Here is a 144,179-nt window from a genome sequence, read left to right on the forward strand (position 1 = left end):
CCCTGCAGCTGAAGATAGAATTCATTTACTACAGAGGTAAGACATCTACAAAAGGAAGACATTGGGGCTGAGTTAATTCCAGCTGGAGCTGTGCAACTGCTTCACAGGTATGCCCATGAGTAATAATGTAATACTGACGCTGGAGAAAACCTATAAAACAATCGGGGTGAGTGAAATGCCATTCATCCATGATGGAGAACACTTGCTCGTGCATTTATGTCCACAGGGAGATGTTGGTGCCAACTCAGACACATTCATACAGGAGTGGAGCTGGAGTTATTTATGGAAAACAGGGCCATAAGTTATTCTGTTTGCATTGAATAAACCATCCAATCATTCATTTGCTGGGATTTATTGTCTCTCATGGGGCACTTGTGACTCCACTTCATTATTCCAGGTTGTGTAATTTATTTCTACGTTTGTTTCTGCCCAGGCTTCCTTCCATCTCTGCAGCTAGATGCACTGCGCACCCCAAACACCACACCATCTACATCCCTCCCAACAGGGCTACTTAACCTGGCCAACTCCAGATTCCTAGAGTTGGATATTTTCGAGGTCATCTAGTTCAACCCTCTGCTCAGTGCAGGAAATCCAGAACCAGAGCATCCCCATGAGATGACTGGTCATGCTCTTCATGAAGACTCCCAGCAAGGGAGAACTCAGTCACCCTTGAGGTTCTGCTTCCATTGTTTAGTTGCTCTTACTATTAGGAAGCAGTTCCATTAACATAGTTTTGCTCAGAAGTAACTGACTGGTTCCTTCCTTATAATCCTTCCTATCCTCTTTGGTCGGGGGGGGGGGGGTTTGAACTGTGCTGCCAATGAACAAGGTGAGGGGGATGGCAGCAAGAAACAGGGCCTTTTTGGTGGTGGCATCTTACTTGTGGCATAGTCTCCCCTTGGAGCTATGAATGGCTCCCTCTTTGAAGACCTTTCGGCAGGACCTCAATACCTTTTTATTCAAGAAGGCATTTGACGGTTGACATGACGGGCTGGCACTTTGAATGAATGTAATTTTAATAATTTTTTACGTGATCCCTTGGGGTCTGACCTGCTGTATTGCTTTATGTTTTAATATTGTTTTAATCTTTCACTCCGTATTGTGTTTTTATGTTGCCAGCTGCCTTGGGTGCCCCTAATGTGTGGGAGAAAGTCGGAGTATAAATTCATTAAATGAATGAATGAATGAATCCCACTGGGTTCAAATGGACAGCCCTCAGGTAGTGTGTCTAGGATTGCTGCAGCTGTAACGCTTGACCAAACTCTCTCTGCTCTTCTTTGAACGAGCTCCACCTGGGCTGCCTCCTTCTTAAATGGTAGCACCCAAAACGGGACACATGACTCCACTTGGTCGTAGGCTCACAGCTCATAGGTTCACATAAAACTGAACTTGCTCTTGGTCAATATAATCTGCACCTCCACGATTTAAAAAAAAAAAACTGCACAGGATAAGTTAAGCATTCATGGACAGTAAAAAAATGTATCTGTTCCCTTGGTTGGTTGGCCCATTGCCAGTAGTTTATTAACTTGCAAGACATTTCATATGAGAGATCAGGTTCTCAGACCAATGAGACTCACAGGCACCACTGTGGAAGCTTGCTAGAAGAAGGAGCTACTGACAAGGTCTCTGCTGTACTTCAGCACCGCCACTGCAGGTGGCCAGAGTGGGTATTGCAGGTGCTCGTTCGGCAGGGATCCAGTAACCTGAGGGCCAGTAGGGTTGCACTTGTCGTGTACAACTCATGGTCTGACTCCTCAGTTTCAGTGACAGTCAAGCTGTGTGCCCCCCCCCCTTGACTGATTCCTTGGCTGGGGTCCACAGCCCCCAATATTGAGCAAGCAATACTTATCAGAGTTTGCCATCTTCTTGCACATCGCATCGTTCTCTTTCTGCAAGAAAATCAACAAGATGAAAGAATCCAAATTAAATCACTGTCTTGCTCACCTGATTTAAGTGGACTTAATCATGGCCATCTGACTCATGGATGTACATTGATTCTCTGCTCCACTCACATGACCAAGGTCAGTTCCAGGTTATGCAGTGCTCCCAGGAATTTTTTTTTTTTTCTGTACCTGGTGCATGCTCTGGACCCCATATGACTTCCATCAGGCTTTCTACTCCTTCCTCCCACCATGTCTTGAGCGGTTCTTTCTCCTCCATCTCTGTGGTCAATCGGTTTGGTCATCAGGGTCCCTGAAGAGCAACCTGATTGATAGGGGGAGAAGGAACTGCCCACATGAATGTCATGGAGACAATTCTGCCATAGCGAATACACTGGTCTTTCACCTTGGCCCCACAGGTCCTTTGCATCAGGGCCAGCCCATCCATGAGGCCAAATGAATTTGCTTCAGAACATAGATTGGTGGGGGGACGGACGGACCCATCTCTTGCCTCTGCTGCTCCTCTTCCTCCTTCAAGTCCCTAGACTGGCAAAGAAAGAGGAAATATGGAATATTGGAGAGTGGAAGGTGGCCATGCTACCTCACGTGTCAAGAGGCCTTGCGATGGCCCTGCTCTGCACACAGAGGATCTTTGGAAGACAGCCTGAAAATTTGGAGTCATGCGGTGATTCTAGATTCTCCTAACTTCCTGTGCAACTTGCTTATCAAGTGAAAAAGCCTACGTTTGAATATACTTCTTTGCCTAATTACTGGTGACAGCCAGAGGGGTCCCTGGTTGGGGGGTGAAGCATGGACCTCCAGCACATGCCTAGCTAGGCCCAGCCACCAGTGCTTCCCCATGCAACAATCTATCAAAGAAATATTAACCAATCTATCTCTTCCATGCCATCTGAATGTACTGGGGGAGTAAAACTATAATTTAGCAATTTCCAGCCATTGATTGGAAATGTATTAGAATTAAAACAATTCCAGATGAAGTCACATGCAAATAATGGATCTGATCATTCCTCCTTGCAAATGTAGATTTAAATGCCATATTGAGAGCCAACTTCTCTCTGATAGCTTTTTTTCCAAGGGTATTTTATTGACCAGATAGATGTGGCTTTGATCTCTCCGGAAAGTGGAAGTGCGCATTTAAAGCACTTACGAAAACTCGGATTATCTCCTCGAATGGGCCTTAACGGTCCTTCTCCAGCTGGTAAAGTGCTGTAAATAAAAAATGAAGGGTTTCCATAATGGGGATTATTGACGAAAGTGAGTCAATGTCCCAGTAAACTTCCATTTTGGAGGTTACTCGCTTAATAAATAACAATTCCGATCGCAAGCCTAGTAGCGGGTTTTCAGCTTTTATGTTCGGCATGCTTGAAATACAGGAAGGTTTCTAAGGCAAGCGGAAAAGCCATTCATTTTTGTTGCTTTTTTCATCATCGCGCTCTTTCCCCAGCACGACCTTGGTGCAAAGTGTGGCACTTGGCCAAGCCGGTTGATGCCACTTTGACTGGGGATGCCAGCAGCATGCACTTGTCTTGTGGGTGCAAAATCCACAGGGAAGAAGGAAGCGACTCTCAAGGGAGGCAAAGCTACAAGGAGATCTTCAGCTAGTAAGAGGGGTCATCAGGGTCATGTAAGGGAGACACCTCCATGGAGGAAATGGACCTCCAATGGAGGCTAGAGATGTACCCACCCTCTGTGGCCTCCTTCACCTTGGCACAGGCCAACTCTGCATCTAACAATCCCTCTAAAAAAGGGGATTGGATTTTTGCCCAAGCCAATAGGAGCGCAGGTTAGTGCTTCCCAAACCTTTTAGCATTGGAACCCACCTAAAAAAAAGTTTCACTCTACTAGCCATGCAATAGCTGTGGCTATAACGGTGACTGCTCCTCCCGACTAGCAGGTTGTTTAACCCTTGATGCACACAGCCTAATCTACTTTGTCAGTTTCACAACCCACCCAAAACTGGGTCGTGATCCACTGCTGGGCCAAGAACCCACAGATTGGAAACTACTGGCCCAGGCAAATATGCAACTCTGGTTTTAAGAGGTAGCCTGAATGTCTGGTGCAAGGTGGTAGCAACTGGATGCAGGTATCTTGCTTTTTCTGCTCCCAGAGAGATCTGTGGGCTACTGTGAGATGCAGGAAGATGACCTGGAGGGGCCCTCGGCCTGATCTAGCAGGGGTCTGCTTGTGTTCTTAAATATTCTGCTTTCCCTGCCACCAGTCTTTCCAACCACCCCCTCCCATAATAAACCCTTTTAATATTCCCAAGGGCAGCAAGGCTCCTTCCTCTCCTTCCTGACATATTGGACACTAGGAATAAAAAATCAATGGATGACAAATTTTCTCCCATTTTTCCATTGCTCTGCAAACTAGGAAGAAAGGCATGCAGTCTGGGTGTTGTAGTCTCCAAGGGCAGGCCCTTTTCAGTGACTCTAGGAAGTAAAACAGGATTCAAGAATCTTGTTGTCTTGAATGCTCCATGAGGCACCTGGTGAGATGCAGGACTCTGGACTAGGTGGGCCTTTGGCCCGATCCAGCAGGGCTTCTCTTCTGTTCTCAATTGTCCCAATGTAATGCTCACCATTGCTTGTGACCTTGAAGCACATTACAAGGAGCTGTGGGGCTCCCAGTCATGCTTTAAGGGTTTCACATAATCAGAAATAGGTTCAGTTGCACCACAAGCAGCGCATTTTATTGCGGAGCCATTATCAAAACGAGCCTTTCCCCTTTTCAGCACACTGTGAGCAGCTAATCCTTCTGCACAGAGCTCCGGTAATGCTCTTTGCAAGGGTTAGTTGGGAACGAGGCCACTCGAGCTGAAAGGCCTCCTGAAAGAGCCAGAGCACATTTCCACAGTTCGGCTGGCGGTTAAATACATTTTTCACCACTCCTGCAGATGGCCATCAATAATCTGGCTATGGTTCCCCAAGCAAACAGCCACATGATCCCCGGCTTTGGGTTAAACAGCCTTCCAGTAAAGACGGAAACCTCCTGACACAAACTCGGAGCTAAAGACCAGGGTTCTGAGCCTTAAAAGTTGATCAACAGGAGAGAGAATTTCTGGGAGCTGAACCACTGAAGAGTGAGGCGGTTCTTGTACATAGCATCCCCTCCCTTCTGCTTGTCTTCTGTAGTATGACAGTGCTGTGCAAAAGATGTGCAATGCATTCAGCTTGGAGCAAATGGAAAACACAACCCAAAGTCCTTGACGCACAATTTTATTTGCCCTGAGCTGGAAAAAGAATCAGAAAGCTTGTATGGGTTCCTTGAACGCAGTCAGAGCTGCATTCTGATTCATAGGTGGTGCCAGAGGGGGGACAAGGGGCTGAACAGACTAGTGATACCTCTGCTGCCCCCCCCCCATTTCAAGACACCTGTAGCAACTTGAAGGAAAGACCTTTTCCCCCACAAAGTGTTCTCTCTACGCGCATATATGCATGCATGTATGTCTTGCCCCATGGGCTCAGTTAATCCTCCGTGCAAATGAGGTGCGGTCAGGTTGAGTGGCTTTATTAATCACACATTATTGCATAATGGTGGGTGTTGCTTCCACAAACAGCCAGGTACATCATAAAAACACTCCAAGCATTGGCTTGCTGACTGTAGAAATTCTGCAAAGAATTTACAATCGCTCCATTGCTTGGAAGAAACAAAAGAGAGAATCATGATGCCCGCGTGGGTGCTTATTCCCAGGCAAATGTAAAATTGTGGTGCTATAAACAGTGCAGAGATGGTGGAAAGGAACAGGAACAACCAAAGTTGACGTTGAGAGCTGGTGTAGCCTCCTGGTGAAAACCTGAGCTATGAATCTGGATTTTCCCATTCTGACCCTTCCCTCTGCCATAGACTCAAACAGCCACTTTGGACAAGACTCAGTCTTACTGAGCTGCAAAATGGGCATAATAAAACTCTCTAGGGTAAAGTACCATTGTCAGCAGTAGTAAATTTTAAAGGGCAAGAGGTTGTCATGTTAAAGAGTTGATTAAGGCTGCAAGCCTATGCACACTTCCCTGGGAATAACCCCACTGAGTACAATGGGACTAAATTTTGAGTAAACATGCATAGGATTTCACTAAAAGCTATACAGTACATATATTTCAAAAAACCAACTTTAAGTTTCTTCGCATGCTTTCTTCTTCTGCCACTTGATCTAGCTCAGTTCATCCCAATAGTTTTAAAACAATTATATAAGATGGGACTTTGAATGCCCATTAGGGAGATAAAGCGGGGCATAAGTTTGTAACTAAATAAATTTAATATATCCCAAATAATTATGCAAGGGATATTGCAATGCTAGCGTATGCCCATTTACTCTGAAGTAAGTCCCACTGTGTTCAGTAGGATGTACTCCCAGATAAATTTGCATAGGATTGTAGCCTTAATACAAAATGAGCTGCTTTATGGTTTTTCAGTATGGAGAAATTGGACAAGAAAATGGCCTAATCATTAACTTATGCCCTTAGGCAGAATTCTCAGTTGGTCTTCTGGTGAGCCTGATTCTACAAAGGACCTTTATAAAGCATCTCAAAGGCAGCACCTGTTGGCATTACTCCTGCTGTGGGAGAGGTCCCGGAGCTCTACACCCACCCATCCATGACTACTCCTCAGTCACAAACCTTGGTTGTAAGTTTTGGTTGCAAGTTGAGCATCAAGATAAAACATGCACATTCAGAAATCACTATACAAATACAGAAAATTCTTATCCTGCCATGTTTTTATTATGTGTTGTTGTTTTTAGTTTGGATACATTTTTGGAGGCTGTCCTATTGATGGCTGTCAGCCATGGTAGTTAAATGAAACTTCCATGTTTGAAAGCAGTCTGTCTCCAAGTTCCACATATTCACACACACACACACACACACACACACACAGAGAGAGAGAGAGAGAGAGAGAGAGAGAGAGAGAGATTGCCTTCACATTCTGTTTTAGAGGAGTCTGGTGGCCCAGTGTTAAAAGAAGAATGTAGGACTAAATTGATTTTTGGTTTGATTCAGCAAGGCCTTCTCATGTTCTTAGAAAATATCAAATAAATGCATCCAGCCATTGCAAGTAAGATCTAGCTCCTATTAACCAATTGGAACACAATCTTCCAAGACTGTGAAATTCCAAACAGCAGCTGATGAAGACAAGCAGCCACACAGTCATCGATCAGGACTCTGAGCCTCTGTGAATGCAACCCAGTATTGTATTGGTTTTGTTTGCAGCTGCATCACGAGACAGGACCTCTTCAGCATGTGGTCCAAAAAAGGCTCAAATCCTGAGAGTAAACCTCACTGAACTCAGTGGGGCTTATTTCTAAGTAAACCTGTGTACAATTGCACTGTTAGGCATCTAATATTGTTTTCACATGTGGATACATTTCCTACGGCTTTATGTCCTGCTTTGTGGGCTCCTCATTACATTGGACGCAGAATACTGGGTCAGATTATCTAATCTAGCAAGGCCCTGCTTATGTGTTTTTTTTAGAAATGTCCAGCAGCATCAATAAACCTCGACAGGACTTAAGATCCACAGCAAGACACTTCCATAGTTAATGGAGGGAAGCAAATGACGCATCCTTTTTAATGCCGTAATGAATTTCATAGCCAATTTATCTTCAATAATATCAACAGGAATATTAAGGTCCCGAGGCAAGCATAAATCTGTCATACGTCAATAAAAAATATGCCCGGAAATAATCTCATTAAGGGAGCCTAAATGAGCACTTAGGGGCTCCATATATAAAGCCAGAGAAAGTATTTGTGGTGTTATCAACCAAATTAAAAGACTCTCTAATTAACTACCCCGAGCGTCTTCTGTCAAGGCACCACCAACCCCTGTAACCCTTCCGGCGTTGCCAAGACTTGGCACCATGTTTGATGTGTGTGCCTGTTGCCACTCAAAGGAACATGTCAACAGGCCAAATCGCACATTGCAGTAAATGTGCAATGTGATTTTATTTTATTTTTTAAGTAATGGGGGGAGGAGGGAGGCTGGGGAACAGAGCAGAAACACGGTGGGCGGTGGGGGGGGGAATTTCACTCCCACTGATGTTCTGTGCCAAATCATGCCCCCTCCACGCGCTATGTTAACTAGAAAGAGAACTCCCATTGAAAAGCAATGGAAGGTTTCTATATAACATAGCACTGCATGTGTGCTTGTAACCAGGAGTGGAATCACAGAGGCTGCACAGCCCCTCTCCCTACGTTCCCCCACTGTGGAGATTGTGTGTGTAAGAACATAAGAAGAGCCCCGCTGCATCAGGCCAAAGGCCCATCTAGTCCAGCTTCCTGCATCTCACAGCAGCCCACCAAATGCCCAGGGAGCACACAAGACAACAGACACAACCTGCGTCCTGGTGCCCTCCTCTGCATCTGGCAATCAGAGGCAGCCTGCCTCTAAAACCAAGAGCTTGCACAAACGTACTATGACTTATAACCCGTAATGAACTTTTCCTCCAAAAATTTGTCCAATTTGTGTATGTGTGTGTTTTAACAAAGAAACCAACCCACCATGCTACTTGACAGACAATCCGAAGCATATCTACTCAGAAGTAAGCCCCATTGCATTCATTAGGACTTATTCCCAGGAAATTGTGCATCAGGTTGCAGCTTTAGTAATACGTTGGCCCTAAAAATCATTGTGGAGTTTTGCTTGACGGTACTTCGATTAAGTGTTACCCCTGAGCTAAAGCAAAACAACCTATTAAAAACAAACTAACCAACTAAATGTTATTCATCCCTCATTGGAATATGAATGCATCCCAAGGGATCCAAGGAGACTTCCCATAAAGATTAAAAACATACAATTTATATATAGCACCATTGCTAGCAACAGAGGCAGATATTGGAAAAGCACAAGCATTAAACTAGCATTCAAGATCAAAAGCAACAAAGGAAAAGAAGAAGAAGAAGATTAGAAACAACATGCAGAAAAATGATTTGCCTGAAGTGTGCACAGGGTTGAACTAGATGACCTCCAAGACACCTTCCAATTCTAACATCCTACAAGCAAAAAAATAACATCACCAGCAAAAGAAGTCAGAGAAGACCTCCTGGGATAGAAATGTCTTTGACCTCCTCTGAAAAGTTGCCAAGGAGAGAGCCAGCTGCACCTTTTGTGGGCAGGAATTTCATTCCATGTGGAGAGGGCCACCAATAAGAACATCCTGTCATATGTCCCTGTGAGCTACACCTCACAGAGCACTGGGAAACTGCAGCACAGCCCCTCAGAAGAACTTAAGGATCTTAAGGAATACATAGACATACAGGCAGGAAGGTAGTCCTTCAGACAGGTGTTCAAGGCTTTGAAGACAGGCTCAGAACTTTTCAATTCCCCTTTTAAAGGCCTCAGAGTGACTGGTCATCACTGCATCTAGAGGTGGTGAGTTCCATAGATTTCAGACAGGTCTTTCCCAGACTCACCAGGAGAACCTGCCTGGAATTGAATCAAGGGCTTTCTGCATACAAAGCAAATGTTCTCCACAGGGCTATGGTGCCAATAAGAGTTTCCCATGTAAGGAGAAGTTTGAGGTCACCTTGGCAGTCATGAGAAGGAACCCCTTTAACCCTGTTAAATTAAGGTATCTGCTAGGCCACTGTGAGATACAGGAAACTGGACTAGGTGGGCCCTTGGCCGGAACCAGCAGGGCTTATCTGATGTCCTTATGTTTTCATGAGGTGAATCCAGCAAGATTAGAGAAGTCAAACCCTGTCGGGGTTTATTGATGCTCGTGGACATTTCTAAAAAACTCATAAGCAAGGCCTTGCTAAATGCTATCAAGCCCCGGGGAAACTGAGGCTCCCTCGCGGCACTGTTTGGGGATCTACTGATTGATTTGATTTGATGTTTACCTTTCCTTTTCCCCCAAAGGGCACCCAAAGCAGCTCACAGCCAATTAACATAAACAATAAAATACATTAACTATAAAATACACATAACTATAAACTATAAAATACATATTAAAAAACAGCCAGTGGCAAACAGCAGCATAAATAACCACCACTCATAAAACTGTAAATAAAGTACTGAGAAGCACAAGCCAGTCTGAAGCCATCATACCCTAAGATCCTATAGGGTACCAAAGGCTTTTTGGATTAAAAACATCTTCAGGCCTTGTGGGACAGCTAATAAGGAAGGAGCTGTTCTCAGCCCAAAAGGAAGGCAATTCCATAGTATAGGTGCCATCGCTAAGAAGGCCCTATTTCTGTCTCTATTCCCCTGACCTCTCTTATTAGCAGCACAACCAAAAGGGCCCTCTCAGATGACCGAAGGGAACCGTCTGGACTATATAGGAGAAGGTGGTCTCTCAGATACACTATAGTGATCTCTTAACTTACACACCAATGCTGTTCATCAACCATTCCCCTGGCCACCACCTTCAGCTAGGATAAGCCGATACCAGCACTGTTTGGTGGTGCAATTAGAGCCCAGGTATGCGTGATTTTGCAATTCCTTGGCAGGAAGAGGAGGAAGCAACATTGATGCCTGCTTGGCAGTGGAGTCTTTGCAATGGACCTGTCAGAAGCAAGTTGGACACCACTTCCCAAATGGGAGGCCATTAGTTTCGGCGCAACAGGTCTGTGCACTTCACATGGATGAATCTTGTCAGGCCACATTGATTGGTGTCTTTTGACATCTTCTCCACACTTCCCTTCCTCTCCATTCCCCTCTTCCTTTTCCAATCCAAAGAGTGGAAGGAGGAGTAGAAGAAAGAAGACCAAAAGGGAGTGATGCTCCTTGTCGTTCTCCTTGTCGTTCTGCTGCCTGAGGCAACGTTTTCAGTTGGCCTCATGGATGGGCCGCCCCTGCTTAAAAGCTTATAAAGGGTGCATTTGATAAATTAATGGAGGAGGGAGAGAATTCCATCAACGGCTACTAATCAAGATGGCTATGCATGGCCTTCAGCAGTAGGTTGCCTCTGAGTGCCAGTTTCAGAGGGATGCCTTTATCTCCTGCTTGTGGCCTTCCTAGAAGTGGGGGGCTGTGGTTAGGGGTTAGATATGATGACCCTTTGGCCTGATCCAACAGGGCTTTACTTACATTCTCATAGGTCTTTTGCTCCGATCAAACAAGGTCATTTTATGATCTTGGGTTGGTGCATTAGAAATAAAGAAATAGTCTTTCACCCTCCCCACCTTCACCAATTAGAGCTTTCTGCATGTTTCAGGACCTCAGCAAAGGGTGGGAAATTTATTTGCATAACTGAAGGGACTCTGGGATTATGCTGAGGTCGAAGCTGCAAACAAACCAAGAGATATTTAATGCATAAATATTTTATAACCAGGTAATGGAGCACAGAAACCGATCTCTCATAACCAGAGGGTACCTCCAGGGCAAAAAAGAGCCGTTAACATCTCAACATACATTTGCAAATTGGAGAAGGTCTTCAAAGGCAGCCCCACTTGTTGAATCTCAAGCCACCCTTTGATACCTGAACTCCCCTCACCCTGAAGCTGGCTTATCCAGGTCAGGGCAGAGAAAGGCAGAGAGAGGAATATATCAGGCTAAGAGGGGAGCCTGAACTGGAGCAGAAAGATTCTAAGGATGTGTGTTTGCATGTGTTTGTGGTTACAAAGCTTGCCCATCCATTGGGCAAAATGAACCTGTGTCCTGGGTACCAATTCTAAGCATTGTTTCTTCATTGACAATGTAAGGAGCCCACCCACCACCTTGACACCTGAGATATGTCTCCTTAAAATCCTGAAGTCCTTTCGATATCATTCAAAATGTTCAGATGTTCCAGTGTTGCAAATTTGGACTCATGGACTATTTTGAGACCCAGGATTTCTAAGGTCCTAAGAGTACAACAAGAACCTCCTGGATCCAACCAGAGGCTGATCAAATTCAGCATCCTGTTCCCCACTGCAACCAACCAGATGTCTTTGGGAAGGCTGAGGACCAGTATGAAGGCAAAACAAATCCTTCTTCTGATTCTGTTGCTGCTGCATACAGCCTCTGAACCTGGGGGTAGCACCATAACTGCCTTGAAGAGCCAGGATGGTGTAGTGCTTCGGGAGCTGGACTGACAACCTCAGGTTCAAAGCCCTGCTCAGCCATGAAGTTTCCTAGGTGAACCTGAGTTAGTCACTCTCAGCCTCACCTACCCCATAGGGTTGTCGTGAGGACAAAAGGAGGGGAGGAACCATATACACTGCTCAAAACAATAAAGGGAACACTTAAACAACACATCCGAGATCTGAATGAACGAAATATTCCGATTAAATACTTTGTTCCTGACATAGTTGAATGTGCTGACAACAATATCACACAACAATCATCAATGGAAATCACATTTATTAACCCATGGAGGTCTGGGTTTGGTGTCTTACTCAAAATTGAAGTGGAAAAACACACTACAGGCTGATCCAACTTCAATGTAATGTCCATACAGCAAGTCAAAATGAGGCTCAGTAGTCTGTGTGGCCTCCACGTGCCTGTATGACCTCCCTACAACGCCTGGGCATGCTCCTGATGAGGTGGCGGATAGTCTCCTGAGGGATCGCCTCCCAGACCTGGACTAAAGCATCCACCAACTCCTGGACACTCTGTGGTGCAATGTGGAGCTGGTGGATGGAGCGAGACATGATGTCCCAGATGTGCTCAATTGGATTCAGGTCTGGGGAATGGGTGGGCCAGTCCATAGCATCAATGCCTTCATCTTGCAGGAACTGCTGACACACTCCAGCCACATGAGGTCTAGCATTGTCCTGCATTAGAAGGAACCCAGGGCCAACCGCACCAGCATATGGTCTCACAAGGGGTCTGAGGATCTCATCACGGTACCTAATGGCAATCAGGCTACCTCTGGCGAGCACATGGAGGGCTGTGCGGCCCCCCAAAGAAATGCCACCCCACACCATTACTGACCCACTGCCAAACCGGTCATGCTGGAGGATGTTGCAGGCAGCAGAACGTTCTCCCTGCCGTCTCCAGACTGTCACGTCTGTCACATGTGCTCAGTGTGAACCTGCTTTCATCTGTGAAGAGCACAGGGTGCCAGTGGCGAGGTTGCCAATCTTGGTGTTCTCTGGCAAATGCCAAACATCCTGCATGGTGTCAGGCTGTCAGCACAACCCCCACCTGTGGACGTCGGGCCCTCATACCACCCTCATGGAGTCTGTTTCTGACTGTTTGAGCAGACACATGCACATTTGTGGCTTGCTGGAGGTCATTTTGCAGGGCTCTGGCAGTGCTCCTCCTGTTCCTCCTGGCACGAAGGCGGAGGTAGCGGTCCTGATGCTGGGTTGTTGCCCTCCTACGGCCTCCTCCACGTCTCCTGGTGTACTGGCCTGTCTCCTGGTAGCGCCTCCAGGCTCTGGACACTACACTGACAGACACAGCAAACCTTCTAGCCACAGCTCACATTGATGTGCCATCCTGGATAAGCTGCACTACCTGAGCCACTTGTCTGGGTTGCAGACTCCGCCTGCCACTAGAGTGACAGCACTGCCAGCATTCAAAGGTCACCCAAACATCAGCCAGAAAGCATAGGGACTGCGAAGTGGTCTATGGTCACCACCTGCAGAACCACTCCTGTATTGGGGGTGTCTTGCTACTTGCGTATGATTTCCACCTGTTGTCTACTCCATTTGTGCAACAGCATGTGAACTTGATTGTCAATCGATGTGGTTTCCTAGGTGGACAGTTTGATTTCACAGAAGTGTGATTGACTTGGAGTGACATTGTGTTGTTTAAGTGTTCCCTTTATTGTTTTGAGCAGTGTACATTGCCATGAGCTGCTTGAAGATAGGTAAGTAGGTCAATAAATAACAGCCCTTGTTAGACTTGTCACTCCCCACATCAAGGAGGAGGGGGTGGCCCAGAACGGTACTGAATCGTGGCCGGAGTGCCTGCAACCTGCAGCCACTCCAGGTGTGATTCTGGGCACCATAAATGGGTGGCAGGGGGTGAGGCTGGTGGTGCCACCCCTGCAGGCACAGCACCCGGGGCCTTTGCCCCCATTCTCCCCTAGGTATGCCACTGCCTCAAGCCCAGATCTGAATGAGTGATCATCACCACATCTTACCACAAAGTAGTTAAGCAGAATAAAGTCATCTCTTGGCAGACTTCTTTTCTTCCCTCTAGTCCTGTGGTTGCCTGTAGCCAGTGTTTCCTGTAATTTTTACAAGGAGTGTGTGCATCATCTCATTGTCATTGCTGAGCTCCATAGTGCTGCTATAGAAGCTGCACAGGGCTCCTACTCCAGTCATGCAACCTAGAGCTACACTACAGAAATCCAACATTAATATGTAACTCTCTCTCTCTCTCTTGATCTGAGATCACAAACCTTTGGCCTGTGGCAAGGTTTGCATCCACAAATATCACCAGGGGGGCTAAGTAATGTGTGTGTGTGTGGGGGGGGGGCTAAGTAATGAATTCAATGACCTCTGACTTATTGAACTTTTATTTTCATGACAAATGCAATTTGCTAAACACATTATGTTCTAAAGTTGGCATCCCATCTTCCCCCCCAAGGACACTGCAGTTAGGAATTGCAAGTCTTGTTTTGAAAGTGGAAACCATACACTAGGAATTCTCCACTGTTCCATTTTTAAAGAAAATTATTAGAGTTTCTCCATTCTCCCTGTTATCAATCCCCGTGTGTGTAGTGATTAAACACTACACAAAAGCAACCCTGGTCTGATCACATGCATGGTCATGCCATGCAGCTTTGGGGCAGAGTGTTAAAAATGTTCTCATGCATGAATGGGCATTAATGTGAATGCCCGCTTGGGATAAAGCGGGATATAAATTCGTAAATAAACACTCCCAAAAATCCGCAAACTCGGAGCGATGGAACATGCGGATGTATCAAGATGCTTTTGGTGTGACAGTTGGGAGCCCTTGGGGATCTTAAGGAATGGTGGGCTAGAGAAGCTGGTATATAGCACAGTGGCCAAGAGTGGAAATTAGGAGGATTTTCCCAAGATTGAAACATGCTCCTGTTGTGAACTCACGAGGTGCCCTTAAACAAGCCACTCCCTCTCACTCTTCCCCATTTACAATATGGGGATAATAATACTCTCTAACCTTACGGGGCCTTTTGCAAAGGTCACATCATCATAACACATATAAAGGATTTTGCACACTCAACAAGCACTACCAGGTATAACCTAATTATCCATGCATTTTTCACCCAAAGTTTTATCTCATGAGATGAGAAGGGCCCTTTCAATTAATGGGAAAAAGTCATTTAACAATAGCCTTGTTAATGGAAGAGAGGGAAGCCGGCTGACAATCCATCAATCGTTCTCTCTCTAGGCCAGGGGTGCCCAAACCCCGGCCCTGGGGCCGCATGCGGCTCTCGAGGTCTCTCAATGCAGCCCTCAGGGAGCCCCCAGTCTCCAATGAGCCTCTGGCCCTCCAGAGATTTGTTGGAGCCCGCACTGACCTGACACAACTGCTCTCAGCGTGAGGGTGACTGTTTGACCTCTTGCGTGAGCTGTGGGATGAGGGCTTCTTCCACTGCTTGCTGTTTCACATCTGTGATGCAGTAGCGGCAGCAAAGGAAAGGCCAGCCTTGCTTTGTGCAAGGCCTTTTATAGGCCTTGAGCTATTGCAAGACCTTCATTCATTCATATAAATTCCACCTCTAGTATATTAGTTTATGTAAATTTTTTTCAAATTTTAAATGTAAATTCATTCTTTTTTCCACCGGCCCCCAACACAGTGTCAGGGAGATGATGTGGCCCACCTGCCAAAAACTTTGGACACCTCTGCTCTAGGCACTTAGAACACCTTCATTCCAAGGCAAGCGACCCCCTCCCTTCCCCCTGAGCACATGAAAGAACGATAATCACTTTGAATTCTTTCCTAGTGCTGTGAAGCCTTTCTATGCTCCTGGACTGATTGATGGATTGGCTGCCTAATGACTCTGTCTTACATCACAAAGGTCAGCAAGTCTGTTTTAAAGTGCCTAGCACAGGGACATTGTTTTTAAATTTGCTTTAATTGCAATTTTTGACATCCACATGAGTTCTGGGAACAGAGCCCTCATGAATAATGAGACTCAGTCTGAAAGTAATTGAAAAGTATCATAAGTAGACAGTTAAAAGTTGATTCCCTTTGCAGATCCCTGGAGCCTCCTGGCAAATCCTGGATGCTGAAACCTAACAAAAGATCCTGGCATTTGGGTTGGAACTACCAGGTGCCAGTAGTAAACACGCATCATATATCTCTTAAGTGCCATGAGGGGGACTTGCTAGCTGCTGGTAGAACAAGGGTCGTTTCTCTGCTCCATTGGACATAAGCAGGCGGTTATAGCATCACCCCTTCTGCTTTGACATGTCAATGGGTCCCCGAGGAAGGATTAATCTTGGCATTATTGGCAAGGTTAAGGACAGTTAATCATATCAACAGGAGTTTGTGGCGTCGGGAAGCCATCGCTCACCGGATCCTGCCGCACAGCTGCGAGCAAAAGTGCTGGAGGACGATGATTAAGGAAGCCACAAAGCTGCAGCTGGTTGGATGCTGCGTCGAAATCAACAAGCAAGATGGCAAAAGGCCAGAGAAACATAAGACCGCCTAGATGCTCGGAATAAGGATGCAAGACATCAGGGGCGTTTCATGCTCCTCACCTCTCCAGATGGCAGGCATGCTTTTTTTTTTCATAGCATAAGAAGAGCCTGACTGTATCTGGCCAAGGGCCCATAGAATCTTAGAATCGTAGAGTTGGAAGGTGCCCACAAGGTCATCTAGTCCAGCCCTGAAGCAGGAAACCTTCCTACAGCAGGTGACTGTTGAGTCTTTGCATGAATATCTCCAGTGAGGGAGAATCCACCTTCTAGCCCAGCTTCCTGTATCTCAGAGTGGCTCACAAGACCACAAGATCCCTGCATCCCTTTGCCACTCCCTTGCATCCAGCACTCAGACACAAGCTACCTCTAAACCAGTATGACAGTATTTGTGTCCCAGTCAAATGTGTCCCAGTCATTGGCGCCCTTGAACATTTGCATCCCCTGTGTGTGTGTGTGTGTGTGTGTGTGTGTGTGTGTGTGTGTGTGTGTGTGTGTGTCCCAGTTATTTGCATCCCGCTATAACTGGGCAAAGACAAACTATAACTGGGCAACAAACCCCATGTTATTTATGCTAAGCCTCTGATCTCAGCCCAAACCCTAACTCTAATTTTGTTTTTTTAAAAATGAAAAAGTATATCTAATATAAAAATACATGCAAAAAACAGGGGCGCAAATGTCCCAGGAAGCCAATCCCCAGGACACATTTTGCTGGGGCACAGTTGTCTGGGACACAAAGGTCCTGTCACTCTCTAAATCCTGGAGATTGCATCTAGTCATTATGACTTGTAACCCATGGTGGACTTTTCCTCCATAACTCTGTTCAATCCCCCTTGAAAGCCCCCCAGGCCCAGGTGTGAGTGGTCTGCAACCCTTGGACCATGTTCCAAGCTTCTGGGCACACCATTGCCTTGGCAGTCCAGGTTAATTAGTCCTCCCCCCCCTCCCCGTGCTCTCAAACAGGAGAGCATTACCATGTGCTCCTGGAAATGTGTTAAACATTTCCCCCATTATGCTATTATCTCCGCCTAATTTGCCATCCCAGCCCCGAACATTTCAATTTCCCCCTTCACTGATCATCCACTTTAATTGTGCTTACAAACTTCTTCTCCGAGATTGTGGAGAAGTTGTCAGATTTGCAGTGGGATCCAATGTGCGCCTTCCTGCCTGGCCTTTCATTCACCCTGATGTTGCATAAGAGCCCTACTGGATCAGGCCCAAGACCCACCTAGTCCAGCCTCCTATTTTCCATTTGGCCAACCAAATGCCTTCAGGAAGTTCACAGGCAGGAGATGAAGGCATACGCCTTCCTCCAGTCCTTGCTCCCCTACAACTGGCATTCTAAAACCAGGGCAGGATCAAAGCCTCCTGATACCCCATCTTTGCTCTTCCTTTTCAGCTGGGCTTCTTCCACTTTTCCATCTCCTGGTTGATTCTTGGAGATCCTAAGCACAATCTGGTTCCACTCCTCACCTCCAATCCCACTATGCACCTGCGCATAAGAAATGTGGAATTGGACATGCTGAATTTTCCCGGGCGACTCCCACTCCCCACCACACTTCTGTTTCGTTCCCCTCTTCCTTTTCCAATCCTGAAAATGGGGGAGAGGGATCAGTGGAGGCAAACAGATGGACAGAGAAGGCACCCCCACCACCAATCTGCTATCTGTGGCGACTTCCTCAATTGGCCTCATGGATGGGCCGGCCCTGGTGCGGGTGGTCTGTGACTCCCCCGGAACTTGTTCCAGGTTGCTCCCTCTTTACTAATTCCCACACTTCAAGACTGAGTGCTAGGGTACGGTGGCGTAGCTGGAGGGGGGTGGAGAACTCAGCCTGGCAGGGAGGTGGGTGGAAACGGAGCCATACATATATATATATATATATATATATATATATATATATATATATATATATATATATATATATATATATATATATATATATATATATATATATATATATATATATATATATATGGGTACACTCTATTGGCATTGCTGCATCAAGTAACCTGATGAAGGAAGTGATTAGGGCCTTTAACTGGTTGGCCATTGTTCAGTCAGCATCATAACTGTGACCTTGCTAGCCCCTCTGCTTCTTAACAATGGAGCAAAACACCATCACAGCTCCAATCCCCTTGTGCTGTCACCATCCTCCCTGGTGGCTTACCTGTGGAGACAAAAGTAATCTGACAAGATGGAAACATCTGCCTGAACCCCAGCTTTGAAGGACGCGACATCACCCGTGGATACCTTGGTGACACTCTGTCGCTGTTGCACATCCGGTGTTGTCAACAATGCAGCCTGGAGAGAAAGGCAACAATCACAGAGCTCTTTGTTCTCTCCTGTGCAAGATGTCACAATCTCAGTTTGGTTTAGTTGCTGGTAAAAAAGAAGGGGGGGGGGAGAGATTCACAGAGAGTTTCTATTGGATATTATGTGGAATGGGGCAGAGGACAGATGTGGCTGAAATTTGAACTGTGCCACAAGGTTTTGGGGTGGATTAACACAGTTTTGAATGCTCCCCTAAATTACAAAATCCCCCCCTAATGTTTCTTTGTAGTGTATCAAACTAGCACACTGACAAGGACGCTACACAAAACCTCTCTCGATGTGTATAAATGCAGGCCTGCGCTGCTTAACAACAGACATAACAATAACACATAACACATAACAACAACACATAACAATGGACCGCATATATGATGGTTGTCAAAGCGCAACAAAGAGGTTCTTAATGAGGCAATCATGTCTCCCATATCCTGCAGCAGAGTGTCTGTGTACACAACAGAGAGGCTCTTAGCGCAAAGAAAAGACAGTTTATCTCCAGTAGCCTGTGCAGCAAGTAAGTGTCTAGCAGGGAGTGTCTGCTTACACATCAAAGGCACTAGATAGGGTGGGATGTTTGTTTAACAACCTAACTGCATAACAAAGGGGATAGGAGAACGTATCCCCATCGTTAAACGGCACATACCTGTATTCACTTTTCACCAATCTCGTTCATCTTCTTTAGGTCACTGTGGGCACAATCCTAACCAGGTCAACTCAGAAGTAAGTCCTATTGTGTTCAATGGGTCTTACTCCAAGGAAAGTGAGATTAGGATTGCAACCTGTGTAGCCAAATGCATTTGGCTTCAGAATGTGGCAACAGTCTTTTATTTTTCTTAGTGGTTGCTGTTGTTTCATTGCCATCCTCCTCTTGGTTGGTTCTTATTTCTCCCCCCCCCCCCAGGATTAGCCACCTGGGCGATCCCAGCCAATCAGGGATCACAAATGGACTGTCGCTTCACTCTGACACCAAGTTGGCAACACAATAGTCTGCCAAAGAAGGAGTGAAATGGATTGAAGGTGGCCACAAGTGTGGTCAATGCAAATAAACAGATGGACTTGCTAGTTAAAAAAACAAAACTTGTTTTTTAATTTATTTTTATTTTTTTGGCAGTGGGGAAAAACATGTTGAGAAAAACAAACTGTGAGTCCTTTTGACAAAACTTCTCAACACTTCTTTTTCAGCTATTCTTCCTCCCTCAAAATCTTTCCAAGATTAATTTTTTTTTTAATCTCTGTCCATCTGGGCCTCCAATGATGCAGGCAAATTAAGTGGAGTCTGGGCATTACACAAATCTACTCCAAATCCACCCTTGCACATTTTTGCTGTACTGTGTGCATCACTATTGCAAATGCCCCAAAACAAGTGGTATATCTTGGTCAACGTCGTCATACCATTTTGTTACTAAAACCTTGGCCATTTAGTTATTTGTTAAAATAACTTTGTGAAAATCACATTCGTTATGGGTAGCACTTCATTCATTTTTATCTGTCTTTTTCTCTTTTGACACATGTCAGCTGCAACTTAGAGCTTGACAGCTGCCTCCTGATGAACGCCATCAGTGGCGTAGCTAGGGGGGTGCAAAGCACTAAGTTTTGCAGGGAGCCTCACCGCAGCGTGCAAGTGGCCCCTCCCCTTCGAAGCCATTCTGGGCGGGAGGATAAAAACAGAGGTGTTTGCCTCTGTTTTGCTCTCCCCACCCAGAATGGCTCTGGAGGGGAGAGGGAGGGCTGCTTGCACACCGTGGTGAGGCTCCCTGCAAAACTTACCCCCTCCAGCACTGCCACTGACTGCCATTTTGTTTTCCCAGAATGTCTTGGAACCGCCCACCATCCAGGTCATTTTAAGAAAACAAAATGGTGGCCCTAAAGAGCAGGTGCCACAATAGACCCTGCTGTCACCTGGACTTTACCACAAGGGAGGCACAAGGAGGAAGAATAAGGAAATGGAGGCAGGGACAGAGAGGGGAAGAAGACTCATGAGTGTATAGCAACGTATGCAGTGGCCAGCACTGACCCAAGCCCTCTTGATGCCTGAGGTGGCATGCCAGACACTGCCCTCTTACCCAGTGATGTGCCAGACTCTGTTCCCCCCACTCTCCAATGTTCTAGCTCAGCACTCTCCTCCCCACCACATGCCCTCCTCCTCTCTCTCCTCCTCTCCCTTGTCCAACTCAATGAGACGGAGGAGCAGTGGAGGCAGGTAGGTGGACAGAGAAGAGGACCCCCAACAATCTGCTGCCTGAGGTGGCCACTTCAATTGGCCTCATGAATGAGCTGGCCTGGCAGAGGCTTTCTACTGAGTCAAACTATTTAGCTATTGGGCAACCCAATCCTGAGCTGCCCGGTGTGCAGAGGAGCAGTGGCACTGAAATGGATGCCACTACATCCAATGGCTGCCTGGCACCTGCCAGCAGCTCCTCGGGGGAAGGGAGGATGCCCTGCAATGGGGCTACTTGACTCTGCACTGGCTATTAAAGCAGCCCTGTGTTGGGCCAGGAAGGCCTGATGCAGGGCTCTGGATCCGGCAGAACACAGCTCCGAGGGTCCCGCCTCCCTCCCGTCCCACTCCCTCCCCCCCTCCCTGTAGCTCTGGGCACCATGCGACCGGGCCTCCAACCAGCACTGCCTCAGTGCAGACAGGCGCTGAGCTGGCACCAGCACTGACCTGGTGGTGAGTGTGCAGGTGTGCCTGATGGCATGTTTGAAACACTCAGTGCCTGCGGAGGGCTGGCCCAGAGACGTCTGGATCAGGCCCTCAGTATTGCCCACAGTGACTGGCAGGGGCTTTCCAAGACTTCAGATGGGTTCTTCTCAGTTCTACCTGTAGATGCTGACCAGGGTTGAATATGGGACACTCCACCTCCCAGTGGTATTTTCTCGCAAAAGGACCTATAGTGAGGAACAAGGAGGTGAGTTTACCTGGAAAAGGGAGGCAGTAAGAGAGGTAGCCTGGCACTGTGAGGAGAGAGAGTTCCGTTTTGTGATCTCCTTCTGAGCAAAACTCATTAATCATTCCAGACCTAGAATGGAGTTTAATCACGACGGTCACTTTCTCACGATAAATATCCAAGCTTTTGCCCCTGATGGAGATTTGCAGTTTCCCTGAAAAAAGCAATCCCCTGTTGTCTTCAGAAGACTCAACTGCTCCTGCTAATCGTTCTTAGAAACTTCTATTGATGGCAAAAAAAAAAAAAAGGCCACAGTGGGGGCATCTGTGCATAAGACTCCTTTCCAAGGGGAGGAAGGCAGGAGCTGGGTCTCTGATTGAAAGCTGGTTGGCCAAACAATGTGTGTGTTCTAAATGCACCTCATAAGGGCTAGAAAGCATGGCTATTTTGTTTTAAAGAGAGCTTCCATTCCACATGTGATCAAAGGATGGTCCCTTCACAGTGATGCAAAAGTTCTGTGCATCAGGAATTGAATCCCCCCCCCCCCCGCAACCATGGATCGTTATAGCCTGTGCATAGGGACGATGAGGTCTCTAAAACGTGATGGACAGGAGTCAGCAGACCTTCCATCCAAGCATCTCTTACATAGTCAGGCCAACTGCAAGTCCAAAGTTTGGTTTATGAACTCAATTCTGCCTGAGGAACTGCAGGCAGAATGCATGCCGGTCCCGTTTGGACACATTATGCAAATATGACTCAATTGATCATTAGATTGGGAGCCCTGCTGATGTTCCTCACAGCCCCAAGATATGAGATAAGTGGAACATTGACATTTATCTCTGACCGCAGAGCTGCATTCATGCCGTTGTGTCTTGCAGGGGGGGTGGGAGGGGAGAGAAGGGAGCAGCTTAAATATTACTGATGAACCAGCCTTTGCTGCCCCCCACTCTCCAGTGTTCTCTCAGAAGTCCACTCCCCTCCATGCTTCCTCTACCTCTTTGCCCTCCTTTTCCTTTTCCAGTCCAGAGAATGGAAGGAGCAGTGGAGGCAAGGAGGGAGACATGAGGAAATCGCACTTTGCACATGCTCAGAGAGGCCTCCTTCAGTCGCCGTAGAAAACCAAGGCTTGATCTTGGTGCTCAGCAGTGATGGGACTGATGGAGTCTCCATGAAGCCATGGCAACAGAGGAAGTTTGATGTAAGTACGCAAACCAACGGTGGTGAAATAACATTTATTTATTCTTCAGATGTGGGTGGCCAACGCCAGCTTGTTTTGAGTGCGTTTGAATGTGTGTGTGTGTGAAAGAAGAGAGAAATTAGAAAGCCTGTTTCAAATAGCATATTGACAGAACCTTAAAAGCTTTCTTGCAGTTACTTCCCCCCCAAGTAGGACTGCAAAACACAAACACACACAGAGCATTTATTGAAGGCCCAGGCTGTTTTGCATTTCAAGCCTTGAATGACTTTGTTTCATCCGGTTTTCGATTCCGAGCCCACCCTTGCCCTGGGGCGACCTGGCAGGTGAAGCCACACAAAGTACGGAAGGAAGGACAGAGGTGGAGGACAACATGAATGCTTCAGGCTACACTGTGAGCAAGGTTGGCCCAGCTCCATGGCTTTCATTTGCCAAAGTGTGGTTGGAATAACAAAACCCTGCAAAATGTCTGGAAGGGAAGATAATTTCTCCCTTGGAGAGAGAAGCAAAGGTGTCCTTGTCCATGTGAAATCTGGCAGGGCTTGCCATCTAGATAGACAGGAGAGGACGGGAACAGAGGCAAGGAAGAAGCAGCCATGTGATACACTGGCAGGCCCTGGTATCCGTGGATCCCGAATCCGCAGCTTCAATTATCTGCGGATTGCAGGGAACGCCTTTAGAAAAGATGGGGAAAGCAAAGAAATAAGGCAGAAATAGTTTCTCTTATCGGTGCGCAGTGAGACCGCTGCATTTTCGGAGCTGCAGGCAACCTTCCAAGGTGCCTGCAGCCTTGGTCTCTCCAAGACACCTTCCTTCCCCCAATGTCACCCCAGAATGCATCGCGACCCAGAAGAGAATGGGACCCCCATGGAAGCACAGCCCACCCTCCAAAAACATGTGAGACAGAGGCTTGGGATCTGGGCCACTTTATTAAGCAGGGGATGACCAGAAATAAGCCCCTTTCTAGCCTCACTTAGGAACTCATTAGCTGCAAATGACAGCAAATACGCAAAACGTGATCATTTATTTTCAGGACACGGAAGAGCCCCATTATCACAGGGGCCATATGTGGGCCATATCAGGCCTGTGGGCCTAATGTTTGACACTGCTGGCTTCAAGGCAACAATGGTCAAGAGAGGAGCTTCTGAAGACTCAGCATCTTTCTCCTGACCTTACTTGGTGCACCAGTATGGAAAGACTTTTATCTCCTGCTTGGGGGCTCCCTGGAAACATCTGACTGCAGCACTTAGAAAGCGGATGTTGGACAGTTCAGGGATGTCAAACCCGTTTCTTATAGCGGGCCTAATAGCTTTCATGGTGCCTGCTAAGGGTCGGAAGTGGCATCACTATGCAGGAAGTGATGTCATTAAGCAGAAAGTGACATCATTAGGCAGGTGATGGCCAGAAGTGTGCAAATCTTGATCATATTTTCAAGATATGGGAGAGGCCAATTATCATGCGGGCTGCCCTTTCTGCACCATAGTTTCTGCCACAGCATCCCTTTGCAACTCAACAGCTGAGAGGTGGTCTGGTCTGCTAAGTGACACCTCCAAAGAAATGATGCTGCTGAAAGGGTCCCAGCACCTTGGCAGCATCTCCTCTCACCTCTCTTAATCTGTCCATTACCCCATAGCGTCCCTTGCCCTCTGAGGCTTCCTTCTCTCCCCCCCCCCACCCCAGAGCCTTGGCAGAAGTGGCACTGCTGAAAGGGCAATGCTGGGAGAGTCCAATTATCGCAAGGGCTGGATAAAGAACTTTTAGGGGCTGCATCTGGACCCATAGACCTTATGTTTGACACCCCTAGACTAGACAGACCTGTGGCCTGATCCATGCTTTTATGTGCAAGAAAGGGAGGGTCTTTCCTGAAGTTCCTTCCAACTTTGACCCATGAACTCCAATGTGAAAGGACAATCTCTAACTTGGCAGTAACTGTTTTCTTATTTTTTTAATTGCAACATTAGAGTAATAAATATACACAGGGAAATAAGTTTGCATTTACAGTGCTTTCCAAATACATAACTTTGAAATACAGAAACTTTTGAATGTATTTATTAAAATAAGAAACCACTCAGTATTGGAAAAAATCATCTTTCTGAAAACCCAACCACTCAGTACTGGCCCAATTTCCATTTTTTTTTTTTTTTTTTGCCCCTATACAGTTGTAATATTTTTCAGGACAATGTTATTTCTTGACAATCCAACAGTTCTTTTATCCATAACTGGATATTTTGGAGGGATTCGGGGATAGCCATTGATATTTTAGACATTGCTTGACATCTGTCTGAAAACCTGAACTGAAAAAAAAGATTAGAAAATGATACACCAGAAGAGATCTTCGCTCCAGTACAAGGAGAGAAAACATGTTTTGTTGGGGGGGGGGGGGGTTAAGAGAACTGAACCAAACCTCTGCAAGTCAAGAATGTGAACAGTGAATTGCTCAAGAAATAACAATTAAAAAAAAAAACAACTAATGAAAATTGTGTTCAGATGCATAAGGGTGCAAAACCAAACAGGAGGTGGTAGGCTCTTCTGATAAAAATGGTGAGAAAGTAGCACCAAACAAGCTAGAAGGACTGCAGAGGCTAAACACTTTGGGAAGGGTTTTTGGATTGTAGAAGATGCAGGAGAATTTGTCCACCGTCCTTTGTGCAATGGGTAGTTCTTACTTAGTGCCAGTGAGGTCACAGGCACTAGCCAATAGTCATTTGTCTTATTAATGCATATGTGTGAACAGGCCTTTGTGATAGGATGCATCGTGTTTGACTAGCTGCCGTTCAGAGCCACAATTGTGTTGCCCAATATGAAGGAGGCAAGAACTTTTATATATCCTAGCCCTCTCCTTTTCATCAAGTTCCCAAACCAAAAAAAGGGTCTGTGTGCGTGTGTGTGGAATGATAGGACAATTAGGCTCTTTGCAGAATTAATTGATATTACTAAAGTTGTGACCAGTTTTCCAATCCAAACACCTTTCTCACGAGTAATTGGGAGACAGGACAGCTGGCATGTGCAATCTGAACAACAGGGGAGTGGAGTCTCTAGACCAGTGTTTCTCAAACTGTGGGTTGGGACCCATTAGGTGGATCATGAGCCAATTTCAGGTGGGTCCCCATTCATTTCAATATTTTATTTTTAATCTATTACACTTGATGCTACCCTGGTAAGCAACTGCATTTGGGGAAATGTTACAGGTCTGTACTTTGAACAAGCTACTATGTAGATTCTTTTAACAATGATAGTAAATGTGACTTGCTCCTGGGTAAGTGGGTAGGATTGCAGCCTAGGATTGTTAAAAAATTTTCCTGCCTGATGATGTCACTTCTGGTCATGACATCACTTCTGATGGGTTCTGACATTCTCATTCTAAAAAGTGGGTCTCGGTGCTAAATGTGTGAGAACCACTGTTCTAGAACACTGATATTTTAGACTTTTCATGGTAAGATTGAAGGGTATGCAGATGTGATCATTATCATCACACAAGGATTTATATTTTGGTTTTTCACTGATTTCAGGGAAGAGATTATTCTAAAATCTCTTGCAAATATATCCAAATGATATACGCTTGGGTCCAAGCTGCAAATTGTTTAAGGCTGATTTTCATTCAGGCTGAGCTGGAACACTCTTTCTTTTTCCATTTTTTAAAATTTGGTGACAATTTTTCACTAGTGCTGAAATGTGCCTCTCTTTTCCACTACCTTTTCAGCGCACCCTGTGAAAATGGTTGCTTGTTCATGTGGTATGCACTCACTGTCCACTGCATCACTTGTCCTTAGTCATTAGTTAGTCAAAGCTAATTGGTTACATGCTACCAGTCAGTTCATTGCCGTAACCCTGATTGGTTGGGACCACTCAAATGACTAATCCAAGCAAATAATGATGAGCAATCACTAAGGCAGAAAAATGTCACTGAAGAAGCAGCAGACAGACAAAACAATGGCACTGACCAGGAGTGGTGGGGAAGAAGGTGATTTCCTAAGAATTCAGTTTGTTTTTTCAGATAAAATGTCTGACCCATTGAAATTTCTTGGTTTTACCTGAAAAAAGGAACCTGGAGAAGATCTAATGAAGTTCTGATGTTTACGTCTTTCCAAGTGGCCATTAAAGCATCAACTGCACGGTGATGGAAAAACAGTGGGGATGCATGAGCAGTGGGGATGCATGAGCAACCCAATGTGAAATGTGTTTGAATGTTTGTGCGCATTCCCGGTGCATTTCCACGAAAGTGACCCATCGCTTCAAACTCTCACCACGGCTCGAAGGGGCTGCAAAGGGGCAAACCTTTGCAAGTAACTGGTGCTTGCAAAGCTTCGGTTAAAAAAAAAATCACAACAGCAGTAGGCAATTTGCAAGCTAGCAGGGGCGCTCAATATTTCAAGCTGCTCGGTCAAATGTGTGTCAGATCACTCCAAGTAAATGCCACTCTCTTTGCAGAGGCAATGACAAATGCCAGTTTCTCCTAGCTCATGTTTTCTCAAATTGTGGATTGTGATCCACTTGTTGGTCGCAACCCAATGTCCAGCGGGTTCTGGGCTGGGCCCTTCCTACTTGCCCTTGTGTCCAGTTGGCTCCAAACTGGAGCCCTCTGGATGGAATTGGAGGCTGCATCGGACTTCAGAAGGCCTCCAAAATCTCTTCTGGTTTACTTCTAGGTTTGTGAAAGTGGCTTCTGGTGGCTTCCAGAGGCCTTCTGAGGCCTGTGGAAGCTCAGCACCAGAGTCTCAGCACCCTCTGCCACAGAACAGGCGGATTGCGGCCAGGGGAGGAGGGGGGAGTCTGAGAACCCTGTTCTAGCTTAGAAGAGGCATCAACCAGGGCGTAAATGTATGGCTTATATAGAACTTTCTCAAAGTTTGGGGACATCAGAAAAATTGCACGAAAAACTCCCACAGGATAATTTGGCAAAACGGAAATCACACCCACCAGCATTTTTCTACTTTAATTCAAATCCATGAGAGAGGGAGGAAAGTAAAGCCTGCAACTTTGGTATATACATTTTAGGAAGCCTGGAGAACAGAAGACAACCCTCGAAACAGGATGCAACTTTCTACATTTCAACTGTGTTAAAATGTGAGTAGCTTCAAAGTCCCTCGTCTCCCCTCCCTGAATTTTCATGTCAATTTTTAGTGTCAGAAAGGGAAACACACACACACACACACACACACACACACACACACACACACACACACACACACACCACGCAAAGACACATTTTAAAAAACAAGAGTCCCATTTGTTTCTGCAAGTGCACGGAATTGAATGGAAGCTGCTAAATATAGTGTAGGATTGTGCTGGAGTAATGGATGCTACAGAGGTGGCCATGCCACAAATTCCAGGAGGCACTTAAACTGCCTGTGGAGTCACTAGAATTTGCACCACCCGATGCGGGAGGCCAGTGCGTCACACCCATGCAGCAGCTGGGGCAACATCCTGGGCGGTGGGTGTGGTGATGCATCTTTGACCTGTCCCCACTGGTTTTTTGGCTATCATTTTTGATAAAATGGAAACATTTCAACGTGGTGTGTTTCATGGCATTTGGAATGAAAGTACGCATCGAATGATATATAACATGATGGTATTATTCAAAAATACCAAGAATTAAAACCTTTTGGCTAGTAGTATTGTCACCCCCATGTGACTGTTAATTAATAATAAATACTGTTAATTAATAATAATGTGTGCATCACCGGGTCTGGTCTGTGCTCCCAGCAATGCCAGTGAAAAGAGGGATGCCGCTAAGTTCGGGGTTTGATGGTTTGATGAAATCCAACATAAAAAAAGGATGGACCTTCAAATTCAGCATTATTTATACAGACGGTTGCTCTCCAGGGTTTCAGGAAGGGATTGTCCCCTCATCTGGAGCTGCCAGGTGGAATCTTGGGCAGAAAAAAATAATGCGTCCTTGACCACAGAGCTGCAGCCTCTCTGTGTAGGCCTTTGCGCCGTTTGCAAAGGAGGTCATCCTCAGAGGGCATATTTTAAAATGGACTCTTTTGCATGTTATGAACGCCACCCTCACACCTGCTCTTGCGTTCAATTCAGCTTTTTCATGCATCTCTAGAATACAGCTAAGCTAAGAACTCTTGGCACCTCAGATGGCATCCCAAACTCCTTTATCTGGTGCTACATTCATCACCATACCACTTCCATTTTTGGTTGGCTCCAGCCCTGCCTGAGCTAAGCATGACTCCAAGTACAGGGTGTAGCCTTCCACTCTGGTCTGCAGCCCTCCACCCTGCCAGGTTCCTCCTCTTCCGCAAGCTTAACAAGACTTCTGTTAGGAAAGTGGGAGTGGGTAATGGCTAGTGCAGGGGGCTCTCTATTTATGCAAAGAAATGGTTTATAAGCGTGCATTTGGCATGCCACCTCAGGCATCAGGAAGTCTTGGGCTGTCCCTGCCAAGGCCCATCTAGTCCAGCATCCTGTTTCCCACAGAGGCCAACCGCATACCCCAATGTAGAAACCCACATGTAGGGGTTGAAGTCATGCTTCTCTCCTGGCATCATACCCCCACTACTGGTATTCAGAGGCATGAACTGGAAGGCACCATGTAGCCATCATAACCAATCAGAGCTGTAACTCGGGCAGAGCCTGAGGAGCACCTGCCCCAAATGCTATGCCAAGCAGGGCACATGAGTGCTCCCAGTCTCTGCCCTAGTTATGAAGAAGGCGCTGGTGGCTTCGCGCTCCCTGTTCCTTCTCCTGTGGAATGGGGTGCACAAAGCTAGGGTAGCAACCGCCCCCCTCCTCTGGGGGGAACCCAGATACCAGGATGTCATGTGATGTTGTGACATCACTGCCTGGTGGCCAGGCAACCAATAGCCCTTGATAGACCGGTCCATTATCAATGTATACAGTGACACGGTCGATCAGACCTGATCTCATTTGAATCAGAGCTGTGACAAAACACTGACTGAGGGTTTTGCTTGTATGGAGAAAGGAATGGCTTTCAATTGTCGTCGGGGTTCCACCTTTCTGCTGGGATGGCTTCCGTTACTCAAGGAGTGATGAGCCAATTTCCCTCAACTCACCTGCCCCCCCATTTTTTTTTAAAAATGCAATGTTCCATTGCATCATGGGTGCCATGTACCATTTTCCTCTAAGTCTTTCATCAACCTTTTGTCCAATTCCTGGACACTGACTACAGCTCAGACCGAGCTAAGCACACAAATACCGCCAAAATGGTTTTTTTTTTTACGGCTCCAGGTCACTGCGGGCAAAATACATTTTATGGCCTTATATAAAGTTTGGCAACATGGCTACACACATCACTGTGTCCCATTACTAGGAATCTCTGAGCACTCATGAAAATGTTTCGGGGGAGGCAGTAAAATTCTGCCCACCGGCTCCCCAAAATCCAGCGAGCTCCAGAATAGAGAGCTGAGACCTTGTCTTTCTCATCCACTGTAATGTTTACCAAAACATTTTAACACATTCCTTCTCTTGCCTCCTATTGTTCCAACTAGCCAGATAGGGAGGTCCACCCCGCCAAAATTCAGCGATTCAAAAAATCTATTTGGTAGGTGGAAACGGACATGGAGTGTTTATACAGGAAGAACAGCATGTGCAGAAAAGCCAAATCTGTCTAGAGGCTCCGTTCCGCCTGCAAAATCTCTTTGGCACGGCTCACTGCTCCCCGTGCACCTCGCATTGCACAATCCCTTGTGCGCTTGTGCATGAGAAAGCATGAACAATCACGGTCTGGCACATGTTGCCCTCTCTGTTCCAGCCCAAAGCTAGGAGCGAGTGACCCCAAATCCAGCTTCACTCTCACATCATGTGTCACGTCGCCAGTGAGTCATGGCTCCAAAGATGAACATGCAGCCCATCTGCTCCACAAGTTCCAGTCCCAGAGGGACCAGGATGGAGATGGCCATGGATACACAAATGCGTATCAACTTGTGACTCTGGATGCATGTTCTGTTCGAGCATGGAATGTCGGTCATGCATACAGATCCCCCTTCGCAAATCAGTGTGTGTGGGAGGAGGGGGTTAATTCACTCCTGAAATGGCAAGAGGTTGTTCATCACCTCTTCCTGACCTGCATCATCATCTTCATCATCATTAGGGCATCAACTGTCTTTGGATTGGAAAGTCTTTGCTTAAGTCATTTGGCTTGATTCATAGAGGAGATTGAATGATTTCCTTGACTGGTTGATGGCATTAGCTGGCCATGTCACAGCACAGCGTTCCAGGCCACAGAAAGCCAGTCAGGTAGAAATAAAGTACAGAAGTTGGGGCTCTGGCCAAGGGAATCACAGGATGACTCAGTACTGGAGGCAGTGAGAGAGCAGCTTTTCCCAAGGGTTCCCTGCACTACATGAAATGAAGGAGACCCCAATCCCTGAGATCAGGGCTTGAGGTTTCACTTCCAGAAAGTCAAGCTACCAGGAATTGATCTGGAAGCTTTGAGAAGCCCTATTAGATCAAGAGAACCAATGGGCTGCCCGGGCGGGTGGCAACCTTGGCTCCTTGGAGGGCATTATAGCCTTGGGTTCCGTCCTGAAATGGTTTGCCACAAAGGGGTGCAAAAACTCCAAAAGTTACCCCTTTGGAGCCCATTCCACAGGTTCCAGTTTGCTTGAGGGGCATGGGCAAAGCCCTGCACAGCCCCTTCCACAAGCTTCTCAGTGGTGGTCAAAAGCAACCCCCCTTCTCATCAAACAATGGGGCATCACCTATCTGGAAGGTATGGAATGCGCATGGTTTTTCCCCACCAGATCATTTTTGAGCAAATAAAGAAAAGGTATACCCAGGGCCGGCCCATCCATGAGGCCAACTGAAGCAGTTGCTTCGGGCAGCAGGTTGGTGGGGGAGGGGGGCACCTCTGTCTACATCCTTGCCTCCAATGCTCTTCCTCCTCCTCCTCCCACTCCCTGGATTGCAAAAAGAAGAGGGGAACAGAGAGGAAGAGAAAGTGTAGAAGAGAGTGCTGAGCTAGAACAATGGAAAGAAGGAAGAGCAAAGGATGGCATATCATTGGGTACAGACGGCTGCATTCGGCATGTACCTCCAGGCATCAGGAGCTTTAGGGCCAACCTTAGATATATCGCCATAACCAACATTTAAAAAAAAAATTCCAGTGGGGCAGCCCAATCCTGAGCTTCCTGACATGCGGGGTGCCGTGGCACCAAAATGGCTGTCACGGTATGCAACAGGCAACCAGGCAGCCGACGGTGGCTCCTTGGGGGAAGGGTCTTTGGTCCCCTTCCTCCAGGTAAGAGAAGCAGCCCCCCAACGGGTCTATTCAATTCTATGGCAGCTCTGGAGCTGCCGCAGTACCGGAGAACCCCATATCAGACCCGTGGCCGCACGTGGGGCTCAGGATCCAGTGGAGCAGAGCTCCGTCAGGGAATGCTGAAGGACAGATTTGGTTCCCTCTCACTGCAGCTCATTCAATTCCCCAAACTTTGGACCCGGACCAAATTCCATCTGACTCCCACATTTGCCTTTCTCCGCTTCTCTGCCTCCCTCTGACATCACCACAGCTGGGTGGAAATGGGGGGAAAAAAGCATTTCTGAATGACTCTAATTGGGCGGGTGTTGGCACTGCTTCCTTTCTGGTCTCGTCTAAATTTGGAAGCGGCTTCGTTCCTCGTCAAATCGGAAAGTGCATTTTTGCACTCTCTCTCTCTCTCTCTCTCTCAAAGGAATAAAGGCCAGATTGGGTTTGAGAGGGTGGCTACCCAGTCCAGCCTTGGAATGCATTCATCCTAACCCTGAATCCTTAAGACTGTTTGCTGAAGTTGGTGGCTTTGAGCCAGAATCCAGGAAGAATGCAACGCAACATGGAGTGACCCAGAGGAACGATAAAGGAGTGGACTGGAGGATGTCTTCTTTAGTGTAGCCAGATTCAAAAGCGTTCCATAGAAGAGAGAATTCTTGCAAGGACAACTTTTCTCATCCTGCAAGACAAGCTTCATCTACAGAAGTGCCCTCTTCTGCACAGTTCAGAATAGGGACCTTACAATGCAAACCTACTCCCATCTTCTCAGAAGTAAGCCCCACTGAGTTCAATAGGACTTTATGTCCAGGTAAATGTGTATACAGTTGTAGCCTTAGGGCCCAATCCTATCCAATTTTCCAGTGCCGGTGCTGCTGTGCCTATGGGAAATGCACTGCTTCTTGTATTGGGGAGGCAGTCTTGGAGGCCTCCTCAAGATATGGGAACATTTGTTCCCTTACCTTGGGGCTGCATTGCAGCTACCCTGGTGCTGAAAAGTCTGATAGGATTGGGCCCCCAAGATCTAACCCTAAATGCACTTATCAGAGAGTTACAACACAATCCTAGAGCTGTTTTCTTGTCAGTGTGTATAGAACTGAAGCCCAAGTCCCATTGAAACCAGTGAGACTTACTTTGTGAGTAAATGTGCATAGGAGCATGCTGTTTTATTTATATTGGAAAATTAAACCCCAGCGTTCCCTCTGGTCAGCTCAAGACTCAAAGCCACTTATAAAAATGAGAGAGATACACTTATGGCAGGTGTAAAATCACATAGTCTTTAAAAAAAAATAGGGAAAAGGATGGGATTTTCCTTACTCTTAAAAGATTGTCATGATGATTCTGCAACCAGGGAGCCAACACTGCAAAGGTTCTGACTTTAGTGGCCACGTGCCTAGAATGTGAAGGTGTGAGCACTTGGTAGAAGGCCTCATTTGAAGATTTGAAGCAGGAAAAAACAGGTCCTTTAGATACTCTGGCCTCAGACCATTTCAAGCAGGGCTAGCCCATTCATGAGGCTGGCTGTGGTGACTGCTCACCGCCAGCCTCCGCCATTCCTCCTCCTGCTTCCTGGATTCAAACAAGAAAAGGGGAAGGGAACAGAAGAGGAAGAGTGGAGAGGAGAGGGGTGGGCTAGAGTGTCTTTGGCTTGCCACCTCAAGTGCCAGGAGATCCAGGCCATGTAGATGTTTAGGGAAGGTGAACTTTGATCATAGTGGCAGGTCACAACAGTGGCATAGCAAGTGGGGGGAGTGGCTGTCCTGGGTGCCAGACCAGAAAGGGGTGTCGCCAAGTGTGAGTGCACATGCTCAAGAAGCAACTGGAGCAGGTGAGCACTCATAGCAGCAGCTGGGGAGATTTTTGATGGGCTCCTCCTCTTTGTGTTTGCTGAACACTAACAGGCGAAGTCCATCACCTCCGAGAGAACCTGGAAGTGATGTCATGTGACTTCAAGACTTTGCACGATGTCATGACATTGCCACCCCGGGTACTGTGGACCCTGGGACCGCCTATGGCTCACAATAAACTGGCAATCTTCTGAATAGGCTACAGTTTTCAAATAATTTTTGAAAGGCTGTCCTGAGGACTGCATTTGGATTGTCAACCTGCATACCTACTTGAGCTACCCCTTAGCTTTCACAAGCCTTTCTCCCTGTGCTCATGTGCACGATCATGTCTTCAGGTATCTGAAGGGCTGGGGCTTGCTCTCTGTGCCTCCCAAGGACGGGCCTAAAACCAATGGGTTGAAACTACAGAGAAGTAGATTTAGGTTGGACTTAAGGAGGGATTTTCTAACAGTTCTCTGGCACTGGAACAGCCTGCTTTGGGCAGTTGTAGGATTCCCTCTTTCGAGGTTTTCAAGCAGAGGCTGGATGGCCACCAGTCAGGGATGCTGTAGCAGTTGCTTGTCCTGAGCAGGGGGTTGGACTAGATGACATTTAAAGCACCTTCAGACCCTAACATTCTCTGATTCTACGTGGAGCAGTGCAGTTTCCAAATGTCTTGCCACCACGGATCACTTTGACTTGTCTGCTGTGGAGCTCCCATGCACCAGAGAAGATTCTGCCAATGATGCTCAGAACCCCCCCCCCTCCACATGCCACAAGTTTATTGGGCCTTGTCACTACCTTGTTTGAACTGAAGATGTGCTGTGGGCGTTCTCCTACTGTGCATTACAGGGAAAGCTCAATGGTAGATTAGGGAGTCCTGAATTTCCAACGTGTCTCTCCCCACCCCTCCGGCTCAAAGCCAGTGTGAAAACCAGCACCACATGTCCCCAGAACTCCTTGCATTCCAACCAGATTTAACAGGATCACAAGTGCCATAACATCCTTTACGGATCAGTGGTAATGACTGAGAGGTCTGATCTGCACTGGGTGGGACCCCCGCCCCAAATCCATAAACTAGTTCCCTTGTGGAAATGAACCTGAATGTGTGTGTGTGTGTGTGTGTGTGTGTGTGTGTGTGTGTGTGCGTGCGTGCGTTTATGTCTGTGAAAATTAAATTTCTGGAGTAGAAAACATTATTTAAGCTCATGTTCTATGCGTGTGTGCAGAACCATCCTGATTACCCACAACACCCATTTCTTTGCTTCTTTAAAAACCAAAAAACCAAAACAAAACAAAACAAAAACCCAGAACATTTAAGATTTCCAAAAATTTGCTACAGTACAAAAAGTGTTTGTTTATATATATATAATATTATATATGTATAATAACCAGAATTACTGACTTTATTAGAAGATAGCCCGCCCCCGCCCCTATTTGTCAGTTATATACTTTTTTTTTTTTTTTGACACATGTTCCACTTAGCTCCAGTTTCTCAAGGAGTCTTCTCCAGGCGATTCGTCATGGCACATAATGGTATTATTGGCACAGGTTCAGAAAAAAAATAATAATAATCACAGGTCCTCACGTCCCGTCGGTTAGTCGTGGCTTGGTTTGGCTTGTTTCACCCCTCTGCGCTCCGTCGCGGTGTTCCCGTTAGTTCCTTTGTCCCCCCTCTTTTTTTTTTACCCCCCGTGAAAAATAACACACTCCTTGAAAAATGCAATCCGTCGTCGGGGCAAGTCTCTTGCTTTGAAGTGCTAAAAAAATATATCTGGCTGCTCTCTGAGTCTTCCATCGGTAAAATGCCCAGGGTGGGCCCAGGCCACCCCGCTCCACTTTTTAAAAAAAGTGTGTGTGTGTGTGTGTTTTTTACAAGTTCACCAATGGAATCCTGCGAAGGACGAAAAGGGGAGAAAGAGAACATTAGCATTAGAGACGCATCACCAAAATCCAGGATGTTTTTTGATTTAGAATAGCTCCACCATGTACAGGTTTTAAGGGCAATTGAATCCTTCCGCCCCATCATCACAAAGCTCATCAACGTGCCTTGAGAAGATTTTTATTGCAAGTAATTAAGAAGAGAAGAAGAGCCCTGCTGGATGAGGCCACGGGCCCATCCAGTTCAGGTCCTGTAGATACCTCAAACAGATACACTGAGAGCACGGTGGCCCACCAGATGCCTCTAGGAGCATGTAAGACACCGTTCGGAGCTGCTTTCTCATCATCATCATCAGGGCCAACCCAAGATTCCCTGGCATCCAAGGTGGCATGCCAAACGCTTCCTCCCTTCTCTGGTGGTGTGCCAGCCTCTGCTACTACAACACCCTGATTTGAAAAAGGAAGAGGGGACACAGTCGCCCACCATTCTCCTCTCCTCCACACTTCGTCTTCCATTCTGCCCTCCCTCTCCAATCTAGGGAGTGGGGGAAAGGAGGGGCAATGGAGGAGTATGGACAGATGGATGTGGTCACACCCTGACAATCTGCTACCTGAGGTGACTTCTCAGTTGGCCTCAGAAACGATCCAGCTCTCATCCGCTTCCTAGTGAGCAGCCAATTGCTTTAGACCAGAGACTACTTCAACAATGCACAGGTTTTTGGGAGAAAATTATTGGTTGGTGGGAAGTGGAGGAGGAAGAGGAGAAGGGGATGGTTGTATCTTGTGAATTCATTATGCTGCTTTATCCCGACCACCATGCATTCTCATGGCTTGCCGATGTCGTTTTTGGCACACGTCCCCAACACGTATGTCTGAAAACATGACCATTTGCCTCGTGTGTACTTTCTAAGAGGCAAGCTTTGAAGGCCTCGGGATGAGAAAGGTCATATGTGAAGTTTTTTGGGCTTGTGCCAGAATGCAGTGTGTGAATGGTTGGGTCTTTACAGTTTTGTCAGGGGCCTGGACGTCCCTGGGCCCGGGTAAGGCAGACACTAGAGCACACCTACAGCTATAATGTCCTTTCCATTTTCTGCAGGAGCCAATGAGAGGTTCTGTTGAGCCCGTCAGCAGCCTATGGGAGTTGTGGGCTGCCTGCATGTCCCTAGGAAGGTGACCATCCTCTGGGGACAGCCTTGTGCTGCCTGGCACTTAGGGCACATGAAAATCCTCTGAACACATTCCAGACTCTCAGTGGTGTTATTTACAAAAAGATCTTCAATAGGTGGTCTGGGCACAAGAGTGGGTCGTGGGACCAACCTCAGATGGGACAAAGCAGCACTGCTGCTGCCATTTTGTTTTCTGGTTCTGGCCTGCATCTCTGGAGCAAGATGCAGGGCAAGGGGTCTTCAATCAGGTCAAGCCCACCAGAGTGGTTGCTTTGGCCAAGCCCCCCAACCTTCAGAGCTCTTCCCCTCCATCCTTCACTCTCTTTCCCCTGCCACCACATTCCCTCTGCTCGGTCTTCCTCTCCTGTCAATATTGATTGGGTACTCTTTTGCCATTCCACTCTCTGCCCCTTCCTTCCCATTGGCCCAACAGGGAAGAAGGGGCAGAACAACACAGCAGCACTGCAGGCCATTGCCCACCACGGAGTGGGACACACACAAGACGTGTAGCAGATCACTTGCTCACCCCTCTCACCTGCTGGGTTCTGGTGGGACCCACACAGTATGTTTGGGTTCAGAGGTGGGTCCCTGTTCCAGCCAAGCTGAAGACCACTAGCCTGCAAGTGTTCAGCATGTGCACGAATGGGAAAAAGAGGCAGGGCAATGCCTGGAATAACGCTTTAACAGCGCTATTAATTTAGATGAAGGGAGATGAGGATATACGTTAGCAAAACAGTAAATCATCATTAGAAGGACATCTAGGGGGTATTAGCAGACACGCCAGCTCCAAGTACACCGTGTTACAGCTAAGCTAAACCTTAATTTCGTTTTAAACTAATTGGTGTTCATGCAAGAGACAATGGCCATCAGACTAACATTAAAAAAGGCCTCTGCCTGCCTGTATGAAACTGTATCTTCTTGGTTGGTCAAGATCAGCTTTGTCAACACCATGGCTAGCCAAGTCCCCCTGATGCCTGAGGTGGCATGCCAAATGTTGCTCCTCTTGGCTGGTTATGTGCTCTACTCCTCCCACTCTCCACTGCTCTAGCCTAGCACTCTCCTTTCTTCCATACTTCCTCTTCATCCCCTTCTTCCATTTCCAATCCAGAGAGTAGAAGGAAGAGGGCCAGTGGAGGCAAGCAGGTGGGGAGAGAGAGGAACTAAACTTAACAGTTTTTCAGGCTAGGTGCCATGGCCTAGCTTTTTTTTTTTTTAATCTAATGTGCCTAAACCAATCCTAAAAGGGGGGGTTAACTATCACCAACACTGAAACTAAGTTAAAAACTGGAAACTAAGAACAACTAATGCTCAGCCTAGAAAGCTAAAGCTAAAACTAAAACCAAGCTAAAATCTCTGAAAACTAAAAACCAAAGGCACCTGAAGCTAAATTAACCAAGAATTAAAACTAGAACTAAACATCAAATAAAACTAGAGACTAAAAAGACTAAAATAAAACAGAAACCTGACAGTCCACCCCCAGCTTTGGTGAGCTTCCTCAAGCACTTGAGGTGCTGTTCTTATACAGGTTGTAACTGATTGCCCTTTGAATTAGGGAACATTGTTGTCAGCTGTTGACCCTACCAGGCTCCTTACTCTCTGAGTAACATTTTTCAGGACTGGTAGCCCTGCATTCTTAACTCTCGTTCTCTCTTCTTTCCTATTCGACTGTTCTGATGCTCATATATTTCAGTTGCTCCTCTGCACATACGTGCATGGTAATATATAGCATTACACAACAACTCAGAGTGTTCAAAATCCACTTTATGTCCTGTTGTCACTGAGTGTTCTGCAATTGCTGATTTTTCAATCAAGGAAGAAGAAACAATGAGAGTTAAGAATGCCTGGCTACCAGCCCTGAAAAATGTTACTAAGAGAAAAGAGCCAGGTAGGACCAACAGATAACAACAATGTTCCCTAATTCAATGTTTTTCAAACTGTGGGTAGCAGAGTCAATTTCAGGTGGGTCCCCATTCATTTCAATATTTTATTTTTAATATGTTAGACTTGATACTACCATGGTATGCGACTGCATTTGGGGAAATGTTACAGGCCTGTACTTTTAACAAGCTACTATTTATATTCTTTTAACAATGACAGTCAATGGAACTTACTCCTGGGTAAGTGTGGGTAGGACTGCAGCCTAGGATTGTGAAAAAAAATTTCCTGCTTGATGACATCACTTCTGTTCATGACATCACTTCTGGTGGGTCCTGACAGATTCTCATTCTAAAAAGTGGGTCCCAGTGCTCAATGTGTGAGAACCACTGCCCTAATTCAATGGGCAATCAGTTACAACCTGTATAAGAAGAACACCAAGTTCCAGTCCCTGAGGAAGCCCACCAAAGTTGTGGGTGAAATGTCAGGTTTCAGTTTTGAGTTGCTTATTCCAGTCTTTTTAATCTCTAGTTTTATTTGATGTTCCGTTTGAGTTTTACTTCTCAGGCTGAAATCCTAACCTCACTTTCCTGAGAGTAAACTCCATTGAACAAAATAGGACTTACTTTTGAGTAGACCTGGTGAGGCTTGTGCCCTTAGTTATTTTAGCTTCAAGTGCCTTTGGTTTTTAGTTTTCAGAGTTTTCAGCTTGGTTTTAGTTTTAGTTTTTGAGGTTGAGTTTTAGTTGTGGTTTTTAGTTTTTAGCTTTTAACTTAGTTTTAGTGTTGATGGTAGTTAGCCTCCCCCCCCCCCCTTTTAGGATTGGTTTAGGCTCATTAGGTTTAAAAAAAACAAAACAAAACAAAAAAACTAGACCACAGCACCTAGCCCCAAAAACTGTTAAGTTCTGTATGGATTCCAGCTGTGAAAGCCTTAGCATGTTTCGAGATGGGAACTCTTCACCAATCTCCTGCCTGAGGCATCTGCTTCAGTTGGCCTCATGGACCAGCTGGCCCGGGTCTACACTATAATGGTTCTCCAGGTCTTCAGACCAGAGACTTCTTAGCCCTACCTGAAAAATAGGGATTGAACTGGGTTGTCCTACATGCCAAGCCACAGGACTGCTCAGCCATACCTGGAAAATACTGGGATTGAACTGGGTTGTCCTACATGCCACTGTCCTTGCTAAACAGTAGAATTTCTGGGGGGAGGGGGGCATTTAAGTTTTGCAAGCACCAGTGTGCCATGTAAGTGGCCCCTCGCCTTTGGAGCCATTCTGGACAGCTAGAGCAAAGAGGGGGAGACAATAAGGTCATGGCTTCTGTTGGAAGGGGTTATTTCTATGAGAAATTTTCCCCTCTCTTTGTGTCGGTTTCCAGTGGTGCCAACATGGTTCTACCATTCACTTTCTCTGAAATATTTCAAGATCTCTCTGTTTCCAATTACGTCCAGACATCTGCTGAACAGGAGGTGGGCAAAGGAGGTGGCAGGCTTGTTGAGGAATCCAAACTCCATCCCATTAACCCTCTGACTCTCCTGAACACATATATAGTTAAAATTCCCCAAACTCTGCAAACGTCAGGGATCCGGTGAGTGCCTAGAAACCCAGCCTGACTCTATACTGGGTCAGTGTTGTTTGTTCCAAGAATGAATGCATCCATGTACACTCACCTGCACAACGGGGGGGGGGGGGAGGAATCCAAGAAGGTGGGTAAGCTGCCTTTTGGGAAACTTCACCACCATTTCTCATGGGGGAACTCCTGAGAAGGTTCTGAGCAAGCTTAGGCAGAGGTGTAATGCCCAGTGCCCAGGGCACTGATGTCATCATACCTTGTGACATTGTGGCATCACAATGTAACATGACATCGTGTCTTACTTCTGGATTCTCCCTGGAGAATGGAACGCTGTTGCAGCTTTGTGGCCCCCCCCCCCCGTTCCTTTGCCTGTGAGGGCTGGCAGTCTCCATAGGAGAAGGAATGGGGTGTGCGAAGCCAGCAGTGCCCTGCCCTCTGGAGAGAACCTGGAGATGACTGGACAGAGCCTGGAGGTTGCCATGTGCCCCCCCCCCCCCAGTGTAGCACATGCCATTCAGGCTCAGCCCAAGTTACACCTCTGACTCTAGGGTTCCTTGGAGAAAAGTTTGCAAACCAGCCTTTCTCTGCAGTGCTGTGCATCCTCCCCAAACCAGGCAGCAATCTAAAATCTTAATTAACCACATTCTTTCTGATACTTAATCTCTGGCCCCTCCGCCAGCATGTGCAGTGCTCTGACTCCCCCTGAGATGAGCCAAGCCATCATACTGTGACTCATTAGCTCTTCGTATTAATGCAAAAAAAAAAGGGGGGGGGAGATTCCTAGCATCAGGGAGAACCAAGCCAGAACATTAAGGTACCGCCAGCCTCCACGACACAGTGGGGCACTCTTGTATCCTTTACACCATGTCAAATTAGAACTCCCTTCTGAAGATACCCCCCACCACCACACCATACGCCAAAACATTTTGATCCTCACAAGTCATTTTTAAGCCAATGGAGCGCGACCCTCTGCTTGGAGCCAGTTTTAACTAGCAATGGCTCCATCAGAAAGAGACGGACAGGGCTGTGTCTGCAGCCCAAGCGCATCATGTTCGGCACAGCCTCGATTTGCAAACTAGGTCAGCCCTTGAAGTGCCTGGTGGAATCTTCAGTGACCTCATTCCATGTCTTCAGCGCTCAAGAGAGACGAATGAGAGACCTGGGACGGGAGCCAAGTCGGCACTCACAACTGGAGGCCCTCAGGCCTCACCTGGTTTCTTTCATGCTTTGGTCCTCCCTTCTCATCCGCACAGCATAGCTCAGAGAGCACCCTTCTGCCATGCGCACCTGCACGTCCCCTTCAAAAATGAAATGAGGCCTTGCTCCAGATTTCTTGGTTTGCTGCGATTAGAATGAAGGCTAAACTGAAGCAACTATTTGGAAGGAAATATTTTTTGTCAGTGCTGAAAATTGCCCTCCCTCTTCCGGCAATGACCGGCCTGTGAAATGTTTGCTTCTTAAATCCACATCTTAAAAGTACAGTGGGCCCCTGGTATCTGTGGATACCAATTTCTGCAGATAATCAAATTCAAGAGAGGGCCTCATAGGACCTCCTGGATGGAACCTGAAGTGCCTTCTAGTCACGTCCAGAAGCTCCTGTGAAGCCCTCCAGCCACGGATTGAAAATGAAATCTGTGGGTGCCAAATCCACAGATAAGGCAGGCTCACCGCATCTAGAATGTAAAAAAAACTCTGCCACAAACAGGAGAGGAAGCGAAGCACCCTCCCAGGCTGACTGCCCCAGTACACAGAGGTTCCATTCCTACTTAACTATCATGGCTAATCAGAAACAGCCCTAGTCAAGCATCCTCTTTCCCACAGTTGTCCACCAGCTTCCTCTGGGAAGTCCGCAAGCAGAAGGCAAGTACTTCCCTCCTGCCACTGCTTATCTGAAACAGGCATTCAGACTGCCACTGTAGCTGGAGGCAGCAAACAGTCATCATGACCAACAGCCATTGATGGAGCCCCTCTGATCATTGATCTTCATGTTCCCATGAAACATTTGTGAGGGGTGAAGTTTGCAGGGTCAGGCCTTCCTTGGTGGTGGCTCCCTGGCTGAAGAATTCACTGTCTATCAGGAAGCGAAGATTGACTAATTAATGCTTCTCCAGCTCCAACTACCTCTTCCCATCTAAGAATTCTTTCCTGGAACATTGCAGGGTGGAAGAACAAGAAAAATGACAGCGGCTTCTTAAGCTACGAGAACCTTTGACATTATTCTGTTGCAGGAGACATGGGTTTTGGACCATCTGTATATTTCTGGCTACAGGGCTTTTGTAGTACCTGCAACTAAACCCACCTCTAATGGTCGTCCTTTAGTGAGTTTGGCCAGCCTTGTACTGAAGCAGTTTAAGTCACACCCTTTAGACATCATTCCAGGGTGTTGTAAGATACAAGCACTGAGGGTGTCTTTTGTGGGCACTGACTTAATCTGCATCAACACTTATATTCCTCCTTTGCTTAACAGCTTACAAAGGACCCAGCTCTGGAATGATCTATTGACATGTATGAATGAGCTTAAGAGGGCCCACCCCCATGCTGAAATTCTTTTGCTGGGCAACTTAAATGCCAGGGTGGGGAATTCAGCGGAAATCTTCTGTAGAGCCTGGGAAGTAGATGATGACAGCTCCCTCCCCCCCATTTGTGCGCTAAGTAGGTGGTCCAAAGATGCATACTACAATGCTAATGGTATGGCCCTTGCTAAGTTTTCTATCAGCTCTAACATGATTTGGTTTAATGGTCTACAAGAGTTCCCCAATGCTGATGAATTTACTTTTGTATCCTCCCGTGGCGCCAGTGTTGTGGATTACATTTTAGTTTCCACTAAAATGAATCATCATGTGAAAGAGTTTGTCATTGGGGACCTAACCCTTAGTGACCATTTACCTTTAATTTTGGTCCTTGACCTCCATCCTGGGAGTGTTCCATTACAAGCTGAGGTAGATATAAATCTAGAGTGTAGGTATAAAATTGTGGCTAATAGTGCCCTTTCCCCAAACTTCCATTGTTTAAGAACGGAACCAGCAAGTAGAGATTTTTTATCGGCCATTCTGCAGGATTCGGATCCATTTGTTCAAATCAAATCCTTTGATGGTTTTATTGGTTACATTTTTAAGGTCCTGAGTTCCAGGCCCAAGTTGGTTCAAACATGTGGCGCATTTGACAAAAAGGATTGGTTTGATAGTGAATGCAGGGATCTTAAGACGTATTAGGGCATCTTACTTAGATTTTAGAAAGTACAATGACCCCAATTGTCTAGTTAAATATTCTACTCTTAAAAAAACAACTAAGAGTTTTATTGACAGAGAAAAAGAAAAAAAGTTTGTTTTAACTCAATGGAATAAGCTGCATCAAGCGATTCAATGAAAAAATAACAATTTTGTAGCGGGTTTGCGTAGATTAGAAATGTATGACCCTGCTGTTATTCCATCGTCTACATGGGTCCAACACTTCACAGACCTTTTTTATGATAAGAGCAAATTCCCGGACACCTACCCTGACTTCACCTCCATGGATCTGCCTATTTGGCCTCCTGTGAACCCTGAGGAAATTAAAGAGCTAATTATGCAATTGAAGCCAGGGAAGGCCGCAGGCCCAGATGCAATACCACCAGAGCTTCTAAAAGGTGAACCGGAATGGTGGGCCCAGTTACTTGCCCACATCTTTACAACGATTGACAGATGTGGCTTATTGCCCAATGCCTGGCTTACAGCAACAGTTATCCCTATCCAGAAAAAGGGTGACCCTAATATACCAGGAAATTTTTGGCCCGTTACTTTGCTTTCTGTAATAGGTAAGATCTATGCTAAACACCTATGCAATAAACTTATTCTTCGGGTTACTTCGCAAGGCATCTTAGGCCCCAAGCAAACTGGTTTCTGTCGAGGCAAATCAACTTTGGACAACTGCCTGATCCTGGCTCACTTGGCCCATAAGCAGGTTAGGATATGTAAGGCTCGCCTTTATGTAGCCTTCCTTGACTTGAAAGGTGCCTTTGATTCTGTGGATAGGGAGCTTCTTTGGTCCAAGTTGGAAAATATGGGGATTGATATAAGATTACTGCTGCTGATTAGGTCCGTCCATCTAAATACTTCATGCAGGGTTAGATGCTCCTGGAGTGGGAATCTAACTCATTCCATTGCTACTAACAAAGGGGTCAAACAGGGCTGTGTCTTGGCCCCCAAGCTTTTCAATCTGTTTCTGAATGATCTTGCCCCATCCCTGAAGGAAGTGGATAGCCATTGCCCAAGTGCCGCTACTTCTGTACGCGGATGATGCAGTACTGATATCTCGTACTAGGATTGGCCTAAAACGTCTGCTCAGTTGCACTGCAGAGTATTTCTTGTCCAAAAATTGCCAAAAGATGGAAATGGTCTTGTAATGGCAACAAACTGGAACAGGCCAAGCATTTCAAGTACCTGGGAATCAACTTCCATTACAGGCTCGCATGGTCTTTTCATCGTGAGGCAGTGCAGAACACATCCAAACTAGCATACTCAGCTATTTCCTGTTTCTTTTTCACCTGTGGCAATGGCTATGTTCCGGCCGCTCTGGAGGCATTTGAGGGGAAGGTTCTTTCCCAGGTTCTCTATGGCTCTCCTGTCTGGTTGAAGGCTATTAACCAATCATCAGAATGCATTCAAGTCTCTTTTTTGTGGAAGATTTTGGGTTTACCCAGGTGTGTTCCCTACCCGGTTCTGGGTCTCGAGGTGGGGCTAATTGGGTTAAAGACCACTGCATGGCTAAGTTTATTGAAATTTGGTTTAGGATTTTATTTAACCCTATCTCTACTGGTCTAATGCACCAACTACTGTCAGATTCAGTCCTGCCTTTGGAGATCGCTGATCTTTGAACTAAACTTAAGTCAGTAGGGCTAGACACCGCAGAGCTAGGCCTGATGGGCCGTGATGTAGCTTACAGACTTGTCAAAGAAAGAATTCTTGACACTGAACAACAAGAGCTGTTTAGTGCTGCCAAAACCACATGCTCTCCACTCTATCTCCATGTTCCGGTTAGTTCTGGGAAACCAGCCTCCTTCTTTTATCACCTGGAGTGCCCGCAGACTCGGAGAGCTTTCACACTTGCAAGATGTAACGCTGTTCCATCAGCCTTGTTAACGGACAGGTTTTGTGGTATCCCCTACTCGGAGAGGAAATGCAAGTGTGGTAGGGATTGTATCGAGACACTAACACATACCTTTTTCTACTGCCCGTTACATGATGCTTCACGCATGAAATATTCACGCATGAGCTAACGCACATTGTTAGCTAGGATGCAGGGCTGGGAGGATTCAATCATGCTCCAGTTTCTCCTTTCCACATCTGAACCTGAGTCCCTGGATAAGGTTGCTTCCTTTTTATCTGGGGTAATAGCCAGGCAGAATTCTGGGTCTCTGGGCAGTGTGTGAGAAAAGGACTGATGATTATATTGTGATGTCATTGTATTTGTGTCTTGTTTTGTTTTTTTTCTCTGTATTTTATGCCAATAAAGGTCTTACTGAACTGAACTGAACTGAATACTGTTCCAAGAGACAGACTGATTCCTTACTTCCTTGCTGTCTGGTAACAGGTTAAACAGTTTCTGTTCAGACACGTGCTTACTGAAGGTATTTCTTGGAGAGATCTGGGAATCTGCTTTATAATTTACTTAGATGCTGCCTTCTGAGTCAGATCTATCATCCATTGTCAACACTGCCTGGAAGCCTTTCTCGAAGGATTCCCAGCCCTCTCTGGTGATGCTACCAAACACTATTTGCTGCTGGAATATTCTGCAGCAAAGCAGACTCTACCATACAGCTACAGCCTCTCTTTCATGCTGGTTGTTGTTTTTAAAATCATTAAAAAAATTATTTAGGGGTCTACAGCCCAACGTTCGGCCCCCCAGTGCGACTCACAAGAAATTAAAAAAAAAAAAAAGATAAAGTAATTCATAAGTGAACAAAACCTAAATCAATTGATAATTAAACAGTGCAGTAAACTTACAATTTTTCTTAAAGATAAGTCAGTAAAATCTTTTATGGACAACTGGAAACCATTCATGCTTCCTGCATGTTGAGGGGAAAGTGGGTCAAATGATCTATGGATTTGATGAGTAGATAGGAGTTAACTTTTATCTTTTTTTTAATTTTTCTAATTGCGTGGAAAAGGTATTTTATAATAGGTGTAGATTCTTAAAGTTTGATAATTTTTTGTATGATTTCGTAGTAGAATAAGAAATGTCGTTTGATATCTCTACATTTGTCATACAACTTGTAATGTGTTTTTTTTAAAAAAATTGTGGTTTTTCAAATTGTTTTTGTGCATGTGTGTGTCTGTTTTGTGTTTGTTTTTAATAAAATTAAAAAGTATTTGTTGAAAAAATAATTAAACAGTGCAGATCACTGAAAAATATAGCACAAAAACTGTTGGAGAAAGGGCAGAGTAATACACAGTGGCGTGGCAGATGAAGAGGGAGGTCAAAAATGTCTTGACGAGGCGCAAAAACTCCACCAAGAGGAGGGCCAAACAGGTCTCAAGAGGCAGGGAGTTCCACAGCAGGGGAGCCACTGCTGAGATGTCTCTGCAACACATGCAGAGATAACATAACCTCTGTATGAGAGGAAGGAACCACGAGGCAGGGCATCGCCTGTTGAAAAATCACATTTTCAGCTGGGCCAAAGAGGTGAGGAGATCTATATTTCCATAAATCAGTAAAGAGTACCCATTTCCCTTACTCCATCCTGCTGTCTCTTTCTCTCCAATGAACTCATGCGCCCAGAGGGGATAACACAAGGCCTCATGTCAATAGCTTAAATATTATTAAAGAGCTCATCTCTCTTGTATGGAAACGTTACAGATGCTGCCGAGCGTCGTCAATAGGCTTCATATGAAGTTTTGATGGGTGTAATGAAAAGAAATCGATGCTCTCATTTTTCTTGCAGAGCTGAACAGAGAGAAATGTGTTCGGTACAGAATCGTATTTGTCTTCTAAAAGAGTCAAGGCTGAATTAACTGGAGATTTTGTCTGGGAAAGGGGAATGGTTGGATCTCTCCATTTTGTACACACTTGGTGTGGATTCCTTTGATTTCCACTCAGCCCCATTCCGCTCTCCTCCCTGAAAAATCCCCAGGGATTTTCTGTTCCTCCCTCCCCCCAAAATACACATCCACAAGTCCAGGAGGGTGCCCGCATGGCTAACCAGCCAAGTTAGAGAGGCTGTAAAGGGCAAGGAAGCTTCCTTCCGTAAATGGAAGTCTTGCCCTAATGAAGAGAATGAAAAGGAACATAAACTGTGGCAAAAGAAATGTAAGAAGGTGATACGGGAGGCCAACCGAGACCATGAGGAACGCATGGCCAGCAACATTAAGGGGAATAATAAAAGCTTCTTCAAATATGTTAGAAGCAGAAAGCCCGCCAGAGAAGCGGTTGGCCCTCTAGATGGTGAGGGAGGGAAAGGGGAGATAAAAGGAGACTTAGAGATGGCAGAGAAATTAAATGAGTTCTTTGCATCTGTCTTCACGGCAGAAGACCTCGGGCAGATACCGCTGCCTGAACGGCCCCTCCTGACCGAGGAGTTAAGTCAGATAGAGGTTAAAAGAGAAGATGTTTCAGACCTCATTGATAAATTAAAGATCAATAAGTCACCGGGCCCTGATGGCATCCACCCAAGAGTTATTAAGGAATTAAAGAATGAAGTTGCTGATCTCTTGACTAAAATATGCAACTTGTCCCTCAAAACAGCCATGGTGCCAGAGGATTGGAGGATAACAAATGTCATACCAATCTTTAAAAAGGGAAAGAGGGGGGACCCGGGAAACTATAGGCCGGTCAGCCTAACATCTATACCAGGTAAGATGGTGGAATGCCTCATCAAAGATATCAAAGATTCTATTAAAGATAGAATCTCAAAATACATAGACGAACAAGCCTTGCTGAGAAAGAATCAGCATGGCTTCTGTAAGGGTAAGTCTTGCCTCACAAACCTTTTAGAATTCTTTGAAAAGGTCAACAGGCATGTAGATGCGGGAGAACCCATGGACATTATATATCTGGATTTTCAGAAGGCGTTCGACATGGTCCCTCACCAAAGGCTACTGAGTCAGGGAATTAGATGGCAGGTCCTCTCCTGGACTGAGACCTGGTTGAAGACCAGGAAACAGAGAGTGGGTGTCAATGGGCAATTTTCACAATGGAGAGAAGTGAAAAGCAGTGTGCCCCAAGGATCTGTCCTGGGACCGGTGCTTTTCAACCTCTTCATAAATGACCTGGAGACAGGGGTGAGCAGTGAGGTGGCAAAGTTTGCAGATGACACCAAACTTTTCCGAGTGGTGAAGACCAGACGTGATTGTGAGGAGCTCCAGAAGGATCTCTCCAAACTGGTAGAATGGGCAGCAAAATGGCAGATGCGTTTCAATGTAAGTAAGTGTAAAGTCATGCACATTGGGGCAAAAAATCAAAACTTCACATATAGGCTAATGGGTTCTGAGCTGTCTGTGACAGATCAGGAGAGAGATCTTGGGGTGGTGGTGGACAGGTCGATGAAAGTGTTGACTCAATGTGCAGTAGAAGTAAAGAAGGCCAATTCTAGGCTTGGAATCATTAGAAAAGGTATTGAGAACAAAACGGCTAATATTATAATGCCGTTGTACAAATCGATGGTAAGGCCACACCTGGAGTATTGTGTCTAGTTCTGGTCGCCGCATCTCAAAAAAGACATAGTAGAAATGGAAAAGGTGCAAAAGAGAGCGACCAAGATTATTACTGGGCTGGGGCACCTTCCTTAAGAGGAAAGGCTACGACGTTTGGGCCTCTTCAGCCTGGAAAAGAGGTGCCTCAGGGGGGACATGATTGAGACATACAAAACTATGCATGGGAAGGATAAAGTGGATATAGAGATACTCTTTACACTCTCACATAACACCAGAACCAGGAGACATCCAATAAAATTGAGTGTTGGGAGGGTTAGGTTAGACAAAAGAAGATATTTCTTTACTCAGCGTGTGGTCGGTCTGTGGCACTCCTTGCCGCAGGATGTGGTGACGGCATCTGGCCTGGATGCCTTTAAAAGGGGATTGGACAAGTTTCTGGAGGAAAAATCCATTATGGGTTACAAGCCATGATGTGTATGTGCAACCTCCTGATTTTAGAAATGGGCTATGTCAGAATGCCAATGCAAGGGAGGGCACGAGGATGCAGGTCTCTTGTTATCTGTTGTGCTCCCTGGGGCATTTGGTGGGCCGCTGTGGGATAGGAGGCTGGACTGGATGGGCCTATGGCCTGATCCAGTGGGGCTGTTCTTATGTTCACATATAGTCAGCCCCCAGTATCAGCAGAGGATCAGTTCCTGGATCCTGACCAGATACCAAGTTCCGTGGATGTTGGAATCCACAGAAAGGATCTCACTGGACCTCCCAGATGCAACTGGAGGAGTCTTCCTATAGCATCCAGGAAGCCTTCTGAGGCCGCATGTGGCCTCCCTGGGCCTCAGACCACCTCCAAGTACTCCGGTTATTGGAATGCATGGAAGGGGACTCAGACCACTTCCTGGATGCGAAAGACTCATCCAGTCACATCTGGGAGGTACAGTGAAGCCCTCCTGATGTGGGTTGGGACCCATGTTGAGCTGAATCCACAAGTCCGTGAATCTGCGAATCCACAAGTAGATATGCATGCAGACTGCATGTGCTTTCATACCTTTCCACCTATTTTCCTAGCCAAACAACTGTTGTGATCAAACCACGGCCGGCCCATCCAAGAGGCTGCCTGATGCAGATTGTGAGAGGGAGCAGATTTGGGGTGGCTTTCACCCTGAGACTGCCACAAGCTGCCACCCAAGTAAACCGCAATGATCTGCTTCCCCCTCAATTAAGTGAAAAGCCGATCATTCCCCTCTTTACCATGCGCCTTCTGTGCTGCTGTGAAACCCGAATGCGTAGGACTTCTGGTTCCATTTACAGGGACAGCATGGGGTTTATGGATGTGAGCACACACAGAATCAAGCTCCTTTTTGGGTCCAATTTCATTATTGAGCAGATCTGTCCTAAGCCAGCATCACTTATTTTTTTCTTACTGTGGCTCACCAGCTGCCTGTGGGAAGCCCACAAGCCAGAGATGTAGCTATCTCCCTCTCCCACGGTTTCTCCATTGCAACCGGTATTCAGAGGCAGACTGAACCATGGCTAGTACCCATAGATAATCCTGTCCTCCGTGAATGCATCCTATCCTGACATCAAGCCTTCTGAGATGGCGACCATCACCTTACTGTTCCAGTGAATTCTACAGATTCATTACTTAAATCCTAAATCCCCATTTGGTTCCTCTCTTGAACCCGGAACCCCACTTAGAACAACTCAATTGCGAGTCCAATAAAATTAAAAGGGGATTTAGGAATGAATCTGAGGAATTCACTGCCACAATGAAGTTATGGATACCACTGGATTCTAGGTCGGGTTCCAGGTTGGGTTCTAGGCAGGGTTCCAGGTTCAAGTTAGGCATTCTCCCCAACTGTCCCACACTTCCTGTGGTCCGATCTCAATCCCCAGCCTCTAACAAGTCAACATTTCATCTCAGTGGTCTGGGAATAGCTGCGTGCTGCCTCGGCGATGGCCTTTTGCTTTTGATTCTCTCTTTCTTTTTTCCTCATTCAAATCTAATTACTTTTTTTGCAATGCTCAATGGCTGGGCATGATGTTAAATGGGCAATTCGAAGCAAGTTGAGGCACGAGCCTTTCATTTAGGGGAGGCCCGTGATTCATTACGACAGAGGGGATTTCAGACCGAACAATTAATTTGCCTGAATGCACGGCTCGGAGCTGGCTGTGGCCGCCCTACGGTGCAGCATTGAGTTCTTTCTAATCGCACTCCTTTCTCGCGCTACAAACTAAATAGTCACCTTCAAAGAGAACAAAGGACATGAAAAGGCACCACACAAGCTAAGGAAGTAGAAGGGTGATTGACTCAGACATTTCCAGCCTGTTCGGACGGACTGCTTGGGGACTCGGATTCAACAACGAACTGGTCCTCAATTCATTTCCCTATGTGAATGTGCCAACTTTCATGCTCCACGTTATGAGCCCTGAGGCTATCTAGGAACCCTCAAGATGACAGGCTATACTGTCTTCGCTACAAAGCAGCATTGCCAACAGGGCTGGCCCATCCATGAGGCCAACTGAAACAGTTGTCTCAGGGAGCATCTTGGCGAGGGGTATCCATCTCTGTCTGCCAGTTTGCTGCCTCCCACTCCCCAAATTGGAAAAGGATGAGGGGGACAGAGAGGAAGAGGAAATGTGGAGGGGAGGTGTGTTGAGCTTGAATATTGGAGACTAGGAGGAGAACAGGCCGGCACATCATCAGGTAAAGGGGGTAGCATTTGGCACGCCGCCTCAGGTATTGGGAGGTTTTAAGTTGACCCTGACTGCAACTAGGCCTAACCCAAGATTTCCCAGTGCCTGTTTCAAATTTTGTCCCCATTTACCTGGAGGCAGTGGCGTACCTGGCAGGGGGTCCAGGGGACCACGTAGTCTGGGGTAACTGATGGGTAAGGCCAGCAAATGCCATCCCCTATGCCCACTGCCTCCCCCCAGAGGAATCATGAGGGCCGGAGAGGCCACGTGTGGCCTCCCCAGCCCTCAGAAGGACATCTAATGCCTTCAGGAGGCTGAAAACCAGAAATGTTGATTTTCAACATCCAGAAGGCCTTCTGGGGATCAAGGAGGTTGCATGGGGCTTCCCTGGCCCTCAGAAGGTCTAATGGGGGCCAAAAGTTGTCACTTCCGGTTTTTGGTTGAAAACCGGAAGTGACGGTTTTCAGCCTCCTAAAGGCCTTAGGAGGTCTTCTGAAGGTGTGTGTGTGTGTGTGGGGGGGTACCTCTCCACCATTAAGAACATCTGGGGAGGAGGCAGATGGAAGGGGGGTGGCCCCTCCAAGAGGGGCCAGTGCCCCTGGAGGTGTGCACCCAGGTGCCACAGTGGCGAGGAACGCCACTGCCTGGAGGCATGCTAGCCTCTATCACTTCTTCTGCTCCTTGCTTATGGAAAGGAGAAGAGGAAGTGGGGAGGAGAGCAGTATCACAGGCCAGAGCTTCTCTGACACTCTGCCTCATCACTCTTTTGCTCCTTTCTCCTCTTTCCTGGCATCCTAGGAGAAGGAAGAGGGGGAAGCAGACGGTAGGAAATAGGCTACCACTGCCAGTCTGTTGCTTGAGGCAACTATCTCCGTTGGCCTCATGAATGGGCCAGCCCTAACTGCAAGGCTACACATAGAGGTAATTCTGAAAGGGAGTTGGGGGGGGCGGCAGCCCACTGGTGGGGGGTGGCAGTTCGGCGTGAGGGTGCGGCAGCCTGTGGTCTTGGCCCTGGGCACTACCAGGGCCAGGAACGCCACTGTAGCAATCTGCAGTGCATGGCAACATCTGTGTGCTGTGCCTCCTGTACAGCAAAGTGTGTGTGCTGTGTGACCACATGTATCTGATGTGTACTTGAAAAAAAAAAAAAAAAAAACCCATATTACTGCAGTTAGGTAAAGTTATTTCAAGAAACCTGTAAGGTGAGACTGTATTATTATCCCCACCTTGCAGATGGGGAAGACTGAGGCTGAGAGGGAGCTGGTTTGCTAAGGCCACCTAGTGAATTTGTGCCATAGCTGAGAGTACAACAAGGGGTATCTTGAATCACAACTCAGTCTTGTAACCACTTCTCTGCACTATCTCTCTGCCAGCTGCAGGACCATATCTGAAGTATAAAATGTGAATGTACATTTTGGGGGGGAGGGGGCAGATTTTACAACCCACAAGCCTATAGTCTTGTCCTGAGTTTTCTGTAGACTATAACTTTGATCCAGCCCTAAAGGAAACTGCAATATTTGCCTGGGGGGGTGGGCTGCATTTTTTTTTTTAACTATTCAAAATGTTTGGGCCATGGCCTTTCTCTGCCACTTTAGCAGAAGAGGAAGTGCGGAGGAGAGGAGAAGGATGGGCTAAAGCATCAAATGGAGTAGAAGAGGAAGTGTGGAGAGCAGAGAGGGGTGGCCTAGAGTGTTGGAGAAGCTACTTAAGATATATGGAATTGCATTTCCCCCAGCTTACTCTTGCCTCCATCCCTATTCCTCCGTTCTCCCTTGTGTCAATAACTAGACTGTAAGCTCTTTGGGGCAGGGGTCTGTCTGTTCACTCTATGAGATGTCAAGCACATTGACTGATGGCACAATGATCATATAACAACACAGTTACCCATATTAAGTCCACATATCAAGGGAAAGAGAACATCTTTTGCTACAAAGGGCCTTGAGGAATCATTTTCAGAGGTGTACTCCTTCAAACAAGGCCCTTCCTTCTTTCCTTCGAAGCCCATTTTTGATCCTTCTATTTTAATTCCTTGCCATTGGCAGTCACTACCACACAATCACACAAAGCAAGAGGATGAGAAGGAAAGTCACCTGTTAAAACAATTCTCACAGATCTGAGATATGACTTTCAGCTGCAAATTCCGTAGCAATATGCAAACCTGTTTTGGTCCTATTCGGCTAAAGGGCCCTGATAACCGAAGAGATGATCTCTCTTCAAAAAACTATGCTATTTGGATAGATCAAGGAATTTTTGTCTTGAAGGGTGATATGGGCTCAGGCCTGGCCCATCCATGAAGACAACTGAAGTGATCGCCTCAGGCAGAAGATGGGGCGGGGTCACTCATCTCTGCCCGCCTATTTGTGTCCACTGTTCCTTCTCCTCCTTCCACCCTGGATAGGAAAATGTTGAAGGGGACAGAGAGGAAGAGGAAAAGTGGAGGGGAGGGGAGCGCTGAGCAAGAGTATTGGAGACTGGGAGAAACAGAGGCTGGCACATAACTGGGTAAGGGGGGCAGCATTTGGCATGCTGCCTGGGGCATCAGGAGATCTTAGGATGGCCCTGTTTGGGTTTAACTACTTGTTTACTGATAGCAGACTGCTGAAAGAAGCCTGATCCCTCAGTGGAGATTACCTGGTTAGAGAAAACCGGTGGCGTAGCTGAAGGGGGTGCGGAGTACCCGGTCTGGCAGGGAACCTTAGCGCGGTGGGCAAGCGGCCCCTCCCTTCAGAGCCATTCCCGTACGGCTCCGTTTTGCTTCCCCCGCCGGGAATGGCTCCGAAGGGAGGGGCCGCTTGCACGCCACACTGAGGCTCCCTGCCAGACTGGGCGCTCTGCACCCCCTCCAGCTACGCCGCTGCAGAAAAACACTGGCTGTAGTCCACACAGTAAAGGCCAAACAAGGATGCGATAGGTACATTGGTAGGAAAAACAGATTCTACATTTGTAGGAAAAACAAGGCTTCTATCATGTCCTGAAGTAACTCTCAGGCTTAGGCACATCCACATCTTTTCAGCTCTGCGAATGGACAACTATCCAATGGACAGTTGGATGTGTGCGATTGTCGTCTGGTAATGATTTATCATCTTTACCAGCAATTTTCAATGTTTTGCTTCTCTCAGCCCACAGACCTCTACGCCGGGGGTGGCCAAACCACGGCTCGCGAGCCATATGTGGCTCTTTGACATATAATGCGCGGCTCTCGGAATCGCATTGGCTGAGCTCCTTTCTGAATCGCAATGACTATAAAAGGTAAAGACATTTTCAAGTTTTATGGTTACTACTGGGTATATAAACCGAGAGTCCACTGGGTTAAAAACATAAGATTAATGTTCCTGGTGAGTAAATATGTTTAAGAATTTAAATGCTTCTTACATACCGCGGCTCTTAAATATCTGAAGTTTATTGTATGTGGCTCTTATGTTAGGCAAGTTTGGCCACCCCTGCTCTATGGTCTTCTCTATGGTCTTTGCCTCTTGTGATGTCACTTCTGGCTCCTGGGAGACTCTTCTGGGTTCTGCGACTCTGTTTCTAGAGCAACTGTCTGTGGTAACAAATTGTCTGACAATTTCTTACTAGTTGCCCTAGAAACAGTTGCCCTAGAAACAGAAACTGTAAGAACAATTTCTTACAGTTGCCCTAGAAACAGAACCACAGAGCCTGGAAATTTATCAGCGATTTTCAGCTTCTGTGCTCCAAATGTCTGCGGCGCCCCTGTGGACCTTTCACGGCACAGCAGTTGAAAATCGCTGGTTTATACAATTGAAAATATATATATATATATACTCAACACAAAAAGAGCATTGTGTGGTTGGCTCAAATCATAGAAGGGGATGGAATGGGGAGGCACGGGAGGAGTCTGCGACACAAATGTCCAGCGGGGTTGGTGATGGGGAGGGGGAGTAAAAATGGTGGAAGAGAAGCAGGTACGTACCAGGAATTAGACATATGGCGTCTGCCCTGCCCCCAGGAAGTAAAATAGACTTCGTCCAGTCAGCAGGAGATTTCAAACCATTTCTCAGACACAAAGGCCACGGGTATGAGATGTCGGTCGGAAGAGGAGGGTCTGCAGCGAGCAGAAAAAGGGGACTTGCACCTACCACTACGTGACACACAACAAGCAAGCCCATGTCGGCCTACAGCCCCCAAAACAGCTTTGACCATATTGTATTTTTAGAGGAAAAAGGGAGGGAATGACGCTTTAAAGGGTGTTATTGGTTTCTGGATGGGGAGACTTTGCAAAGAGAAAAGAGACCAATGAAAAGGTTTTTAAAGACCCTCCCCAAAGGTAATATCATAACGTTTCGCAGACACTCAGTTGTCAAGCTGTCTCAGAAACAAGCCAATAAAAGAGGAGATTTTTTTTCCAAGTGGAGTCCTTGATTTTGTTTATTCTTGGTGCATGTTTTCCAGAACCACTGGAAGCCAGGCCACTGGGTGTGGGTGATGATGTGCAGAGGAGATATACTTCTCTAGGATTCCATCTGCAAAAGGTGGAGGAGGTTGGGCCGAATCTGAAAGATGGGCAGGGAGACCAATAATTCCCAACAAAGCATCATAACGAAACAGAAAGATTAATTTTGTAAGGAACCCATTCTAGCTGATTCACTCCTGCTCAGGGACAATACAGAAAGAGGAGCAAAGAATGGAAAGACGGTCACAGGACATCTCTGTGGTTCACAGACTGGACAGAAACACACTCACGCACACGCATCCAGACAGGTGGCTATAGCTCAGCCCCTCCCCCATGGCACCCCCAACATCACTTGGCCAGGGCTCACATTCAAAGGTCACATGTCCAGTCGTTCAACTGAATGGTTTGAAAATCCTGGCCCATTCTCTGCCTATCAAGAAGTCCAAAGAAATGGCCTCTGAACCAACATCCATTGCAACCCTAAGAAGCTCCTTCTAATACATGTGTTTCTCTGAGTGCTTCTGAAAGTGGACTCTCTGGGATGATTCGGTCCCTACTCCCTCCTTCACGTTGGTTCTCAATTTGGACAGAAGCCAACTGGCCCACACCTTGGTTTCTCAGACTCTGGGTTAGAGTGAGTCAATATTGCTCTGTTGGTGTATAGGGGAATCCTGGATGAGAACCAGGAATGAGATTCATTGAAACCTAGCCTTCCCAAATGAAGATGGACTGAGTGTTCTCAAGCTAAGGGAAAACAGAAAATTATCTTGGCATCCCCAAAGCAGACATAACTGATTTGACGAAGATGCTCCTTTTGTCATATCTTGGGACAGGCAGACTTGGGCCTTGAGGGTATGATTGTGGCATAATGGTAACAGCAAATTCTGGATCATGGGGATCTTTTCCCATGGGAAGCCAGGTGAGTGGGAAATCCACCTTAGACCACAACACCGTCCCCATGAAAAAAATGGTCTACTATAGGTCACCAACTCAAAGGCACTCCCAAGCCTGGGATTCAGGATGTAGGACACGGCGATGTCATATGGCAGGCCCTGATAGAGTTGTACATGGTTGAGTGACTCCCAAAATCTGGTGCCATGTTGGGAGCAAAGGGGTGGATTGAAGGGGAAAAAAATCAGAGAGGAAAACCCTAATTGTTTCCATAATTTTTTGAGAGGAATTTTCCTGGTGGAAAAATGGCAACATTTTGGTTTTCAGATAGATGTGTGTAATCCTTTCAAAGGAGTCTGTTTACAGTGATACGGTTACAGCCAATGACATGGTTGCCAAATCCTGTTGACTACACCACTTGGCTTCCTCCTCCTCTCTTTCCAGGTTAAGTTCACTTTCCAGGTTAAGTTCCAGGAAAAGGTGAACTTCCATGCCAGAAGCACCCCCTATGTTTGGAATGGAAGGAAAGTAGGAGGCAGTGGGGGTGGACTTCCAAAACCTGAGATCTGAGGGCCTAGGTAGAGAGTCAGAGATGCCTGAAAACCTGATATCCGGCAAGCCTAGAGTCACTGGTGAAGATGTAGTGACCACGCTGCAAAGGTAGTGTGTCAACTGGATCACAAAGGGAAGATGCTGGGTGGGTGATGCAGGTCCTATTGGCCATAGTGAATGTTGAGGGACGGAACTTTGAGGGAGGAAAGCAAAAGGGCAGTGGAAGACAGAGGAGGCTGACTTAGCACCACCCATCAAAGGTGCAAAGTCAGTTTAGTAGGAAGTGACTCTTTGGCCGGTTCAGAACTTCTTGGTTAGGGAAGGGTGCAGAGAGGAACTAGCACAGTGGTTCCCAAACTTACCTGGGTCATGATGCCCCCACGGCCTCTTCTTCCTGGCTGAGCCTTGTGCCACCATCTTAAATCTCACCGAGTCTCATGAAATCCATGACGACAGCACTCAAATCTCATGAGATTTTGTGAGATTCAAGATGATGGTGTCCAAATTTTGTGAGGGTTGGATGCTGCCATCTTGGATTCCACGAGATCCAAGATGGTGGCACTTGGGGCAAACAGGTAGGGCAACCGGTGACATCCCTTGGTGCCCCTGTGTGTGTGTCACATCACCCTAAGGTGACATGCATTTTAGGAACCCCTGGTCTAGTGCTTTTTTAGTAACTGTCCACAGCTCCTTAGGAGGGCCCTTGAAGAATTGTGGTTTACTTTAAACACACACAACACATAACATACACACACACACAACACACGCAAAAACAATATCTTGGAGCCACATTCAACTGGCTGCTTAGCAGAAGACTGAGCCGTCGCAGTGAACTAAGATGTGGTCCTGAACCAGACTCACTGTCCACATAGATGACAAAAGTACAAAGGAGTGGCTAAGAGTTTAACACTGATATCCCTCCTGCCCTCCCATCTTCCATGTGATGTGACTGCAAGCTGGGCACATGAGACTGTTCAAGTGCCTCTTCTCCTCACACCGACCATCTGAATTGCTAAACACGACTGAAGGTCCAGTAGAACTTTAACACTGTGTTGACACAGGCCTAACCTCTAACAGGAAGCATGTCCACTTCAAAAGGGGTCTGCTGAATGGGCTCAAGGAAAGTTTGGTAGGCTTGCTGACCAGAGGCGCCGCTAGAGGGGGGGGCGGCGCGCTAAGTTTTGCAGAGAGCCTCCCTGCAGCGTGCAAGCGGCTCCTCCCCCTCCCCTCGGGAGCTATTTGCCTCCATTTCCCCCACCCCCGCCCACATGGCTCCCGAGGGGAGGCGGAGCAGCCGCTTGCACGCTGCAGGGAGGCTCTCTGCAAAACTTCATGCACCGCCCCCCAGCGACGCTTCTGTTGCTGACATCCCTTCCGAAGGGCACTGTGCCAGCCCAATACCCCTTACACTCTGCCACATATACCCTTTCCAAGTGGGCACACGCTCTTTCTCTCTTGTTTCAAAAGTGCAGAGCGGTATGGAGCAGAAGTGAATAGGACACTGGTGAGCTACAGCATCGAAGGCACTCTAGCCCATTACTCTTCTCTCCTCTGTACTTCCTCTTGTGCTCCATTCCCCTCTTCCATTTTCAAAATCCAAGGCATGGGAGAAGAAGCACCACCGGGAAAGGGATGGTGCTGGATAGAAGCTGGGTGGAGTCAGATAGGCTGTCCTCTGCCAACCATCATCAGAGACTACCATCTCAGTCACCTGGGCCAGCCAGTCCTGGAGGAGTTGGCTAGGAGAATAGAGGGTCAGTGGAGAAGACACAGATTGAAGGGTATCTCTGAGGACACCAACTATGACTAAAACCTTTGTTCCCAATAACAGACCTGGAGCCTCCATCATTGCATCACTGCAGCCCCCCCTCCCCCCCAGCAGTGGCAAGGGCTGGGAAAGTTATGCTGGTCGCTACCATCTTCTTTTAATTATGAAGCAATGCTCCCCCCGTTCCAACCAGTGAGGCAATGATGGGAGACAGGATACTAGATTGTGGGGAGACAAGATGGCATGACTGTCCGAGACAGCTCTGACCTTCTGCCACTGTCCTTGTCAAGGTGGACCCCCTAGAAGGGGTTAGGGAAGGTAATACATTTTCTCAGCAGCTGCTCAGATAGCTGCTATCTTGTTTTATTTCGGCTTTAGGCCTTGGGTCACTGATGCCCTAGGACCCTTGGCCAAGGCTGGCTGACTCCAGGAGTCAACTGGGGTCAGCCAGGAGGCACCTGCACCTGACGCCCATACCCAGCATCTCTGGGCAAATTGAAATATATCTACATGGAGTTAATTGCTGCCCAGACTATAAACAAGTTCATAGTCACTTTTAGCCACGGTGAGAGGAAGCTGATGAAGTGTCACCTCATGGAATTCAAGTTTTTGTGGTCCCTTGAGCTTAAATGTCTTTTCTGTGTTAAGGGAGGTAAAGTGAGAACCAGGATGGTGACATGGTTCTGGAGTTGGACCTCGACCTGGAAGATCCAGGTTCAAATTTCCACTCAGCCATGAAGCTTCCTTGGTGACCGGCGGCCAGTCATTCTCTCTCAGACCCACCTACCTCACAGGGTTGTTGTGAAGTCAAAAGGAGGGAGTGGCCATGTACACCACTCTTTGCTCCCCAGAGGAAGAGTGGCATAAAAATGTGATAGATAAATAAATAAAATCTGGGACAAGACCCTTAAGAGATTCCTCCCAGGTGGCTGCAAAGTCAACACAGTTTGATCCCAAGCTCAGCAACAAACCCAACATTCATTAATGCAGATGAATACGTCTTAGACTGAATGACCAAGCGTCCACTGCCTTACCTATTTCCATTGAAGGATGTCTTGTAATCCCCTGGCGGAAGTATCGTCTCCTCGGGATAGACTGGTACCGGCGTCCTCACGCACTCATGGGAACATTGTAAGGTTTCGTTGTAGGCTGTGAATATGTCCAGATTGCTGGGCACTCGGGCTGGGGTGAAGTCCGTCAGATTCTGACAACTCTCTTCCTGCTGATTAATTTTCCGCTGGTGGCTGTTTCTTCTCGTGTTCCCGCTTTGTGCACAACTGCAGAGGGAAGGGAGAAGGCTGGTCAACAGAGAGAGACAAGTGGCACTGAAAAAGAAAGATACGGTGTCTGTAGAAATTGGTAGAACTGCGAAGAAGTCATGTTCTACAAGCCAGTGAGACATCCTATATGCAGGGCTGGCACTTGCCAATGCTCTAGTTCAAGGGTGTCCAAACTTTTTGAAAGGAGGGCCGCATCATCTCTCTGACAGCGTATTGGGGACCAGGAAAAAAAAGAATTAATTTACATTTAAAATTTGAATAAATTTGCATAAATAAATATGTGCTTATTATATATGTATATGTAAATAACGTATAACTAGAATATTTCAGTGGGAAAAGGGCAATGTTATTTCTTGCTCAGGGGGAGGAATGACATAGTTTGCAATGGAGCATTTCAAAATAATATTGTGACAGCCCATGTTATGGTGGCACATTATTCCAGCACATCCTGCCCTTGCAAGCTAAGCAGAGGAGGTGAAGATGGATACAAACTACAAGAGAGGAGATTCCAGTTGGACATCAGGAAGAAATTCTTGACGGTCAGGGCAGTTCAGCAGTGGAACAGATTGCCAAAAGTGGTGGTGGATTCTCCCTCCCTGGAGATCTTCTAGAGATGCTAGAGATGCTCTAGGTCTAGAAGAATTTCCTGCTACAGGCAGGGGGTTGATCTAGATGACCTTCGGGTGCCCTGTCCAACTCTATGATTCTGTGAAGATGCACATTCTGTTTTGAAAGGAAGGGAGGAAAGGAAAGGCAGTGAAGCCTCACATCACAGGCTTTCCAAACCCAGTAGGTGCGAATCTAGCTTGAGAGGCTGAGATGGCCTTCCAGAACTCCGACCCCAGATAGAAAACCTGAGATCTCAATGAACAGAATTGTAGAGCACTGGAGGGGACCATGGAGGTCATCTAATCCAACTGCTTGCTCAGTGAAGGCACTCTAGCAACCCCGACGCCGGCACTGAGTGAGGAGAAAAGTGGGTGCCCAGATGCACATGCCCGATCTCGTCTGATCTTAGAAGCTAAGCAGGGTCAGGCCTGGTTAGTACTTGGATAGGAGACCGCTTGGGAATACCGGGTGCTGTAGGCTTATACCATAGTCTTTCAAGACTGAAGGTTGCCAACCAGAGAGGAGAGGAAGACAAAATGCAAATTGTTCAAATGACAGCTGGGAAAGGAGACAACAGCACGGATCCCTGAGAGAGGCAACACTATTATCTGCCACTAATTATACCTGTGATTTCAAATTTAATTATCATTCTCAAGTATCTGGGAAACACTGGCCTCAATCAAATGATCGGGTTTCAGCTATATTTTATGCATGTATTTATTTATCTAGCATAATCAAATTTGAGTTTTAAATAGGGGCCTTCATAATTAAGGGGAAATTGCTGGCAGTAAGTGGTGTACCCATGTGCATGAACAGGGAGTAATCTAAAAAAAAAAACAACAACTCTCCGGATGCATAATGCACTTTCTAGCTCGAGTATCTCGCCTCAAATCTGTCACCTTTTCTCTAGCACTTTTACCAAGAATGCAATTCCATCTCCCATGTTATTCCTCGACTCCTCGGAGGAAGCGGTTCTCAAAGTGTTCTCCCTTCAGGGACTCCGCAAACACACCACAAGTGGCCACCTTCCTGCCCCCCCCGCCCCATTTGTTCATCCATCCCTCCCACCTTCCCTGATTGTGGATGGAAAAAGAGGACAACTGGTCACCCTGGTTTGGCACTGCGTCAATTTGTGCCTGCACCGATTCTCTGGGACTCCCCAAGACTCTGCATGCGCCAGTGGGACTCCCTGAGACTACTTTCAGGAGCGTAAAAGGCTTCAGGGATGGGCTGCGACTTGAACTGCAGTCTCAAAAACATGTGTTTTTCTTGACTTCTACAGACTCCAGTGACATGTGCATTTGAACTCAAAACGGACTATTAACTTGACTCGGAAAAGACTCAGTGTCTTTTCTTGGAAGTGAATTTTGATCCGCAGGCTCAAATTTCAGAACTCAAGTCTATTGGCCCGCCAGCCCAATCTGCTGTGTGTGTGTGTGCTTGTTAACTTTTTTTCGGGGCTTCCACAGCGCCTCAGAATATCTCCTGGGTGATTTGGAAGCTGCGTTCAAAGCGGTGTGAGCAAGTGATTTGGTGAGAGGAGTGTGGGTTGGCTCCAAGGAGGTGGGGGCTGGGGGAGGGGAGGAGGGAAGAAGAGGAACCAGAGGAAGGCAGGGTAGCCAGGACATGTGGGGAAGGGTGGAGTCTTGGGTCTCGACTCAGAACTCAGGGATGTGGCTCTGTCACATCCCTACTCCAGAGACAAAAAAAATTTCCAAACCGCTGCTTAGGGGATTGCCGTGACCTGCCTCACATTCCCCCTGAGTAGAGGTGTTTGAAAGCATTTATTTTACTCAGAAGTAAGCCCATTGTGATTAGTAAAACTTAGGGCCCAATCCAGACACGTGTGCACCTGGTGTCACTGCAGCAGCTGGTGCCACTGCTGGTGTACACTGTACTCCTTACCATGGTCCTGGCACCGAAGCTAGCCCAGCATGAGCCCACGCTGGGCCCAGCTCTGGTGCTGGGCAGGCATTCCGCCGCCTAGTGGTTGCCGAGATTGCCAGGAAGTGGAGAGTTAAGTGGGCGTGTGGGGAAGGCAGAGAGCAGGCGTTCTGGGGGTTGGGGTTGGGGAAGGTGTGGCAGGGGGAAGGAGCCACTGCCTTAAATGTACGCTTGAGTGCTAAACTCTGCACGTTACTCAGAAGTTCCTTTGTGTCCAATAGGACTAACTCCCAGGGAAATTTGTGAAGGATTGTGGCCTTATTGTAACATGAGCCACATCTCAGCTCTAAGGCAACGCTTGGGAAAGATGGTAACCTAGAAATCTGGTGGGCCCCCAGGCTAATGTCTCACTTTGCCTCTTCCTGAGCCTGATGCTACTTCTTGGTTAAGGTCCTTTGAAAAATGTCTCAGTAGCAGCATCTGAGCACTCCTACTGTCGGAGATATCCCAGAGCTCCTCTCGCCTCTTCTACGCCCCCTTGACTACACCCCTCCTGGGGACTCACATCCCCTCACAACCCACATGCGGCTTTGGCTATTAGGGGCTCTTGGGATATATACTCCACCTTGGGGATCCCATGGGTGCCACTGTCATTCTCTGGGGAGCATCTAAGAATGCCTGAAGGCCAACTGATTTGGAAAATCGCTTGTGATCCTTCCCCAGCTAGGATTTGAGCAGAGAGAAAGCTGGAGCAAAACAAAAAAAATGCAGAAGGATTTGGGGAAAGGATTTGGCTTTCCTCTTTAATCCTTTTTGTCAAGGGTGAGAGAAGGCGATCTTCTTGGATGCTTTTCCAATGGACCCGCAGTCCAAGCATCTGATTCGGTCTCACCACCGGAGGTAAAACTCGGAACATATGCTGGGAGATGTCACAGATCTGATTCTATTAGGGAACATATTTTCAGCAGTCAAGGGGCCAGAAAGCTGCCTTGGAGAAACGAAAAGCCTCGCCACCTCCTCACCCCCCTCCAGCTTCTCGCCCTTCGGGGTGCCGTTGTATCATTACAGCTCACACGGCTGACCTCAAAGTAGGTCAATTTGACTCGGGAAAATAGGTAATGGCAGGAGCGCCTGGGGCCAAGACGTAACCTATTTTACGATACGCTTAGCTGAGGTGAGAGAAGAAAGGAGAGCAAATGAGGCTGGATGTGAACAGGGAGGCTTGGAGGTGCGGCGCATGTAAAACAGGATCCTCCGCATGAGGCATTCAGGAGCCGTCTTCCCCCCCTTCTTGGCACATGAATTCCCACAGCAGGGCGGTGACAGCCAAATTAGCATGCCTTGGGAAATGAACTCATTAAAAAGCGAACACACACATGCGTGGACTCTTTCTAGAAACCCCAAAAGGCAGCGATCCAGAGGAGGTTGCCTGTTGCACCCCTGTAGGAGTCATGATTCAGCGACCCAGCAGACACGACACATGACTCAGCAGATTGATTAGGGTTGACCATAAGGTGCGCCCCCCCCCCCCGATTAGAAGCCACTAGTCCATTTAACAACTGTCTAATCTTTGAAAATGGAATGGCCTTTTCTACTATTTTTTTTTTGGGGGGGGGGGGTCGGGGGATGCAATTTATCGATCTTTGAAAGCTCTGCGAAACCTGCAGAGGGCATTTGGAGTTTCCCACAATGCCTTGCTCCAAAGAGAATCAAGCCAGCCATCTGTGACTCAAATGGCAACCCTTACTGGAGGCCACCATTAACATGAAATGGAAAGACACGGTACGGGGAGAGCCGGCAGTGTGTTGCACCTGGCCTAGTTTACATGCGGCCTAGCGGTCTTCTCCACCTCACCACACACACCCCCATGCACACATGTACAGGCAACAGAGCAGACGGAACATTTCAGAAAATTTCCTCCCCCTTGAAAATTGGTTTTGCCTCCCCCTCAATACTTCTTTCTCTCTACACCCCCCCCCCCCCAAAAAAAAAAAAATCAGATACAAATGCAGGGTCAAAAGGCACTTGCAATCACCACTGAGAATGCCATGTCCTCATCGGAGGTTGCTTGCTGCAGTCCCTGTCAATCCCTTCCAGCTCTAGGATTCTATGATCTGTTAATCGTGTGTTGCAGTTTGCCATATAAGAGCCCCAGAAGTTTTGTCAGTGGCATTTTTTTTACATGGGTTAAGAAAACCAATCTGTAAAAAGGTCAGTACTGTTCTTCTCTGAGGTCTGAGCCCTAGGTGGCTGCCCTGGCCCCATGGTCACTGCAGATCCTCCCTTGCGCACAGCCCCACAAATTCCTTCACCCTTCAGGAGGACCTATGCTTTCCTCCATCCCAAGGTGGGGCAAATTTGCCTCTCCTCCTCAAAACACACACACACACACACACACACAACACACACACACACACACACACACACACACACACACACACACGTTAGCAAAAAGGCAACAAGATTCTGAAATAAAATTGTTTGGCTTTCAGGCTTTTTAACAAGACTCTTTGTCATTCTGCACCCAGAACAGCAACTCACGCAGAGACATAAGAGGGAAGCCCCCCCTTAGACTTGCATTGTAAGCGTAACCACTTTGGTGGGTGGGAACCTGAAGGATGACTTCAATTTTCATTTTATTTCAGAAAACAAGGGAGCAACTCAATTACTGCAAATGAAATCATTGGGAAACATTCTCAGGTGCAGCTAATTGCAGTGATAAATGTTTCGGAGGCTCATGGCATATTTTTTCAAATTGAAATGTTGAAAAAGAAGAATGAAAATAGTCAGCATTCATCATGGAGCGTGCAAAAGTCCATCGTGTGCATTAAATGGTTGGAATCCTTAGAACAGGCCTGTAACGGAAGCATCCGTGATGCCCCAAGACGCAGATGCGGAAGACTGAGGCAGGGAAGGGGTGAGGCTGGAGCCCTCCCTGCCCCTGAGTTGATGGCAGAAGTGAGACCTGAACTCAGGAAGAGGAGCCACGGCTCAGTCCACTTGCCACGACCCTACAGCAACCCAAAGGATGCTCTCTCTTCAGAGAAAAGGTCCATCCCATTAATGAGGCAGAGTGAGGAGGTCACCCGAGGCAGAAGATCAAGTTGGCAGCAAGGTGCCCATCTCTATAAGCCTGCCTTCCTCCACCACTCTATCACTCTCCTACCAGAGAAGAACAGTGAGCAACAACATCTCCACTGTCCAAGCCCACCATTCCTCCACACTTCCTCTTCCTCTCCATTCCCTTCCTTTCCAAATGCAGCAGTTACTTTATTGGGGGTGGGGGTGGGGTGGAGACTCCTACCTGGGACATGGAACCCTACCTAGAACCTAACTAGATGTTCAGTTAAACTGATTGGCGGGGAATTTAGAACAGACTAAAGTAGTGGTTGCACCAGGTGTAGCGCACAAGAGGGTGGTACCACTACTCACTCCAATATTTAAAATCTTGGTATTTTTGAATAATACTATCATGTTATTGATCAGTTGAAGTGTAATTTCATGCAGAATGCAATGAAACAAACCGTGTTGAAATATCTCTATTCTGTCAAATGTTATTTAAAAAACAGGGGGTGGGCAATGGTACATCACCATGTCCACCGCTGGGCATTGCCCCGCTCACTGCATGGGAGGAGATTCATCATAGGGGTGAGGTGCTGGCCTCCCGCACCAGGCGACGCAACCCCTAGTGACGTCACTGCCCGCATTCGAGCCAGACCCAAGGGGCGAGAGGTCCTTACCAATTTTTTAAGACCAGCGTCGTGATCAAGGCGGCTATGACCATGATGAGAGAGACGGTGATGGTGATAATCTGATGGACAGCCAGACCTGCAGAGGAAATAAACATAAATAAATAACGGAGGAATGGAGATGCGTATTGGAAATGAAAGGAAGGCTGGAATGTGCAGTGAGCGGAGCAACCGATCCCCATTGCAAGCAGCGAGACCCAATGTCGAGGGGAACATCTCACCTTCCAGCTGGTTCCCCCTCCCCATTGCTTCCCTGTCACAGTTCAACGCTGGTGATGACCTACGAAGACCTCCAAGATCTTGCCCGAGATGACCAACAGACGAAAGCAGCTCTGCTCCTTAAGTACTTTGCTGCACCACCTTGCGAGAAGCAGCTTCCTGTGCATAGTGGTTAGAGCACATTGGTCTTAGGCCTGGATTCTAATCCTCCCCAGGTAGGAAGCTTTACTGGATGACACTGAGCCAATCAAAGCTCAGTCTAAACCACCTCACCTTCCTAGCTTGTCAGTTTCACGACCCACCAACGATCATGTTGCCACCCACAGGTGGGCCCTGACCCACACTTTGGGAAACACTGTTATTTACTTCTGAGTAGACATGCCTAGTATTGCGCTGTTAAAGAATTCAAAAACCAATTAAATTTTTTTAAATGACTTCCCTCTGTATATGAAGGTTCTGTTTAGCTAACATCATTAACAATCTTTCATTGAACTTCCATGCCTTCCATGCATGTCTTCCATGCCTGCGACTAGACCTTTCTAAAAGCTATCCAATCCAGTGCCATCATTTCCTCTTGTGATGGTAGGTTGGGTCGGTTGGACCCCAATTAAAACAAAAAGGGGAGGGAGGAATGGAGGGAGACATGGCACAGCCAAAAGATTTGGGTCCAATGACATCAACATGGTGAAAACTTCCATTTACCAACACAATAGTTTCCCGACGCAGCCATAACAATATCCAGCAAGGGGCATGTTATCACCTGCCAACAGTGCCCTTCTGCTGTCTACATAGGACAAATACATCTAAAAATAAATGGATACAAATTTGACAAACACACACACACAAAATGACATTCAGAATCCGGCAGGAGAACACTGTAGCTTTCCAGGACACTCTGCTGTCGACTTGAAAGTCGCCACGCTTCAAACAGGGGACACTTCATAAATGAGATGTCTGGGTGACATTCACTGAACGGGGACTCATCAAGAGATTTGATCCCATTCATGCGGGCTGGAATTGGAACACTGGTTGCGTGTCACATGGCAGGGGGAATGCAATGAGCAGAGCTGGAAGAAACCTGTCTTCCCCAATTGTCGCTATTGCAAATTGTCACTATGATGACCTTGTGTACGTTTGGGCTGCACATACATTTGTCTCAGACTTCTCTCCCTTGCATTTCATGGCCTTCTGTCCTCCTCCCACCTCCCCTCCCATTCCTACATATGCCTACCAACAAAGGATAATAGTCTCGTTCCGATAAACCACTTCTGGGTTATGCGACCCTCTCCCTTGGTACTGGCTCACCTCAGAATGCACTGTGCATTGCATTCTAGGGTGAGCCAGGGCCAAGGAAGGGGGTCTTACTTCTTACTGACTTTTAAAAACATTTTTAGAAGGGGGACCCCAACATCCGTAGCATCTGCGGATAGCGAAATCCACGAACGCAGGACCTCCGGAGAAGAAGGGTTCACTGCATTTTATGCATATGATGGAATTGTTGTCCAGTCTTACAATGTGATTACAAATCATAAATTATATTCTTGCCTTCTCTTTGAATAGATTCGCTTTCCAGACCATCAGCAAGATTCCGCCTCTCGGATACCCATAAAATATCCTCTCAAAGCCCATCTTTTCAGCAAAGCCTCTGGCACTATGTTCTACCCTGATGTAACTATGCTTATGTATGTACAATAGAGGCCGTCATGTATACATGCATGTATGCATGTAAAGGATTTATATGCCACTTTTCCTGAAGCTCAGAGCGGTGCACTACATAACAATCTAGCAATTAAAAAACCATAAAATTATAATTAGATTTTTAAAAAATTTACAGGAGCAGGTAAAATGGTACACAATCTGCAATACAACTATCAAAACAGCACAGAGTAAAAACCTATGTACACTGATGTAAAAAGAGTCCCTAGAAGCCTCACCACTCCTCAAAAGCCAAATGAAATATAGATATTTTTAAACCCCTCCAGAAACCATAAGAAGTGCCCCCCCTGCCTCCATCCCTGCTCTCTTCATTTGGTGTCTCTTGGTCTGCAATGTAAGCTCCTTGGGGCAGGAGTCATCTTTTTGCTCCATGTAAATCATTAGGCATGTTGATGGTGCCATAAGAATGGTAAAATAGTAAAACACAATGATAAATAATACACATCCACTTCTCCCCACAACCTGCAGCAAGCTAGTCATGTGAGCCTGCCATGCTACACGGGGAGCATGTTTGGAAATAGCCTCTAATTCTGTTTTCCCCTCTGCACAGGACTGATGGTCACGTGAAGGAATGAACATAGCCTTTGACAACAGCGAAGGTACTGAGATGCTACCAGGGACTCCCTGAACTCTGATCTCCCAAATCATGTGTTTGTGTGTGTCTCCCCCAGAAAAGCCCCAGAAGGTGTGTCTTCATGTGCTATGGTAGGTGTTTGGGCTCAGAGAGATTCCCTGTGGTTATGGGAATTCTATTTTGCTGGGAAGTGAAGCTCAGTGCTTGAGATGGGTATTGTACTGTGAGGTCGAAACTTGTATTGTCACGTTAAGCAGATAGTCTGAAAATCTTTGGAATTGTTAGCGGCGGGATGTGGTGATGGCAGAGCTGGTCCATGATCCCTCGATGCCTGAGGCGGTATGCCAAATGCTGCCCACCCTTACCTGAGGGTGTGCCAGTCTCTTCTCCTCCCACTCTCCAATGCTCTGACTCAGCTCTTTCCTTCCCTCCACATTTCCTCTTCCTCTTCCAATCCAGGGAGCAAAAGGAAGGGGAAGACGTGCAGTGGAGGTAAGTAGGAGGGACAGAGATGGGTGCCCTGCATCAATCTGCCGCCTGAGGCAACAGTCACAATTGGCTTCATGGATGAGCCGGCCCTTGGTAGTGGCCAATGTGTTTGATGACTTTCATAGGGGAATTGGATCAATGCAAGGAAGACAAGTCCATGTCTATCAATGGCTGCTGGTCGTGATGGCTTTGTGCCACCTCTTGGGGGAGTTTGGGGGAGTGTAAATCTAAAGACCGGTCGCAGGGGATCAATGGCAGGAGAGAACCAGATCATACGTTGGGTTTCACAGCCCTAAGCTCCAATTCCGAATAAGTTGGCTTCCTCTACTACCGACTGCAGGTGTCGCCGAGAGAAGCCGCCAACCGCAACAGGCAGTAGCGGGACGCTTGGCACAGCGGCAGAGACGGAGCCGTTGACGGCTGATGGCTGTTGTGACATGTCTTAACTTCCGAGGATGGATGGGGAACGCCTTCCCGGCTCCACTCAGGCAGAGAAGTGTCATAACAGAGCACAGCTATTATGTTGCCCGCGTCTGCCTTTGTCTTGCAGCAGTCGCCCAGCATTGGGAACAGCCATTCATGTTAATTAACTCCTATTCAGGCCGTCAGTGATACTATTGGTTCAACTCGGCAGAGACAATTGTAGCAATCTTGGTCCCGGAGACTACCAAGGCCGTGCCCAGTCTTCGACAGTTCTGGTGGGATAGATTGTTTTCCCCCATTAAAAAATCTGTACTGCCTGTTCCCTGCTCGGTGGTTATCCAAGCCATTTTTCCCGTGGTCTGTTGCTATTTCTGAATTAGTAACCTGGGTGAGCCCAGGGCCAGCCAAAGACCTCCTGATGCCTGAGACAGCATGTCAAAAGCTGCCCCCCTTACCCGATGATGTGCTGGCCTCTGCTCCTCCCACTTGCCAATGCTCTAGCTCAGCCCTCTCCTCCCCTCCACATTTCTTCTTTCTCTCTGTCCCCCTCTTCCATTTCCAATCCAGGCAGTGAAAGGAGAAGGAGACACCATGGAGGCAAGAAGGCAGACATAGATGTCTGGGCCCCACTAATTTGCTGCCTGAGATAATAATAATACAGGCATTTATATACTGCCTTTCATGGTCGTCAGATTTCTCCTCAGACTTTAATTCAAGGCGGTTTACATGGGCAGGCTGTTCTAAATCCCTGTAGGGATTTTTACAATTGAAGAAAGGTTCTATCTTTCAAGAACCACAACATTTCAGATGGATCTTTTATGGTCTGTTATCACTTTCTGGCCTCCAGATTCTTCCCACGCAGGCTGACAAGCAGCTCCTTCATCTCTCCAAGAGCAGGTGGAATAACTTGGCTGGGCTTGTCAGCTGCTTCAAGGTCTCGCCGTTCACGGTGCCGGTGGCCTCGAACTGGCAACCTTCAGATGTTATCTTCAGGCAAACGGAGGCTCAACCCTCTAGATCAGACCTCCTGCTCTAACTAAAGGCATCAACTCATCAACTAACTCATCAACTAAAGATGAGTGCTTTTGCTGGCTTCATGAATGGGCCAGTCCTGGGAGATCAGGGCTGCCAATCCTGAAGAGGTCTAGAGTCCTCAGCATCAATCTCCAGCAAATGACTGGAAGCAATCCTGGGGATTTTTTGAAGATCCTCCAGAAATTCCATCATGATGTTATTTGGGAGGCAGGGGGATGTTTGAGAATAGTCTCAGTCAGAGTCGGTAACCAAGAACATAAGATGAGCTTTGCTGGATCAGGCCATAGGCCCATCTAGTCCAGCTTCCTGTATCTCACAGCGGCCCACCAAATGCCCCAGAGAGCACACAAGACAACCAGAGACCTGCATCCTGGTGCCCTCCCTTGCATCTGGCATTCTTACATAGCCCATTTCTAAAATCAGGAGGTTGCACGTACCCATTATGGCTTGTAACCCGTGATGGATTTTTCCTCCAGAAATGTGTCCAAGCCCCTTTTAAAGGCATCTAGGCCAGATGCCAACTCTAGTGAGCCTAGCCAATCAAGGATCACACAGTGATGATGATACAAAACCATGTTTTGGAGAGATTGGGTAGCCCAATCCTGTATGGCTGCAACACTGAGACCACAGAAGTGACAGCACTATGCTTATCAGATGCTATGTGCCATTGTGATGGAGAGGCTGGTCAAGGGAGGTGGGAGATGGTGCGCTTATGTGCTTGTTCCCGCTGCTACATCACTCCCTCTGGGGTTCCTCCCATCTACACCAGCTCTGTTGCTGGTATAGCACTTTGCAGGTGATGGGGACTTACCCACTTCGAGAAGGGGGTTTGGGATCTGTTGCCTGCTGACTCCACCTTGTCCCTCCATCCTCTTGACTCCGTTCCACCCTGCTCCTTTCCTTGTTGCAGCCTCTCCCACTGGTGGAGTTGTGTGGGCAACCTATCTACACACTGTTAATGGGATGCTGGCATTTCAACTGCATAGATTTGGACCTTGAGAGTCAAACAGCCCAATCCTAACCAACTTCCATACACCAATACCGCTGCAATGGAGCTCCGAGGTAAGGGAATAAATGGTCCCTTGCCTCGAGGAGGTGTCCGTGACTGCTTCCCACCATGTGCACATCCCCTTGGCATGACTGCATCAGCATTGGAAAGTTGGCTAGGATTGGGCTATGAGGCTTCAATTCTACACATACTTTCTTGGGATTAAGCCCCATGGCCTGCCAAGGTTTCAGACAAAGGACATCAGAAGGGCCCTGCTGGATCAAGTCAAGGGCCCACCTAGTTCAGCTTCCTCGATCTCACAGTGGCCACCAGTGGTCATCTCCAGTTCTACCTGGAGATGGTGCCAGGGACTGAATGGTCAATCGTGGCCATGTCTTAACCAACCGTTGTGCAACCCCAGCAAATAGAAAGATAATTCTGAGACCATTCGTTCTTCCGCCAAGACACAGCCCTATGAGTCCCTCCAAGGCTCAAAGACACAGATGCCGACAATCCCCTCCAATCAACCCAAGGTCACCTTTGTCAGCATGATATTCACCGAGGCGGCTGACGCTCCATAATGACAGCCTGCAACGGACACTTATTTTCCTGCTCTCCTTCAAGCAGAGTCGTTCGCTATGATAGACCGGAGGAATAACTTGGAGCCGCAGGGAGGTGGCCAGGTACAGAGCTAACCCCCGCTAGGATGAAATGTCAGGGCACGTGAGAACAAACCAAGACCAAAAGAGAAAAGAACAGTTGCTGGCTCTTGGAGAATTAAGTTTGCCAACCACTGGGGGGGGGGGGAGGGAACAGCCTATGTCCCGGTTCCCGGTTCCCTCCCCTATCTTCCTGGGACAGCTGCCAGATTTGATGGACATGTCACAACAAACACCAGCATACAGGGCTGTTGCCAGATGTTTTCTGGGGCAAAGCCCTACAGTAACATTCAGAAGTTTTGGGGACTTCTCTGAGGCAACATCTGCCCCACCCAGGCACCAACTGAAACCCAGCAATTCCAATGACAATGGGCCAAAGTGTCTCACCACTGATCCTTCCAGGAAGCTTACTAGCAAAAGTTTTCAGGACAGTCATCCTTGCTTTGAAAGAGAACGAGACAAATTTGTGGGGTAGCCAGGGACGGCCCATCCGTGAGACTAGCAACCCAATCCTACCTAAGTTCCCCTGCGTCGATGCACTGGCACCAGTGTGGGCTACACTGCATCCTGTGGGGGAATTTAGCAGGTAGGAGATCTCCTTGGGGTAAAGGAATATTTGTCTCTTCGCCCCTGGGAAAGCTGCAACTGCTGCTATGGGTTAACTTGGACCTGAGCCAGCAATATCCCTGGTGCAAGTCCACGTTGATCCAGGTTGGCAAATCAGGCCCTGGAAGAGGGATAGGATAAGATGCACATTGGCATCACCAAGCCCATCCCCCCCCAAGTCCAATCCACCCAGCGCCGCCCCCCCCCCAGCCAGTATTGCAATGTCATTCAATTCTGATGGAAGCAGAATGAACAGCGAAGAAGCAAATCTACCCGGATACTTCATTTGCAGAACCTCTTTGCGGAACATCAGGCTGACGTTCTGGAGCACCTGGATGTCCACACACCAGCTCCACCTCTCACCTCGAGGCTCTCTTTGTACTCCCCTTGTATGCCTTGGTTCTTGACAGGAAGCTCTTTGGTAAGGCTCTTGAAAGGACCAGGGGGAGAAATCCATTTCTGCTTGAAAAGTCAAACTTGGAGGAAACAACAAGGCCAATGAAAAGGGGTTTAGTGTTCTTGCCCTCGAAGGAAATCTGTGGTTTGTGGTTCCTGGGAATTTGGCAAAAGTGCGTTCCCATGGAGTTGAAAGAACTGGCAGAGACGTCTGCTGGCATTTACACAGCTCACCCAGTGACCGGCTGAACCCAAGCTGAGGCAAGGCTCTCAATGCACTCCACCACTGCCAGCCCAGCCCTCCTGCTTGGAACCAAGGGTTCCACCAGATGGGAAGTGTAGAAGTCTGTGGTGTCATCAAGGGGGAGAAGAATGCAGGGACTTCTCCTACATCTTTGGCAAGGTGCTGCTTTCAAAGCTCTGCTTAACCCCCCCCCCCCAACCCAGGGAACAGTGGCAGAGTGAAAATGACAGATCACGAAGAACATTTGCCAGTCCTCCAGAGAGACCAGAGAAACAGCAATTTCTGGGACATGAATGGTGAAGAGCCATTCACTCAAACGGCGTACATTAGGAATCAACTGTCGATTCAAGCAATCAACATCTTCCCAACACTTCCAGCAGGAAGTGGAAGTCGATACCCTTCAAAGGCAGCCACGGCACTTCATGTGAGAGGTTTAAGGGGCTCTGAGACATGGAGAACAGGCTGCCAGGCCAAATGAGATCCAGCGGATGCCTCAATTGCATACAGATAAGGACCCTTTGGCGAGTTAAAGGGGTAGCAGCAGCAAGGGGAGACTGGAAGAGCCCCACAGGACCTGTGAGAGGGGAATGCAGGGGATAAATTGTACCCAGGCCCAGGGTCAAAAGGAGGGCCCAGGAGCCAAAGGATGGGGCCCAGAAATTTTCTGCGCTCTTATATTTTCTGATCTCACCAGGGTTCATGAGAGGAAGTTCAGGGACTACATTGTACATAAGCCCAGGGTCAAACAGGGGGCCTGGGAGCCAAAAGAAGGGTGCTGGAAATTTCCTCACTCACATTTTGTCAAAGCCTACATAGTTTTATGTATCACAATTTGTAGAAATTATGATCCGTGATCATATGAAACTATGATCCACAGGAGAAGTGAATCCCCCACCTCCCAAAAAGTCTGCACCCCCAAAATGGGTCCAAAAGAAACTTTCTACCCACTGAGAAAATTCAGAGGCTTCCCATATTTGCTGCTTATCTCCCCATAACCTGCATCACTAAACGCTTTTCTCCTGGTGAGCTCACGGTGGTGGTGGTGGTAGGGCCAATCTATGGAAGCTCAGCTGATGAGGAACAGACTGGGAGGGGTGGGGCTCCTCTCTGCTATAAAATTGGACTCCCCACTGTGGCTTGAAACAGAAATAGGACAGAAAAAGGTTTTTAAACAAGCTGAGCTGTAGTTACAATTTGGTTTTTGAGGCTTATAGCATAGCATGAGAGGTGCAGCAAAGGCTTTGTGTCCCAACGGTCTCCAACCCTTCATTCTTGCTCCCCCCTTTTGCCTGGAACTCCCTCCTGAACCATCTGTGGGGCATGTCCTCTTGCAATTCCTTGAAATCTCTTCTCAAAACTCACCTTCTCCATAAAGGCTTTGGCACAATCCAGGTCCCGCCCAAGACCTCCTAACACCTGAGACAGCATGCCAAATGCTGCACCCCCCCCACCCAATGATGTGCCACCCTCTGCTCTTCCTACTCTCCATTGCTTCAGCTCAACACTCCCCTCCACATTTGCTCCTCCCCCTCTTCCAGTCCAGTGTGTGGAAGGAGAAGTAGAGGCAAGGAAGCAGGCCGAGATGCAAGCCCCACACCAATCTATGGCCTGATGCAACCTTTTCATTTGGGCTCATAGATGTGGCTCAATGGCACAATGCCTAGTTGTTACTGAGCCTGAGCAGGCGCACATGAAATAACATCATTTCTTTAAAGGTTTGCACCCTGCCTTCCCACCCTTTGGGGAGCTCAAGGTGGGTCACCATAATCTTCCCACATTTAGCTTGCTATCACCTCCCCTTCCTCCATCAACTGACCCCATGGCTGTTTCTAGCCTGTGAACCCCTCTGGGCGTTGAGCAGGTGGCAAGGGGCACGTCATGGGTGGGGAGGGGAAGGGCAGGGGGGGTTTCAGGATGGATCAGGGAGAGTGAGGGGTGGATCTTCTGTCCTCTCTTCTGTTGCAGAGTGAACATTAACTGGTATTGCAGTGAATATTCTTGGAAAAGAACAGAAAAAAAACAACAACATTGCGCGTCCTGCATATTTATTTGCGGACGAAGATGTCTGTATTCTCTGGGCTTGTTCTACTTGCCAGGCAGTGTCTCAGAAGTGTCTTTTGCCATACCAATTGGCTTCCTTGGGTACTATAATGAGGGATCAGCAAATTTCTCCCAGTTTCATGCCTCCACTGGGTCATGCATTTGTTCTGACCTGAATTCCACTTTAATTAGGAGGACGAGAGCCACCATTTCCTTCAGTTCAATTGCAGCTTTTATTTCTTTCTCCCTGATATACAGTGCTCTCTCTCTCTCTCTCTCTCTCTCTCTCTCTCTCTCTCTCTCTTCCTTGCCTCCTACCTGCACTCCACCCCTTTCAATCAGGCTGATTCTCCTTTGGGTAGATGGACTGCTGGTTTGTCTCCAGGTGCAATTCTAGGTTAAGGTTGTACAGAATGAGAGGATGGCTTCCTGCCCCAAGGGGATTACAATCTAGAGCAGGGGTGCTCACACTTTTTTGGCTCGAGAGCTACTTTGAAACCCAGCAAGGCCCGGAGTTCTACCAGAGTTTTTTTACAATGTTCGCGCCATCATAACATATAACATTTATGTGTACAATGTATGTTGGTGTACCTTGCATAACCACATGAGCCAATATTGCACAACACAAGATAATTAACTATAAACATTTTTTGTAATTACTTGAGTTTACTTTGATGACTTGGACTGAAGTGAATCAGCCAAGGATGCATAGTCCGGACAGTAGCTGCTGACAGCCAGCCTCAAGCACACTTCCAAATGTTCATCAGTCATGGTGGAAAGGTACTTGGACTTAATGATCTTCATGTAGGAAAAGGCTGACACATAAATAAGTGGAGCCCTTCCTGCCTCAGATGCTCTTATATCCCTGAGGGCCCTATTGCCTTCAAGTGGCTGCAGCTGTGCAGCACACTCTGCTGGATGCCCAGGCCTTACCCTTAAAGGGGCCACTGCTGACACCACATCTACCTCCTCGCCAGTTCTTCCGTGATTCCAATACAAGCTCACTCCCAGGGCGGGGCTCACTCCCAGGGTGGGGCTCACTCCCAAGGATGCATGGACGGGAGAGAAGCCTTCGATCGACTCATTTTGTCTCGCGATTGACTGGTAGATCGCGATCGACTTATTGAGCACCCCTGATCTAGACATTGACTCCAGGAAAGCAACACAGGAAGGGAAGGGGAACAGAGGCAGGGCAAGACCAGAGAAGCTGATGCAATTGTACATGTACATAAATCTTCATTACCTAGGGGAAGTCCCTGGTCCCGTCTGCTCTGAAAAGAAGCAGGCTTGTCCAAACTCCAGGGCAAAACTGGGGCGAGTGCATGCAAAGAGAGAGCATCAAGGGGAAGGGGGCTCCCCAACAGCTTCATGTTTTGTGTGCATGTGTGTGAGAGGGAGGGTTAGTCTCCTACACCCCGGACTGACTGGTTTAGTGATTTCATTGAAACCTGATTTGTTACCGAGTAAAGGCTTTTCCCTGCCTTGGACTGTTGCTGGGTTAAAAAACTTCCTCGAATGAACCTCAGTTAGGTGCATTTCCCACTGCTTCACAGAAAGGCCTTGTCCCATAGGGAGCAATGTCCAGGGACTTTGCAGCATGGGGGATATTTGCAGTTTGGCATATACCATTTGGCTTGCTAAAAAAACCTTACAATTTCCCCCAACTTTCCTCAGAGGGTGGAGACTGTCATGAAGCGCTGAGATAACTGCTCTCCTCTACTGCTGGCCTGAATTCAAGCCCCAGTAGGCTAGCGGTGGATGGACCTGAACTCATCTTGGGAAACAGTCTGCTGTTGGCTGATGAAACTCTTCATCTCCCTGGGCGGCCAGACCCCGGGGAGTCAATTAAACCAGGAGATTGGAAGCAGCTTCCAACCCAAGTCAGGCCAGGGTTGAACGGAAGCAAAACAAGTCTTGGACATTAAAGTTTCCCCCAGAGATGCTCTCTGTCACTTGGAGAGCTGGTGGCCACGGCAATGCAAGTGGCACTGAACCCTGATACATTAGTGTTCTCTTTGACCAGCCCTAGAGTTTGAATTGAGATCTTGTAGTTGGAGCAACCAGGAAGAGCAGGTCAGTGGTGTTGCTGGTGAGGTACGGGGGGTACAGGTACTGGATGACATGCACAGGGGGGGCGACACGCCTGCTGGTCAAAATTTTTAAAATCTTGGTATTTTCTAATAATACTATCATGTTATATATCATTTGATGTGTAATTTCATTCAGAATGCGGTGAAACAAACCACGTTGAAATATCTCTATTCTATCAAAATTTATAGTGTTGCCCTGCCCACTGCATGGGAGGAGGTCCATCATGGGGGTGATGAACTGACCTCCTGCATTGGGTGACACAAACCCTTTTCAGGAAGGGATCATAGGGTGGTGACAAAAGGCCCGAGATTCAAACATTGGCATCACTGTGGTGCTGGGTGAGTCTGAACCTCTGGAGAACCTGCTACCCCTCTGAGTCTTCTCTTCTCCAGGCTAAACGTACCAAGTTCCTTCAACCTTTCCTCTTCAGGGATGGGTACGGAAGACCTTTTGTCTGCAACTGTGGAGACCACAGGTCCGATTCAGCAGAAGGCAGCTCCTTCTTTTGAGAAGATAGTTCATCTGTGGAACTTCTTGCCACAGGCTGTTGTGATGGCACCTGACCTAGATGCCTTTCAAAGGAGATTGTACAAATTCATGGAGGGAACATCCATCACGATGACTGCATGCACTCTCAAGTGGTTTTGAGGTTGCCTATCCCCGAATGCTGGGCGCAAGGATGTGGCAACAGAACACAGGACTCTGGTGGAATTGTTTGCTCCCAGAGGCATCTGGTGGGCTATGGTGAGATACAGGAAGATATACAGGTGAGATATAAGTCAGAAGGGACCTTGGAGGTCATCTAGTCCACCCCCCTACTCAGGACAGGCAACTGCTGCAGCATCTTTGACAGGTGGCCATCCAGTCTCTTTTTGAGAACCTCCAAGGAAACTGCACTGGTCTAATGATTTTCCTGGATGTCCAGCTCCACTCTCAAGCTCTGATAGAATGGATCCTGGCAGTGGTTCCCACCTCTCCTCTCCCCACTTCTCTTCTGGGACACGTGCCTTTGTAAATCCAGCCACAGTATGCAAAGTGTTCCTTGGATTTGCTGCCAAGAGGACTTCAAAGCTACAGAAGCAGGACCAGATGTCAATCCATTAGGGGCTGCTTTAAGCCGCTGCTACTAAACTATTTGTGTGTCCATCGTGGAACAGGTTCAGTCAAACACTAATGATTTCACGTCACTCTCAATGATGGTGCCACAAGAAAGGGTTTCATCCTACTACCTGCCCCCTGAGCTGCTGTACAGGGTAGCATGGCGCAGTTAAGGAAAACACCGTTCCTCTCTCCCCACTTCTGGGAAAGATGCCTTTGTAAATTCAGTCACAATATCCAACATGTACTCCACCCTGGCTCAAGTAATATTAATATTTTCTGCAGAGGTGCAATGCTTTGTGTACATTGACACACTTGCGATCCATTGACACAATTGCAATGCTCTGTGTGCATTGACACAATTGTGAATGTCCTCATGCAGCCCGGAGAAGCCGTGTGTGACCTCCCTGGCCCACAGTAGGCATTCGCTGAAACCCAGAAGTGATGTTTTTAGGCCTTCCAGAGACCTCAGAAAGCCTTCTAAGGCCATGTAAAAGGGCCTGAAGAAACAAGGGGCAGCATGGAGGAAGGAGTCATGGTGGACCCCCCGTCAGGTGGTGCCCAGGGGAATTTGCCTCCCAACCTCCTCAAGTATGCCAATGCATTGACATAAACTTGCAAACCACAAGAGAGACTTCCTTGGTGTAATCTGTACAACAACCCTGTAAGGCATGCCAGTATTTGTGTCCGCCCCCCCCATATTGCTACTGGGGAGCTGAGAAGGAGGGGCTTGCTGAAGGCCACCCATGGACTGCAGAGGTGAAGTCCTTTCTTTGCAGGGGTGGAGAACTTCTACATCCATATAACTACGGAATGGCAACCAAGAGAACAGTAGAGCTTCTTGGCTTTTACTTTATTTCTGCCGGCATTACAAACTCAGTCCTGCTTCATTTTTTTTGTCTCCAGCAGCCACATTCCTGCATCAAACTGACAAGAGCTATAAATGTAATGGAGACTTGTGAGCAACTTTTACAAGGCACTTGTGTCTCCCCTTAAAAAGTACCATCAACCTCAAAACTTTTGCAACTCAGCTAAAGGAGTTTTTTTTTTTTTTGGCAAATCCATTAAGGATGCCCTCTCCCTGCCCCCGCCCTCCCCCGCCATGAAATGGACCATTAGAAAGTCCTCTGATAATTACGGACTCTCAGAAATATCATTTGCGCTAAAGCTCGTGATGTGACAGCCAGGTTAGAAATAGACCTCACAGGTCGTGGAGATGCCAAATGGCCATTAAATGAAGGGAACTTCATTTATGGGAATTTAAGGGAACTTCATGAAGGCTCTTATGGCCTATCTTGAACTGCTGTGATGGACCACACAGGGGTGATGGACTCCAAGAGCAAAGGACGGGGTAAAATGACTCGTTGAGGGCTCAATGGAGAACCCACGCAATGGGGAAGTGATCTGGAGACACCGAGAGCCCAGCTTGGACAACTCCATAAACTGTTTGAGGGCTTTGCCCAGGCAAGGAAGGGCAGGCTGAGATTTTACCTGAGCAACAGGGCCTTTTCCCCTAGTTCGACCTCCATCCATTCTCCTGGTTCAGGGCCTCAGCTCTTACACTCACGGACTGGACGAGTTCAGGCTGGAGGAGTGGGGATGCAGGACTGAAGACACGCCAAATACGGGTCCCCTTAGCCAATTATGTGCCAGCCTTTGCTCCTCCCACTCTCCAATATTCAAGCTCAGCACCCTCCTCTCCACCCTCTTCCTCTTTGTCCCCCACTTCCTTTTCCAATCCAGGGAGTGGAAGAAGGCAGAACAGTGGAGGCAAATAGGTGGACTGAGATGGGCACCCCCCCATCAATCTGCTACCTGAGGCAACTGCTTCAGTTGGCCTCATGAATGGGCTGGCCCTGGGGGAACAGTCCTTCATATTAACAATTCCTTGCATGTGAAACACTTGTGACCAGTGGAGTCACTAGGGTTGGTGTCACTCAGTGTAGGGCAGGAGGACGGGGCAACGGGGGTGGGTGGAACAGGGGCAGGGAAAGGGCAAAATGGGGCAGGGGGAGGGTAGCAAGACCCAGAAAACTCCCAGGGCCCAGGTCTACTGGGCTTCCCCAATACAGAACCTACATCTACCTGCCAGGTAGACCTGGTCTTCTGGTCAGCTTGGCCAAGAAATTTCCAGTTTTCCTCCTTTGGTATCACCCTCATGGTGTCACCTGGTGTGGTCCACACCCCCTAGTGATGCCACTTCCTGCAACCCAACTGCCCGAAGTTTGATCAAAATAGAGCTAATCACTCCACATAGAGCCTCTTAAAAGATCTCACCCCGCTTGCAAGGAGAGAAGAGCTTCCCAAAGCCTGAGCTTTTTTCCAAGAGAACGTCAATTCACTTCTCAAAGTGAATTCACTTCTCAAAGTTCTCAAAGACCCCCATTGATCTCGAATGTGCCTTTGTCCCTTCAGGCCACGCAGAGACCTGAAAGCTCTGCTCCATTTCCTTAAAAGGCATGCTTTTGCCAAATCAGAATCCGTCAGCTTGATTCTTGACAAGCCGAGCCCCGATCACGGAGTTCGAAATGGCAGGGGATTCCGCTGAATGTTGCCCTCTCGCCCCGAGACGTCTGCAAGCGGAAGTCTGATCTATTATTGGGCTTCATTGCATAAGCAATCAGATATGTACCGCCGGGGCCTTTGGAGGAGATTAAGCTGTGTTAACTCAGCAAAACGGTTTCGGGCTGCGCTTGGAGTCCGTAGCAGAGCAACAGATCCTTTGTGGAAAGGAGGAAGAGGAGGTGCACGGATGTCTCGTCAACATCAAACTGCTTCTGCAAAGAATTGCAAGTCAGCCAAAAGCTCGACTGGGACACACAAGGCTTGTTCAGTCACCAGTCCTGAACATGTGGGGGAGGCAGTGAATGCATGCCAGCAAGTTCCAACATTGCACTCGTGAATATAAATATTTGACTGCAGCAACAAATGCTGAGCACAGAGAGATCATCTTCCAGGCTTGCAACCCTGGGCACTTCTGGGTGGCATTCATGGGGAGCCTCTTTCCCTGCATTCAGCATTTCTGGCTACAGATCAAGGCCGGCCCACCCATGAGGCCAACTGAGGCAACTGCCTCAGGCAGCAGATTGGTGGGGGGGGTGTCCATCTGTGTGTCCACAGCTTCTTCTTCTACTTGTTGGATTGGAAAAAAGAAGGAGGGGGAAGAGAGGAAGATGTGGAGGAAGATGAACAGCAGCCCTAGGCCTGATCCTACAGGGCTCCTCTTATGTTCTTATGCACTAAGCTAGGTAGTTGTGGTCTGGCCTTCAATGTCCTCTCCTTTTCCATATTCACACACACACAAGCTAGACTTTGTTGAGAGAGGAAGAGATTCCATCCTTCATTGTCCAGCCCTCCCCAACAGCGACTGTTCAGGCATGCAGGAGGAACACGGTGACAGTGACATCACTAGGAGGTGCAGGGGGTGTGAATTGCATCAGGTGACACCATCGGTGGGGGGGGGTGACACCAAAATGATTTGTCCAGTTCCATCTGCTTCCATGGAGATCAGCTACGATTGCTGTTGCTGCGAGAGGCTGCATTGCCCCACCCCTTGTGCCGCACATACATGTGCAGAGTGCATGTATAGGAGCGAACAGTACCATGAACAGATTGCACAACCATTTTGGAAGCTGCTTTGGTACTTACAGAGAGAAGGTGTCCTTCCTGAGAGGCGGCACGGGCATGGTGGCTCAAGCGAAATCAAATGTGAATCTGGAACTTCGGCAGGTGAATCCTGCAGGCACCCAGAAGTTAAAGTCTTTACGATTCCCATCAGGGCAATTCTGAAGGGGTTCTACCATCTCGCCAGGTTGCCTAAAGTAATGTTCTTCAACCTGTGAGTTGGGACCCCATTGGGGTCTTGAAGCCTCATTTGGGAGGTTGTGGCAACCCTTCAAAGCCTGCGCAAGAGAGGGCTTGGATCAAATCCACTAAGGGTGCAATCCTGAAGGTGCCTTGGGCCAACACAAGTCCCTTGCACAGGCCCATCATCGTCACAAAAGTGCCATAAAGCACTTTCGCTCCTACTTTAGAGCAAGGAGGTTGGGGCTTGTGCGCCAGCCTACAGACGCCAACACAGGACCCACTCGGCCAGCCTAACAGGGTCTGGGGTGTGTGTGGGGAGGGCAGGAGGGAGACATTTTGCGGCGGGGGCGGGCAGGTGGCGGACAGGCCTGTGAGAAGGGTGGTGGGCGAGGGGGTGGGACCAGGATCTGGCACTTATGCTGGTTCCTATCCCTGTTCCTGAGCCAACTCTGGGCTGCTCAGATCTGTGCCACCTCTTTATGTGGCACAGATCTGAGTAGACCCATTGGGGCTGCTGTGGTGTTACCTGGGGTAAGCGATTTTCCTTGCCCCAGGCTAAGCCGCTTTCAGCCCCAACCCTGCCTTGGGTGAGGGGCAGGCCCACTGGCCCGTCTGCTCCAGGACAGGTTAGAATTTGGCTGTAATGGTACTGCTTCATCAAAACTGAATTCTTGATATATTCCTGCACAGCCTCTCCTCTCTGTCTTGCCCTGCAGCTCCTTTGGCTGGCCCTGCTCAGGCTGTAGGGGGGAACTGGTGGGGTGTGAGAGGATCAAGTCCCAGGAAGGGGTTGGGAACAGTGGCGGGTCCCCACACTTTATTTATTGATATCCATTTTTCAAAGGAGAAGCTGGGACAGTGTGGAAGGAATACTGAAAAGCAGCTGAAGTGGGAGGAGGTGGTGGGGAGCTGCGGTGGGTTTTCAGGGGCTGCAAAAAAGGGCCTTGTGGGTTGCATGCAGCCTGTGGGCTGCATGTTGGACCACACTGCTCTACGAAGATTTCCTGCTACAGGTTGGATTAGATGATCTTGTGAGTCTCTCTATAAAAGGCCCTGTAGATGGATCCAAGAGGGACGTTCTTGTGCTGTCAGATTTAAACCAAGTGAATATTTTGGGGGGTTTAGGCAATAGTGAACCTCCTCAGCCCCATGTCGTTGGGCAAAGGTTCGTGATGGTGCCCCACACAGGATGCCGCACCCCCCCCCCACTTACCTGGAGTTCATGGAGCCTCACACAACTCCAGGACACATCAGGGAAGCGTCCTGAAGCTTCCCTCACACTTTACCCTTCCGGCAAACCAGCAACCTCAGGGAGGCTTCCGCATGGTCCTAGAGGCGCTTAAGGCTCCATACTTGGGACATTTGCCTCATCAAGTGAATGGTAGGTCCGCCACTGGGCTCAGGGGTGCAGAAGGTGCTTGTTTCAAAGTTCACCTGCAAATTCCCAGAGCACTTCCATGCTCTGAAAAGGATCTGTCCTCTGCTTGCCGGAGCAGCTGGTCTGCATTGCATCATGTCCTTCTGATGAATCCATGGCTGCCTGGATGACCGGTGACGGTCCCAGGCATCAGCCATTCCTGGTTGGGGTGGTTTTGATCTCAACGTTTAGCAGGGATGCGAGCCAGAAATAATAGTAATTAGGCACATACAGTAATTGTCAAGCGCAGAGTAAGGGGGGTGCTTAATTGCACGTTCATGACCAGATCACAGATTGCCGCAGGAAGCAGCAAAGGGCTTCACCGGCAATACTGCAAGCACGCCACTGTTAAGCATCAATCTGGGCTCACAGGAAGTGCTGTCAGCGCCTCCAAATGTCATCGCCCTGATAATCACAGAAGGAGGACGGTCTCCATTTACCTGTCAAGCCTGATGGAGAGGCTGCAATTCTTGGGTGACAGCAGGATGTGTGGGCTAAAGGATCCACCGGGGAGTTAAAGACTTGCCATTTGACAGTAAACAATTAAACTGGAGGCATGTGATGAGAGCCCGGAAGCCATCTCTGATGGCTACCCATAAGACGATGTATTAGCTGCAAGGTGAAGCTCTCCCAAGGCTCAGAGGGGAGATGTATGCTTGGAGACCACCTCTCGTGCCATTTCTAAGAAGGGAGATCTAGCCACCATCCCCATGCCTTGGTACCAAGACAGTTCTCTAGGCTGAAGTTTAGGAAACCATTTTGGAGGTTCTAAATCCCACCACCACAGAAGAATGAACTCCAAAAGTCAGTCCTGCCTCTTCATCAGTCTTCCAACCCCCCCACCTCAAACACACCTTTCACTTAACCCTGGTCACAGGACCACTGCATCCTGGACAACTGTATCAATTGTCCTGGTCAAATATATCCCTGTATTGGACATTTGAGCCTATTCTTTTTGCATCTCAAACACTTGTCTCCCAATATATGTGGAGTATATTTATATCAGATCTACTTAAATTTTAAAAATGCAAAGGTACGGTTAGGGTTGGGATAAGAGGCTCAGGATATATAATATGGTGTTTGCAGCCCAGTTATAGTTTGTTTGTTGCCCAGTTATAGTGGGAATCAAAATGTCTGGGATGGAAAAACAAAACAAATAAATAAATAAAAAAAAACAGGTGCCAATGTCCAGGTATGCCAATCACCGGGACACATTTGAGCATGATGCAACCGTCCAGGATGCAAATACCCAAGTACAGTGATTCCCAAATTGTGGGTCAAGACCCACCAGTGGGTCACAAGTCGATTTCGGATGGGTTGCAAAAAGTCTCTGAATTTTTTTTTTAACTTTGCAAGCACCCTTTCCCAGTTTGCAAAAGAAAATAGCAGCAGTGGGCAATCCAGAGGGAGAGACAGCTTTTGTGGCTGGAATGCTAACCTGTGGCAACAGGTTATCTTCACACCCCTAAATTAAAGTGTCACATTCTCTGAATTTCTCTAGTTTTGGCATGCCATAGATCACGTGTGAGCCCAGTTTCAACCTTCTGTCTGGTCTGGAAGTCCCTAACTGCACATCCTGCTTTTCAGTTCATCCTTCCAGGTATCCTGGACAATGACTGTAGAAAGCATCCTTGAACTCCATTTCCAGGAAGAGTCTAGCAAATGTCTTCACACACATACTATATGTGAGGTTTCTAGAAGCCTCGGGAGCACAGGATTAATTGTTATTAATAATGTATTAATTATTATTAATAATGCATAAACATATTTTTTTTTTCTAAATATCTTTTTTTTTTCTCTTGCAAAGTTATGTGGATCGCAATAGATTGTCATTTTAAAACACAAGTCCCAGTGCTCAAGTTTGGGAAGCACTGCCCTAATACCCTCCTATCTCAACTTCTCTTGTCACAAGAAGGCAGGATCAAAGAGGTGCAAGTGTTGATGGGTGTTGTAGTCTTTGTGAGGACTAATTCCATTGCAGAAGAATGGAAGCTACATCCACTCCAAAAAGACCCCCACCCCAAGATTTCTAGGGGTCCCAAACAAATCTTTGTTTGGGGAGGGGGTATCAACACTCCCTGTGAACATGTGTCTTAAGTCATTGATCTTTGCCTTCAACACCAACCCCGGCCCTGTGCATTGTCATCCCACAGCCAAATCTAAAAGCGCATGTCACGTTTGTGGACAAACAGCCCAATCCTATGCGTGTCTACTCAGAAGTAAGTCCCATTAGAGTCAATGGGGCTTACTCTCAGGAAAGTGTGGATAGGATTGGGCTGAAAGTGTGATCCCTGATTGGCTAGGCTCATAGAGGTGATGAATCCAAGGAAGAGGATTTCCAGGAGCAGCAGACAGGGCAGGAAATGGAGCCAAAGATGCACAGAAAAGTGGAGGTATAAATTGACCCCATTCCAACCCCCCCATCCCCATCCTTTGGTAGTCAGCAAAAAGGGCAAAGAAAATATATTTGCTATAGCGTCTGAGAAAGTACAGGCAGGCAGATGTGTTCTGAGTGAGGGAGACAAGACACAGGACAATGGCATAAGCTAAGAGCAGGCGGTGAGCCAAAATAATTTCTGGGGGCACACAGAGATGTAAAGGAATGGAAAAACAACCACCAGCACCACCACCACCAGAAAAATTGGAGAGCAAGCCAGTGTCATCATCCAACTCCCTTCCAAAGGCATTTTTTGGTCCCAATATTCTTAGTGGACTTAGAGGAAATTGGAGACATGTAAAAGCGAAACAAGCACTTCGGAAAGATTTTCTCTTTTAGAATAAGGAATGAAATCTGATTTAGGAGTAAGGTCTTCAGAGACTGGGGACTCCACCCCTGATCCCCTTTCAAGGAACGCTTTCCAAGAACCATGGAAGACCCTCTTCCAATTCCTAACCGTGCCAAGCATTGTGCAGCTCTCTGATTCTCACATCTGCTTTCTCTGATTCTGCCATCTTTGGCAGCAAGCAAAAGAAACTGGGCTGTGTTCAGAAATCTATATTTGGCCCTTTTAATATCGAGATGTATCGGTTGCCTTTAACCCTGGGATGTTCAGCTGAATGCAGATTGTGTGTTTGTGCTGGTGTGTGTTTGTGTGTGTTCTCCCAGAAAGTTGTAGACAGTTTGAAAAGGATTGCTGCTTGTGGTCAGGATTGGCTCATCTATGCGGCCAACTAAGGCAGCTGCCTCAGGGCCTGATCCTATGGTCTGCCAGTGCCACAAGGTACAACGGTGCTAAAATGCCCACCACTGTATCCTTTGGGGCCAGTAAGAGAACATTGGTTCTTTAACCCCATGTAGAGCCCCAGCAGCCCTGATGGGTCAGCCTGGAGATGTGTCGGGCCCTGAGGCTTGGGAGGGGGTACTGGATTTGGCAGTAGCCTTTGCCACAGTCCCCACACCCATCCTAGGCCTAAACCACCCTCTGGCCTGCCGTGCCCATCCAGTTTCACCCCCTCACCACTCCCCCATACCTCTCCCTTCCAAGGAATGCCTTCCTGCTGCTTGCTGCACGAGTGTGGAGGGCCAGCACCGGCCTCTCCACCAGTGCTTCTCCCCTCCCAGCTGGTGCAACATGCCTTACAACATGTTTGAGATGGCCATTGCTTGGGCAGCGCAAGTGGCGCTCCTGGGTGAAGGATCAGGTTGACCAGCAGCAGATTGGGGGGTTGTGCTCATCACTGTTCATCACCTCCTCCTTCTCCTTCCTAGATTGGAAAAGGAAGGGGGGGGACAGAAACATGGAGGGGAGGAGAATGCTGAGCTAGAAGTTTGGAGGAGCAGTGGGTGACAGTGCCAGGCAAGGGGGAAGCATTGGACACATCACCTCTGGCATCAGGAGGTCTTGGGACAGCTGTGGCTTTCTCCCCCAGAAACCTGACACTAGCACCATGTGACCACACAACAATTTAAAAACAACAAACCCCACAAACAGCATCCAACCAGAGAACCCAAAGTCTCTCGGAATAAATAGTAAATCTTCTGCGTAGAAAAAATGCAAGCAAGAAATCCGCCCGCATGAAATTGCTCCTCTCAAAATAAGCATTGAAACGGAAGAACATCCATTCCTCTCCTCTGCCCTACGGGCTCTCTCGCTTCCACCAACTCGGCTGTCTTCACGGCTGTTCCCGGGGGTGGGGTGGAACTGCCACCGTTGGCGCCGTTCATTTCTGACGAAAATTGATTTGGGGCTCGTTTTTGCTGAGCGGCGACGGCAAACGCCGGCCTGGTGATTGCAGGGTGACGGAAACAGAGGTTCCTGATTAATTAAAACACCAAGCGAGCCTCGTTCCCTCCTCTCTCCCGAGGGCTCGCTTCAAAAAGTGTTGGGTTAGGGGGGAAAAAAATGGGCTTGGTGTTTCTTTTCTTGCTTTTTGCTTCCCAGGAGAAAAGAACGACAAGGTACAACTCCCAGTGCTTTTGTGACGCTGCCCAGAATAACTCAGGGAAAAATTTGCCGCTTCGCAGATCAAAATCCGCAAGCGGGAACAGCCTGGTTGACTCAGCATCCTGCAGGTGCTGAAGAAGAGCCTTCCTGAATCAGAGAAAACCTTTGCCGGGAACAGCATCCTGTTTTCTCACAGTGTCCCAGATACCTTCAGGAAGCCCCAGCAGGTCACGGGGCAATGGCATACCAAGGTCACTTGGCACATGGGGCCCATACATTTTTGGCACCCCCCCCCATGACAAAATTATTTTCAGTTAACAATCATGACATGAAATGATTGATAATAATGACCAGAGAAGAAGCATCCGCATTGAGCATTTGTGTATAAAATATATAATATACTGACTTTGTAAGTTTTTATATTTATATATAACTTTGTAACCGTATATATCAGGGGTGTCCAAACATTTTGGCAGGAGGGCCGCACCATCTCTCTGACACTGTGTCGGGGGCTGGGGAAAAAAAAGAATTAATTTACGTTTCATATTTGAATAAATTTACATAAATGAATGTATTAGAGATGGAAGTTATATGAATGAATGAAGGTCTTGCAGTAGCTCAAGGCCTATAAAAAGCCTTGCACAAAGCAAGGCCGGCCTTTGCTTTGCTGCCGCTGCTGCATCACAGACATGAAACAGCAAGAAATTGAGGAAGTCCTCATCCCACAGCTCACGCGAGTGGTCAAACAGTTGGCCGTCATGCTGAGAGCAGTTGTGTCAAACCAGCGTGGGCTCCAGGAAGTCTCCGGAGGGCCAGAAGCTCATTGAAGTCTGGGGGCTCCCTGCAGGCCGGATTGGGAGTCCTCAAGGCTTGCCCCAGGGCCGGGGTTTGGGCACCCCTGGTATATATAATCATACCAATAAATATGTTTCTGTTGCGGGCGCTGCAGTTAGCACTAGCCAAATTGTGGTTGCTGTCATCACCTTGGGGTGGCCTCTTGGATACTCCCCTGCAGTCTGACACCCAGGGCCAGGGACCCCCTGGTCACCCTCTTCATACACCAGTGGCATGGAGGGAGATGTTCTGTGACTGTTGCTGCTCAGCAATCGATAGTCAGAGCTATACAATATTGCCTCTGATTGTAGGAGTCCCACAGCCATGCTGTGTTCTTACGGCTGTTGCTTTAACAACACAATGTCAGTTCAGCTGGAGAACCTTTTTCTGGCAAGGAGGGAAAAATCATACGCAGTTCCCCTGCTTAATCTCTCCATGTCAAGTTGATTTTCAAATCACAAGAACAGATGGTAGAGAAAAGCTGGTGAACCCAGTGCAGGTGAGGAAGACCACGAGGAAGGCATCACCCAATGAAACTGAAATGATCAGCACACACACAAAATCCTGTATTCCTTCACATGTGCTTCAGACTTTCAACATGTTCACTGGGCTTCATCACACTGGTTGAGAAATCCTCTCAACATCCCTGAAAGGTATCCCTGGTAATACCCAGCTGCAACCAGGGGTAGCATATCCATGAGACCAACAGAGGTAATCACCTCAAGCAGTGAATTTGGGAGGTGTGGGTGCTTCCCTCTGTTTGCCCACCTGTATTCACTGCACCTCCTCCTCCTCCCTGGATCCAATAGGAGTGAGCAGAATGCAGGAGGAGAAGAAATGTGAAGTACAGGAGAGTTGTGGGCTAGAATGTCCTTCACATGTCCTCTTCCACTCCATTCTTCGCTTTCTTTTCAAAGGTTGGGAGGAGGAGGAGTGGCAGAGAGCATTGACACGTTAAGGACGGGTGCACTGGCAGCAAGATCTGGCACACTGTCTCAGGCACCAGGGGCTCCTGGGCCAACATTGGGCCAAACTCTGTCCCCTGCAGAGGTCTCACCAAATCACAGAGCAGGAAGGGTCTTTAGAAGTCATCTAGTCCAACCCTCTCCTCAATGCAGGAAACTGCTACGGTGTCCCTGACAGGTGGCCGCCCAGTCTCTGCTTGAGAACCTCCAATGAGAGGCCACAACTGCATGAGGCATACTGTTCCTGGGCTGGGCCGCTCTTACACTTAGGACACTCATCTCCATGTCAAGCCTGACTCTACTCCCTGTTGTTCCAACCCATTGGTCATGCCTGCAAGACTCACAGGGAAGTCCTCCCCTCCTTCCACGTGATAGCCTTTTGGATACTTGAAGACGGCTCTCTTATCTCCCATTTATCTTTTTTTCCCCCAGTCTAACCTGAGCCCAACCTAATCTCCTTGGCCGGTCAGAACATCCCAGTTATGTCATCAGAGGTGTGATGGGCTTTCTTAATTTGAAATTGGATTCCTCATACTGTTGTTTAAGGAAAATACGAAGCTGAGTCTCAAGTTGTGCCCAGGGATGCTTCCCCCCCCCAAACAAGCACACACACACACACACGCACGTGTGTGTGTGTGTGTGTGTGTGTGTGTGTGTGTGTGTGTGTGTTGGGGGGAAAGAGAGATGGGATTGATGACATTGATCTGTGTTAGGCAAAATGGATGCCAACGAGCATTCTTTAGGTTTCTCTAGCAGCCGGTCTTTCCTGGGCAATTAATGATGCATCATTAGAGAAATACCTGCCTCCTATTCCCTCCGGCTCACCCTGCTCCTCCTCCTCTCTCAGATGCCCAGAGTACATTAGCCCAGCTCAGCGGCAGAGAGGAAAAGTTCATCTCTGCCAGAGCGGAGTCCACGGCTCCGGCAGGCTCAAGAAAACTGTAATTGACTCTAACAGAAGATGTCAAAATTATCCGAGCAGGTGCTTCGGGGACTTCTGAGCCTTGCAATGTCTGAACAAATTCATTTGATGTTCGACAGGGCCTCCCTGGGTCTCCCTCCCTTTCCTCTTCATCCATCCTCTCTCCTAACCCTTACATGCTCTAGCCCAGTAGGTTTTAGGCTCTCTTCTGGGGAATCTTGCGGTTCCTTGGAAGCTTCCTCGAAGCAAAGATTAGACATGTCAGACCAGCTTCTCTACAAATCATGTGAGAGGGCCATTTCTTTAAATGTAGCTTGTGGGCTTCCTGGAGGCATTTGTTTACTGAGGGCTGGTTCAGCCATGAGGCCAGCTGAGATCCTGAACCTGTCCTCACCTGCCTCTCTTGCTGCTCCTCCCTCTCCCTGGAGTTGCAAAGGAAGAGGGGAATGGAGAAGAGGAACTGCAGAGAAGAGACTGGTGGGCTAGAGTGTCTCTAACCCACCAGTCTAGGATACCAGTCTCTTCTCCTTCACACTTCCTTTTTCCCTGCTCCATCACCCCCCCCCCCTTCTATTACTAACCCAGATAGTGGAAAGAGCAGAAGCTGCCACAACACAAGGTAAGGGTTGGAGACACATTTGACACTCAGTCTCGGTGCTGGGAAGGCTCAGGCCAGTCCTGCTGTCTTTGACAATGAAAGAGCCATATAGCTATCATGGCTAACAGCCGCTAACAGTGGACCTATCCTCCATTGAGCGTTCAATTGATTTACCAGAGTAATCTAAGTTTGCAGTGGGTTCCACATTAGCTAGGTATCATGCGAAGCAGGGCTGGCCCAAGCCTTCCTGATGCCTGAAGTGGCACGCCAAACACTGCCCCCCTTACCCGATGATGAGCCAAGCTCTGGTCCTTCCACTTTCCAATGGTCTCCCTTACTGCTCCTCTCCTCTCCCACATTTCCTCTCTGTTCTCCTCTTGTTTTTTCCAGTTCAGGGAGTGAAAGGAGAAGGCAGAGCAGCTGAGGCACATCGGCGACAAGAGATGTGCTCCCCCCACCGGTCTGCTACCTTATGCAACAGCTTCAGTTGGCCTCATGACCACCCGGCCCTGATGTGAAATAGCTCTTCCTTTTGTCCATTCCTGACCTATTGCCAAGGGTGACTCTGACTTCTAGTGTAAGGAGTGAAGGTGTCAAAACCCACCCATCCCCATTGTATAATCCTCTATCGTGGCGGCTCCCAAACTTTTTAGCACCGGGACCCACTTTTTAAAACGACACTCTATCGGGACCCACCTAGGTTTGTGAGACTTAAAAAAAAAAGATCTAGAAAGACATCATTTATTTATTTACAAGTAATAATAACCTCCCCAAAAAGATGCTCAAACAGTTAACTCCCTATATTTTCACATGCTTGCGAAGTGCAGGAGCTTGGTTTGCAAGGAGTTGAGTTCTTTGCAAGGCAATGAGCAACTATATGATTTTTTAAGAGGCTGCTAGGGGACCTGCCAAAAATCGGATCGTTCCCACAGTTTGGGAACCACTGCTCTATCCCAAACTTGGGTTCATTTCCCCTTATGCCATACAGCTCCCTACTGTTCAATAACTTTGCGGCATTTCTGGGGAGACTGTGAAGACCAATTTTTTTTTTTTTTGGGGGGGGGGAGCTCCACCATAAGCTCCTCAGAGTAAAGGAAGGATGAACATATGATAAAGGAATAAATTCTGATGACATGAGGTTAATCCACTTCTGCTGTGAAACAACCACAGCTCAAAAAATAGACTTCCCCCTTTTTTCTGTTTATTTTTCTTTTTCATCTACTGACAGAGAGGAAGGACAGAAGATTGATAGTCTGCCAATAGCTTCCACAGCTCCTTGGTGACGCACTAAGAGATCCAGTCTCTGCACTGAAGGAACAGAGGTCATTACTTGCTGACAGTCTGTCCCAGTGGGCGTTGAGACGAAGCGTCCTCTGATGGAGTCATTCCCTTGGTCTGCCTAGCTCAGCACCGTCAACCCAGAGTGGTAGCAAGTCTCCAGGGGTTCAGAGAGATCTTTTGTCCAGCCCTCGCTGGAGACAGGATTGAAGACAGGACCATCCCCATGTCAATCAGAAGCTCTGCCACTGAGCTATTGAGGGGAGAACTTCCTGAAGCAGCCAGGAATATGTTGGACAGTGGGAGTCCCCATTTCCTTTTCAGGGTGACACTGGGCAGAGGGAACCCTTCCGGAAGCAGCCAGGAATATGATGAAAGGCTAGCAAGACACATGTTGAACAAGCCCGACAAGGAAAGGTTGTGGGAACTTGGTACGTTGAGCCTGCAGAAGGCTGAGAAGGGATATAATAGCATTCCTGAAATGCCCGAAGGGCTGTCACATGGAAGAAGGAACATATTTGTTCTCGACTACCTCTGAGAGTAGAAACTAGATCCAATGGGCAGAAACTGCAAGAGAGAAGATTCTGGGTAGAAATCAGGAAGAAACTCATGATGGTCTGGGCGGTTTGGCAGTGGAACAGATTGCCAAGGAAGGTGGTAGACTTTCCCTCACTGGAGATCTTCAAGCTGAAGCTCAACAGGCTCCTCCTGGAGATGATCTAGAAGGATTTCTCTAAAGGCAGCAGGTTGGACTAGATGACCTTTGGAGATGATCTAGAAGGATTTCTCTATAGGCAGCAGGTTGGACTAGATGACCTTTGGGTACTTTCCAACTCTAGGATTCTATGAACTATGATTCTAAGTAGCATTTGGCTTGTTTGTTAATAAAGAAGGCAAAAGAGACCCCAACAAGTGTTTTATTTTCCCCAGGAAATTGACCCTGCCAAGGACCCTTCCCCCACTCAGGTGGGGAAAAGGAGGTCAGGACACCCCATAATGCCACCCTCTCTAGGGGCCAAGCCCCACTATGGATCCAGGCTGGAAAGAGCCTCTGGTGGAAAGAGCCTCCAAAACGCCGTCCCTACCTGGGAGTAAATCAAGGGGAAAATGAGTCAGTTGGCCAGTCGATAAAAAGCCCACTCTTTCACGGTTAACTCAAGCATGAAAACAGCTATCTTAAGCCTCTGATGGCAGTTTCAATCAGAGGAGAATACAGCCTTTTAAAAACTGGCCGAATCAATAGGGCTTTCTAAGCGGTGGGGGAAAAGCCTGCCTTCCATTCCTCTTTTTCTTCTTTTGGCCGCATTCGCCACTCTGCTATTGATGGGTGAGGGCAAAGGACCAGGCTTTTAACCTGTCACTTTTAATATAAATGACAGCTTCGGGCCTCATCTCCGGAGGGACGGCTCTCCAGAACCACAGTTCTTTCCCCACCACCACACTGTTTCTATTTCGTCCTTGAGGACTGGCACGAACAGGGAGGGTAAACGTGAGATCTGCAGGCCCCCAGACGAGCTGTTCCTGTAGGAGTCTTCCTGAGGGAATAGGACAACTGGGGACAGGGACCATGGATGAGCTGTTGAGCATCTGCTTTGCATACAGGAGGACCCAATCCCTGTCAAGCGTTGGGAAGCAACTAGTCCAAGTAGACAAGCCTGAGACAGATGGACAACTCTGGAGTGGCAGACCACAGATGGTGTGGCGGTCTCTATCTCAGGCCTTGAAAGGAGATTAGACACCTTCACAGAGGACAGGCTTTTGCTGGGGGTTTGTTATGATGGCTCCATGCTGCCTCCAGGTTCAGGAGCACTCTACATACGAATGATCCATTGCATGGCAGGAATGGTGAGAACGGGTTTGCCTTTCTCCTGCTGGTAGGCTTCCCTGCTTGTGGGTTTGGCACCACTGGAAACAGGATGTGGGGTCTGATTGATTCTTGGGCTGATTTAGCAAGGCTCTGCTTAGACTCCTCACTCTGTGCGTGTTTATGGGCTGCTAGACTAGCAACCTAATCCTAGCTAAATTTCCGTGTAGCGATGCAGCAGTGGCGTTGCAACTCAGAGGGACACTGCCGGAGTAGATCAGTCCAGTGCAGGGGCAGGAGAAAGGGCTACGCTGTATCCCACAGGAGAATTTTGGCTGCTGGAAGTCTTCTCGAGGTAAGCCCCAGCAGCTGCAATGGGTCGACTCGGATCTGTGCCAGCAATATCGCTGGTGCAAGTCCGTGTTGGTCCGTGCCAGTGGATCAGGCCGAGGAAGGGGGATAGGATATGCTGTGCTCTAGGGACCCCAATCCCATCCCTATCCCCATAGCCACCCTCCCCTGGCCTGCTACACACCTGCCTTCCCCTGTCTTCCTCCTGCCCTTGCACTGGACTGACCTGCTCCAGCAGTGTCCCTCCATGCCCCAGTGCCAGTGAAGAGGCTTCGGCCTTCCCACCAGCACTGCTGGACAGTACGCTGTCACAAAGCTCTTTACAGAACTCTTGCAATGCTCTGCCAGCACAAGTAGGGAATGGAACTGGGCCACAGATGAGCCTTGGACCTCATCCAGCAGGGCTGCCTTTCTGGGATGTTCTTACAGCATCATTCCCGGCAAACCAAACTGTGGTCAGCTGATCCCATTTTTACTCTTTGTCCGGGTCAGCCTTCCTTGCAACCCAAGGAAGAGGCTCACCTGCCCTGGGATTCCCACCTCCCCCTTTTCCTTTCTGCTGCTGTCTCCTTCTACCCAGCACCTGATTTTTGGCACATCTCAGGACGGATGAAGCCAATTAGCAGCAGCACCTGTGCAATCAGCCCAACCCTGACGGACTTGGCTACTCATTTTCTCTGCGCTCACCGGGGGGTGACAGATGACCCCCCACGGCTCTTATTAATACCAATAATCCTAGCAGGGCACCAACGGCTCATGCCCGGGTGCATGTTTTGCAGCCTGGATAAATGTTCTTCCCACGAATAGGCCACTGGGCAAGGCTCATGGCACATCCTTCTTTCGTGGCAGAAGCAAACATTAATTATTTCTCCCATGGTGAATTCGGCTGCAAAATGATTACGCACCCAAAAAAAAAAAAGTGAGAAAGTGGTTTTCTTTGGAAGGCTTGGGGGGGGGGGGGGAGGATAAATGAAATACAAGAACCCACACCTGCATCTGTCCAATCTCTCCTTCCCAGTTATTGTTACAGAAGGCTGCTTGCCAAGCAGTGTGGGTTCAGGGAAAAGAAGGGAAGAGAGGCTCATGCCTCCTCCGTCTTCCTCCCTCCACCCAACTGGCCTCAGGTTTACTTCCAGGACAGCCAGGATGGTGTAGTGGTTCGGAAGTTAGACCTGGAAGATCCAGGTTCAAATCCCTGTACAAGCCATGAAACGTCCTAGGTGACCTTGGGTCAGTCATTCTCTCAGCCTAACCCACCTCACAGGGTTGTTGTGAAGATAAAAGAAGGGGAGGAACCACGTACACCATCCTGAGCTCCTCGGAGGAAGGGTGGTATAAAAAGGCATCTAGGTCAGGTGCCATCACCACATCCTGTGGCAAGGATTTCCACAGATCCATCACACACTCGGTAAAGATGTACTCCTTGGAAGAAGGGCTGTATAAAAATGGGGCAAATAAAATAAATATTTCAGGAGATACTTGCAGAAAGAAAGGCAAGAGTTCTTTCTCTTTCACCCACCAAGATGGGAGAGGAAGCAAGGTTGATGCCAGTCAACAGTGAAGCTAGGGGCCTCATTCTATATAGGGGATTCCACATGAGAACGCCTTCACAGGAACTTCCATATTCAACTTCCCCCAAGGCCTGACACAACCTGGTCCAGCCCTGGTAGAAACAAACAAAATGTTTCCCACACAGTTGGCCCATGTCCAAGCTAGCGTGGAGCTAGGCAGAAGTTCTTTTGGAAAGCAACCTAAATGCTTCCATTGCTTTCACCTGGTTTGCATGCAGCTTCTGTTCAAGAAGCACTGAATTCGAGTTTGGAAGCCAACTGAGTAATCACACCTTCCATTAGCAATGCTATAAGAACATAAGAAGAGCCCTGCTGGATCAGGCCACAGATCCATCTAGTTCAACGTCCTGTATCTCATAGTGGCCCACAAGATGCCTCTGGGAGGCTTCAAGATCCCTGTATTCTGTTACCACTCCCTTGAATCCGGCATTCTGAGGTAGCCTACTTCTACAACCACGATGTTGCGTATACCCATTGTGGCTTGTTACCTGCGATGGATTTTTCCACCATTGACCTGTCCAATCTCCTTTTCAAGGCATCTAGGTCAGATGCCGTCACCACATCCTGTGGCAAGGAGTTCCACAGATTAATCACATGCTGGGTACAGGACTATGACCCCCTCCCCCGACTTCCCTCAGGTTCCAGTTTGCAGGGAATTTGATGAGATCAACTAGGGAGCAATGGATTCATCTCATCTACATCTTTCTTTTCCCAATATTCCCTCCTCTCTCAAGTTGTCCAACCTGGCAAGAGTGGTGGGATCCTCACAAAAGCGTGAGCAGTGGCGGATCCACAATGGGGACTTTTCATGCCATCTAATATTCCCTCTTTCTCGAAAAATGCTTTCCATTTCATCTTTGTACTTGCCGGAAAAATCAAACCCGCTACAAAAAAACATCAAAGCCTGCATCAAAATGCAGATGCTCCTCTTTGGTTGTGGGCGCACTAAATTTAACAAGATGAATACTGCACATTGAGATATTCCATCAACTCAATTAGGAGGTGGCGACGTACTCTTTTTCAAGCATATGGTCTCTCCAAGTGGAACACAAGGCCTTCTGCACTGAGAAGGAGCATCTCATACAACACGCTCCATTGACCACGCGTGTGATGCCAAGACTGTGACAAGTCGCTTGGATGTGAGCGGATGTCACTTGGGTGTGAGTGGTTTCCAAGGCTGAGGTTCACCCCGCGATGGCAAATTGACTTCACATGTAACCTTCCACGTCCCTGACAAATAATGGGTTCTGTACGGAAAGGAAGGGACGGATGCTGAGTGGGTAGGTGCAGGGCCGGCTCTAAGCCAATTGGCTCAATTGTTCCCAATTGAGCCCTGCGTCTAAGGGGGTCCAGCATTAGGGCAATCTACTCTAAACAAAAAATAATAATATTTCTACAAAATCATTTCACCATCACTAACGTAAGTGGCTTCGCGATGATTTGCTTTTTAAAGGTAATCTAACAAACATTTTGTTTGTTTACTTGTAGGCTTACATATATGCAATTTTAGATGAAAATGTGCTTAGAACCATTTGGGCCATTAACTCACGTGCACTTTTTCAAGCGCATATTTTGATTGCTTTTTATTGTATCATAGAGATATAAAGTAATAAAGTCTACCGCAGAGATAAATTCTACCATAGATAGATAGATAGATAGATAGATAGATAGATAGATAGATAGATAGATAGATAGATACCTCCAGGACTTCTCCTACAGCAAGCACTGTGATGTCATCAATAAAAGTGCTGACGGGCTGCCCTTGAAACATTTTTTTCAAAAGACCCTTAGCCAAGAAGCAGCATCAGGCTCAGCATGGGGCAAACTGAGACATTTGCCTAAGGGCCGATGTTACTATCTAGGTTGGTCCCGTCCCCCCCAAGGGCTGCCTGAGAAATGATATGCAATTCATATGACATCAACAGCAGAATCCTATGGGCATCTAGTCCGAAGTGAGGATGGCACTGTCGGTTTCCCCCAGCTCCGCAAGGAAGTGTGCAACCTCCAAATGGATTTCCACTCAAGAAGTGGACAGCCCTCCCTTCAGCAGTCTGCATAGCCCTATCTAGCCATCATCTCTATTCCCCCAACATCCTGGCTTCTGTTTCTTACCAGAATCTGAACACTGGGGGGGGAATCAGGATATTGGAAACCAGCTTTGATATGCAGAGATCATGTCATGCCCTTTCAAAAGATGATGCATTGCACGAATGTCTGTGCCAAGTACAAAAAATCTAAACATATATTGTGTGCATATGTGGGTGGGAGAAATGCTTCAAAGAAGAGACTGAAAGGCAAGGTCTTGAACAAGGTCTTTCCCACCACATGAAACATCCCTTCCTGCAGTTTTTCTTGGACTTTGATTGTAATTAGATATACCCTGCTCCCCACCCACCCACCCACCTACCTCCACCCTGACCCTGGAGCCATGGTGGAACTTGTGTAATCAACCAGCTCTCAGTGGAATTTGGTCACAGTCAGCAACAGATTGCACCCAAAGGACTTCCATAGAGACAAGGACAAAGAAGACTGTAGAAACATCCTTGGGAGTGAGCACACAGAACTCCAGCACACAAAGCCAGGCTCCATCCCAACCTCCTCAGCAGGCTTGGATTGATCTCGACTCGAGAGGAAATGATGAATCAGGAAGGAGATGAAAAGACGACCATCTTTGATTAAAATGTGCCGAGGCTCCTGAAGTGCGCTGGATGACAGTTTCAACAGCGCCGCATCATGCTGAAGCATTGGGGTTGGGCAGGGAGATTTCCAGAGGTGGCCCAAGAAGACTCAGGTACAACTTCCTGCTCGGTCATGAAGCTGATTGGTTGACCCGAGTGCAAATGAAATTCAGGAAGAGTGAGACCCAGTAGGGTCAGGATCAGGGATTGGCACTGATGGGAAACTGCCAAGGGCCCCAGGAGGGCCCACTGCTGGTCCCTGTGACTTCTGTACCCACACAGACTTTGTGTGGTGCTGGCAGAATGACATTCTTGGGGATGGCAAGTTACTAAGGGCCCCTCCCTGAAACCTGGGGAACTGAAGATATTCTTCACTGTCACCCCCAGCTGGAGATGCTGTGGCCAGTGGTGTCACTGGGGAGGTGCAGATCTCACAGGGTGATACCAAGGCAGATGACACCACCCTCTGCAAGGTCCCCTGAGCCACCCAGTAGGCTCTGCACCACTTCTGCGCCGCCCACAATCAGGGGTCGCAGAGCGGCTGACCACCTTGCTGTAGGGAGCCCCAGAATGCTTTGCACTATGCTGGGGCTTCCTCCACTGGTTAGCACCCCACCATGCCCTGGGCTATGCCAGCTGGGGCGCTAACCATCCGAGGAAGCCAACCGGCATAGCACAAGGCATACTGAGGGGGGAGAGAAATGATGGTTTTTGCGATGAAGAAAGACACTGCGTTGAAGTGATGGGTAAAGGGGAGCCAGTACCACAGAACCAGACCTAGATGCGGTGGGCAGTTCTGCCAGGATTCTGCATCAGACATGATTGGAATGCTCATGATGCTGAAATGCAGGAGATTGAGCTGCCCTCTGAAGAGGATGCTCACTATCCCTGCTTGAGTCTCCGCTCTCATCTTCTCCCTTTCCAACCTGACTTTCCCCCAGTGCATATTTCTGCCAGAACTCCATAGCGGATGTGTGCGGGTCACTTACGACGCAGCAGTGCAAGAAATGTGCCTGCTCTCAGAGGAGGCTGCAGATGGATTCTCTGCATGAGTCACTGGTCTCAGCATTTCTTCAGCACAGTACTGAGCAGAACTGTCATGTTCCACTGCAACCAATGCAAACTGCAACTTGTTGGAAAATACAAAAAGAATGTTGTACGATGCCACTAGCACAAATGCACCCCACAATCTAAGATGCTAAGGCCTACTTTATACCTTACACAACAACAACAACAACAACAACAACATTACCGCATTTTAAATTCACTAGGGAGTAAATTATCTAGTGCAGAATTATAATTGATTTCTAGGCATAAATATCTCTATAGTATTTTTCAACCAGTACAGACAGTTAGTTGTTCACCATTTGTTTCCATTGGATAAATAAATAACATTTCAATTTAAGGACCTCCAGAACCTCACCTGTACCCAGTGACACAGCTAAGGGATCTGGTACCTGGGGGCAAAAAATGTTTTTAACACCCCAGGGGCTAGATGCCCAGAACCCCCCCCCCCCAGCGGTGTCCAGGAGGTAGTCTGAGGCACAGAGAGGCCTCTCCAGGTCTTAGAATACCTGCCAGAGGCCTTAGAAAGGCACTTCCAGTTTTAGTGGAAGGCAGTTTTGTCTTTAGCATGCACAGCCTCTCCAGGCCCCAGAAGGTACCCCTGACACCCCCCAAAGCATGGTACCCAGGGCAATTGACCCCCCCAGTCGTCCCTTAGCTATTCCACTACCTGTACTTACATAGGGGCTACCTGAATGTTGTTAGCCAACTTTCAGAGCAAAGCGGTATACAAATAAATCAATAATAAAGACAACCAAAGGGACAAGAAAAGAGGGGGGAGGCAGAATTTGGGCATTCCGTTAGCTGCTACATGACAACTCAGTGTGCTCCACAGCATCTAATTCTGGATGTTAAAAAAGGCAGGAACTTCAGGTGAGTTCCCAGGGTGCCTGTGTGGGCTGCAGGAACCCTAAGCAGAGCAGTGTCAGGACTGCTACAACACAAGACCAGGGAGTGGGGAGGGGACAATCAAAGTGCGACAAGACTGCTCTGCCCTCTCCCTCTCTGGCAAATTAAGTCCGATCATCATTTGATGTCACCGAGCGAGAAAAGAAGCTGCTGAAGGCCAATCTGTGCCGTGGCAATTAGCGGCGGTCATCCGATGACAGTTGGAGGAAAAATGTGCGGTGGCGGTTCTCCCCTCCGTGACTCATACCTGTCAGACATCATTAGTGAGTGGGTTCTCTTTTGTCCAAACCTTAACCCTGGGGTAGAGCAGTAATTAGTTACATCCTGAAGCATTTGCCGAGACAACACCTGCGGGGAGGGGGCTGGGGGCACACTGTTTGGACGGCGAGAAAAATCAGATCAACAAATTTCCCTTAATTTGTATGGGGAAGATAATAGGCTGGGGAAAGGAGGAGGAGACCTTGGAAGAAATGAGAAGATCCATTACCCTGCACATGCCAGATCTCGTCTGATCTTGGAAGCTAAGCAGGGTCAGGCCTGGTTAATACTTGGATGGGAGACCGCCTGGGACTACCGGGTGCTGTAGGCTTATACCATAGTCTTTCGAGACTGAAGGTTGCCAACCATTTCCCTATACTGAACACTATCTCCCGATCTTGTCTGATCTCGGAAGCTAAGCAGGGTCAGGCCTGGTTAGTACTTGGATGGGAGACCGCCTGGGAATACCAGGTGCTGCAGGCTTGTACCATAGTCTTTCGAGACTGAAGGTTGCCAACAACCTTTATATACCTGCCAACACCTGACAGGTGAAAACAGGGACATGCCCAGCACACCAGGCATGTGCAATGTTCCAGGGTTGGTCCAAAATGTCCTAGAGCTTGAGGTGGTGGGCCAAATTGTGCTCCCTTACCTGCTGATGTGCCTGCTCCTCTGACTGCCCACAGCTCTCCCCTCCTCCACACTTCCATTCCAATCCAGGGAATGGAAGGAGGAGCAGGACCAGCGGAGGTGAGCAGGTAGATGGAACTGTGTGCCCCTTGCCTGCCTACTGACTGAGGGCCCAATCCGACCCAGTTTTCCAGTGCTGATGTAACTGTGCCAATGGGGTGTGTGCTGCATCCTGTGGTGGGGGTGGGGGGCAGTAACAAAGATCTCCTCAAGGTAGGGGAGCATTTGTTCCCTGACCTCGAGGCTTCATTGTGGCTGCATTGATGCTGGAAATTTGGATAGGATTGGGCCCTGAGGCAACTGCTTCAGTTGGCCTCATGGCTGAGCCGGCCCTGAATACTTCTGTTCACAGGTTCCCTGCTGGAGTCTCTCCACACGCAATCACGCATGACCAAAAACTCTTCTATGGCCTGATGTGTTTGCTGGCCCTGCACCAATTTATGAGCAAAGGAGATATTTGGGCTTTGGATCCAAGTTATTCTAAGAAACAGGCCAGGGCTTGTTCTCCAGTGCAGAGTTTAATCCGAGTCAGAGAAGAATTAAGAGGTCATAATGCTCAACTTTCCTTTGAGGCAAGCAAGAAGCCATCACAGGGCTCATATCCAAGTCAGACTGTGAATTTCATCAGTGTCTCTATCCCACATGGTTCTTGATGTTAATGTTAATTGTTCACCACTTAAAAGTGAAGATTAAAAAAATCCCCTCAGAGATGAGGATGCCTGGTTTCCAGCATGAATCACTTATCTAGGCATGCCTCATGATTAAAAGAAGGAACTTTGAGACCAGTGACTCATGCAGAGAGTCAATGAGCAGCTTCCTCTGACGGCAGGTACATTTCTTGCACAGCTGCACCATAAGTGACCCAAACACTCTGATACAGAGTCCTGGCAGGAGTATGCACTGTGGCGAAGTCTGATTGGAAAGGGAGAAGATGGAAGCAGTAACTCATGCAGAGATTCAATGGGCATCCTCCTCGGAGGGCAGGTCGGTCTCCTGCATGTCAGCATCATGAGCCATCAATCACATCTGATGCAGAATCCTGGCAGAATTGCCCACTGTAGCTAAGTATGGCAAGAAAGGGAGAAGATGAGGGGAGTGACTCATGTTGGAAGGAAATGGGCAGCCTCTTCTGAGGGCTGGTGAGCCTGTCGCGTGTCTGCATTTGGGGTCGATGAATGAATGATCCAATCCCAATCAATTCAGAAATCCAGCAGACTTACCTGCCTCCAGGTGCACAGTCAGGTCAATGACTCAGACAGAGAGGCAATTGGCAGCCTCCTCCCTCCTTTGAAGCTTTGGACTCACAAAGCTTTGGACTCTTTAACCCTTTGTGCTCAGTAGCAAACCAGCATTCTTCCAGGCCTGTTGCCAAATAATTTAATGCATCCCACGATGTGCCATGCACGAATGTCTTCCAGTCAAATGTGCACGTGATGCATTTCACCTCAAGCGTAATAAAACTCTCCAAAAAGTTTCTTAAGAAGTTGTGTGCGTGCGAGTTTAAGAACTCAGGATTTTTCTCGGGGTCAGAGAAAATATCTGGCAGCTCCCGTCTCTTTCTTTTTTACCTCCAAACCACCAAGAAAGACCCCAGAATACTTGCCCTTTTTCTTTCATTCCCAACGCTACACTGGTGTTTTCTCAGCACGGATGCGTGTGTGGGTGGACCGCGCTCCACTTCAATCGCACATCGAGATGTGTTGCTAATGGCAACCAAGATCCAGCAGGTCTATATCACCCCGGCTCAGAGAGTGGGAAATGTAATCACTTCCCAGGGGGAGACCAGACGGGAGAAGTGGCCTGGAACAGCCGGCAACCGGGATCAGTGGCAACAAGCCCCCAGGAACCATTAACAGACCCTTTCCACAGCCCACTCACACCCACCCTCAAGTTTGCCAGGTGTCAATCAGGAACGGGGTGGGGGCGGGGTCTTCCGATCTGCGTGCCGCAGCTATGTCTAGAAGGCTTCAGTGAAATGCTGGAGTTCTTGCATTGTCCTCCCAGGTTCTATCTCTGTCCCACCCACTCAAGTAGTTCATTACTACTACCCTCCGATCTGTCCTGAATGCATCTGAGCTAAGCCTGGTCTGATCATCAGCCTGGTCTTTCTAGGTTTCCACCCTTCACAGCTTGAATAGCTGGAAGAGGGGCTTGGACTCATTCACAGAGGGCAGGTCTCTCAGTGGCTACTAGTCATGATACCTCCACGTTCAGTGGCAGCCTACCCTGGAATGTCAGTTGCAGGGGAGTAAGGGTGATAGAGGAGTGCCCCTTCATCTCCTGCTCATGGACTCCCATCTCCTGCTGATGGGCCATTGGGAGAAGCAAGATGCTAGACGAATGAAGCCCCCATTGCATATCTAGCCTAATTTAGCATTAGATTTTCTTATGTCCTTATCTGTTCCTCAGTCTCTCATGAGAGCATACAAAAAGTTCTGCTGGACTGGAGAAAAGTCCATGCTACTCTGCAGCTGGGGAGACTCCTGCTTCCTACAGTGGTCCACCAGACAACTATTAACAACAACATGAGAAGATCACAAGGCATCCAAGACTTGCAAGCAGAGGCATAACTTGGGCAGAGCTTTAGGGGCACATGCCCTGGGTGCTATGCCGGGGGGGGGGGTGCGTGACTGTCCCCAGTCTCTATCTAGTCACCTCCGGGTTCTTCCTGAAGGCGGGCACTTCTTATTTCATGCGCCCTGTTCCGGCTTCTGTGGAGGACCCTGGACACCACAGCAGCATCCCACCCACCAGGGAGAACCTGGAAGTGGCATCACAACATCACAATGTCACATGGCATTGTGACAAAACTGCCCCAGGTACTGGGGCAAACCCTTTTACGCCCCTGCTGCAAGTAGAACTTGGGTGTCTCTGCGAGAAGAAGGTCCATATCGTGCCAATCGTCACTGAAGCCCTCAGAGCAGTGCCTAGAAGTCTGAAGAGACACTTCCACATTTTCGGCCTGGAGCAAATTACATCAGTTTGGCTCCAGAAAACAAAGTTGCTTGAAACAGCAGGAATCCTACAACATTTCTGTGATTCAGTTAGATCTCGAATTGCAGACGATAGCCAGCCCAACACAGACTGTGATGAAGTATCATCATCATCCTCATCATCACCACCATAGGGGTGGTTGTTGCTTTCTTTATGGCTTTGGGGAAAGAAAACAACCACCACTATCCTCATTGATGCACTAGGCGCAATCCTCAAGGCCCCTAAGAAATATCTGGCCAGTACAGGCATTGACAACAGTTGAACAACTGCAAAGAGTCACACTGCTAGGAACATTGAACATTGTTCAGGGATTCTTAATCTCACCAGTTCTTAATCTCCCGCATAGAGTTCAAACTAGCGAGCACTCAAAAGCCCCAGTTCAAACATCTGATGAACTGTGACACCACAGACATGAATAATAATAAATAAATATTTGCAGGCTGCCTTTTTTTTTAAGTTCATCTTACACGTGTTTTCCAGATGTAATGACTGTACTTTTATCCCCATAATGCAGGCAAGAAGACTGAGGAGAAGAGAAAAGAGTTTGAAGAATAGCAGCCAGCACAACAGCCATATAACGTTGCATAATGATGAACAGACGTGAATGGATCTAAATCCTTTTTAAAGGCCTTTTAGAGTTAGTTGCTTCCGTCACATCTTGTGGCTCGTCCCATAAGTTCTGACTTCCCTGTTCTGACTTCCTTTGCAGGACTAGGCCCCATATTGGTCTTGGCAAGCATCTCCCCTTGAGCTCTGCTCCCGTTTCATTGGGATTGCATTGAGCTGGCAATTCACTCTATTGGACCCTGCAGGTCTCAGAATGGCCTGCAGAGGCTTCCAGAAGCTACTTCTGGTTTTCAGATGCAACCAGAAGTTGTCTCTGAAAACCAGAAGTAGCTTCCAGAGGCTTCTACACTTGATTCTGAGGCCCGTGGAGGCAAATAGAGTGGGTCACTGACCCGGCTTGACCCAGAAGAACCATCTAGAACCTCCCAATGAGGTTACAGCATTGCCCTCCCCTTTTGGAATGGTTCTAATTTGGAGACAAACATGAGTAAGTCGGGTGGGAGAGCCCAGCCCTGACCCACCACACACAGGCTCATGACCTGCTAGTGGATTACGACTTTGGGAAACCATAGGCTATGGGGTTATCCTTGGGCACATATGTCTAGTTCAGGTCTTGGAAGCATGAATATGTGAATTTTCATTATTCCAGGAGGCAGGTCCATTAGAGAAATGAAGCCGTATATAGATTATGCTGTAAAACCCACTAATTCTTCTTTCCCATTTTTTACAGATAAGCATCTTTCTGACCACGCAAGTCCCCCCCCCCACCCGCCAATTCTCTGTGATTTAATTTACTCAGAGTGCCCCAGAAACCTCCCAGTTCAACTTTAGTGACAGCGAACGTAAATTTGCAATCATCGGTAAGTCCCCTTCCACATCCATGTCTGCTGAGCAAACTATTTTGGCAGTGGGCATTACGGGGAATGAACAGGAGATCTTACGTCCGCTTCTGTCAATGCTGTGCAGATTTGACGGGGCTTATGGGCAAGCCCCCTTTAAACCTCCACTGAGTGCCTTGCATAAAAATGAAGGATCAGGGAGAGCCCCTGCGTGTGCAAAACTCAAACACGTGCTCGAAATTCACATTGAATTCCATTTGCAACTATAATCCCGTTACTCCATTGCAAAATGCTTCCAATGAGGGTCTTTGAGGCCAGAATTCTACATAGGACTCCATCTTATGGAGTCACAACACTGAGTAATCTACACCAAAGTCTTGCAGGCAGGAATCATCATCTTCCCTCCCTGGAGAAGTCAAGGATTGAATCTGAAACTTGGCCTGAAAAAAGGGGTTCCACCCATTAAGCTGCAGCCCTGTTAGGGAGATTGTTGGGAAGATGGGGTTGTAAGTAAATGATGATATACCAGTGTATTTTTGGAACAGTGGCTTGGAGCTGAGAAGAAAGCAATGGAAATAGGAGGAGGGTTGTCCTGGATCCATAATCCAGGAAAAAAAAAAGTCAATTGAGAAGTAAGTCTTCAGAGATGAATGAAGCAAAAACAGGGAGGGAAACCAGTTGATCTTCTGGTGTAAGTTCCATATAGGGGGCCACCACCAAGAAAGCTCCCCTATGAGTCTGCTCCAATCTTCTCTGGAACAAACATGAGATGCATAAAAGCCCCCCTCCCAGGTGACTTGCCCACCTTTCCAGGACATGGTCTACACCTGGTATAAGGCTGGGTCCAGAAGCATTCCCAAGTACTGAACCTGCTCCCTTAGGGAAAGAGTAACCTCATCCAGCACAGGTCAACACACTTCCTCCAAACAAGCAGATCTTCTGACAACGAAGGCCTCTATCAAGCAGGAGAGGGAGGCAGACCTCTCTCCTGACACTGCACCCCTGCAACCCGTACACATTGGCAGACTGCCAGTGAATCTGCAGGTTGCGCAGAGCCATCATGGCTAGTTCCCCATGAAAGTCCCTTCCCCTTGTTTTCCATGAAAAGGAGTGCAATCCTTTTCAACAAAGCAGGAAGTGTGGAGCACCCTGGGAGTTCCCAGCATACCCTGCATGTCCTGCTCAATTTTAAAAGACTGTATGAGGAAGGAACAAGGGGCTGGATACAAAAGTAGATCACCACGTTCTGTGTGGTTTTCTCAGGCATGGGAAGTGGTGTTCCACACCCTACCCCCTGACCCCTCTCCTTCCTTGCACAGTTCCTTGAAACCGATCAGGAAGTGCACAGCACCCTTCACGGTTTGTTTGCAAGAGTGAGGTGAGAGGGTAAGGAAGAAGATCGATGTGGTACCATCCTTGGTGGACCAGAGGGAGTCTGCAGCTCCCCCACCACTCACTCACTGTTCAGTGCAAGTCAAAATCATCTGCTTCTTCTTCCAGGCGCGAGACTACCTCAAGTTAGAACATTTCAGAACTGCTAAGGTGGAAAGTGGACGAGCACTGGATCTCCACTGTCATACAATGTCATGTAGCCCTTTTACCAGGGCTACGCTTCAGTTCCCCCACACAAAGATGAACGAAGACAACCAACAGATAATTCAACAGCGACAGAACCAGTAGAAAAGGAAAGGTGAAAAGATCCTTACTTCATGGTGACATTTCTCACCAAAAATTTATCAGCCTTACACAAACTGGGAAACAGAGTGAGAGCCACACACTCCTCACTTGCCTCCATGGTCCAAGGAGCTTCAGTGATAAACAGTGCCATCCTATGCAGGTGTACTCAGAAGTAAGTCCCATTGCAGGGAGCCAGGATAGTGTAGTGGTGCTGGAGTTGAACTTGGACTAGGAAGATCCAGGTTCAAATCCATACTCAGCCATGAAGCTTCCTGGGTGACCTTAAGTCAGTCACTCTCAGCCTCACCTACCTCCCAGGGTTGTTGTGAGAAGGGGGGAGGGGGACATCACCCTAAGATCCTTGGAGGAAGGGCGGTATAAAATGTGGAAAAAAAAATTTCTCAGGGAAGTATGTATAGGATTGCAGCCAAAGCGCTGTCATTTCTAAGCCAAGATTTGCAAAACTGCCACCCAACTATCAAATTGCCGTTTCTTAAATGTTATGTTTATGGAACGACACGGAGGGAGCTTCCCTCAAGAAAGAATGTGGCCTTTAGAAACATATTGGGAATACTGGGGTATGTGGGAAAACCTCCCCCCGCCCAGTCAATCATCCCTTTGTCCCTTCCATCATTTTCCATGGTCCTCCTTCTGAAGACCATGATACAGAAGAATAACCTGCTTCCCCATTCCCCTGATTAGACATGCACATGTCACTCAGTTGCACCTGTCAGTTAGCGAGGTACATGTCATCTGCACACTTGCAAGAAACACGGGCACGTACCTGAAGTTTCTCCGGGCATCTTAGGTGGAGGAACGTCAACATCCTTCCGATTGCCATCAGACGTTGCCGGTGGTGCCATTGTGCTAGCCCCACCGGGGTTCTTTCTGGGGCTGTCAACCCCAGGCCCGGGGCCTTTGGGCTGCACCGTTGTAGAAGTGGCAGTGGTCATCGTGATGGCGGTAGTGGTGGTGGCGGTGGCGGTCACGCTTGGCGTTCTGCTCCGTGAAACCATGGTGGTGGCGATGTCATAAATCCCTGGGAACATGCTTGTCTCTAGGGGTTCCAAAGGACTCGTCGATCCCCACACAATCACCTCGTTCTCCGTCGTGGGTTTGCTGATTGCCCGGAGAAACCGTTTCCTCCTTTTCAAGTAAGTCTGGTACTCCGTACGCCCGTTGGCCAAGGACGGGTTTGACTTCCCTGGCACCAAATGTTCAGGTCGCCCACTTTTCCGAAAGAAGTCCACAGCTTTGTGCAGGGTTTTGGAATGATACGTTGGCCGTCGTCCGCTGGACTGTTCTAAATAGGAAAAAGCATGGCTGCCCGGGAGCCCGTGACTCCTGGCTTGCTGCCCAGATCTAAAGCTCCACAAAGGGCGATGGAGAAATCCGTACCACTCGGCAGGTCTCTGCAAATGCCGGAGCCGATGGCCAGGGCGCAAAGATTCGCAAGAGGTGAAATCCATGGCAAGTCGAAACATGGCTATTAGAATCCAAGCATGGCTTCGTAGAGGACACCCTGACCTGTGAAAAGACATAGAGCTGTATGACAAAAACGCACAATAAGATGTTGCAAAGAAACCAGAACCCAACCAGTGCATCCAGCCAGCAAGTCCTCCAATGTCAAGCAGAGGGCCTGTGAGGGCTTCTTTCTTCCACTTCATGGTTCTAGTCCTCGTTTCCAATGTGATTGTGGGTTAGTGCATCTAGCTATGCTAACCAGTTTATTCTTCACATTTTTATGTCACTCTTTCTCCAAGGAGCTCAGGGTGGTATGTATAGTTCCTCTTCTCCTTTTGTCCTCACAACATCCCTGTGAGGTAGGTCACACCCTGAGAGAGAGTGACTGGCCCTAGGTCACCCAGGAAGTTTCATGACTGAAATTTGAACCTGGATCTTCCAGATCTAAGTGCAACTCCCCAACCACTACACCGTCCTGACAATTGACAGCCCAATCCTAACCACACTTTCCTGGGAGCAAGCCCCATTGAATCTAATGGGACTTACTTTTAAGTAGACATGCATAGGACTGGGCTGTGAGGCTCCTCCAGAATTTCAGACAGACCTGCTTGGAGGTGGCAGGGACTGAAACCACTGAACTACTGCGAGCCCCACTGCATCTCCCCCAAGACTCAAACCAAGACTTCCTGGGCAGGGCATTGGGGACCATTTGGGGTGAGTCACTGATGGCTGCAGAAGGGTCTCCCAGTATGGATCCACCACCCACCATTTAGCCCACTGGTTCCTCCTAGATCAGGAGGAGCATCAGACTTAGCCCTGATGGAATCTGACTTAGCTGCGTCGTCTCCTCCTACCTCTGTCTGCTTCCTCCCATCCCAGTTTCCCAGCAGCCTTATCTGTGCTGCCCCCAGACAGACTTTCCAAGCCATACCCCAGGCTCTGGGTGATTCGGCTTCTGAAATGACCCACCTACGGATCTGCCTCTATTAGTACTGGCACCAGGTGGGTGGGTAGGAGCCTGGGGGCAAGGCCCTGTGCTGCCCCTCATGAATCCCCTGGTGGTTCCTTGGGCACTAACTGTAACAGGACCCACCAGAAGTGATGTCGTTAACCTGGAAGTGATGTCAGGGCCAGAAGCGACATCATCTTAGACTTCAAACCTAAGCCTCGGATCAGCCAAAGGTCCCATTACAGAGGGCACTTGTGCTGCTGTTTTGCATAGCTCAGCTTGCATAGCTTTATTTCATGCCAACAAAGGTATTCTGACCATAAAGAACATAGCTCAGAATTCAAACATTCCAGCTCGGAAGTCAAAGCAGAAGGCAGACTTGGATCCTTTTCCAACCACACAGCCCTCCCACCCTTTCCAGCATCCCATCTTCCCACCTAATCAGGGCAAAGCACCATGTCTCTCCCCCCCCCCCCCGCTCAGCAGTTCTGTATTTTCAGCTCTGTGTTTTCAATGCTGGCTGAGCTAGGTACTATGCGACCCACCTGAAATTGGCTCACAATCCACCTAGTGGGTCTTGGCCCACAGTCTGAGAAACACTGATGCATAGGCTTGCGCTGACAGTCTCACTCTCGAACGTCCACCTTCCCCTGCGCTTCTAAATCTATTGATTTATCCACATCTATCCCCACTCTTCCTCCAAACTCCTAAAGAGCCACGTACATGAATTTTTCATCTCTGCTTTATCCTCCCAACTATCCTGAGAAGCGTGAGTGAGTGATTAGCACAAGGGCATCCAGTGAGCTTCATGGCCAAGAAAAGATTTGTCCCATAATCACTACACCCCACTGCCACTCAAGGCCCACTGCTTCTCCAAAGCCTTTCTAGGAGCAAGCAAGTCTCATCTGATCTGTCCTACCTCTCATTCACCCCCACAACCACAACTTGAAAGTCACACCTTGTTTCTTGCCCCTTCTGGTCTGACCCACCTAAGGTAGCAAGGTGGCATTCTAAAGTATCAGGTAGGGTGGACAGGTGATCTATTTAGAGTCCTCCTTACAGAACCTGGTGCAAGGCATTTGCATTTCCACAGATTTGATCATCACCTGTGTGCAATGGCTGATAGGATTCAACAACTTCTGAGAATCCACATGCAATGACTTATATCAAACATTGCATTTATAATTGGACATTCAGGCCACAGCTGAATTTTGGTGCATCTTGGTTCCAGCTCTATGTACTCCTGAACAGAACCTTTACACATTGCAATTCATTACAAATTACAGTATTAGTTGCAGTGAGCCCAGCAAGAGGAAGGAGTAGGTTTACTTAAGAAGTAAGAAAAAAAGGGAGGAAGAAATTCCTAACTGTATAACCAAGAGGGAAGTTGAGACATTCACCAAGGGGTCTAGGTTAATGACCAGGCCATTGTCTTTTTCAAGGACCGCCTGAGAAATACTATGCAGCTCATGTTACACTAAGTTTACAAACCTAGGAAAATTAACCTAGGAGAAAATCCCACTGAACACAGTGAGATTTACTACTATTTATGCCTTACTGTATTGCCCTGGCCTGCCCCTAATCAACACACAAGACAAGTGATTCTGGAATAGCCATGGATTACATTTATCAAGAAAAAAAAAATCATGAATTAAAAGCAAACAGCAGGGGGTCTTGATTCACTCAAACCCCGCCCCCGCCCCCTTCACGCAGGCATCTAACCTAGAAAAGATAGCAAAACTATGTCCTAACTTTACAGGTGTTCTCACCCTCATTCTAGGCTGCAGTCTGTCAATTATAAGTCTGAGTTTATCAACACCAGTCTCCAGAGGTTGAGGAAGCTGAACTGCATCGCCTTCCCCAATCCAGGAAGCATTTGTAGTTGGCTTTGTGATCTAAGTTTGACAGGATCGCCAGCCAGTCTCACTAAAGCCAGGCAGTATCTAGGGCAGTACTCTCAACATTTGTCCTCTGCCATATCACTTCACAGGGTCCACCAATTCGAAGCACCACTGGAAGTAACTGGTGATGACATCATCGCCAGTTACTTCTGGGTTGGAAGGCCAGGTGCCAAGCAACAAACACCAGTAAGAAGCTCAGCGTGGACAGTAGGGCTTTTTCAGTTCAGAAAAACATGCTTTGGAGTTCTATCTGCCAAGCCAAGTCTCCCACCACTGTTTGTTTTGTCCTGTTCTTGCTGCTGCTGCTGGGCGGCAGGTGTCCAGGGCTCCTGTGAGTACCACCAAGCACCACCTCAAGTACCGCTGGTAGTACCCATACAACTGGTTGACAAATACTGATCCAGGGAGTGGTACTGGTCCCCTCTTTGGCTATCCCAAGGGTAAACACCAAAAATCCCTACACATACTCCCCGGCCCACATCATATCTGCCAGAGTGACCACCCTGGTTAAAGGTGAAAAAAAAACCAACCAAAGACATCGGTCTGGGGTAAGTTTCAAAAAAACAAACACTCACTGAGTTCATTGGGCGAGTGTCTAAAAATTCCTACCTCTCTCCAAAAGGCAACCAGCTAGCCCAGGAGTGTCCAATTTGTTTCATAAAGTAGGATGAATAGCATTCCCAACGCCTGCTGAGGTGATGTCATTAAGGAAGTGATGTCATTAAACAAGAAGTGACATCATTAAGCAGGTCATGACCAGAAATGAACACTTTTTTTCTCAATTAGGAACTCATTACAGCTCATGCCCCATAACAAGTCGTTCTGTTCCAGAACCCCCAGTGGATTTAAAAAAAAATCAATGGATACCAAATCAGTGGAAAAATAGCTTTAAAGACCCACTTCCAGGTTTCTTGCTCCTCTATCGTTGCCCCAGAATGCATTGGTATAAACACTATATCGCATTCACCCACTAGATGGGGTGAAATATGGAATCTAATGGAATAAAATCATAATTATTTAACAGTATGAAGATAGGGAATTGGATCTTGGTGCTGTTTTTTCCTTGTTCTGAGGCATTTAAAGGTGGACTTCAGTATCAATGGTGAGTCAAATCAGCAGATACCAAATCAGTGGATACCAAGTTCCCACCTGTAATGGAATTGAATGGAATGAAATTATAATTATTTAACAGCATGAAGGTAGGAAATGGGATTTTGTTGCTTTTTTTTTTCTCCTTGTTACAAAGCATTAAAAGATGGATCCCGGTAACAGTGGTGAGTCAAATCAGTGATGCCAATTCAGTGGATACCAAGGTCCCAATTGTAGTTGCAACAAAAAATCTGGAGCAAACCTGCAAATCTGGAGCATATTTTCAAGATAAGGGACAGCCCGATTATCATGCGGAATGCCCTTTCAGCCTGCCTCAGTGGAACCTCAGCACAGCTCAGCAGCTGAGAGCAGCTAATGGTGGTGCTGGGAGATCCCAGGATAAACAGCTTCTGGGGGTCACATCCGGCCCTTGGGCCTTATGTTTGACACTCCTGAGCCACACTGTGCGTTGGGACGGCGGGTGGGGGCCACAACACGAGGCACGCAGAATAAAGAAGATGGGGGGAACCAACAGCCACTAAGCCCTGCCCCCTTGCACAAAGCACTCAACAGGGTGACAGAGAGGGTCCCTTGCTTTGCATTATGGTGGGGCAGGGTCAAAACGCCACCACCTCCGAGAGGGGGCAGGAGCAGCAATATGCCTTTTCTATTTACTGGGATCTGTTTGAATTCCATGGTTCGGTTTTTATAGATTGATTCTAAAACCACCGCAAGCCACTCCAAGAGTTTGGGGAAAAAATGAGCGACCTCCTTTCTTTTCAAAATAGGAGACAAAGACATGCTCCTCAAGAGACACAATTTGTTTTTTTGTTGTGGCATCATCTTAGGTGGATGTGGCTATTGGGGGGGGGGGGTGACATGATGAGCTCCGGAACTTCAAAAATGTACTAATATATCACTGCCAGAGATAGACTTCCCCTGAACACAGAGGATCCATTTAATTCTGGTGATGAATAGCTCCCGAGTCCTTGCACAGTTCTCCTCAGCGGCAACTGAGCTGACTCATTGTCCGGCCTAGTAATGAAGTACTTTCGAGATAAAAGCCCTCGCATTTTTTTTTTTTTTTGTCTGATGTGGCATGTCCAAGAGAGGCTATAAAACTTATTTTAATGAAATGAAAGAGAGCTTCAACGAGAGAGGAGAATCAGCGCATTGCAACTTGCTGACTGAGCACGATGCGCCATCAGATCTGGCTTGATCACACAAACCACCCCGAACAATTCTGGGAACAGTGCGTAAGAAGGGCAGCAGAACCCTTTGCTGAATCCCACTCACATCATCAGCCAGGAACTGTTCAGCTTCTCTGCAGAAGAACTTAGCTCCATTATCCACAGTACATGGCTCATTGTTTGGGTGGGGAGGGGGGCAGGGGGGACCATGACCTGCCCTGCTATAAACCACAAGAAGCATAAGGAAAAACTCTGCTGGACCAGCCTAAGGACAGCCCAACAGCCTGTTTCCCACATTGGCCAATCAGATGCCCTCTAGAAATCCCACAAGGAGGACATGAAGACCACAGACCTCCCTGGCTGTTCCTCCTCCCCAGTAGCTGTAACTGAATGGTAGACTGCTACTGAACATGGAGGTCCCATCTAACCACGGTGATCCGTAGCTGTTGAGTGGTCTCTCCTCCTCTGTGAATTGGATTAAGCCTTTTTTAACACCATCCCTCTTGTGGCCACGATAGCAAATGTCATCAATTCACACACTGCATTATGGGAGGCAGTCTTTTCTTTAGCCTGTCCTGACCTGACAGGCATGCCCAATGCTGCCCCCCTTACCCCACAATATGCCACCCCCACACCTTCTGCTCTCCAGTGTTCTAGCTCAGCACTCCCCACCACATTTTCTCTTCCTCTCTGCCTCCCTCTTCCTTTTCCAATTCAAGGAATGGAAAGTGAAGGAGGAGGAGCAATGGAGGCAAGGAGGCGGACAGAGGTGGGAGTCTACTGCCCATCTGCTGCCTGATGCAAGAGATTAAGTTGGCCTCACGGATGGGCCAGCCCCGTTCTGATTGTTTTGGTCACTCTTTCCATGGAGACCAGGGTTGCGGGTGGCCTCCTATGGCAATTTCAGACACATGTACCTGAGAGTCAATCCAATGAACCCAATGGGACTTACTTCTGAGTAGACAAGTCATTGGCTTGCACCATCAGGAAGCCCACCCTGAATTCCACAACTGATGCCAAGTCTGAAGAATACCACAAGCTGCATCTGTGATCCTTCTCCAAGGGATATTTGCCATATCTGATCTGGCTTCTGCGTGAAAGCAACTGATGGCCAACACAGAAATGCTGGGCCTCTCTCTCTCTCTCTCTCACACACACACACACACACAAACCAGGAATTCAGGTTTCCAAACAGACCATTTCAGCAAGTCTATTCAATAAGAGAGATCTTGGCTCTGCTGTCATCTGTTACGGCATGTCAGGTCCAATCTTGAGCGCTGGATAACTCTTGCAACGCAATGTGAAATCCCTCCTTGCAGGAGAAGGCAAGAGCAGTGCACAGGGCCGCCTGACAGGGCATTCATCTCCGTGTTCACAACCAGCGCAAGCTCTTGGAGACAGCTTCATTTGGCTCCTGGGTGGTGTCATGACCTCAGCTCCCATGGACACGAGCACCCTGCATTTACCCCTTTGTCCTCATGCAACTGGACTGTGACTCGTACTTCAGGGACACGGCTGGCCCCAGGAGCGGCAGGGCCCAATAAGGAGCATTCCCACGCTCCCCCCCCCCCACTCACCAGGTAGCCGCTGTAATTACTGTAACCTGGTGGTGCCAGGTGCGAAGTGCGCCACCTGGAAATAGTTGGTAGTGACGTGATGATGTCACTGCCAGCTGCTTCCAGGAGGCCCATTTTGGGCCAATCAGACCCAGGGGCTGGCAGGCGGATCGAAGATGCTTCGTTTGCCCCGCCATCCTCGAACACGCCAAGTTCCTGGCTGCGACAATCTGTTCGTCATGCCGGACTGGGGCCCCTCAGTACGCAGGGCCCAAATCAGGCAAATCAGTTTAAGACCACTCCTATTCAAGGAGGAGCTCAGGGTGGCCTGAGCTCAGGTTTCCAGTTGGTTTTGGTGGGCCAGCTCAGACTCTCGTGCAAAGTGACCAGATCTCAGGATATCGGTCTGATAACAGGCTGTGGACAGCTACCTCCTCTGCCTCCCACTCCAGGGCTGGCCCAAGACCTCCCGGAGCCTGAGCTGGCATGCCAAATGCTGTCCCCTAACCTGATGATGTGCCAGTCCCTCCCACTCTCCAATGTTCTAGTTCAGCATTCTTCTCCTTGCCACAGTTCATCTTCCACTGTCCCCCTCTTCCTTTTCCAATTCAGGAAGGAGAAGGATGAGCAGTGGAAGCATGTAGGCAGAGATGGGCACTTCCCTAACAAATCTGCTGCCTGAGGCATGTGCCTCAGTTGGCCTCATGGATGGGCCGACCCTGCCTCCTCCCTTCTGCCATGTGAACAGTACTCTAGTCTATTGGCTTAGAGCAGGGATGTCCAAAGTTTTTGGCGGGAGGGGGGAAAAAAGAATTAATTTACATTTAAAATTTGAGTAAATTTACATAAGTTCACATAAATGAATATATTAAAGATGAACTTATATGAACGAATGAAGGTCTTGCAATAGCTCAAGGCCTATAAAAGGCCTTGCACAAAGCAAGACCAGCCTTTCCTTTGCTGCCACTACTGCATCACAGACATGAAACAACAGGCAGTGGAAGGAGCTCTCATTCCACAGCTCATGTAAGAGGTCAAACCATCGCCCTCACACTGAGAGCAGTTGCGTCGGGCCAGTGTGGGCTCCAACAAATCTCTGGAGGGCCAGAGGCTCATTGGAGACTGGGGGTTCCCTGAGGGCTGCATTGAGAGGCCTTGAGAGCCGCAAGTGGCCCCAGGGCCGGGGTTTGGGCACCCCTGGCTTAGAGGACGAGGAGGATGAGGAGGAGGAGGAGGTGATGTGGCATCAGCAGTTCAGCAGAAGTTTCATTGGCTGCAACAAGATGATGTCAAACAGAAAGCATTTCACTAGCCAGGCAGCAAAAGTAAATCTTGCCATCTTCTACAGGGGCAAACTGGTGACGGTCCCTGTTTGGGTTTACCCCAAGAGACAGCGCAGCCCAGTTTAGGATACCTGGTTGAGAACATTGCAATGCACCAGGTGCTACACTGTTATCAGGTGGAAACAGGTACCCTAGAAGATCTCGCCCACTGCAAGAGTTCTGGCAGGCCTGCCTCAGGTGCCCCAGCAAAGGAGAAGCCTAGATCAGGGAGTGGCCTGGGAAGGGGATCTGCTAGCAATGACTCTGAATACTCTAAAAGCCCATTTCTAAACCGGCGATAAGATGGGCAGGCTGAAGGTTGTGGGCTTTGGCCACCTTTGAGTGGCTGGAGTGGGACATGGGTGAGGCCTACCCTCCCTACCCACTGCAGCTGCTCCCCACCATTGCCCAGGTGAGTCTTCCTTCATTGCCACTGCTGCTGGCTGGCAGCATGAAGCCCTTCTTGTGCCCATCCACTGCTTGGTTCCTGGGCACCAGGGCACTAGCTGGCCAGCACATGCGCTTTTTAAAGCATGGAAGGGCTGTGCCTTTGAAAGCCCCCACGGGGCCTTTGTTCCAGGGACATCCAAAACCTGGAGCCACCTCTATATTTACATCTCACATTGGGGATTCTGGTGACCAATTCTAGAATTTGCTGCACTGGCATGACTTGTTGCCACCAAAGGGTGCGTCTAGCAGCACCGCCATGGCAAGTGGTCAGACAGCAGTACTGCAGCTAAGAAATCATCAGGGCAAACCAATAGCACAGGGCCAACATGACGAGGGGCCGCTACGATTTCACCAGGGCTCAGAGCAATATGTCTTTGTTGAGAAGACCAGTTATTATTACATCAAACCTCCATACAACTCAACTCCCTGTCCACTGTCTGGCATTCTTGCACTCCAGCAAGTTCACCCCCTGATCTAGAGTGTCAACACAGAGACAACCACTTGGCTCACCACATCCCTTTTCAAGGCAACCTCAGAGAGGGGAAGAAAAGACTGCCTAAAATCGAGGGGGGTCAAACTGGTTTCATGCAGCGGGCAGAAGAGCATTCATGGTGCCTGCTGAGGGCTGGAAGTGGCATCACAAAGCAGGAAGTCAGGGGCGGATCCAGTGTTTATGTTGGGGGGGGGGTCATGAGCACCACCAACTCCAGAGTCCAGGTCCACCAGGTGGGTAATGTTCTCCATGACTGAGGTTCGCTGGGCAGGTAGACCTGGGCTCCTGCTTGGATGTGGAGTTCAGATCTACCTGCCTGGTAGGCTCCCATTCCACCTCTTCCAGGTAGGTAGACCTGGGCTCCTAGCCATGTTTCCTGTCCCAGTAGGTGTCCTTCCCCTCTGGCATCTGGTGGGACCACTCACCCATGGGCCCCCCTTTGGATCTGCCCCTGTGTTAAGCAGATGATGGCCAGGAATAAGCACTTGGTTCTCAAGTAGGAACTTGACAGAAATGACAGAAATGACAGAAGAGAAAATATGCAGATCTCGGTCATATTTTGTAGATATGGGAGAGCGTGGCCACAGCAGTGCTGCTTCTGCGGAGATATCACTTCACAGCTGAGATGCCTTGGCTGAAGTGGCGCTGCAGATGGGGTAGCTCTGGGAGAGCCTAATTATATGGGGGGGGATGACGACAAAGAACTTCCGGGGGCTGCATCTGGCCCACGGGCCTTATGTTTGACACCCCTGGCCTAGATGCTTTCTCATTCTGTCTTGGGGTTTCGCATGCATCTCCATCAGCTTCACATTTCACGGAGCTCTGGGTCAGGAAAGGGAGCGCGAGTCCCGGGGACATAGCAAGTCGAGCGCAATGCGCAAGTGATCCCTGATTTCCTAGCAACGCAGAATTTGGAGCATAAGAAGCTTAAGAACCCGTCATCTGGTGGACAGAATCTCATGCAACATCCAAATCTTCTGTGTCTTGTGTGTGTGTGTGTGTGTGTGTGTGTGTGTGTGAGAGAGAGAGAGAGAGAGAGAGAGAGAGAGAGAGAGAGAGAGATTGCTGACAGGATGTCTCCCTGAATAAAATAGCAATGTGTGAGAGTTCTGGTTGTCTAGGCAACACACCATCAAATTGTGTGGAGACAGCAAAAGGAAATTCTGTGTCCCCAATGTGCTGGGTTTGCCAGTAGCACAAAGAAAAGGAAGACCTTTCCCCTTTGATTGAGACAGATACCACAGTCATGCACAAAGAGATCAAGGTAGGCTTCACACACTCACCCCATGGGCACTTGAGATGCCTCCGACAGTAAAATGTGAAAGTTTTGAGATGACCTGCTTTTTTCCAAAATGGAACTGGGGCATTAGGAAATCTCTATGGTTTCATTTTGGTATTTATGTTTTTTTTTTATCTTTTTTTTTTTTTTTAATTTCTGGTTGTTCACAGATCAGTTGTGCCTGTGCTCTTTGCCCAGAGTTCAGTATGCACTGCTAGCACAAGTTCTGGGGGGGGGGGGGGATTGTTTGAATCTGTCTGCTTGCGCCAGAATTCCTCTTCACAAATCCTGGATCTAAAAAGGAAGAGTCTTCCTGGGGAGACGTCTCATCCAGTACCACCTTTGCTGGGTATCACCTATCACCAAGACCCACCTGAGACACTAGCTCTACACATGAGTGGGTATGGCTGCACACCTTCCTTCCTCAATCCCATAGCTACGTCTGTGGCTGGTACACCATCACCTTGGCCATCACCACATTGAGTTCTAATGGCACTAAGCTTCCACTGGTTGAAAGAGGAGTGGAGAGGCATGGGCAAGCATCGCCCACCACTCCCCTCTTGCGTCCTCCACACTTCCTCTTCTGCTCCATTCCTCTCTTCCTTTACAACTCCTGGGAGTGAGAGCAGGTGCACCTCTCACAGGGACAGTATTTGACATGCTGCCCTGTGCCCTTAGAGTCACACCCTGACCATCTGGCACAAGGAAGTCCTTTCCCCTTTGAAACAGATACGCCAGTCAATAGAGGCTCACGCACAAAGAGATCAAGGTAGGCTTCACACACTCGCCACATGGGCACTGCAGAGGGCAGACACTCTCTAAGGGTAAGCTCCTTCATTTGAGAAGCAATAAATCCTGAAATATTTCATCTGTTGAATTTGGGGCCAAATCACACACTCCATATAGATTTGCGAAAAACACATAGTCCTGATCAGGGATATTCATGAAATTCCAAAAGAACCTCAATTCTTCACCAGGAAGGCACTGCAAGAAGAGCTCAAATGGGATGCTAAAACAGAATCATGCACATCAAATACACTCACCTATGGTTATTTTGTGCAATCACGCTCAATTGCCACAACCCATGTATCATTTGATGTTGAAGGGGTTTCTTTTACAGACCTGGACTGTTTATCAAAGAGTTCTGTGGGGTGGAGGGCCAATTCCTCCACACATGTGCAAACATATTAGCGCATACATACATAGATGTGACTGTGCGCACAGAAACAGAAGATTTCCAAAATATTCCCCATTCCCCCAAACGGCTGTAGTATGTTCTTCTTGCCAAATGCTGCACCTTGTGCAACTGGCCACAAATGCTCATGAGAGCATTTTCATCTCAGGTCTGAGATGTACAAATTAATGAACAGGAGACAGCAAAGGTAAACTACAGGGGTCTCTGCAGCCAATGTTCCTCCACTGAACACAGTGAACCAGTACTCCTCCCCTAAACAACCAACCACCCATGTTCAAAGCATTTGACATTTGGTTGACTCTATGTGCAAACTTGAAGGTCCCCCCCCCCCCGCCCCTTGGCTGTTAATCTAGAAAATAGGTGTTTTCTTTGCAACAAATTATCCCTGGCCTAGAAAAATCAGGCAATGGCCTTTTGGGTGAAAGAGCTTTCTTACAATTGCTGTAATCAACATGATTCAGGCCGGCTTATGCAGCATGAGGTTCCCCCTCCCTGCTTTGAATTTTCCTTTTGAAAAGGTGCATGGTGCCTACCTTTGTGATGTGGGGGATTTCTTTATTTTTATTGCCCTTCATCCCCACCTTCCCTCTCAAAAGCCTCTCAAGAGCCTCAAACGCTTTCCCTTGAGATGGTCACGTATCTCCTGTCATCAAGACTGCAAACTTAAACACCCCTTCCTGGGAGTAAACCCCATTGGACAGGGGTTCTGAGCAGACATGCAGAGGATTGCACTGGAAGTCATTTTGTCTTCACGAGGCACACCACATATGCATTTTGCGAGCACTGTTGCATGCGTTGAAAGGCAACTTCTATCTGGGTCAATTTTCGGCATACTGTTCTTCTGACTCCTTCGGGCCTGATCTTATGGGGGCCTTCCACAGACAGAACTGGCAGGCTATCACTGGAAGGCCCTCCGCATTGGTGCTGCTGGGACGACATGTGCAATGGGGCTACCTGCCTAGATGGCTGGCAACTGCACATACATGCCACTGGAGGACCCAGCCACTCCTGAAGAGGGTACATTGGCAGCAGAGGAGGGCAGTGCATGGGGTGGGGGAGTAACAGGGTGTTTTCGGGGAGGAAGCAGGGAGGGAGGGGGTGGATCCGGCTGCAGCCATGCACTCTGAATCCAATCTCATATTTTGGGGCCTGCCCCATCCTGTCTCTCCTCGAACTTAGGCCAGCTATATAACTAGCATAGGCCCAAGGAGACCCATAGGCCATCAGGAGGCTTACGCAGAGGTAAAGATATTTTTCACAGGCCTCTTGATCCTGCCCTCCCACCACACTTGCAGCATGCACTTCCACGGTGCGCATGCACGCTGCAGCGTGGCGGGGGAGAGGACTGGGCAGCTCATGCGAACCTTGCCAGCGACGTTGCTACAGCATCTGCTAGTCCTGCACATACTGAACTTGGATTCTCAGTCCTGCTGATGAGGGTGGGAACTGCCCAGCAGAGCCACAGACTGCAAGGTGGACAGGCGGAACCCATCAGGAAAGCTGTTGGGCTAAGGAGTCAAAACAGGAGCTGAGCAGAAGGATGTGTTGCACCAGCCAAGTGCAGTGTATATACAAGGCTAGCCGAAGACCTCTTGGTGCCCGAGGCACTGTGCCAGGGCTGCTCCCCTTACCTGGCGATGGGCCGCCTTCTGCTCCTCCAACACAGCTCTCATCCACACTTCTCCGCAGCCCCCCTCTTCCTTTACCAAACCAAAGAATGGAAGGAGAAGAAGCAGTGGAGGCCGGTAGGAAGGCAGAATTGGGTACGCCCCCCCCCCCATCAATCTGCTACCTGAGGCAAATGCCTCAGTTGGCCTCATGAATGGGGCCGGTCCTGTGTTCCTGGGATTGCAACCTTCCTTCCCCTTCCCAAGTGTAATTTAAATAGACACAGCTGAAACAATTGCCTATTCTTCCTTTAATTTATCTCTGCCTTGGTTTTCCTCCTCAGTTGTATCAAGCTTGGAAGATAGAGCAGTGCCCTGCCCACTCCTTTCATATAAGGTATTGCATATCTTGCCATTGCAACACTGCAAGGCTAGTCTAAGGCCTCCTGATGCATGAACTGGCATGCCAGGTGCTGCCCACTCCTGTACCCAACTATGTGCCAGCTTCTGCCCCTCCCACCTCCAATGCTCTAGCTCAGGGGTGCCCAAACCCCGGCCCTGGGGCCACTTGCGGCCCTCGAGGACTCCCAATCTGGCCCTCAAGGAGGCCCCAGTCTCCAATGAGCCTCCAGGCCTCCAGAGACTTGCTGGAGCCCATAATGGCCTGATGCAACTGCTCTCAGTGTGGTCAACTTTTCAACCTCTCAAGTGAGCTGTGGGATGAGGGTTCCCTCCACTGCTTGCTGTTTCATGTCTGCGAAGCAGCAAAGGAAAGGCTGACCTTGCTTTGTGCAAGGCCTTTAGCTACTGCAAGACCTTCATTCATTCATATAAGTTCAATCTCTAATAAATTCATTTATGTAAATTTATTCAAATTTGAAATGTAAATTAATTCTTCCCCCCCCCCCCACCCGACACAGTGTCAGAGAGATGATGTGGCCCTCCTGCCAGAAAGTTTGGACACCCCTACTCTAGCTCAACACTCTCCTCCCCTCCACATTTCCTCTTCCTCTCCGTCCCCTTCTTTATTTTCCTGTCCACAGTGGAAGGAGGAGAAAGCAGAATGGGTGCAAGCTGATGGGCAGAGGTGAGTACCACCTACCAACCTCGCCACCCACCAACCTGCTGCCTGGGGCAACTGCTTCAGTTGGCCTCAGGGATGGGCCGGCCCTGAAGCAAGGGTGCAACTGGGGAGGCATGAGTGTGTGACAGCTCAGCAGTACCAGCGACAGGGACACACACTTTCCTCCTGCCCTCACACGGACAGTTTCCATGATGCCAACAATGACTTTCCTGGCAAGCAAGGAGCAAAAATGTGCTTGCCATGCTTGCTTGGGCAGACGGCGACTCTAGTTTTCAACAGAACTGCTGAGCATTTAAGACACTGCATTTGAGTGCACTGATTATAAGGGCCAAATCCATTGTTCCACGGATTCAGCTGACAGGGCGGCTTGGAGGTGGATTTGCCGGGCATCCGGCCTGAGCAGACAGCGTCAGGTGCCTGCTCTTCCGCAGCTCCAACCTGCAGTGAGAGCCTCTGGGCCTCGTCCTGCTGACCTCTCCTTGGCCAAAGGCAGGCTGCCAAAATGACAAGGCTGGAAGCAAAGAGAAGGGAGGAGTGGGGCGGAAGGGACAATGGGCTAGATGAGGTTTCTGCAGGCACTGTGTGATTTATGCTTTGGTGACCAGAGCAGAGGGCCAACATGGCTGGAAGTCACGGTGATTGAGCTAGGGAGAAAAGCTTTTTGTCACCAAAGCCGCCATCCTGGGGAGATGCCTGGGTTTTAATTTGCTTGCTTCCCAGCCTGCACAGTCCAGGAACGCAGAAAGGCTGGGACACGTTCCATCTCTTCAAAGCCAGGGCCATCTCTGCTGACCCCTTGGCCATGCAGGATGCAGACAACCAAACAGTGAATCTGTCAATTGAGAGAGCTTCTGTTCATTTGTGGTTTTTTTTGAGGATGTGGGGCTAGCAGAAACACACACACCTCTTTTTTTTCCCCTTTTTCTACATGGTGATCTACATAAACAACCTCACAAAAGAGGAGCGCAAGCCAGGAAATGAATGTGAATCAGTGGCATAGCTATGGAGGGGTACATTGCCCTGGGTGCCACGCCTTGAGGAGGTGTCAACCTGCCCCCCCCATGGCGGACCCAAAGCAAAAAAAAGTCAGCCTTCTGAAGCAAAGAGTTGCTTCCTCATACCTCAGACTGCCTCCCGGACATGACCTGGAAGTACTAAATCTGCATTTGTAGTATAAGGGGTGCTAACAATTTTTGTGCCCCCGGGTGCTAGGTGCCCTGGCTATGCCACTGATGTGAATCAGTGCTAAGTTGTGGGCAGACGGCTTTGAGGGGCCCTAACAGATCCCCCAAAGCCCCCCCTTCTCCTGTTCAGTTGGAGAAGAGGAAAGGGGCTTCCCCAGCCATCCTCTATCTTCCACTCTCTGCCCACTTCCCTCCACCATTATCAGTGGCAGTGGGTAAATGGACAGCCTGATGTACAACTCATTTGTCAAGGGGATGGGTGGGCAAGAGAGGAAGGGTCTCCACCCCTCAAGAGAGAGGGGTCTCCTCCCCTTCATCTCCCCACCAAATTCCTGGAGAACAACAAACCTCCCAGATTGGCTGGGAGGCAGATGCAGTACTAGTGCAAGAGTGACGCTGGTCCTCCCACTTCCTCTGTCTTCAGAATGAATCACATTTTCTCTCCAGGGATCCTGGAGGTGCAGAATCGAAGCATCGCCGGATAAGCCAGCCAGGGGCTCAAGGCCCAATAGGGAGGTTGAGCAAGAGGCAGCGAGAAGCAGATGGGAGCAACAGGCGGAAGTCCTCCTGTATACCACCATGTCATGTAGCTTCAGAGGGTGTGAATTGTCCCTGTCCACCTCCCAGTTACCAGGAACCATTGGGAGAGAGAGCCTCTGTTGGAACATAGGCATGATGCCACTGCAGGACACTAGGGGGCACTGTATTGCCCAAGAGGCGGATGACTTAGAGGTCACCTGATTCAGACCATTGCCTTTGTTCTCCTTTATCTGCGCTTGTGGGGTTTCCCTACCTGGTTTCCTTCTTCCTCCCCCCTCTCCTCCTGACCCAGATCCAGAAAGCCAAGATGACAGAGGTTTGCAAGCTGGAAGACCTGGAAGATCCAAGTTCAAATCCCCACTCAGCCATGAAGCTTTTTTGGGTTACTCAGGGCCATAGGGTTGTTGTTGGGAGAATAGAAGGAGGCACTTTGGCCAAATTGGTCAAAATGCCCCAAGATCGGCAAGAGGAGTCCAAATACTGTTCCGTACTTTTAAGTGGCGGTGTCAATTTCCCCAATCAAGAGCAGTTTCATTTGAGAGGAAGGGGTTAAAGTAACCTACTTTTTGTGCATGTGTGCAAGAGCCTGCCTGGGATGCCAACTCTGATGAATGCCAACCACACAGGTGCAGAACTGGTACATGTGGTCGTAACCGATGTTGCTTTTAATAGAGGGAATATTTCAAGGCAAGCCATCTCCTCTTGCAGTGTTGCTAAACATTGCAAGCGAGAAAAACAATAGCTGAAGCCATTGTCTCAGGCAGCTGATGGGTAGGGGGGGTTCTTATCTCTGTCTGCCCTCCTGCCTCCACCGCTCCTCCTCCTGCTCCCTGGATCAGCAAAGGAAGACCGTGGGGGGGGGGGTGTGCACAGAGGAAGAGGAAATGTGGAGGGAATGCTGATAGAACATTGGAGCAGGGCTTGTCCATTTGGCACAACATATCATATGACACCACACAAGGCAGCCTCTGGAACTCACTGCTACAAGATGCGGTGACGGCCACTAGCTTGGATGGCTTTCAGAGGAGATGATGCCAATTCAGGGGAGACAAGCTACCCCCATGTTTCAGAGGCGAGACAGTGATGGCAGGAGAGGGGTTTGCTTTCATCTCCTGCTTGTGGGCTTCCCCTTGAGGTCACTGTGGGAAACATGGTGCTGGGCTAGATAGGTCATGATCCAGCAAGGCTCTCCTGATCCTTTTTACATGGCCCAGTCCCCCCTATTTCCACTATCCACCATTTATAAAATGTTACCAAGTTCTGGATTGACAGAGGAGGATGTCAGAAGAGTGATATGAGGAGCATCAGCCATAAACAGAGAAAACAGAGAAAAACTGAAGCTAAAGCCCTGGTCATTGCACATTTGTTTTTTGGTGGGTCAGGGAGAGGGTGACATGATCAAGAAGACATCACCCATCTGGAGAACAGCAGGACAAACATGAGGACAGTGGGGGGCAGCGCAATCTGGTTTCCTGAGTCCATGCTCACGTGCATGCACTCATAACCACGCATACACCCCTGAAAACGTTGGAACTGCATGTTTGAGAAGGTCGGGAGACAACATCGGACAAATGGGGAGAATCAGGGCAGGAGACAAGGTCAAAAGTGTTGCCCCTCAGGGATGCAGAGCATCTCAGTGTTTGACCTGAAACCAAGTTAATTTTTTTGCATGTGTTTCAAGCCAACATCCACAAAAGCTGGTGGCTTGGTGAGCCTTCAAACCTATCCTGGCAAAGGCTCAAAGGTGCCCTCAAAACAAGCATCAGTCAAGCATAAAAACAAGCATCAGCCAAGCATAAATGTTCACCAAGATTTCCATGGGAACCTTCATTTGCTCTCAAACGTTTGAGCAGGAGAGGATCAACACCTGGAAAATAAGAGCTGAATGACACTCCCCACCCCAAGAAATGTTGCCCATTACATTGAATGCATTTCATCTCGACACGTCAACAGATGGGAACCCTCACGTTTGCACAGCATGGCACTTAGAAAGGCAAACCAGTGGCACCCTAAGAATCGTGCGAACATCTCCTGAGCAAGACATGTCCCTGATCCTCCTGAAATGCTTGCCACTTAAATCAGCATTCCTACAGACAGACTCAGCAATAGAGAGGCAAAGCTGGATGTGAGCACCATACCTCATTCTTTATTGGTTAATCAACATTTGATCAATCAAGCAAGCAAGAGAGGAAGCGATTGGAGCAATCCGGAAGCAGACGCTCCACACATGACCAAAACAGGTATATATGGGCAGGAGGGCTATCTGTCATGCGCTATTAACTTTGGTAAATGAATTCACCAGTCAGAGGCCAACGCACTTACTCATCTCCCATAGCATCAGGAATGCCTGCTCCTCTTCCTCCCAGAAATTTGGTCTTGAAAAAGCCATTTTAAAAAGTCATTAAAAGCTCTCTCTCTCTCCCCATTGCTCTCTCTCTCTCTCTCTCTCTCTCTCTCTCTCTCTCTCTCTCTCTCTCTTCTTGCATTTAATCAGAAAGGCTCGCAGGCCTACAGTTGATAGGTTTGAATGAGGGGAGTTAACAGACAGTGAAATAGCTTCATCTCCAGAGCCGCTGAAAGGGGAGGAGGATGTCAGTCTCCACTTTATCCTCAGGTGGTGGGAGTCAAGGTGAGGACAGGAGGAGACACACAGGTCCAGCCAGCCATCATGTGCTTTCACGCAAAGGATGGGTGGGGGCTGTAACGGCAAAACCTCCACCTTGCATTCAGAAGGTCTCCAGTTCAATCCCTGGCAGGATCCCCAAGAAGGACCAGGGGAAAAAAAAGATTCCACGTGAAAACTTGTGAGTCCCAGACTGGAAGGAGAAAGAAGAGCAGTGGAGGCAAATAGGTGGACAGAGACAAGAAGGACTGCCCCCCCCCCATGATGGCTACAGCTTCAGTTGGCCTCATAATTGGGCCGGCCCAATACTCAACTACATCCCTGTACGCTACACCAGCTCTCTAAGAGTCTTTCCAAGGACTGCTGCCTGTGACCTGCCCCTACGACGGTTCCACATGTTTCTCCCATGTTTGTTTGTTCGTTTGTTTGAAGAAGAAAAACCTTGATCCATTTCTCGTAATAAGGCCGCTCTAATGAATGCACTAAAGTCTTGAGAGGCTGAGAGCCCAATCCTATTTGTGTCTACTCAGAAGTAAGTCCCATTATACTCAATGGGCCTTACTCTCAGGAAAGTGTGGATAGGATTATAAGAACATAAGAAGAGCCCTGCTGGATCAGGCCATAGGCCCATCTAGTCCAGCTTCCTGTATCTCACAGTGGCCCACCAATGCCCCAGGGAGCACACAAGACAACAAGAGACCTGCATCCTGGTATTCTGACGTAGCCCACTTCTGCAACTACTGATTGCAACCTTAGTTATGTGACCCAGCCTTTGTGAACCTGTCATTGACAGACTTGGGGGGGGGGGATACACAGGCACAGAAAAAAGATGCTCAAACATTGATCTCCCTATAATTACACAAGCTTGCAAACTGCAGGAGCTCAGCTCTTTGCAGGGCAATTAGCAGCTGATTTTTGCATAGTCTCAAGGCTTGAGGCAAGGAGTTGTCTGATCTTTCCATCAGTGGTGTTTTCACTGGGGGGACTGTGGGACCCACCAGAAATTGGGTCAGGACCCATCGAGCGGTTCCCAACCCACAGTTTGAGAAACAATGACTTAAGATGTTTTCGGACATGTAGGTCTTACGTGAAGTGGGGCTTCCAGGAATGCATTAGTCACTGCCACTTGGTAATTCTACCACTGGAAGTAAAAAAAAAAAAAACACTTTAAAAAAGCCAGGATATTAGCCATCCTTCTACATCTCACTGATTCTCTGGAAGGAAAACATGACTCTCTCGCTCTCTCTCTCTCCAGTTTTGTGGACCCAGCAGGCAGCTGTCCCGAATTGCCGTCTCCGCTTCTGTGCCTGCATGGGCTGAAATAAAAGAGGAGCCGCTGTGGCTGGGCCGTTCCTGTTCTGTGATTTCCTGAGAATGAAACTGTAAAGCAGCGGCGCTGGTGGGGGGAACGGGGCCAAGTAGCAAGAGGTCTCTGATACTGTGGCTTAGACAAACCAGAGCCACAGAAGCAGATCAGAAGAACCGCAGAACAACGGAGATTGCACAGGTTTCCAGGAAGGGAGAGGAGCTCTCCTGATCCAGTGTTGTTCAGACTGTGACCTCATATAAACCCTTGACTGATATGGGGCCCAGTCCTATCCAACTTTCCAGCACTGATGCAGCCACAGTGCAGTCCTTTCATAAGGGAACACGCGTTCCCTTACCTTGAGGAGGCTGTCCCCACCACCACGGGATGCAGTGCACGCCCCTTTGTTACGGCTGCACCAGCACTGGGAAGTTGGGTAGGATTGGGACCTTGATAGTACATATAGTAGACTCCCTATCCACTGGGAACAGATTCGAATATCCGTGGATGCTGAGCCTACAGCTGGAGGGTCTTAGAGGATGTTTGGATGTGACCAAAAGCCACTCCCAGACTTCTCAGAACATGCACCCCTCCCAGCACCTCAAAACACCCCCAGACATGACCGGATGTTTCTGGCACAATCCGGAAGTGCTTCTGACCACATCTAGGAGGGCTTCTGAGGAGGCTGGGAGGCCCCTTGCGACCTCCTGAGGGTGAGGTGCAGCCCCCAGGTAAGAGATTGCAGCACCATGTGGGCTCCCAAGGATTTAATTATCCATAGCATTCTGTATCCATGGGGGTGAGTCCTGAACCAGATCCCGCCTGGTTCCAAGGGCCCGCAGTAAATATACTTAATATACGGCTCGGTTCCAGGGTATTTGAGGGACGGCCTCCTTCCCTACAATCCTGCCCGTGCTCTTAGATCATCTGGGGGGGGGCCCTTTTGACTGTGCCGCCACTAAAAGATGTGAGAGGGGTGGCGGCCAGGAAGAGGGCCTTCTCGGTGGTGGCCCCCGAACTGTGGAATACCCTCCCCTTAGAACTGAGAACTGCTCCCTCGTTGCTAACGTTTCGGCGTGGACTGAAGACCTTTTTATTTCAAAAAGCTTTTAATTGTTGACAGGCTGGCTGGCGTTCTTGCTTTTATATGAAAATCCACGGGGTTTGTTTGTTTTTAGATTTTTTAATTATGTAAATTGCTGTTAATTGTTTTTAATGTTGTATTTTTTTTAAATGATATAAGCTGTCTTGTGTGCCCGTTGGGCAAAAAGGCGGGGTACAAATTAATAAAATAAATAAATAAATAAATAAATAAATAAATAAATAAATAAATAAATAAATAAGTGGTGCAAGGACACCACTTGGGCAGTGATGATTGCAAGTTGACCCCACAGCTGATCCTTGCTGAACTGGGCTTAATAAATTCTGGCTTCAGCCTTACTTCTCTGGGAAAAGTCCTATCAGGAAAGGTTGAGGAACACAGCTTGGAGAAGATAAGGCTGAGAAGAAACATGATAGTGCTCTTCAAAGATCTGAAGGGCTACCACTGGGAAGAGGGGAAAAAAATTGTTCTCTACTGGGTCCTGCTGGTAAGATTAGATACAAAGGGCTTAAGCTGCAGAAGGGATTGGCTGCATATCAGGAAAAAATTCCTTAATGACAATGGTGATTTGACAACAAAACTGATTACCAATGGACGTGTGTATGGAGGGGGACGGTTCTCCCTTGCTGGAGGACTTCAAGCAGAGGCTTGACAGGCATTTTTGGAGATATAATAATAATAATAATAATAATAATAATAATAATAATAATAATAATAATAATATACAGTATTTATATACCGCCTTTCTTGGTCTTTATTCAAGACTTTATTCAAGGCGGTTTACACAGGCAGGCTTATTAAATCCTCGCAGGGATTTTTACAAATTGAAAGAAGGTTCTCTCTTTCAAGAACCACCACATTCAAGATGTTACACTCCGATCTGGTTTAACATTCTGGCCTCCATCCTCCCACGCTCCGAGCAGATGGAACAGCTCAGCTGCAGCTTGCCAGCTGCTTCAAGGTCGCACGGTGCCGGTGGCCTCGAACTGCCGACCTTGTGGATGTTAATCTTCAGGCAAATGGAGGCTCTACCCTCTAGACCAGACCTCCTGCCCTGAGATACTTGAGAGAGGATGTTCCTGCTTCAGTGGAGGGGTTGGACTAGATGACCTCCAAGACCCCTTCCAACTCTAGGGCGTTGTTGTTATCATCATCATCGTCTTCAACAACAACAGTATTGACATACCGCTTATCAATAAAAAGTTTGCAAAGCAGTTTATAGGCAAAGTCAAATCAGGCTCCCTGTTCCAAAAGGGCTCACAGTGTAGGAATAAGAAAACTCTTATAAGTTTAGGAACTCTTAGGAATAAGATTAGGGGTTCCCAGTGGCATTCGTAGAGGGGGGACACAGGGCAGAGTTTTGCAGCTGCTTCACACTCACAGCCCCACCAGGAACGGCTCCAAGAGGAAAGGGCAAGTTCCATGGTGCGTTCAAGCATCTGCAGAACTTAGCGCCGTGCCCCCCCAGGAATACCACTGGGGGGTGCCAAATAAATGTAACCATAAAGCAAGTTTAATGCTGTCATGCAAGTTCTTTTTCTGTCCCTTCCTTTGGAATTCTCCCTGGCCTTTCAGCCCAGTTTAAATTCTGGAAGACGAACGCAGGTCATTCGAGAAACTGGCCTTGGTTACGGAACGGCTTCACTGCAAGCGGAATGCTCACCTCCGCCACCAGCTCAAAGGATGGCCTGGAGCAAGCCGCCCCCTCTCAGCCTCAGCCGCAATGTGGGGAGAAGAATGCAAGAGGCCCAGTCAAGAGCAACACAGGCGTTTCTGCTCATTTCTGAACCAGAAAGCTCAGCGAGGCAACAGAACCGGGACCTGTGAAGCGCGCCCCCTCCCCCAGTTCCATCTGTCGAATGTCGGGAGGAACGTCCCTGACCACTGAGGCCACACACCCTCCGTGCGCCATGAGGCCGAGGTTCCCTGCAACCGATTTTCATGCTGCCTGCGCCTCGCAAGGCGCCCTGCTTCCACGGGAGACCCACCAAACACTGCAAGCTTTATGCAACCAGGGTGAGCAGACACTAGGGGTTTTCATCCGAGGGCCAGCAACCCCCCCTTCCCCCTATGCTCAGAGTTGTCTGGATACAACAAAGGGGTTTTGTGCAAGCCAAAACCTGCACCTGCCTCAAGGATTGAATTAATGCTGCTTCCTCCGCCCCCCCCCCTTCAGCCACTAGCCACAGCATGCTAAACATGCCCAGATCCTGCAGCAGTTAGCTGGGAAAGAGGGCAGTCGTAGAAGTCTCCAGTGCCAGGATGGCTTTTCCAATTTCCCATGGCATACGCACCAGCAATCTCATTGAACAGGGGCTGCCCCCCCCCTTTTCTCTGCCTGCTTAGAGACAGCTCCCAGATCCAGCTTACACCTACTTTATTTTTCTCGATTTAAACCCCTCCTTTCTAATAAAATGATCCCCAAGGTAGCCCAAACCACCCAGAAGCCCTGTAGTCCCTAGGTGGGTGGTAAAGATCAGAGGATGCTTCTACCCACTTCTCCAGACATCTGGAGAATGGCGTCTTCTGCAGTGGCATCACTAGGGTTTGCACCACCCAGTATGGGAGGCCAGCATATCATCCCCCCCCCCCGATGGACCTCCTTCCATGCAGTGGGCATGGCAAAGCCCTGAGTGGTGGGTATGGTGATGCATGGTTATAGCTAAAAAACCAGCCCTGTCCCTGTTGGTTTTTTGGCTATAACTTTTGATAGAATCAAGATGAGTCAATGTGGTTTGTTTCAATGCATTCTGCATGAAGTTGCACATTGAATTATATATAACATCATGGTATTATGAGAAAATACCAAGATTTAAAAAATCTTGGCCAGCAGTTAGTGGTGTCACCCCCCCCCCGTGCATGTTACCCAGTGTGGCCCGCATCCCCGCAACCTCTAGCGATGCCACTAGATTTGCAGCGGCTGCAAAGCTCCTTTCAGGCACCTTAAAATCCTAAGAGGCTGCTCACCAGTGGCAACAAATGATATAGCAGCGACTAGGCCAAACACGAGGATGCTTGTATATCCCTAGTACAAACCAGGCCCAGAAACTGGAATCTTTGGCTACAACACTGAGCAATCCAGGAGACCGGCACTCTCTCTGCTCAGCAACCAAACCATGCCTGCAAATGTATACATTCCCCTGCATCATTTCACTGGGAATCTTATAACGGGGGGGGGGGGGGTGTTTTGACAACACGATATCACCATGCGAGGAACGGATTCAATTAGGTGTGTCCAAAGGCACACAGCAGCTTGACGCTACGTCCTGGCAAGGGCTCCCGCAGGAGAGCAACAAGATTATTTTCCATCTCTTTGCCGCGACATCTGATTGGAGTGCCCTTGAATGCCTCGAAGGTCTGCTACACTCGGAGAAAGCCCAGACAAAAGACTTACTTTCCGAGAGGGGCTGTGGGCTCCCTGCTCTTTCCTGGGCTGCCTCGCCAGGCTTACATAATTGTTTTGCTTTTAAGACAGCAGGAGACTGAAAAATGAAAAGAGGCTGAAAAATGAAAAAAAGGCTCCCCATATTCACCAATATGTGGACCGAAGGTAAACAGAGACATTAAAGCAAATTGAGTGTAAAGAGGACATCCAGGACATGCAAAGTATGGAAGCATGGCAGGAATGATCGGCTCCAGGCCACAGCTTTATATATTTATTTTGAGCTTTATCAGAACAATCTGAATCAAGGGAGCAAAGCATTTGGACCAAACGGAGCTAAATACACAAAGGGGTATAGGTGCCACTCCCCTCTCGAGAAGCCAGTAGCCTCATACACATGTCTGGTGGCTCTCTAACCCTACAGCAGCCAGTTCTCAACTCAAACGTGCAGACTCAGCCTCGTCTTTCTTTTTCGAGACGGCAATACTATCAAGGAGTTTTGTATCTCCACAAAAACATATCACAACTGGCAACCTTCACTTCCCTTGGCAGGAGGTTCTGATCAATCCTGGTAGTGAGTGATTCTGCACACAGCGGTGGCTAGTGTGTTGAGGGTCAGAATGTATTCTGCAAACACCATCTCAAACAAAGAGGACTCTTAGTCCCCCACCCAAATATGGACATCTGTGGCTTCATTCACCTTTGTTGCATACTAACCACTCCAGAGCAAGAGGGCACCATAAGGTTATGGCATCTGACCAGACTGCATGGAGGGCTAGACTATCAGGAATCCAAGCTGAAAGATATCAGCAAAATGCTGCTCGGGAACATGTCGGCGATGGAGTTTCCAAAGTGAATTCCAAAGTGGAGGTTCCAAACAAGAGTGAATCTTGTCTTCACAGGATAAACCAAATTTGGAATTCTGCCAAGTTCTATTAATGGTCCATGACTCTAGCATGGATCCTATCACTACAGTCTCTCTTTTTGTGAAAAACCCCAGCAAAGGGAAGCAGGCACATACAACTGGCACACCTAGGAGCCAGGACTAAATCAGAAAGACTCCAGTTGACTTATAACTGTGGGAGATTTCAAACTGGGTTGACCCCCCACCACTTTATCTCCTGTACCACCAATGTCCTGCTCCATCAGCAACCTAGAGTCAGTAAACTTTCTTGTACAAGGGCATCCCATGGGGTGCTAGGATGAGATAAGCACCATCTACTTATCCCAGTCTGATGTGGTCAGCTGATAACCTAGCTCGATGCCCAGTGGATAGGCAGAGAGAGATCCCCATGGCTTGGCCGCTAGTCCCACTTCCAGGACAAGTGTGGCTATCAACACCACTCCTGACCTCTGGGTATTTGATGAGATACTGGGCTCTTAGATCATCTGGGGGGGCCCTTCTGACTGTGCCGCCACCAAGAGAGGTGAGAGGGGTGGCGGCCAGGAAGAGGGCCTTCTCGGTGGTGGCCCCCGAACTTTGGAATACCCTCCCCTTAGAACTGAGAACTGCTCCCTCTTTGCTAACATTTCGGCGTGGACTGAAGACCTTTTTATTTCAAAAACCTTTTAATTGTTGACAGGCTGGCTGGCTTTCTTGCTTTTTATATGAGGATCCACGGGGTTTGTTGTCTAGATTTTTAATTATTGGTAAATTGTTTTAATTACTGTTTTTAATGTTGTATTTTTAATTGCTGTAAGCCGCCTTGTGTGCCCTTTGGGCATAAAGGCGGGATATAAATTAATAAAATAATAATAAATAATAATCATGAGAGGTTTGAAAGTAGAGTTTCTGGGCCTACAGTCCCTAAAACCTGGTTGGGTGGGCTCTCATTTCTCCCTGCATTTACGCAAGATGAGGCAGGGGACAGCAAAGAAATTATGGACTTATTGTTCTGGGAAGCCCAGGATACCAAGGTATGGTTGTGACTTCGGAGGGTACTGTCTTGATCCCCCCTCCTGTGGAAGAGTGGGAGTGCTGAGCGCCTTCCCCACTGACTTCAGAGTACCTGTAGGGTGAGGATCAAGCTGCATCTGGATTCTACACTGTATAGACCCTGTTGGAAATCCAGGGCCCAGTTGGAAGCTCCTTACCTTAAGGTAGCCGCCCACCGAATGTCCTCATCACCAACGACCGGCTGCCTCAACCCTCCTCACCATAAGAACAAAAGAAGAGCTTGCTGGGTCAGGCCAAGGGTTCATCTAGTCCTGCTATTTGGCATTTAGAGATAGGCTACCCCCACAAGTCACATGGTCCTTCTCCATCCTTGGATTGGAAAAGGGGGGGCAGAGAGAAAGAGGAAGTGTGGAAGGAAGGGGAGAGGGCAGAGCTACAGCACTGGGGAGTGGGAGAAGCAGAGGGTGGCACATCATCGGGAAGGGGGGCAGCATTTGGCAATGAGGCATCAGAAGGTCTTGGGCTGGCTCTGAATGGGAAGCACATCTAGAAGGTGTGAAGATAGCAGCCTTTGCCCTGTTGTATTCCCAAGTATACGGTACACTGAGATAGCCTGCCTTGGAACATGGAGGCTCCACCGCTAACTACCATGGCTGACAGCATCAGAAGAAGCAGTCTAGTCCAGCTTCCTATTTTGCACAGTGGGCTAACCTCCGTGAAAAAACATACCCAGCTTCAGCGCTTCATCTGACAATGGTCATTCCATGGCCCTATTGCACCTGGGTGTGAGTGCACAGTGAGGATCTTCCCCCTTCACTCTCCCCAGTGTAACCACAGCTGCCATCCCATCACACACGGATCAGGGGATACAGGAAATGTATCTTGCTTTTGCAAGCTTCAGTTGACGGACTGCGGCAATGGGGAGTTTATTTTGTTAGCCAAGGTAAGGGCTCTGCAGCTGTCACACTGCTGTTGGTCAGTAATCTGTAATTAACACCCCCGTCGCCAGGGAAAGAGAACGCCTTGGAGTCAGGTCAGCCGGATCAATACCGAAATGAACCTAAGTGCCTCGGCGGCTTAAGGCCCATACTCCAAGGGGAGAGCGAGAGAGTCCAAAAAGACCACGAGGTTGTGCTTGAACCGAGGCCAAGTTCAGGCCCAATTGGCAGGCTTCCGTGCTCAGCCTCCATGATTGCACGGATGACATTTGGCGGTCTGGACAAGTCGGATCATTTTCAGGCCAGATGAAGTGGGGGCAGTGGGAGAGCTTGTGCATCTGGGCTGCTCGATGCCAGTAAGGCTCTCGGAACAGGATCAGCCTCAGATCCAAGGGCAGTGGAGAGAACCCAGTGCCCGCATTGCTAGCTGCTGCCTGGAATCTCATCAGTAGTAGAAGTAACTAATCCATACTCGTTTGGGCTGTATTTGTTGACTGGGTGGTAAAGGGAATAGCAGGCACTTTACAGAGCAGCATAAGAGGTAAACAATTCCTTGCCCCAAAGGGAACACAGTTTGAATGCTGAGAGGGGGTCAGGGTAGACCAGATTGATGGAAGAGAAGTCAGAGGTGGAGGTAAGGGGAACATGTCCAGAGGTAGACTCATCCTGTGAAGGAAGGTCAGTGCCCTCCCAGCCCCAATTGGGGATTGCAACATCTGCCTGTGCTACTGAGCAAATCAATGGGAATCCACACTGAGACAAACCACGTGGCTCGCAGTGGATCTGACAAAATTCCCAGTTGCAATAGCAAGAGGAATGATACATCTGGGTGTCCTGGGGCAGGAGGGGTGTGACATGGGAGAAGGGACCTGTATGCTACACTTCAGGGTTTAAAAGCACTGTTCCCCACTCATGAGAATGCATTACTCTGTAATTAAACTGCAGAACTCCTTGCCACAGGAAGTTGTGATGGCACCTGGCCTAGAGGCCTTTCAAAGAGGATTGGACAGATTGATGGAGGAAAAGTCTGTCACAGGTTACAAGCCATGATGATTATATGTAACTTCTGGGCTTGAGAGGTAGCCTGTCTCTGAATGCAAGGACGTGGGAACAGGATGCAGACATCTCGGGGTCTTTGTTAAGCATCCAGTGGGCCGCTGTGAGACACAGGAAGCTGGACTGGATGGGCCCTGGGCCTGATCCAGCAGGGCTCTTCTTATGAGGAGGAGGCAGCCAGTTGCTGGTGATGAGGGCATTCAAGGGAGGGTGGGAATTGGTGGCTTCAGGCACCAGCGTAATGAGCTGGGCCTAAATGTAAGCAAGAACTAAAATGAGCAGAATTGAAAGCTCATCTCGAGCAGACCCCTGCCTCTGCCTTGATTCGGCTCACATCCCAACCTGTCCTTCAACACCTGCTACCTCTTTTCTCCATCCTAAGAACAAAAAAAACACTCAAAGGCCCAAACCCTAACCAAATTTCCAGCACTGGCATAGCTGTGCAAAGGGTGGTGTGCTGCATCCTGGGTGGCACTCACAGAAGCCTCCTCAAAATAAGGGAAAGTTTGTGCCCTTACCTTGGAGCTGCGCTGCCCTTATGTTGGTGCTGGCAAGTGGGTTAGGATTGTGCCCAAAGTGTGCCAAAGAAGACTGGAGAAGCTCATAGGGCTTTCTCTCCATGGGAGATGACCTTCTGACCTTCATGTTTTCTCAGTGGGAGTGATAGGGCTGGGGTACAAGTCCTATCATCCCTACTGAGAAAGGATGTCCACACGTCCATTTGAAAATGTCTGTCCTCAACCACTCCTTGACTGTGGCTCACCACAGAATGCATGAAAGATCGTTGTAGAACAGCCATTTTTCAGCCACTGTGTCGTGGCACACTGGTGTGCCATGGATGGTCTGTAGGTGTGCCACGGGAGCCTGGGAAAAGATAATTTATTAGTAGGCTCACTGGGGGACGTGAGCTCCTGCTGTCAAGTGCACTGTGCCTTGTCAATGGTCCAAAAACCCATGGTGTGCCTTGGCAATTTGAGTGCCTAGTCAGTGTGCCATAAGATGAAAAAGATTGAAAATCACTGAGGTAAAGTTTATTTAAATGTACATAATTCCCATCCCCCTTTCCTCTGCATGGCTCCCTGTATCACAAATGATGTTGAAGTTATGGTCAGGGCTCCAAAAGGGAGCCACACAATTGCATTTGGGGGTGGTGGTCACTTCTCCCCAACTGCTTGAGGTACAGAAAAAAAAACCCTCCCCCAAACATTGGTAGATTTAGTGCCTCGGCATCCTTGAGGCTGACACTGATAGATGCTGCTTGCTTGAGGAATGAAAGTTTTCCCTGGAGCCAGAAGATGAAAAATGAGCTCTCTCCCACTGACAGGCTGCTCTGCCCTGTTCGAGAAGCCCTCGGCCTTCCTTCACCAGTTTATTGCCTCCTCTCTCTCTCTATCTCTAATCAATTCACGAAGCAACCCAATTCTTCTGACTGACCGCTGAGCTTTCTTTGCATGGCAATAAATAAATAAATAAATAAGATTAACAAATCAGCATTTAATAGGCAGGGGATAAATCAAAATGGTAATGTGACCAGGACAGTTTGACAGTTTTCCACCGAAGCAAAACCTGACAGTAGCAGGGGGAAACCAAGCTACCTGTCCTATAGTGGTTGTCATATGTTTCTTTTTTTCCTCTAAAGAACAAAAAACAAAGTGAATATGAGGGTTTGTGCATGGGCGAAATATCAGAGGACGACTGCTATTTGACACCCAAAAACTGTGGGGGGGGAGGGGTTCACACGTGTGTGTATTTGTGTAAAGCATTAAAATTTATAAGAAAAAAAGTTTCTCCACCTAATGTTGCTTTAGCAGTTCACCAGCTGCTGCTTTTTCTCCTCCTTGACTTCGAATGCAATCCTATCTTGCGCTGGAACAGGCAGGCCAGGAGGCCTGCACTATATCCAGCACAAGATAGGGGCCCAAAGTGGCTCACCCAGAGGTAAGGGGAAACTCTTCCCCTTCCCCCGGCTAAGCCACTGCAGCCCCAATGGGTCTCTGCGGACTTGCACCACCTTCAGAAGTGGCATATGTCCAAGGAGAGCAGAGCGGCTTGGAGCCGCTTCACGTTGCTCAGGGAACGGGGTTGGGATCCAGCATAACTGCCAGGTCCCCGACCCCGCCTCATGGTCCACACCTGCCTGTCTGCCTCTTAGAACGTCCTCCATACACCCTCCTCCCACCTCTTCCCCGCCCTCCCCAGACCCCTTTGTCAGCCAAGCTTGGCCGATGCAACTTTCCCTTCTCCAAGTCGGTGCAGAGGCTGAATGCAGCCTCCGTGGGCCAGCGCACATCCCTGCACCGGCCCAGTCGACTCCTGAGGAGGCGCAAGTCCCTTGTGCCGGCCTAACATATAGTTAGGATTGTGCCCTGATGGCACAATCCTAACCCCTTATGTCAGTACTTTCTGGCACTGACATAAGGGCAATGCAGCTCTGAGGTAAGGGAACAAACATTCTCTTACTTTGAGGAGGCCTCCATGAGTGACACCCAACTGCAGGATACAACACACATCCCATTGGCACCGCTATGCCAGTGTTGGAAAGAACTGACATAAGGGGTTAGGATTGTGCCCTCAGTCACATAAGCAATCCTAGCCAATCAGAGATCCTACAATGAAGGTGATCTTAGGCAATCAGGGATCGTATAGTACCCGTGAAGATATCACTTCATTATGAATTCATAGCGATTTCGCTATGTGAGAGGCCATCACTGAGGATATATGTAGTCAGCTGAGAAAAGAGAAACAGAGAGCAAGGGAGGACAATGTAAGTGAACAGGAAGGCTTATCATAAGTAACACCCCCCCCCCCAAAAAAAAAAAAAAGAAAAAAAAATTGAAAAAGCAGTGGTTTTTGACTGCAGAAAATATTCCAAAGTAAATCTGGAGGTCTCTACCCAACATTCCAAAAAAAAAGCTAAAAGGGGGTTTAATAGGAGCAGCACAATATATCAGGTGGGTTTTGACATCTTTTCCCCAAACCAAAAGGCAGGCTATCTCCCTGCATTGATTTCAGCTCTTTCACTGACTTGACTTGTGTTTGAATTCAAAATAGATACACACTCCACGGATTGCTTCTTCTCGACACCTGGCATGCAACCGATGGACATCCCACCCACTGAAACCTGGCAGCTACTTCCTTTAAAGAAAGCAAAGCTTCAAACTTGCCACCGGTGTGTGTGTAAGAATTAAAAGGAGAGTGACATGTTCGCTGCGCAGGTTTCAATACAAGGAGAAGACCACAGGCAGGGTGCATTTGGTTGTGAATGTCATTGGGGAAGAGTCATAGCTCGATAGCTTCATCTACCCAAGGACCACATGTTAAATCCCTGTCATCAGTAGGTCTGGGAGAGACCCCTCTCTTAAACAACCCGGAGAACCATCTACCAGTCAGAGCAAGATGCAGAGTTGGCCCATTCATGGGGCTGACTGAAGAAGTCACCTCAGCAGCAGATTGGTGGAAGGCACCCATCCCCTTCAGCCTACTTGCCTCCACTGTGCTTCTTTCTCCTTCCACTCCTTGAATTGGAAAAAGAAAGGGGGTGAGCGAAGACAAATTGTGGAAGGGAGAAGAGTACTGAGTGAGAGCATTGGAGGGTGGTAGGGGCAGAGGCTGGCACATCATCAGGTAGGGGGGCAGCATCTGGCATGCCACCTCAGGCATCAGGAGGTCTTGGACCAGCTTGGCTCCATTATCCCAATATTGCATCTGGGGAAAATAGAGGCCAAGAGGGAGTGACTTACCAAAGTAAGCCCATTGCCCCCATACTGCAGATGGGGAAGACTGAGGCCGAGAGGGAATGGCTTGCCCGAGGCAAGATGCTGCCCACTGCATCTCCCATTCACCACTGAGAGCTATGGCACATGGGAACGTAAGAAGTTGCTATGGTCTCACCTTCACATGTAACTTTAAACACAAGATTAAGAGACAGATAAAAAGTCTAGCAAACTTGTTTAACAAGAAACAACCAGGGGCCGAAGCGAGGTCATAGCACAAAAGGAGGGGGGTTAACTCCTTTATTTGCCCCCCCCACACACACACACACACTTTTCCTGCCAGCTCCTCTCCAAGAAGGGGAGCCATGAAGCAGTTATATGCAGAAAAAAAGTAAGTTTGGGAACAAAGAGCAGGAGGAAGAGGGAGAATTTCTAGTGGGGAAAATATGGTGGGGGGAATGGGTTAAACCCCTCCCTTGGTGTGTCATGGGCATGCTTTAGAGCAAGAGGAATGGCTGTGTTTTGTTAAACTCGAAAGGTGTTGCAAGATTAGGCTGCAATCCTATCCACACTTATCTGGGAGGAAGTTCCATTAAAGTCAGTGGGTCTTACTTCTAGGCAGACACTCATAGGATCGCCCTGAAAAGCACATTTCTTAATGACACATTTAAAGGTAGCAAGTAATTCTTTCTCCTATGCACAAGAAAAGTCAGTCAGGAAGAATATGTATATACAAACGAGATTTATTATTTTAATTACTTGTATCCAAGTGGCTGACATCAGGCAGATTGCAACCATTCATTTGCAAACGGAAAACAAAGGCATGGAACCTTTGCCTTTGCAGGGAACTGCAAAGGGAAAAGAAGGCATGGAACCAGGAGACAGGGGGTGGGGGGAAAGAGAAAGGGAATTATCTCCTTGTTAAGAGACAAAGCCAGAGGAAGGTGTTCAGGAAAGCAGCTGATGGGACAGCAAGGGTGAGATGAAACGGTTTCCAAAGAAGAAGGATGCAAAACTGGATTCATTGAAACAAAATTATTTAGGGGATGGATAGAGGGATGTTCTTTTCCCTCTCACACCATACCAGAACGAGGGAACATCCACTCACTGGCGGGAGAGTCAGAAGAGACAAAAGAAAATATTTATTTAACCAGTGTGTAATTAGTCTGTGGAACACCTTGCCACAGGATGTGGTGATGGCATCTGGCCTAGATGCCTTAAAAAGAGGATTGGACAGATTGATGGAGCAAAAGTCCATCACAAGCCACGATGGGTATGTGCAGCCTCCTGGTTTTAGAAGAAGGTTCTAAAGATGAGGCAAGAGGATCCAGGTATCTTGTTGTCCTGTGTACCCCCTGAAGCATCTGGTGGGCCACTGTGAGATACATGAAGCTGGACTAGATGGGCCTTTGGCCTGATGCAGCGGATCTCTTCCTATGCTATTTTGTTATGTCAACAGACCACAAAATGAGAGTTGAGAACTGGCATCCATCAACTCTGATGTGAGAACAAAGACAGTGCATGGAAGACACATCAGTGGGCCTGCCAACTGTTCCCCTGAACTGCCAATCCTACAATTCTGTTGCAAATGCCTGCCCCTTTGATCGGGGCTCTCTCTGGCTGCTGTGAGCAGTTCAAATGATCTCCTTCAAAGTCGGTGGATGGGTACCTTGAGGAGCACAGCTTTCCATAAAGCCTCCCTCAATCTCCCCTGCTTAGGAGGAAAGCACTTCCCCCTCAGTATGAAAAAAGATGACCCTGGAAAGCTACTGTACATGGAATCAAAACAGCCAGCCAGCCCAAGACTGCCAACTCCCACCAGAGCGCATTGCTAGAGGGTATGTGCTTTGCACACATAAACAG

The 144,179-nt window shown here is 48.2% G+C and overlaps 1 protein-coding gene across 1 annotated transcript; it reads right to left on the minus strand.

Annotated features, from left to right (window-relative positions):
• Positions 1 to 55,655: 55,655 nt before the first annotated feature.
• AJAP1 (adherens junctions associated protein 1) lies at positions 55,656 to 111,636 on the minus strand. Its single transcript, XM_066637865.1, has 5 exons — positions 111,614 to 111,636; positions 109,781 to 110,523; positions 66,801 to 66,888; positions 60,322 to 60,564; positions 55,656 to 55,728 (listed from the first exon to the last, which is right to left on the minus strand). The coding sequence occupies exons 2-5, from the start codon at positions 110,478 to 110,480 to the stop codon at positions 55,656 to 55,658; spliced, it is 1,104 nt and encodes a 367-aa protein (XP_066493962.1). The 5' UTR covers positions 110,481 to 110,523; positions 111,614 to 111,636.
• Between the last annotated feature and the right edge of the window lie 32,543 nt (positions 111,637 to 144,179).

This window comes from Tiliqua scincoides, chromosome 9 (assembly GCF_035046505.1).
Source record: "Tiliqua scincoides isolate rTilSci1 chromosome 9, rTilSci1.hap2, whole genome shotgun sequence".
Taxonomy (NCBI): Eukaryota; Metazoa; Chordata; class Lepidosauria; order Squamata; family Scincidae; genus Tiliqua; species Tiliqua scincoides.

Excerpts from the sequence above, each read along its gene's own strand:
- AJAP1 (XM_066637865.1), bottom strand. The coding sequence starts at position 110,480 with ATGTTTCGACTTGCCATGGATTTCACCTCTTGCGAATCTTTGCGCCCT. Across the intron at positions 66,889-109,780 it reads GATGCCCGGAGAAACTTCAG|GTCTGGCTGTCCATCAGATT; the intron begins GTACGTGCCCGT and ends TTTCCTCTGCAG. Across the intron at positions 55,729-60,321 it reads ACATCCTTCAATGGAAATAG|ACCCTCCTCTTCCGACCGAC; the intron begins GTAAGGCAGTGG and ends TGCTCGCTGCAG.